The following is a 138969-nucleotide window of genomic DNA, read 5'->3' on the forward strand; positions in this document are numbered from 1 at the left end:
ACCAAGTATGTGTGGTCTTACCTGAATCTCTACAGTTTGATACTGGGGGAAAGAGAAAGTGTAAAGCAAAGTTGAATGAATGAATGAAGCTACTGGAGGAAGGTAAGGATTAAAAACTTGGAGCAGTCTCAGGATATAGCTCACCTTCTGGTTGTACATCCCAAAACTGGAAGTCAGAGAGACGACGCGGAACTGAACTGGAAAATTGTCAGAAAATGTCAATACAGGAACAATCCCATCCAGCCAGTAGGCTTGGATTGTTTGTAGACTTGCAAGCGTGGCACAGACTAGCCATGCGCAAGTCAACTCCCATTTTGTATTCTACACCAAGCAGAGCAAAGGGGAAAAGAAACACATTAGAAGGGTCTCCAACAGGAATACCACCTACCCTTCTGGCCAGGTTTGTAGATGGGCTTATCTGTCTGGATGATGGTGATGACGTTAGAGGTGCTAATGAGGATCTTTGTCTCCTTGCTCATCGAGTCTTTGTATCCAGTCAGAGAGACACCGAGGGTGGCCACAGTCTCAAGCACCACAGATGGTACCTAAAAAACATCTGGACATGGGCATCGTGGCAGGCAAAACACATGGAATACAGATCTCAGCATGGAGTTCACACCTCCAAAGCCAGAAACAGCCATGTATGCATTAAGATCTAGTTAAGCATGGAGGACACTTGGCTTGGGTCGTGACAAAGGTTTTACCTTAGCCAATCTACAGTACTTTAGTATTAGGGTTAGTATAGTCGATTATTTATTGCTATCTGTATATTTAGGAAGTTTCACTTATTTAAGCTCAGCATAGATGTCAATTATGTTCTGTTTACTATATGTTATGTTATGCCAGGTGCTTGCGTTGTCTTGTCTTAAGAATTTCAGTGCCCAGTCTGATCTTGTGTTGTTCTGTGTACCTGACAATAAAAGACTTGAACTTGTACTTGTTGGAGCCAGTGGTTCTACAGTTTAGATCAACAAGCTAAGTTTTTACAATTGAACCACATAGTGGGAGGGAGGGGGACAGACAGAGGGGGGGGGGGGGGGGAAATACCTCGAATGGGAGACAGTAATTAAAGCCCCAGTTGACTCTGGTCTCCAGCAGCCTGGCTAACTGTCCCTGCTCCAGTTGAAGTGTCACCACGAGGGAAAGTGGCTCCGTGGGCTTGTGAACATGGACACACAGGGTCTCCATGCTCCCACCCACCACCTGGGAGCTCATCGTCACCAAGTAGATGCTAGAGGACAAGACATGGATCAGTTGGCTGCCAAAATACACAACTCATCTAGGCTTGTCTCGACTCCGGCAGGAGTCACCAAGTTAATGGTTTTCATGACTGCATTGAGAGATAACATAAGCCACCAAGTGGATGAAGCAGGTGCATTCATTCTAGCCTCATGCACGGAGCAGAGTTGTCAAGTAGCTAGGCAATGTGTGCACAACAAATTAAAGTGTAGTTTGCTCATCTTATAATCTAGGACACATAATTACACATTTCAAATGGTTGGTATGGCAGTAGGCAAAGCGTACTTACGATTCATTGAACATGCGCGACGTCGCAGTTGGCAAAAGCGCACAAGCCATTACTAAAGCGATGAACAGCATTTTTGGTTCGAAGACGGTACGGTCCGTGTTGGACAGCTACAAAGAAAAAGATCGGTCAGAAAATGTTCTCCGACCGGTAATTCCTAACAACTGACTGGATACGTCTATTTGTAGCAGAGAACACCCCTTCCAATTGGTTATTTTTTTTCCCACCTACATCCTCACGTTTCTTTGATTAAATCCACCAGTTTAACCTCTTTAACTCCGTCAGTGCATGCAAACCCTTTGGCTCTTTACACCTGAATGACTGCCTGCTTGCAGATAAAGCTCCTCCACATAGCCTATTACACTATAAATGGACTGCTATCGAGCATATGTGGTCCTGCAATATATTACTATGGGATCAAAAACCTAGGCTTAATGTAGAACCGTCATCAAATGGATATTGTCAATATTTTATTGAAAAAGTCTTTCAACATGTATAACCAGCTAGCACAAGGTTTAATCTCTTACACTTTGTGCCTATTGTATAAGTCAAACCCCACAACTAAATGAATCTTGCCACACCCTTGCACCTAGCATTGTTGTTTATAAACAAATTATTATTATATTAGCCCACTTTACCAGACAAGCTTTCCCACATTACCTGAAAATGCTGCCTGAGTGAGAGAGGGGGTCATGTTATGTTTGAAAGTGTGTAGCTTCTATAATATTGTGTATTCCCATTTCATTCCAACATGAAAATGTTCCTAAGCCCTAAAACGATGTACAAAAACACCACTGGCGCGAGTTAACAGTTATTTTGTACGTCTACTGGAGCCTCTACCAAAAAGTGTCCCACATTACCTGAAATCACCCTATATGAAAAATAATAATACCGATAGTTTCACGAGACGTATCAGACGTATCAGAACGCCAGGCAAACTGTCTGTCACCGTCACTAAAGAACTTGTTCTTCTACACTCTTTGCCGTCACTCAACTTAATTGTTACCCTGCACGTAGACTAAGGAGCGTGGCTTTTAAAAATGCCGGACAATAACTCTACCTTCGGTTCAAGTCCGCCTGTAAAGCGAAAGAGGCTGTCAAAATACAGAAATGAGTGGCAGACGGAGAACAAGTGGGTCAGTCCCGTCATGGGAAATGAATTCAAGGCAAACCACAGGGTATTTTCTGTGTCCCTGGTGGCCTGCCGAGATGCCTCTCGAAGGTCACAGTAAAAAGATTTAGCTGCCTCTCGAGGGTCAATGATGATTGTAATGACTTGGCATCCTAATAATACAGTTGCCTCCTCGATCTCTTAAAGAAGCCCTTCCCTTTCAACAATATATGTTCTGATCAGCTTGACAGCAAACAGTATATGATTCAGAACTAAATGCATTGTTAATTTATGTTCACAACTAATTTTATTGTTAATTTAATTTCACCAATAAATGTAGGCCTATTGTTTAAATATGCTTCATAGTGGTCTTTGTTGGTCTTTGTAGGTCATTTGCTATTTCTGCGTTTATCAATGGTTTCTTGCTTTTTCCAAATAGCTACACCAAATAGTTCATTTTGACAGCCCAACATTTTGTCCAGGATCTGATCCTTAAAGCCCGTACGATGATTGGTTTTAAATAAAAAAAAATACTTTGCTGTGATTCTTATTTCGTTTAACAGTAGACTTCCAATTTCAATATATGACTGAAAAAACTTGGCACAGATGCCAGTTTAGTTATGTTTAGTCAAGGTCAAACATTTGATGGCACATAAATATAAGAAAAACAAATGTTTTGCTTTAGGGGCATCTTTAATATAATTTATACAGCTCTGTTTTACTCTTATGTTGAGATTGGCATTTACATTTAAATTGATGCATAAAAAGCACAAAAAGAAGAAAAAGAAGTATTTAACACTCAAAATCTTGAAGGGGACGACCCCCAGACCCCCGTTTGATTATTTTCCGCTTACACGGGGGCCACTGCTAAGGTGTCCCTTATTTAACCACATTGGAGGTGGCAACCCTAATTAGGCTGTTCAATGTGTCCATTGAAGCCCAGAAGGCAGACATGGGCTTCATGTTCAAGTGTTGAATTTAGCCAAACATGGCTTCAGTTCCCTGTGATATATTGATATTCTTTGGGTAAGATTCATACAAAGTTGGTCACACAGTTGTGACTGCACGCTTAGGCCTAGTACAATTCTAATATTTTTCTAACCAACATCTAACAAATATAGTATTTTCCTTTGTCTTTTAGGTAAAAGGTAGGCTACACATATTTTCAGCGACATATTCGCATTGCCATGTATCCTCTAATGTTTTTGATTGTGTGAAATTTGACCTCGGCTTGCTACCTGTTCAACATGCAGTCTGGACCTCATAATCTGATTTCTCCTACAGCATGACTCTGCCATTATCTTGAATAAATTAGATCTCTTAGGTATTGAAACTTATCTACAGTGTTGGTGAAATGAAACACAGACAATTGAAGATAACTAATATGTATTTGATTTCTTTATTTAAGGCTTAGTTGAACAACCAACTTTTCTATGTTTACAGAGGCAGTAGCTACCCATCTGACCCCCCCCCCCCCCCCCCCATTCCTTAACCCTTTCTCTCTCTCTGCTTCCCTAACCTCAAATATGACTTTGTTCATGTTGATTTATTCAAGCTCCAAATCTCCCATAAATGGTAGTGGGAAAGCATTGGTAAATTGTACAACTAAAACATGATGGTGTGTGGTCTAGTAGGGGATTGGTCCATAGTAGGCAGTATAGGCAGCGACGATTCCGGAGGTGTCCATCAAGTCGTCGCAGGCCTCGTTGAGCTCACACACCTCTCTCAAGCTGGGGGGCGGGGTGGGAGAGGAGGTGACGAGAGGGGGAAAGGAAGAGGAGGCAGGGTAACACAGTGCAAGGAGCAAGAGAAAGAGAGACACGAGGAGGAGACCAGGGAGAAAAGTAGAAAAGGAAGGAGTAAATTAGGCATAGAGAAGGAGGAGATATGAGCAATGGTGTAAAAGGAGAAAACAGGTGGAGGAGGAAGACCAGGTGTTAAACTTAAGGGCTGTCTCAACAGGTACAGCGAGAAAACATGTCAAAAATGTCTATACACAAAATATATCTTTAATCTAAAATGTATCTGTAAAACTCCAATGAGCATGCTGGAGTGTGCCACAGCTACCTTTCCAGCTGAGTCAGAGTCAAGTCTCCAGGGGCAGTACCAGCTCTCTTCTGCCTCACCACAGTGGACGCCTGGTCCTTCTCAACAAACAGACCTACACGCACACGCGCACACATACAAGTAACACCACCAATGCAACCATGTGATCCTAAAACACGATAAGTCATCATTTGAACATGAACATAATGTCAATCGCTGTCATTCGTTTGAAATCCTCACAGCATTTAAACACAGGCATTAGGTATTATGAATACATGAAGCCTTGTACTTATGTTGACTCGCTGGTTAGACAGCTATCTGGAAGGTAAACACTGGTGACACGGCAACAATGTCTAAGAGTTTAAGACACAGAGAGTCTGCACTTATCCTCACCTGCAGGAGAATCAGAATTTGAGGCAGTGGAGGTTGAAGCTTCTGAAGAGACAGGAAAACATACATTCACTGTGGTTAATTTCAGCTTTTAGCTGCATTAAAATATGTTTGAAATTCCAGTTCCATTGGTGTTAGATATTTATTACCTATGTTGTACAATTGTATATTTAATGCATATTTTTTAGTTCACAGTCAGCCTCCTGCATTTCATTTTACATTCTGGGTCCTCCTGATGTTACATTTTAGATGCAATATTTTCAATGTTTTGGTTAGAAACTTCTGAGCACATTTTGTTAAATGTCTCTAGACGCATTCCAGCTGTAGAGAAAAACCTTCATGAGTGTGCTCCTACCTGCGTACAGACACACAGAGGCCAAGGCACACAGGACGAGGATGGACAAAGTCTTCATCTTTCTCCCTGCTTCTGCTTCAAGACGTGGACGATGATCAAGTATGGCCTGAGACTTCTGATTCTCTCTCACACATGTACATAAACACTCTGGGTTTATATTGCAGTTCTGGCCCTCCTTTTGGTTAGAGTATTTGATTGGTCAGGGAATCATGTGTCACACACCCATCACAGCAACATTAAATGCACACACATATAAACAGAACACACAAACATGCAGAATGCACACACACACACACACACACACACACACACACACACACACACACACACACACACACACACACACGAACTCACTCACACAGAATCATAAAAAGTGGGAAGGAGAGATGGACGGAGAGAGAATGAGACATACACATGTGAATTCTCTCACATAACAAACAGGTGTTACACAAGTGCTTTACTCTGCACATATGTTTGTCATGTCTGTTCAGTGCATCTATCATTGAGAAAGTCCCCCCACCCAAAATGCTAAAATAACCTATCACCTCTTGCCAGTCAGCTTTTGGTGCACACCTCACATAGTGTGGAGCAAATTATCTGTTGATTATTTAGAAACCAAATCAGATTTCTTTTTTTTCATGAATGCGACACTAAGAAAAAGTCTAGCATTTGTTAGAAATGAGATATAGAGGTTTTCTGTGAGTGCAGTACCGCCACACAACCTCTAGAGGTCAGACGTCCACAGAACTCCCACGCATCACCCCTGCTGAAGCCACAAATTACGAGTTGAGAGAGAACCAGAGCGTACTAATTTACTTAGAGGAGAAACCGCTGTACCTCGCAGTGCGACACACTTTTAATCACAGGTTTATTCTCTTTAATGATAGAGCGCATTGATTTCCTATAGGAGCAGAAACAGAAAATCAGCTAAACCAAGTCTTAAAGCCACTGTGGTTCGTATTTTTAGTTTAACATACATGTTTTGTCTGGTATACCCAGATGGTTCAGACCCGTCTTAACTACGGGATAAATATAATAAGGGAATGTGTGGCCCAATTGTCTACCTAACCCATATCAACTAATGAAGTAATAATTCCCACTATAGGCCTATTGTTCGGCCATTAAGGAGTATGGCAAGGTAAGAGTTCAACTAGTCTTGTCAAGGGGTCATCGATACTGTTAGTTAAGGTATCTCAAGAGGTTATCATTCTCTCTCTCTCTCTCTCTCTCTCTCTCTCTCTCTCTCTCTCTCTCTCTCTCTCTCTCTCTCTCTCTCTCTCTCTCTCTCTCTCTCTCTCTCTCTGTCTCTCTCTCTCTCTCTCTCTCCTCTCTCTCTATTCTCTCTTTCTCCTCTCCATCTCTCCATCTCTCCCTCCATGAGTTTCTAAGACTGGACAGGGTTCGTCAGACACCACCATGCCCTTGGCCTTCTGGGATGTAATTTCCCTGTCTGGGTCGGCCCCCGTGTCATGTCCTGTCCAGGCACAAGCCTCAGTGTTACAGCCCAGTACAGACAGCCTTCATTACAGACATTCTTTGTGTTGTGGCAACGTTCGAAAAACAACCATCCATACGATCTCTTGGACGGGTTGTTGCCATGTGTACACAAACCAGACTGTACTGCACTGTCCTGTTTGTCAGTCTGTCATTTTATGCATGGACCCACATAGACACATATTTAGATAGGGCAGATTCACTTTCTAAACACATTTGCCAAGCTCCTTGTCCTCAGAAAATCCTACCTCATGGATCTCTCCATCGCCAACATACTGTACTTTGGGGTAATTGACTTCAATGTGTTTGTGACAGCCAGACGATGATGGGATGTATTTCACGTAAGCCCCGTATTCTCCTTGAGGGGACCACACTGGTTACCTGAGCAACCGAAGGAGCTGGACTCCTTGCACCTCAGACGCAACGTGTGGAACAGAGAGGTCAAGCAAAACAACGGTTCCAAAAACAAACCAGTTTAATTCTTCTAAAAGAATGTGTTGATTCTACCAAAGTTACATTTGAATTCTACCAAAAGTACATTTGAATGAGTCAAACAAAAAGAAACCAAAGACACAGAGATGAGAAAGAGACTATTGTCCAAGTGGATAGAGACATAAATCATGTGCAATCCTAGGGTTTCATTCATACGAATCCCTCATAGCTTCTTAATGGTGCAAGGGTGTGATAATGACCGTGGAAAACGGCTGCAGCTTAACGTTGTAGAAAGAGATGTTTCCCATGTGTGCATCATAATATCTATTACTAACTATCATATTATCTATCTTTATCGATCTACGGTTTTTAGACGTGGAATTGTGACGTGAATTGTAACGCAACCATTTTAATGTAACAGATTTGAATGTACATGAATCATTATATACAGTATACATGGTGTGTGTGACATGATCTATGCTATCATGCTGTGTTATGATGGGCTGTGTTGTGTCATGCTTGTATATGAATATGTGAATATGTAGTGCTATTCTCTTTCAGTGGGTGTTAAATGAGCCTCAAGTCAAAGCAGTTCTAACACAGACGGTAAAAAGACTTGGGGGCTTAGAACCGACGACTGACTGGGTCCCGGCCTCCAAAGTATCTCTGGTAGGCCAGCTGGTAACCATAGCTATGGGCGAAGAATCTGCAAGGTACGTAGTCCTCACAGATCTCAGAGCGCCTCTCTGCCGGTGACTTGACCGTCCTGGAGTGAGAGAAAGGGAGGGAGAGAGAGAAGAGAAAGGAGAGAGAGAGAGGGAGATAGGGAGAGAGAGAAGAGAAAGGAGAGAGAGGGAGAGAGAGACGGAGAGAGAGACATAGAGAGAAGAGAAAGGACAGAGAGAGAGTCAAGTCTTTTTGCTGGAAGTAGGTCCAAGTCAATTGTCGTGTGCTCAGTACAACACAAGGTCATTCTGGACAAAGACATTCTTTTTTCATAAACCTGTAACATGGCAAGCAACAACAATGTTGGCTCAGAAGCCTGGCGGTTTTGGCGGGAAAAACTGTAAAGAGTTTGGAGGTCCGTGACAGGATCCCTCGGTAATGTCTGCCAGACGGCAGCAGTTAGAAGGGGACAGAAAGAGAAAGGCACATTGGGTTCTAAACTTGCATTTCATTACTATTTTCTTCCTCTGTGGTGTTTACCAGAAACAGGTGTGCATCTAGCTAGAGGCAGTCTTTTTATTGCCCTTAATGACAAAGGTGGTAGCTATATAATGGTCAAGCTGGTATGTGGCAATGTAGTGTGAGTGTTTGTGCCCATCCTTATCCTTGTGTGTGTGTGTTTGCACATGATCCTATGTGTGTGCACTTTGTATGTGTATGGCATGCTTGTGTGTGTGGTACACTAATGTGTGTGTGGTACACTAATGTGTGTGTGTGTTACCTCATGTAGTTGTAGTTGTTGTAGGAGGTGCCTCGGGCAGGGCTGTTGTACGTGTTCACCCTCTGGGGTCTCTGTTGATTGATGAAGGTATTGGCTCGCGATGGACTCACAAACACGTCTGGAACCGGCGTGCAAGATACAAGCAGCCATTATTAGACCACTGTCCGCTAGATGAACATACTCCAGCACAACGGGTTCAACGCCTTCTCATGGCAGGCAGCATATTGATTATGTATTATTATGTATGAGAGTATTTCATTGCTATAGTAAAGTGAGGCTAAAGTGGGGTTAGATTCGCTATAGGGAGTCGTGCATGTTTTTCCGATTAAAACAAAAAAGTGGGTTGGAATCACCTTCAAAGGATTCTGTGCTTTCCTGTGAATCTATTGGAAAAACATGAGGGGAAAGTTAATCAGAATGTCTGCCTCTGTCACTTTAAGGTACATAAATGGAAGAAACATGAACTCCCATCCAACTCCATGTTAAAATTGATGAATTCATGAATGAAACAGATTAGAGAGAGAGCCAGAACAGAGTGAGTGAGACACAGAGCGAGGGTGAGACAGAGTGTGAGAGAGAGAGACAGAGTGTAGAGACTAACCATGGCAGACACAGAGGGATAGGAGGGCGCAGAGAGCCACATACTCCAGAAGGTTCCTCATCTCGTCTCTCTCTGTCAGGAAACAAAACAAGACAGGTCTCATCATGTGCCCTCTCCACACCTTCCCGAGACAGAAAGAACGCGACAGATAACAAAGAAAATAGCAAATGCAGAGAGGTGAAAATACAGCGAGACAAGAAGAGAGGGGAGGGAGATCGAGAGGGGAGGGAGATCGAGAGGAAATTGGGAAGGAAGGTGAAATGGCTTGTGACTTTCAGCTAGAATGAGGGAACTGTTAGCCCAGTTTCTAAATGAGTCTGTGGGCCGGCGTAACCCAAACATGTGAACCCAGATACATACAGTGTCTACTGTCCACATATGACTTCTCTGAGTCAACAGCCAGATACGTATCTACACCGCTGTGGCTGTGGAGACGAGGGGCAAACAAACTAAATGACAAAGCCAGAGGTATTTTGGAAGAACTGGGCTGAAGGGGTCGGGTTGTGATAAACATGTCCTCGGGCTGACATATCTGGACTGTGTGTAACGGGCCGTGTGTGTGAGGTTCCTGGGAAGAGGTGAGAGGGAGGAGAGACACAAAAAGAGAGGGAGGGAAAGAGAGACGCATGCACAGATTCGCAGACTGGCACATGGACGCATGCAAAAAAAACGTGCGCACACACACACACACACATCGTTGAGTCCTCTCAACAGGTGTTTTACACCTAGACAAACAGCCAGCCAGCCACCCAGATGTACTCAAGACCCCTAACGTTTGCGAACAAACGTCATCCAAAGCACACACACACACGAGCCGTCATGGCAAAAGCCTTTGCCCCTCATCTGGTGTTTGTAGGATTTGGAAGGCTCTGGTATCGTGCTTGGACTCACACAGCAGTCAACAACACACGTCAGCTAGCACACACAGTTGGAGAGGGGACAGCACCAGTCTTAAGAACAGACAGCTACAGGGATAATGGTGAAGGGGGTGGGTGGGTGGGTGGAGGCTGTGTATGTTTGTGTGTACATGGATTGGGGATGTGTATGTGTGTCTGTCTGTCTGCGTCTGTCTGTCTGTCTGTCTGTCTGTCTGTCTGTCTGTCTGTCTGTCTGCGTCTGTCTGTCTGTCTGTCTGTCTGCGTCTGTCTGTCTGTCTGTCTGTCTGTCTGTCTGCGTCTGTCTGTCTGTCTGTCTGTGTCTGTCAGTCTGCGTCTGTCTGTCTGTCTGGGTCTGTCTGTCTCTGCATGTGTGTCTTTCTGTGTGTGTGTTGCAGAGGTGCTGTCTGCTACAGATTTGACCTCCCCCCCTCACTGGAAAACCCCTTAGTCAAGATGTCTGCAACACACACACAACCAATGCACACACACACTAACACACAGCCCCATAGCACACAAACAACCCAGAATAACCACACTGAATGTGAAGTTGGAAACTTGCAGAGTCGATTTCGCCCATTGCTCATGCATTTTTACCACCAACTTCATGAATCTACTGTCGATTATGTGTTGGTTATAGATTGTTTTATAGACTGAATATTCTGTCCTACAAGTAGATGTTATTACAATGTATACAGTATTAGTCTAGTGTGGGTATTGTCAACAGTACCACATAGATTATCATTATCCATAATCCACACATATGCATCAGTAACACAGACAGGTAGTACTTACCTGAGGAGAATAGGTGATATGCGTCCTGGTAAATATCTCAGTCTCTCTGAAACTCTTTTACTCTCAGTGACTCATGTCTTAATTCTGTTTAGGCTTTTATACCTACGTCCCCCCCACTCTACCCACCCACTCATTCGTCGTTGTGTACCCCCCCCCCCCCTCCCCCTCTCTCTCTCTCTCTCTCTCCTCCCTTCCTCTATCAGCCCGTTCCACCCTTCCAATCAGACCAAACTATTAGCTCACTCTCTACCTCTCTCTTCTATAAACACCACTCACTGAGAAACAGATGAAGGCAATGTGTGGAGGAATGCAGAAAAACAGACTTAGTAAACAGAGAAGAAGAAGGAGAGCGAAAGAGAGAGGGATGAGGTGGATGGAAGGATGGAGGTGTAGAGGGAGAGACAGGAGGTCTACCTAATGGATGACAGGTAGATGAAAATATTCACTGCTTTTTGCCAACATGGCAGCCTGTTATGGAAGGAGGGAGAGAGAGTAACATATAAACTCCACACGACCAGCTGACTCCACAGGTGGCGCGCGGGCAGAAACCTTCCGATGGGATCCAGTACCTGTAGACTGCTAGCCTTGCATTTTGAAGACAAGTGAAGCGTAGGCTACGAGTTACGCATTACATTAGGCCTACGTTGTCCCGAAAATTATAGTAATTTGTTTCTAGTTATTTGTTTGAACAAATAAAATATAGTAAATATTCAGCACTCTTACTAGTGTAGGCCTAAGTCTTAGGGGACTGGCGGGCCATTCGGCGCATTCAACTGTTATGAAGGCCTTTTTTCAACAGTAGGAGTCTTACATTTGGTCAGACCAATTACGAACAATAACCTGTTTGATTAAACCTATTCCACCTGCTCTCATTCATCGCTATATTACGAGGTTCGTTTTTGGAACGTTCGATGCGTCAGACTTCGTTCAAATTGTATTTTGTCGTGGAATAGGCTCAACTGTGTAAAACCAGAGCCGGCCAAAGGTAAACAGACCGGGAATAAGTCAAGCGCTGCAAAGCGCCAGACAGACAAACACCTTGAAGGGTCGGTACGTAGATAGCCCCATGCTCGACCAAACAACCCGTCTGAAAAGAAAAAGGGGTTCATTGACGGAGAGAAGGAATATATCTTTAAAAGAGAAAATAGCGAAGTGGGAAAAGAAATGGCACACATGTTGTCAAACTGTCTCCAGTCTGGCGGTTGGCACCGGGAGGCTGGGTTAGTGATGTGGTCAGCTAGTGTTCCAGCGCTCCCACTCACGCGCTCAGGCTCTCCAAACGAGGAGGGGTCTATAAAGTAGATATTAACTATTCTGTTTTCTAGACTAAACATCAACAGGAAGAAGTGGTTGAAAGAAAGACAGGGAAAATTATAATGCAACAAGGGGGATGTTAGCATATGCCTGTATTTAAGTAGGCTAGTTTTTGGTGACTAAATCTTAGTCTTGTTTAATTAAGGATTTCCCCCTCAGCAAAACTGGGACGTACAGAGATAGAGAAGCAGAGAAAGGAGAAGGGAGAACGACACCAGGCTGCCACTAAACATGGAGAAAGTGAGAGCATGGAAATGTTGACCAAAGTGTCCATCTTCTCAGCCTCTCTCTCTCCCTCTCTCTTTATTGTGTATTTTTTCTCTATCCTCGATGTTCCGTTCATCTTTCAGGTCATGTACAACTCCTTCTTGCACTCACCCCCCCCCCCCCTCTCTCTCTCTCTCTCTCTCTCTCCCTCTCTCTCTCTCTCTCTCCCCCCCTCTCTCTCTTTCCTCTCTCTCTCTCTCTCTCTCTCTCTCTCTCTCTCTCTCTCTCTCTCTCTCTTTCTCGTGAAAGTTGTTTGCTCCATTCTCATCCATCTGTACCCATTATAAATATTTTCTTGAGAGAAATGTTCTGAATATAGCTTGGGGTTTTGGGTTCATATTTTTGAGATACAAATGTTCAATGAAAAATTAAAACAGAATTTCAAAACAGGAAGACAGGAAAGAAACCAAGTGAAAGAATGGGTTGTGACTAATACACTGCACCTGCATGTCTAGACAGGAGGAGGGAGAGTCAATATGGGATGCTGAAGAGAGGAGAGAGACATAGAGAGAGAGACATAGAGAGACATAGAGAGAGAGACATAGAGAGAGAGACATAGCGAGAGAGACATAGAGAGAGAGAGAAGTGATGAATGGAGAGGAACATTTAGGGGGTAGAATGGTAAAACGGACTAATAAAGTGCAATCAAGGATCGCAATAAGCTAGAGGGAGAAGCAGTCGGTGGAGAAAGGGATTGTAAAAATCGGCATCCAACTTTTATAGCTGACCACACATTTGTCGCTGGTGCAAACAACGTTCACAACAACATCCGAATGGTTGGGCCCTCTCTCAGATCCAGTTTATAAAGGTATCAGGTTGACTTCAGGGCGCACTGTGGGCCTCCTAGGGGGCTGGAGAGAAAAGCCACAGACATACCTTTGGTAACAGCAGCTCCAGGACCAGCAGTGCTTGGTCCCATGTTGGCCAGGACTGGTGTTTTTCCCAGCTATTTTTACGGGATATTTTCATAATAGTAGTTGCCATGATTCACTTATGTTGAGGCTATTAAGACAGTGGCCACATTTAGCCGTTGACTCTATTTTGAGGTGACACTGAAGTGATGGGTATGATGTCATTCTGTCACTCCCATCAATATGTTTGCCACCGGGGTGACCTAACGTGGCTGACGAGACTGTATGGCAACAGACATTACTCAATACCTGGTTCGTCACTATATTACTCTGTGTCCCTGTCTGTCACTGTCACTGTCTCTGTCTGTTTATGTCCCTGTTACTGACTCTGACCCTGTCCTTGTCTCTTACTCTGTCCCTGCCTCTGCCTATGTCCCTGCCTCTGTCCCTGCGTCTGTCCCTGTCCCTGCCTCTGTCCCTGCCTCTGTCCCTGCCTCTGTCCCTGCCTCTGTCCCTGCCCCAGTCCCTGCCTCTGTCCCTGCCTCTGTCCCTGCCTCTGTCCCTGTCCCTGACCCTGCATCTGTCCCTGTCCCTGCATCTGTCCCTGCCTCTGTCCCTGCCTCTGTCCCTGCCTCTGCCTCTTGTGAAGCTCCTCTTCCTGAGGGATCTGTTGGAACAGCACCAAAACACACCAGTTGCCCAAATATGACCATGGCTGACCAAAACCCCGACAGGACTATATGTTGACTCGCCCTCTTCCGTTCTTGGGTTCCAGAACCCCAGCTCAACCACATTCGATCCAACTAAAGGGCTGCATGCTCTGGGCCTTAACTCCTCGACTCTCTAGTTCAACATGACCATGGAGCAGGAGAGATCAGGCCCTTCCTCCAGTCTCAGTCATTAAAAGCTTTCAAATCAACAGCATGCAGAGCACCAGTGAAAATGTCAAAAAGAAAGAGGAGATATTTGCATTCCAGGCACTGTGACATACACTATTTTGTGGAATGTTCTTTAATGCTTCAAACACAATACAATACAGCTGTACATATCTAACGATAGCATACATGTGGATGCAGCAGCATGAATACAATCTAATATTTTCTCTTCTATTCATATGTACTTGTGCTAAACCACATTGTAGTGTTTCTCACCAAATTCACATTCTTTCACAGTATTAGCCCTCTTCAACTCACCTCTGGCTCTGCCAGAACAGTGGGTCTGTTCTCACACCACAACTTAGCAACAACACCTCACCCACAACTGTCAACGAGAGGGGAGATCGCAAAAGACTGCCAAATACAAACATCTCTCTTCCTCTGTTCCTTGCTCGCACTGTCTCTCTCTCTCTTTCCCTCTCTTCCTCTCTCTGCCTCTCTACCTCTCTCTCTTTCTCTCTCTGCCTCTCTACCTCTCTCTCTCTCTCTCTCTGCCTCTCTACCTCTCTCTCTCTCTCTCTCTCTCTCTCTCTCTGCCTCTCTACCTCTCTCTCTCTCTTTCTCTCTCTGCCTCTCTACCTCTCTCTCTCTCTCTCTCTCTGCCTCTCTACCTCTCTCTCTCTCTCTCTGCCTCTCTACCTCTCTCTCCCATTCCTTTTATGTTTTTCCTACTCCCTGCTTGCCTTTTCTTTGAAGCCGACCCAAGTCCTCTCTCGAAGGACCTTTGCTGAATTATGTCGGATTTGGAAACAGATCTTGAGTTGGCTATTCTCCCTGTGATGCATGACACACTGATTTGAATCGTATGCATTTTGCATATAATATTCCCCATTTACTTCTGGGTTTGGTTTCCACTGTAGTCTGGTAGTCTGTTGCTTTCTGGTTCTGCAAAGCCTAAAAACCTATAAAAATGTAAATCAACTCATCATTAATTTTCCAGGAAATCATTAAGATGTGAATCACTTCTTTATTTAACATGGTCATTACACAGTAATTTGGTTCTGACTACCAAATTTCCTCCAGAAAAATAGGGTTTTAAATCTGTGAAAGCTTGGTTGATTGCCTGCCTTTGTGTACATTTGTGTGTCAATGTTTATGTCTCATCTGGAATTTGGTGTTCCTGGCCAAACATCTGGTCTTTGATGAGATTGCCAGTGTGTATACTTCATGTTTGTGTCCATGTTAGGCATTTATAAGCCATTAGCAGAAGGGTTCATTCAAGGTTGGAGTTAATTGAACAGTCTATTCACTGCATTACAGTGTGGCCAATCAATCTGTGTGTTTGTCTGTGTGTGTGCTTGTGTGTGTTTGTGTGTGTGTGTCTTGGTCCGTTCTACGTTCCTACTTCAGACTCCGTCTGCGTTTCCCCTTCTCCAACGTTTTTTTCTCTTCAGTCGTCTTGGCTCCTCTTGCCCCTGTGCCCCCCTGCCCCTCCCTGTTGCCAAGGCCAACACAGTCTACTCCGCGCTGCCAACACTCACTGCAGTCTACCTTGTCAGCAGACTGAGAAATACACACACGCACGCACACACAGCACAAAGAGTCCCACTTATCAAAAACACATGGCTTCAAGAGCAGGTCTATGTGCTCCCGGCCTCACAGACAGACAGACAGACAGACCGACAGACAGACCGACCGACCGACAGACAGGCCGACAGACAGACAGACAGACAGACAGACACATGGGAGAGGGTAAACACTTGATATAAAGTAGGGTCTTAATGTACACACACACGAGCACCCAGACACTCCCTCACACGTTTCTTTCCTGAAAGGGGCACTGAGTGCATTGATATAAGCAGAGCAGTGCATCCCCTGTCTCGTCTGTTGTGGAGGCATTTATCCAAGCCAAAATCCCCACACGGGTTGTTGTGGCCACTAACACACACACACACACACACACAAACACACACTAACTGCAGCAGTCTACTCATCTAAAAATAATGCCCTCTCAATCTTTCTCTCCCTCTCCCTCTCTCCCTTCATTCCGTGTCACGCCCCAGTAAGACATTTCGTGTTTTGTTCGCTTTTGGACTCTCGTTCTCACTCATTATCCCTGCTTCCTTCTTTTTTAGGATCCTAAACATGAAATTTACAGCTGAATTCCTCTCAATATAGGACAGAGGGAGTTATAATCTGGTAACACTTACAATTAAAGATGAAAATCCTTTATTAGCCATTTATGAACTAATTAAAAATGGTTAGGGAACTGTTAAAAGGATCAGTAAATCATTGGTATATATTATAGGGCACAATTCTACAAAATATTTCTAACCAACAAATATCTTTCCATCACATGCATGGTCCATTGATGGAAATCGTTTTGCCAAAAATATTTTTGGTGAAATTGCCCTTCGTTTGACCAGTTAGCTGGATTAAACTTTCCATGCAGCTGCTTTTACATGCACTTCTATATTTCATTTCTTCTTCATGTGCTGTCTTTTTGACCCTGTCATTGCTCTCTTTCCCTCTCTCTCTTTCTTTCTCTCTGTCAGCAAGCACCCTCTTTCTCTCTCTTTCCTTCTCTTTCTCTGGATGGTCGTCCATCGTGGTCTATGTAATGACATATCAAGGGCTGCTAAGACAACACACAAACACAGCCGGCAACCAATAATTGACAGTAAGTCGTCTGGACAGTTGGTCAAACAGTTGGTCAGTGCCACAGACTGAATTAGAAACATAAGCACATTAAGGTCAGCCAGAATACCAACCACAAACATGAAAAAAAAAAAAAAAAAGATCAGTAACAGATAAGTTTAAATGTGCATTTGAAGCATGATAGAAATAAAATAAAACCAGAATCAGAATTTGGTTTATTTGCCATGTAGGTTTACGCAAACATGGAATTTATAGGGTAAGGATAGTACAGTTAAGGATAGTACAATAAACATATACGGCTCTTAACTTAAGTAAAAAAGTACAATAGATAACTAAATCTAAGATTTAAAAAAATCTATAATTTAGAATATAAAATGTATATCAAAACAATAATAATAGTATAAGAATTTGAGTATGAATATGAATAAATCCATTTTTCCACAGGGTGTCCGGGCTCTCCCTTAGAGATGAGAAGCTTTGTGAGAAGCTCGGTCATCCGGGAGGGACTCAGAGTAGAACCGCTGGGAACGCCTCGAGGTCCCCCAGGAAGAGCTGGTGGAAGTGGCCGGGGAGAGGGAAGTCTGGGTCTCCCTGCTTACGTTGCTGCCCCCCGACCCGACCCCCGGACAAGCGGCAGATGATGGATGGATGGATATGAACCAAGATGTATGTGCGATCCATGCGTGTGTATGTACTGAATGTGTGTAAGTGTATGTATGCATGCACTACAAGCAGTATTCTCCAGTATCTGTTCAGTAAATGTACAGTAGATGATTAATGTTGCAGATCTACACTTTCCCAACCAGACAGTGTGTGTGCTGTGCCCCCTGCAGGAAGTCATTAGGTACTGCTTCTTTGTTAGGCCCACGTTTTTTCCCTGGTTTCCAGATTGGGTCTTATGTAACGATCATTGTAACACTTCAGTGACACTTCATGTGTGCATGTTCACATGCATAACCTCCTCCTATCCATGGTCCCTTCTCTCTGTCTCTCTCTCTGTCTCTGTTTCTCTCTCTCCCCCTCTCTCTCTCTCTCTCTCTCTCTCTCTCTCTCTCTCTCTCTCTCTCGCTCTTTTTCACTCTCTATTTCTCACTTTTCCTCTGGTTATTTTTACTGTATTTGGGGTTCAGGCATTTGCCAATCCCATAATTCCTCACTTTTGGCGTACTTTCCTGTTTTGCCCACATGCCCTCTGCCCCCCCGACCTCCCTGGGCCCCAGAAATATTCATGAGCCACGATAACAAGAATACAACAGGATTGATCCAAGTCTTCAATGACATTGTTGTAACTTTGGCCATTCTTTATTCACTTACTTCCTGCTCAATTTACATGACTGCAACTTTATGGTCTCCATGTCTCTATATGTCCCCCTCTCTCCCATGTCCTGGAGCTGTCACAGCAAACACAATCCCCCCATTGAATTTAGGACGTGTATACTGCAGTATGTGTTCACTTACGTAAGAGAGTTTGTTTAATGTCAATACGCAACACATGACAGTTAAACATAGAGCCATGCGGTTGGCAGTTTTAATCAAATATTCAATAAACAGAATAATTTCCTTTATTGGTTTCTGGGTTTCTCTTTTTTATTAGTGAGCTGGTTAAAACACAATCTGGGACGGCAATAAAGATTCTATGTCCAAAAGAAACCCCTTTCTTCTCTTTTTGTTTCATTCCAGTCCAGAAATGAATTACTTTTCATCCGGTTAAAAAGAAACTAAAACCAACAGTGTTTAAGTGCTCTCTCTCTCTCTCTCTCTCTCTCTCTCTCTCTCTCTCTCTCTCTCTCTCTCTCTCTCTCTCTCTCTCTCTCTCTCTGTCCTTATAGCTTTTAACAATTTATGTTTAATGTATTCAAAATGCTGGGCGACCTGGAGTTTGCTGGTTGAATACAAATGTGTCCTTGCTCTCATCCCAGAGTCCCAGAGGCGTGGACGTGTGCAGTTCTGTCAGAGAGAAACTGCAGGGGAGTGCCGCTGGACCACCGGTAATGGCTGGAGACCATGTCTGACGCAGAAAAAGGGGCAATCTAATCAATACAAAAGGCTTTGGGCAGCCCACTCGTGTTGCTCTTTCTTTCATTCTCGTTGCTTTTTTTTCCTCTTTCTCTTTCTCTCCCTTCTCTTTCTCTTTCTCTTTCATCTCTTTCTCTTTCTCTCACTTCTCTTTCTCTTTCTCTTTCATCTCTTTCTCTTTCTCTCCCTTCTCTTTCTCTTTCTCTTTCATCTCTTTCTCTTTCTCTCCCTTCTCTTTCTCTTTCTCTTTCTCTCCCATCTCTTTCTCTCCCTTCTCTTTCTCGTTCTGTCTTCCTGTGGGTTTCTCCGTGCCCCTTCTCTCCTTCATCCTCTTTGCTCTCTTTTCTTTCTGTCACCTTTCCTTTGTTCTATTGACTGGTATCATTAGGTACAGCCAATAAATGACATGCCGGTATTAGTGCTATTTTCGAAGGAGGAAATTCACTTCAACTACTTTATCCACCCACCCACCTACCCACACACACACACACCTGTCCGCACGCACCTTCACACACACACCTTCACACAAGAGGCCCCTTGGACCTAGGCTCTTTGGTGTCAGTCTAAAGTGTGTGTGTGTATGTGATATTATGGGTGTGTTGTCGTCATCAGCCTGTCGTGAGCGTCATAACCACCGCCTGCGTTCCAGCCAGGAGTGTCGTCAGGCCCTGGTTTGGTCACATCCAATTAGCTTCCTGGCTGAAAGGGAAACAACGGCTCCAATCTAATAAGGGTCTTTCTTTAATACCCTGGCAGGCAAAGCCTTAAATCCACGATTACGATTCCTGCTTCCCATTGCTCTTATCCCCACTTCTCCGACCCATCCAGCTTTTTCCTATTCTCTCTCTCTCTCTCTCTCTCTCTCTCTCTCTCTCTCTCACACACACACGTTTTCTCAGTTTCCTTCTCACTCTACCTTTCCAGTCTTTCGCCCACCTCAGCCGAACACTCTTTCTCCTTTTGATCTTCAGCTCATAGAACTCTCTGGATGACAGTAACCTACATCAACATACCTTGATGTTTTACATCCTTTCAACCTCAGCAAAGAAGGCTACTTGTCACACCTCACCCTGATCCACCCCAGTTTCACCTGTCTCGTGTTTGTGTCCAACCACCCTCCCCCCCTCCCCAGGTGTCTCCCATCTTCCTCATCACCCCCAGTGGATTTTACTACCCAGTCTGTCTTGTGTTTTTCGACGTTCCCCACCTCTCTCTTTCTCACTTCTTCTCTCCTTCCACCCACCCAGAATTCACATGTTGCATCAAAGCCAAGGTCGGATTGAAGATTAATTACAGCCAAACCTGAATCTTAATGTGTAGAGTCCTCAGTTTGAAATGCATGATGGTTTGTGTTAGCCTAACTATTAGACAAGTCAACACCAAGTTACAGCATTTCAAAGCTACTTTAATAACTACAAAAAAACATGCATTGCCTGTCTGTTTGTCGAGGCATTTAATAATAAACAACAAATAATCTAAATAGGCCCAGTTAATCCACACAGCAGGCACTTCCAGGTCGTAAACTCCAAACAAGTAGCTGGCTTTCTCTTTCACTCACTCATACACACTCACTCACACTCACACTCACACTCACTCACTCACTCACTCACTCACTCACTCACTCACTCACACAAACACACACACGCAGGGACATAGCTAGCCTTTATACAAGCTCACGTTGTTTGGATGCTGGACGAGAGCTAACGAAATTGAGCAGACTCTCTCCAGTGCTGGTTCTGGGAACCCTGGTGTATTTATAAAACAAGCAAAAGCTCTTTGTCAGGCCTTCACATGGATGTAGGGAACACATGAGAATGGACAGACACAATAAGATATCAGATTACTGCTCTGCTATTACACAAGAGCAGAGCCACAGCCAGACAGCTTTTCGGAGCACTGCTGTTAGCTGCTGAGGACTGAACCTTTAATGTTGCGGCCTGTTTTCCTGAAGTTACTAATGTACCGTTGAGAGAAGAGGCTTTTAAGGCAACCCCACCCAGCCAATGAAAACTGAACAACACAGACACATCCCATTATCATCCAGTAAAGTTTTACAAAGTGCTGAGCAAACTGGAAGACCATAAAAGTCATTGGTGCATACTGTGCTGGATTCTACTGTCTCATATCCAGTCTCATGAATCTAGTAGTCTGTTGTGTGGGATTCTCTTATGTCCTGAACTACAATTTATAGATTAAGTTATGTCGAGAATTTAAAAGTCATTCAAAGTAAAAAGATATATGAAACTTCAAGGACTAGTGCAAACCAAAGTGTGTACAACTTTCTCCTCTTGATACCCCGTTGGGTTTGCAACAGCATTCACTCATGAACATGAATGACAGTCTGAACGTTACCTTTTTTTATTTATCATATAGACATATAGAAATCAATATTTAGGTTGTTGATAAAGGGATTTTGTTTTCCTACACTTGTTTGTGCCCTTCAGAGTGAGAACACACTTACACTTGACTGAAAGTTGTCCTTTGCAAATAAAAGTGCTCATAGATGAGTCCCTCCTGCCTTCTCTCTCTGTCCTATTCCTGCTAATGTGTCAGTGTTCATCTGCTATTTCAGGGGTGTCAAACCAGCTGATTGTCTGTGTCAACAAGAACCAGGCTGATCCGCATGTGTGTGTGTGTGTGTATTGTGCTTGGGCTCTCTATGCAGCCCACACACGTACCACAACAGCAGTTATAAGCCGCCCAGCCCAGAATGTCCACGTGTGTGTTTAGGGGTCGGGATGCCCAGAGATGACACCTGCCATACCAGACAGTTTGGCCCAGCATAGCAACTAGCCCACAGGTCATGTGGGTGGACACGAGTCATCAGAAGAGCCTGTCAGGAACATGTCACACATTTCCATTATCACAGATTTGACAAATGGCAACTTCAACCAAGTTTATATGCTGCTGTGGCTTTATGTGCCGTAGACTATTGTAGTGCTACTATTCATGGGTTGCTAATTTAATCACTGTTAATCACGTATATACACGGAGACGAGGATGCAGTACAAGTCAGTTTTTTACTGGTGGCAAATCACACAACTAGACCAAAACAGTCAATCCCCGAACCCAGTAGTATTGACAGTCCAACACAGTCGAGCACAGAGTGCTCGATCCAATATACCACAGCTGCCTTGAATGAAAATGTTTGTTGAAATCATTTAGCACCGATTGACCATGTACTGCTGGAGTATTGAAATATTAGAAACAGTTAAGAACAATCCATGTCACAAACTGAAGAGACCTCACCTCCACCCAAGTACCACTGAGGAACTTGAAGAAGACTGAAAGGATTTCTGGTGGAGGAAGACAACCGCCGTGTGAAATAAGTGAGGTCGAAGGAAAACAGATTTTGTATTTCTTCTTTCAGAGTCTCACTCAATTCAGGGCACGTGTGTAACTGCATTCCTAATCTAGCCTGTTGGGTTTTCAATCTCGAATAGAAGGTGTGTGTTCTGTCTGTGAGACTCACCCCCCTCTCATCTCTCAGATGTTTATAGAGGAAGACATACATTGGTTCTCTATGTGGGTCCTACAGGTCAAGTGTATGGATGCACTGTACTTAACATGTCAGAGAACGAGAAAGCCAGCCACAACTCTCACCCCCACCCATTGAACACACACCAGGTCCCAAAATGGAAGACGATTCATGTTGCTTTCATTGGCTGTCTGCGGTCACACATGGCAAATTCCTTACATGTGAATATACCTTAAAAAATATGGCATTCTGGATTCCTCCAGCGTGTTTTTTTACAGGATGGGTTCAAAATGTTTTCCCCATGCAGGCCATGACCTGTAGGCCACGACATAAACACATTCTCCCGCATGCACTCACGTAAAACAGTGAGTTTTTAGTGCATACTAATGGGTGATGTAGTGTAGGTATGCCATGTAGGTAAGCCTGGGGTAAGCTGATTAAGAAGCATTAACCCTAAGTATGCAGACAGAATAGGATGGGGCTGTGGGCTTTAAAACGTTGTAACATTGACCTATGACTTAACCCTGTGTCCAAGCGTATAGCCTGCTCAGATCCCCCTGTCAGCTATTTTATCAAGCAAGGCAAAAAATCATTCGACCGCCCCTGTGTGTCTCCCACCTGTGCACTGATGCCTCCATGGAGATGGAAACTCCTGAATAACAACTTTAATTTAATCAGCCCTACTTACTGGAACATCACTGTAATCTCTCACAAGGCTACAGTACATCTCCACGGACACCAACACAGCCAGCTCGTCACAGGGCACCTGTTGATGGAAGTCACATGGGAACGTAGAGAGGCACACTGAAAATCCCCCTGATAATACGATGGTTGAGAAGTTGAGAAAATTGGCGACTGTTTCAAAATTTAAATGGAGAAATTGAAACTGTGATGCATTGCAATGTAATAACAGTGAATGTTCTAAGTTGCATGTTTGCGTGTCCATTTCCCAAACCTAAAAAGGGTCCGTGCATAATCTGGTTTCTATTTAAATTGTGAGGTGAGAAGCTTGTCATCACTGTCCTCCATTTCAGGTCAGACTTCCAGAAACTTCCTTGAGACCCAAGATGACCGCATTCTATAATCCTTGACTTCTGTGCCAGCCACATCTTAACCTCTCAGAGGAACACATATCCATGGTTACCAGATTACTCCCAGACATCCAGGGTTACTGTAAGTATCTGGAAGGTTCTGTTCTGCTGTCCCAAAACACAAGCTCTGCCCACACCCAGACTGTGTGTGGTATCAGCTCATGTTGATGGGTCACTCACAGTTGGTCACCTGTACCAATGGCTTTTTCCAACCGTAACCCCTGGATATCTGGGTGTGACTTACAGACGGGATGATATGATGTTTATGAAGTTCCTGTGAACCTCTCGGTTGGTTTTTTAGCACGTCTGAATGATGTCGAAGTATGAGTACAAGGAGCAGGGTGGACAACCCATCCTGTGAGAAATACTTGACTATATTGAGACGCTGCACCGAAAGGGCTTCTAGAAGCTTTGATCAGCAGAGTCATGATCCATGAGTGACACCTTATTTGAAAAGATGCACGTACCTTTACATTTTTAGCAGACGCTCTTATCCAGAGCGACTTACAGTATGATGTTGATATTCTTTTTTGTTAAAATATACAGAAGCATGTATTTATATAATATTTATGTATATTTATAAACACATTCAAGCTGTCATGAATGTTGAACTTATACAGCTCTGGAAAGAAAGAGAAAGAGACTGCTGCACCTTTTTCTTTCCTTTTTAAAAAAGTTGAAAAGGACAATTTTGAGAGAAGAACAGAAGGATCGAATTTGCAGTGGCCTTTTTACCCTTCTGTTCCTCACTCAAAATTGTCCTTTTCAACTTTTGTACTTTTTTTAAAAGAAAAGAAAAAGGTCCAGTGGTCTTGTAAAAGCTATCCTGTCTGAGTCCTGCTTAGACTAGAACATATCATAAGCAGAGATCAGAAGATGGTAGAAATACATTGAACAGAGTGTACTACATTAAAACAAAACAGACTAGAATAGACTCGATTTATGAAGATCTTTTCTTTTCTCAGCCAGACCACTGATCCAGCAGGTGAAAATATTTCATGATTTAGGTCTTCCCTTCATGCCAACCTTTACACGTCAGCATTTCATTGGTTGCAAGGCCTGGCTGTAGTTGTGATGTGCTTCACCACACATCTTCTTACACGTCATTTCCACCCTAAAGTTCTCCTCTCATCGTGTGTATTACTGTAACTAAGTGTGTGCTTGTTTTGGCTACCCGCAATGCTTTGGGGCTGTCTTGTTGTTATTATCAGTGACCTATGCACTTTGTAAAGCTCTCTCTTGGAAGTCGCTTTGGATAAAAGCGTCTGCTAAATGAATAAATGTAAATGTAAGTGCAAAAGACAGGATGGAAGTATTTGTCAATGGTGGTCATATTAATAGGGATCTTAAGTGCTTAAGGAATTCAAGAAACAACAACAGCATCTTGTTTTTAGTTTGAGCCGTCAGTGTTCATCAGAACACGGTTCTCTACCAGGGATAACAGCAGGCCTGCGGTGCATCAGAACTCCATGCTGGTCTGCTGTTGCCCAACTCCTCCTTGCCTTGCGTGATGACGATGCACAATCTGAATCCCTCATTGTTACATCTGTAAATACGGCGTCTGAATGTCAAATTCAAATCTTTTTCTCTTACGGGAAATAAAAACATTTTGGTGTCTGTTTTGAATAGGCAAAATCCAAACGTTGTCATCGTCACCAAGGACAAACACACCTCTAGAAATTCTTTGGAGCCTACATATTTTACTTCCACACTATTACCGCGCTCATGTTGGCTTGTTTATAGTAATAGTTGTCTGTTGTCGATGAGAATAACCATAAAACAAACTAAATTACTAATGTCCTCTACAGCAGCTTTGACAAGCTATACCGGCAGTGCACCTGTCGCGTGACAATGATACATTGTGTGCGAGCATGTCACTTTAGAAGCCCCAAAGAGAATCCAGGATGGAACTGTGTTGGCGCATGCTAACGTTAGCTTACATCAAATCAAATCAAAATGTATTTGTATAGCCCTTTTTACACGCAAGCATGTCACAGAGGGCTTCACATACGCCCATAGAACTGCCCCTCAACCAACCTAAACCCTCAAGGAAGACAAGGAAAAAGTCCCAGAGAAACTCAGTGGAGGTTAGATTAGCTTACATGGGGGGGAAGGATCGCCATCGGACAGAACAAACGTCAGTCCGCCCGCCATGCCTACTGTGCTAAACAGGGCTAAATGCAGGTGTGCCAAAGCTTAATAGGATGAGACCATTAAAAAGCACTCTCTGCTACTGGGTCAAACTCACCCCTTTCCCCATGGGAGGGAGGGAGAAGGGAGTGGTACAGTAAGGACAATGTGCAAGGGAGGGAAGGAGGGAGGGAGGGAGGAAGAGGACAATCAGAAGAATAGGAGTAAGAGAATGAGGGTGGAGGGAGGGGGGAGAGATGGAGGGGTGAGAAGGATGAGGGGGAGGGGCCTAAGGGCCTGGCGGACCTTTCTGGAACGAGCATGTGATTAGGAAAGAGAAAACGGGGGGATTAGGAGAGAGGTATATAAATCAAGTCTGGGCCGTTCATCCCTATTCTGCTCACTTACTAAACTCAACGGACTGGCTTTTAGGAGAGACAGAAGCTATCCAGATCCTCTGTGACCCTCTCAGGTGAGACCACATCTTCACCCACCTCACAAACACAGACGCCTGTACAACAAGCCACTGAAACATAGACAGTGTACCTGCCTTGTCAGTGCTTACCTCTTATACAGTTACTGGCGAATGATACTACTGCAGAAATGTGTGTTGTGTTTCTACGGCCACCGCACACAAGAGTGTGTGTTGTGGTAGCCCTGTATGGCAGTGAAGGGAAGTGGTGGGTTAGAGGAAGTAAAGATGTGAATGACAGATATCTAAATCTTATGTGAAAGATTGGAAATGCAAATGAAGAACAAACCTTATCTTAGTACTGGTGGCCTATTTCTGTTTTTTCTTTTTTTTGTTGTAGCCACCTCGCCGAGCTAGAGGTTGGTTCTAATGGAGCTTGGGGTTGACCTATTTTGATGAGAGTCAAGATAGCGATACAATGGATCGATTGTGTGGAGGACTCTAGCGTTTTTCGGAATATGTAGTCCACGTAGAAGCGGCTGTGTCTTGGTGTCATAATTCAGTGCATTACAAACTGTCATCTTGTGATCTGAGTATGAATGGAGATTGTAGGGTTTTGGTTTCCAGCGTTTGTCATCTCCTCATTGGCCTTTCGCTCTAGAAGCTTCTAGAGAACTTGTCTGCCATCATAAAAGGTTATCCTCAAGGACGGGGGGTTAACTACCTACGAAATAACAAACACGATGGCAAATTTGAGTGAATGCAGAAATCCCATAGCGCTAACGTACATCTATCATGCCAACAACAGATGAGGTCAAGATGTTCAAAACATCAAAACACACAGGCTCTCAGCCAATAAGGATTGGCTCAGGATCAGACCACCCAGATGGTTAAGACCTTGGCAGGCACGTCCTCTTCAGCGACGCTCTAAGCAGCCTCACTGATTCACTGACCTCCGAGCACTCTGACGTCTGTCAGATCCCATCAGGCAGCCATTTTCAACCCATCCCCTTGACTTGCAGATCTAGGGATCGAACACAAGAATAGCCTACGTGACTTCAGAGGGCACAGGCCCACGAAACTGTCCGTCATCCAGCTTATTCCTCCAACAGGCTTAGCAGTGTCAGAGGGTTGGGTGAAGGGGGGGTGGGGGGGTGTGTGGGGGAGGAGGATTAGCTAGGATACTGCCTAAGGTGATTAGGGGGAACAGGGACAGAGGCTAACTGTTGCTTAGCCCCACAACCAGTCTGAAGCGCTGATACCATCGGCCACTCATGCCGTCCCCAATACCCTGACTGACATCCTCTCTGATCAATCTTCTTTAGCGAGCAAACCGCTCAGGGTGTGAACTCTTACTGGCCACGCCAAGAACCAATTACCTCCGACCTTCTGGAAACAAATGCATGATCAGCGTGTGGCTGTTCATATCACTGGAATCTTAAGAAGTTATTGCTGGAATCCTGAATCGTGTGGCGATTTGTAAATCATTATCTTTTCAAATGAAAGGCCAAATGAATAATGAATCATGAATTTAAAAAAACAACAGCAATAACACAAATGCAATTTCCACATTATGAACAGAAAGCAGTTTATAAATATATATTTTTAGAAAAATGTGGCTTCTTCAAATTGAGGTTCCCTTTTATAGTTCATCACAGAAAAGCAGTAGAACACAAAAGGACACCTCTACTCCTTAAGAAGGGCAATTAATTAAACTGGGTGTTAAAGGGGATTAGTGATAATCCGAAGGTTTCGCCTAATCTACCTAATCTTTTTTATTACAGATTACCCTCCTTGTGTCCAGAGGAAGCCAGGGTACAAAGATTAACAGCCAGAGGGCAGCAGAGAGAGAGGGAGGGAATGGAGGGAGAGAGAGAGGCAGAGGAGGAAAACAAAACTACCCTAAGATGACAAAGCTGAAAGAGTTCAGATCAAAGACAAAGAGTGGAACAGACCAGGGTCTGGATAGACCCCACTGGAACGCAACCACAGTCCAGTTGCTCCTCTAACGACTGCCTCTCTCTCTCGTTCTCGCCTTCTCTCGCTCTCTCCCCGCAGCTTAATCCAGCAGAGATGAGCGCCGCCCCCCCAGCAGGAAGTGCCCTGGCAGCAGGCAGTGCCACCACTGGCCCCACCACGCCCAAGAAGGGGCCCCCCAAGTTCAAGCAGAGGCAGACCCGTACCTTCAAGAGCAAGGCCCCCAAGCCTGGACAGAAAGGGTGAGACTTTGTCTTCATCCCAGCACACACACACACTTACACACACACCTACACACACACACTTGTCTCTCTCAAAGCACACACACACACACACACACCTACACCCACACGTACACACCTGTCTCTCTCAAAGCACACACACACACACCCAAAAACATTCAGTTGTCACATTGCACCACAGAAACACACACCCGTTCATCACGAGAGTATTGGTCTTATACATAACTATCACCACTCCAACCATCGACTTTGCGTCGTTGTTGTATAAATGGAAAACAAGTCGTGTGAATGAAGGAGATCGAGCTGCCGTCAGACACTGATGCTCCAGCTGTCCCCCAGGTTCGGTGACGACATCCCCGGCATGGAGGGTCTCGGCACGGACATCACCGTGGTCTGCCCCTGGGAGGCCTTCGGAGACATGGAGCTCGGCGACCTGGCCAAATACGGCATCATCTAAGCCTCCTGCCTTCCCTCCATCCCTCCTTCCTGCCTCCCTTCAACCCTTTCCTCTTTCTCTCCCTGACTTGACGTCTCCGCTCTCATCCCCCTCCTCGTACTCCGGCTTTGACTGAGCGCCATCTGGGAGGATCACCGCCCCCCCCCCCCCCCCCCCCCCCCCCCCCCCCCACGCTCCTGTCGTCTCATCACCGCGTGGCCGTCCGTCGTGGGCGGGGTCATGCTGGGCTGCGCCGGGCCGCCCGAGGGGACTAGACCCCATGGTGGGCGGACGCCACACTTAAAGACTGCTATTGTTTTATTATTATATAATAATACTACTGTTTACAGTGTATATGACTATACTTGGAATCGTGGAGACCAAGCCCCTCCTTTTGTTCACTTCTTCTGACCCTCTCTACAATAGCCTACCTCAGGGCCCCCTCTCTTATCTTCCCTCCCTTCCTCCTTCTCTTGCCCTCCCTTCCTCGCCCCGTGACCGACTTGGGCAAAAACGCTAGCTTGTCCTCGCTTGCTGTGGTCCATGGTATTGTAAATATGACCGGTTTGATTGCGTTGTTCTTGCTTTTCTCCTCCATTTTCTGTCTTCCTCCTCCTTCACACTCCTTTTTTACACCTTTCCCCCCCGTCGGTTCCCTTTTACTGTTTTTCTTTTCTTATTTTTTTGTGTTATTTACCTCACCATTGACCAATGGTGCGCCCCCGTCGGCCACCCAGGACTCTGAATGGACATCACCAGCAAAGAGGGTGTGTGATATGTTGAGATGACCGAAGCTACAAACTGCTTTAGCTCATTCTGGTGGAGGTGTGCCCTCTCCTATCCCACAATCCCCCCCCTCTCTCTCCTCGCCCTGGTCTCACCTAGCTCGCTCGCCCCACCCACACCTAGACCACACTGTTGACCGGAGAGGCATACACGATGTGTCGCACACACAGGCACACTCACATCACTGAGGACGTACGTGGAGCGTGTATGTCTCTGATAGACGCAATAAAAGTTTCTATTTTCAGTAAACTGAGGTGTCCTTGCTTTTATTTTCATAAAAAAATTCCTCAAAATGTTGTGTCATTTAAATTCAGGTATGATCACCAGGGTTGATGACGCGGGCACGTGGACATTTGCATTCTGCATTCAGACAAAGGGGCAGATGAACATTTTTCTTTCACAATTCAAAAACATTTTGAAATGGGTTTCTATGGTTTTTGTCTCAAACAACCGTGACTCAACACCATTTCAGACTGTTCTCCGCCTAACAACAGCCACCGTTACACAACACAAACTCCCGCACAATGACAAACCAGACCTGCATGATTTGGTAAGAAGACTATGACATCATGGGAATAGTTCAGCCACACAACAGCACACCACACTCACACACACCTGCCCTTTGATCTAAGGTAAATCTCTGTGTGAACTTCAGAGCATGTTCTATGTTTGATCCTGTACACCGACTTTCCTTTGGGTCCCACGGCCCCTCGCCTGTCCCGGGGGTGCACATCACCCTGGACGAGCACGTCATCCAAACCTGTCCTCGTTTGATCGCAGGTTACAACGCCGACTCTCTCCTTTCTGCCCGCCCCCCCCTTCCCAGCCCAAACACACCCTGTCAAGCCTGGCCTGTACGGACTTGAGTATGGGCCCTCAGCTGGGACTGGGGCAAAGACATTCTCTGTGACTGACGCAATTCTCCACACGCCTCAACCACGCTCTTCAGAGTCGTGTGCGTGCGTGTAGCGTGTGAGTGCGTGTAGCGTGAGTACGGTGCGCGTGCTGAGGCTTGTGGGACAGTTGGGAAGCCCTCCGGCCTGCAAGATTGGACGAGTTTGCCAGCAAATCCTCACTCCAGGTACGTCTTCTATTGTGTTGAAGATTTTTTGTCGTCTTTCGAAACGGAATCAATAACGGAACCGATCATGAAATCAAAGTGTGTGTTAATCAGCTATCTACGTTTGCTTCCTGTGGAACACCCTAGGTTCCTGCCCCAACAGGGAGCAAAGCTGAGTCATCAACGCTTTTACCTCCCCCCTCTCCCTTCCTCCTCACCCTTTCGCTCTGTAGCCTAGCAACATCTTGTTTTGATGACCTGATAAACATTGATAAAGACCTGGGCACGTGACAGGCACTCCAATGAGGTTTCCTAAACTTCAAAATACACACTTACAACTTAACTCACTGGTTGTTGCTTGTTTAACATTGTCAATTCAACATGAATAGAAACACCCAATAATAGAAACCTTTGGTGCATCACAGGAACAGTCATTTTCATGACTCTCCCATGTGGGGAGAGTGTGTGTGTGTGTGTGTGTGTGTGTGTGTGTGTGTTTTGAGAACTGTGTGTGTGTGTGTGTGTGTTTTGAGAACTGTGTGTGTGTGTGTGTGTGTGTGTGTGTGTGTGTCAGTACCTGTTCTGTTGCCTGTAGATGTTTGAACCGCCCCTCTAAGCTGCTGTTTGGAAGGTAGGGATGGAAAGAGAGAAAGAGAAAGGTAGAGAAAAAGGAGAGAGAAAGAGAGAAAGAGAGAGAGAGAGAGAGAGAGAGAGAGAGAGAGAGAGAGAGAGAGAGAGAGAGAGAGAGAGAAAGGAGAGAGAGAGCAGGAAGGAAGGGGAGGACTTACCTGTTAATGTAAATCTGAAGTGAAAACAATATTTCCTTTTCAAACTCATTTGTTCTTTCTCTCGCACTCCCTCTCTCTTTTTCTCTCCTTCCTCATCTCCCTCCTTTCCACTGAACCAGGCTGACGAGATCGGGTCACATCCTTGAACTTGGAGTCATGCACAGATATGACTGGGTGTTGATGCATCGTCTTAAAGCGTATGTCTAAAGTTTTCCAAAGTCAAACATCCCAAGTTAGGAGAGAGGAGAGAGGACCTGGCATCATAGAGTTGGATCCACTTATAGCTTCAGAAAGCAGGTGAGTCCAAGGTTGGTCCTGAACGAGAATTGTTTTGAGGAATTTGTTGGACATTATTTACAATAATGTTTAGTACATTTGCATTATCGCCAGACAAGCATGAAATTGAAATATTTAAACTGGTATTTCAACTTTTACTAAGTTCTCATGATATCCGTGATATCAGTAAGCCTGAAAAACTTGATGTCCAAATGTTTGAGTACGTGTTGTTCAACATCCATCGTGTTTCGTAATGTACTTTAAAATCTGGTCACCTTCACACAAGCATCATCAACAAGATAGTACTGTGGATGCGTGTGAGACGAAGGAGTGTTTTGGTGACTTTTTGTGTGTCTAATCTCCAGGCTAAAGTTCAAACATTGAGGGGTTAAAGAAATGGGACGTGATGGGGTGTATTTACCCAGTGATAAGCATATTAAATGTCATCTCTGAATCTCTGCCTCTAAAACAAGGCCACTGTTATATTCTGGAGGAAGTGACAATTTGCTATCGTTAAAGTTGATCTCACAGGGCTCTCTCTCTCCTCCTCCTCCCTTCCTCTCCCTCTCCCTGCTTTCATTTGTTTCTTTCTGTCAGAGTCAATTCCTGTTTCTTTCCTACTCTGGCACACAGAGCCGTGATCATGCACCCCTTCTTCTTTCTCTCTCTCTCTCTCTCTCTCTCTCTCTCTCTCTCTCTCTCTCTCTCTCTCTCTCTCTCTCTCTCTCTCTCTCTCTCTCTCTCTCTCTCTCTCTCTCTCTCTCTCTCTCTCTCTCTCTAGCAGACAGAGACAGTGTTTCAAACTGTCTTGATTCTGTCCCTCCTGATAATTGTGTTTATTGCCTAACACACAAATCTTTCCCTTTGTCCTGGCATGTCTGCTCTCTCTCTCTCTCTCTCTCTCTCTCTTGGCTCTCTCCTCAGAGTCGTTTTTTCTCTGTTTGCCTCACTCTGTCCTCTGCCTCTCAATCACATGTGCACACTTGTTTGCATGCACGCGCCACACGCTCCTGCAGTTTGTTGTTCCATTGTATCGAGGCTGTCTCTTTGCCGTCCTCAGGTGAACACCACATAGCCGAGACTGACAAGACCTTCCGAGACAGAGAGGAATCAACTGCCCAATCAGGACGGGCGAGAGAAAGGACCGACCAGGAAGTACCAGAGGACATGTGGATTATCGCCAGGATGGGCTCGCAGTTCCAGACACACCCCAACCTCGGCCTGCTCTTCCTCCTCTTCCTCTGCCTCCCCCCTTCTAGTCAGACCGTACTGGCATCCAACACCACCCTTAATAACACTGACACAACAAACTCAACCAGTACGGCTCCTCCTACTACTAGCACCTCCTATCCCCAGACCAACACGTCCTCAAACTCCACTTCCCAGGAGCCACTGGGGTGTGGAGCAGGGCTGGAGCCGATGTACTGGTACCTGTGTGACAGGCGGGCGGCATGGGGCATCGTTGTGGAGAGTCTGGCCACGCTAGGCTTCGTGGTGAGCTCCTGCCTCCTGATTGGCCTGCTGTTTTGGACCCTGTGGGTGTGCGTGTCGTCCCGGCGACGCCTCCGGGGCATCGGGGGCGCCGTGGCGTCCATGGCGCTGTTCCTCCTGTCCACCGCCGCCCTCTTCGCCCTCACCTTCGCCTTCGTCATCCGCCTCACCCCGCAGACCTGCCCCACGCGCCTCTTCCTGTTCGGGGTGGCGTTCGCCCTGGCGTTCTCCTGCCTACTGGCGAGGGGCCTGGCGTCGCTGGGCTTCGGCCTGGCGAGGGGGAGGGGCGAGCCCTGCCTGGCCCTGTGCCTGTTCCTGGTCCAGGTGATCGTGGCGACCGAGTGGCTGATCATCGTGCTGGTGAGGGACGGGCGGCCGTGCGAGTACAGCCAGGGGGAGTTTGTGATGCTGCTCGTCTACGTGTTCTGTCTCCTCGCCGCCGCCCTGGTGGCGTCGCTGAGGAACCTGTGTCGCTCCTGCCTGACGTACAGCTACAGCTACACGGGCGGAGGCCAGAAGAGGGGCCAGATCCAGGCCACCATGCTCTGCCTCACCCTGGTGCTCTCCGTCGCCATCTGGGTGGTGTGGGTGGCGCTGCTCACCCGCGGCAACCCCGAGATGGGCCGCAGGTAGGGATGCTTGCGTCGTTGCTGTTGATTGGTCCAGTTCGTTAGCTAGTGTTTAAAACTAACCAGTCACTTTTTTAAGTGGCATTTCGACATATAATATTCACATTAAATGAATAATATCGTTGTTGTTTGAATATTGGAGGGGGTTACCTCCCCCACCCCCCCACCCACAAACTAGGACACAAACTTTGGACAGAGGAATGAATCCACACTGTACTGTAGCACATTGTCTGATCCCTGGCTCTCACGGCCCTCAGGCCAAGGTGGGATGACCCGGTCTTGAGTGTCGCCCTGGTGGCCAACGGCTGGGTCCTGCTGCTGGGTCACGGGCTGGCCCAGATAGCCTGCCTGTGCAGGGGGGCTGGGCACTCCAGGGAGGCCACCCCGGACTTCAGCGGGTGGGCCAGCCCGACGGTGGAGTTTCCCGGCCCGACGGTCCGGAAGGAGGGGAGGGACAACGGCAGCTTTGAGAATGATGGTGCCGACCGGAAAGGTGAGAGACGCGGGGAATGGGGTTTGCGTGAGAGAAAGAACAGAGAGAGAGAGACACAAACACACAGAGAGAGAGAGAGTGAGACAAGAGTGTGTGTGAGAAATAAAGAGAGCAAGAGAGCGAGCGAGCGAGAGAGGAGAGAGAGACATAGAAAGAGAGATGTGAGAGAGAGAGATAAACTGTGTGAACACGAGAGGAAGAGAGAAGACAGGGAACGGCTATGAGATTCAAGGTCACATGAACAAAAAACACGGAGATCAGATTGACAGGGTCTCATTCCTTTGATCTGGCATGAACCCCCGAAGGAGAAAAACCCCCTGATGTAGCGCGTCAAGATCAGCACTCCGTCCGAACCTCGGCTCCTATTGCCACATATTGTCACAGCAAAGATGTCGACGCCACATATGAGATGAGAATGATGACCCTGTCAGGTTTTCACAGGCCTGCTGTGTGTTAAGGAGGAGCAGGACGGTAAAGCCTTGTGCTTCCTTCCAGCAGGGAGGAGACAGGAGCCGGTGCTGAAGTCTCCGTACGAGTCCGGCTTCTCCATGACAGTGAGTATGACGGACATCCTTGGGATTAGATGCTGGGTTTATCATTTACATTTAGTCGTCTTATCCAGAGTGATTTACAGTAAGTACAGGGACATTCCCCCGAAGCAAATACGGTAAAGTGCCTTACCCAGGGTCACAACGTCATTTGCACGGCTGGGAATCGAACCGGCAACATCCTATTTGGTAGCCCGATTCCCTAACCGCTCAGCCGTTTGACCCTGATATCTCAGGTCTCTGGTCCAAACTTGGAATGTGTCTGTTGTTACTGAAAATGAGGTGGGTGACAAGATTACAGTATGTGATCTGCACAGACTATGATTTGGATAGATCATAGCAGTCTGCAACTGTACAAAAAGTGTATTTAACTGGACACCTTATTATGAAAGGCAATGATTAGGTTCAAAAATGAAATGACATCATATATAATATACTCAAAATAATATATGAACAAAAACGTTTATCAAATAATCCCATTTGTGATGTGGGAAATAGTATGTGCTTCACATATGTGCGTGTGTATGTATTGTGTGTGTGTGCGTGTGTTTCTGGTATGCCTCATGTGCTTAATGTGTGTAATGTGCTTAATATTGTGTGTGTGTGTTTCAGGAGATTGACCCGGACAAAGATTACACCATCCCTCGCCCACAGACCACGATCACCAGCGAGCCCTACGACGAGTACTATGGACACGCCCTTTCTGATTAACATCACACTGATTCCCATGTCAGCTCAGACACTTCAGATACACGCACACAAACAAACACACACCCACTCACAGTTCAAGCCAACCTCACGCATCACGTAGCTACCAACAAAAAAAGGACATTTTGAAGCCCAGCTGCAGATAAATCGTTTTGTAAAAATGTAAATATAAGAAGCTGTTTTGCAACTTGTTTTTTCCTGTATGGGATTTTAGCAGTGAGACGACAACACTGACAGGGCTAGATTGATTAAGAGGGGGCGTCGTTGCTCAGACAAGGTCTGGACAGGGAAGCACTTAGTGGATGTGAGTGATTGTGACAGGGGGGTTTGCGTGCAGCATACTGCTGTGAGAGAAAAGAAGGGGGGGGGGGGGTAGTGTCAAAGAGAGTGAAAGTAAGAGAGAGTCAGAGAGAGAGAGACAGCGAGAGGCAGAGAGAGACAGAGAGACAGAAAGAGAGACAGAGAAACACAGACAGAGACAGACAGAGAGACACCGACAGAGAGAGGGAGACAGCGAGACACAGACAGACAGAGAGACAGAGAGAGAGACAGAGAGAAACAGTTAGAGAGACACAGACAGAGAGGCAGATATACACAGACAGACAGAAAGAGAGACAGAGAGACAGAGAGAGGCAGAGAAAGACAGAGAGACAGACAGAGAGCGAGCGAGGGAACACAAACCTCCGAGGGCTGTTAAGGGTGAGAAGCTGCCACTCTGAAGGTGCCAAACTGTTGGGATAGGAAGTGGCATGTGTGAAGGGTGGATGAAGGAGAGAAGGGAGGGGGGAACAGAGGGGGGAGGGAGAGAAGGAGGAAGAGGTAGAGGAGAGGGGGAGAGGTAGAGGAGAGGGGGGGAGGGAGAGAGGGGGTAGAGGGAGATTTGGCAGCGTCATTGCATTTTACTGTCATTAGTCACAAACGTCCTGAGGAGAGGTACAATGAGGAATTAATATATTTTTGCATCCATTTTATAAATACAATTTTGAAGAGAGAATATTATGTGCATTTTGGAGGTTGGAAGTCAAATAAATGGTTGAAATGTATCTTTGTAAAGGTCTGTCACAGTTTTACTCAACGAGCTTGATGGGGAGTCAGACAGTGTTGTAATGTTGTATGTTCCTCACTAGGTGGCGACGCTGAGTAATGTCCAAAGTAAACGTTGAGAGAGCCGAGAGAGGATGAAAGACAACATGTTTCACCGTAGTCTACACTTATAAACCAACAGTAGACAGTTGAGCTGTACACTGTTGAGAGCCCTTGGGTCGGATGAAGTAAATACAAACTGTTTTGACATGCCATAAGGCATCAGTACCTTATGAATTTCCCTCAAGCTGTCTCTAGTCACAGCTTTCCTGATGGGAACAGCCAAACGGAGCACACTGTGTTGACTACATCCTTTCACTGTGTATGCCTGCTGCCCGTCTTCGGCACATCGACGACGTTCTATAAATATTCTTCTGTGGTCGTCACATAACGCATCTCTCCCGTCCCACATAGAGCCGGTCAGGTCAAATCCAATCTTCTCTGTTCACTCACCAAACCGCCGTCAATCTATTTTCTCAATTAGTCCCACACCAATTACTTTGGAAGTGCACGTCATTAAAGTGCCGATTGGCCTCTTGTGCATTTGTGCAATTAGTAGGGATATGAGATTCTGCCACATTCAACCCATTAACTCTAGAGGCAATTACTGATAGTCACTGGAGAGAAAAATAGGAACAATGTAGACCGCCGAAGAATTTAGGGACGCATGAAGACGGAGCTGTTTAACGGAGCATTCTTGGCGAACAAAATTCGAGTCTAAAATACTTAACAGAAATCCCCCCCCCAGAAAGGGCTTATGAATCCTGACCAATGCCGAGGCTGTCGCCGCTACTTCAGAACGCCTGTAGCCTAGGCAACGCAATCAAGTCAACCTCAGGCTTAAGAAGCCTTTATCTCACATGCAAGCCATTCCTTCTCTAAAGTAAGAAGTAGGTTGGCTCTGAACGGAAAATGATATCTCTACAAGTGGTCAATAATTATCCTAATGATAATGACTCATTATCTGACAGATACCTGGCTATCTGAGCTGTTCAGTAATAACTACCGTCATAAAAGCACGTTGCCCAAGGCTCCTTCTATTACGAGAACTATTTCAAAAAAAGGATATAGACATAAAAGCTTGCTGATAGTTGGGTTCAATGCTGTTTCAACTCTATGAGTTCAAAGACAGGTCCTGAAGAGGTTATAATTCCCTACGCCTCCTCAAAATCAAACCTTTTTTGAAAGTGAAATTCCGGAGTATTCTTAAATGCAGTTGACCTCGGGCCTCATGACTTTTCCGTAAAATTAAGGGGCATACCGGATCACCACACTAACGGTTTTTCTTTTGAAGCCTTTAAAATACTTTTGGGCTTCATCTATTTGATAAACAGTGAGAGTGACAAGAAAAAAAGGGAGAGGAAATTGGGATGACATGCAGGAAATTAACCGCACTGGAATTGAACCTGGGCCCCTGCAGTATAAGGCCTCAGTCTAGTGGTACCGTAAACAGCTCTAAAGGCATCCATTAAGTCCCATCCATGCAGCATGAATGAGCTGGGAACAGAGCAGAGACAAGAAAAGACCAAAGTATAAAAACCAAACAGTTTATTATGTACATTCAATAATAACAAAGACAGGCAAACGCAAGGCAGACAGAAGGATGGCCATAACACAAAACAAAAAAAAAGTTTTAAAAAAAGAAAACAATGTCGAGCAATACACAAATCACTTTATATCGAGGAAAAACCAAACAAAAAAACATGGAAATAAAGATTATCACTTGAGTATACATGAGTTTGGTGTGATGAGATTCGTGAGGTCATCACATCCACATGCAGAACCACCCCCCCCCTCCCCCCACACATAAAAAGGTCCTTGTACAAAAACACAACTCTCCTTCTAGGTTGACTGGGGCTGGGGGGGGGGGGGGGGTGGGGGGCTGGAGGTCCCAGGGTCAGGTCCCCTGGGGCTGGGGGGGGGGGGGGGGGGGGGGCTGGAGGTCCCAGGGTCTGGTCCCCTGGGTCTGGGGGGGGGGGTGGGGGGCTGGAGGTCCCAGGGTCAGGTCCCCTGGGGCTGGGGGTCTGGTCCCCTGGGTCTGGGGGTCTGGTCCCCTGGGTCTGGGGGTCTGGTCCCCTGGGTCTGGAGGTCCCAGGGTCAGGTCCTCGATGCCACCTCTCAGACTGCCCCTGGGTAAAGGTCTTAGGGGGGATTCAAACCTTCCATTCTGTAGGCAGGGACACAAGGCCAAGAACGGTGGCCCTCTGCGTTGCCATGGGGATGCCCTCTGCGCTGCCATGGGGATGTCATTTTGTGCTACAGCGCAGCCTGTGGGGGAACAACGGTGGATTTTCCCGGTCTGGCCCAATCCGACGGTCCGACCGATCATATGGTGGAGCTTAGGCTGCTCTAACAGTGCGTGTCCACTGCAGCGACGCGATGCGAGCGACAACATGTTTTCCATTCATTTTCACGTGGCCAAGCGAATCGCTTGCGTGGTGCATTGTGGGTAGCTACGCGACGTGACAGAGTTGCGATTTTCTCAACTTTATGCAAATAGGGAGCGATTTTCTCTTCCGATGGCCAATCGAAGTGTTTTCTTGTTTCTCGTAACGTAGCAACCATGCTAAACATTTCTAGTTTTCAAGGTGGAGGAGAAACTAATCGTTTGTGTGGCTGCTTACCCAGTCCTGTACGATACATAGCTGTACTCGTACAGAGATGTTAATACAAAAAAAAACGATGCATGGCGCAAGGTTTGCCGAAGTTGTGGGTACTTGTACTTTCAAATTCAGTTTAGTCACATTAGCTACGTAACTTCGTTCTGTGGTAAATAGCTAGCTAGCCCGACTGGAACGCCCTATCCTATCGACAGATTAGCAGAGCGTGAGGAATATAGTAAAACGTTTTTTTACACATGTCAACGTGTATGTCTATTAAACAGTTTTGTATTTTGTATACAAGTTGTATTTTGATTGATGTTGCAACTACGTAAACCCAAGTCTGCACACTTGGCCATGACAAATACAACAGTGACTTTAGAGAACTACATTCTACATGTATCTGTTTGAAACGCCCCCGCGCGTGGTGAACTGTGGGAAGGCATGTGCAAGCGATTCGCGTTGCTGCAGTGGACACGCACAGTGATTGGGCAATCATCTTTTGATTCCCTGGCCTCCAACTAGAGCAAGGGTGTCGAACTCCGGTCCTCGAGGGCCGCTGTCCTGCATGTTTTAGATGTTTCCCTGCTCCAACACACCTGATTCAATTAAAAGGGTTGTTATAACGACCATTCATTCGAATCAGGTGAGCTGGATCAGGGAAACATCTAAAACATGCAGGACAGCGGCCCTCGAGGACCGGAGCTCGACACCCCTGAACTAGAGGGTTACTGCTGGGGTTCAACATCCTGAACTAAAGTGTAACTTAGAGCTAGATATGATCGCCAGCGGTTGCCTTGACAATAGAGGACCGGACAGGCTCTGCAGTTAGGAAGTCAAGACTTTGTTGCAACCTACCAAATAGACCCTTATTATTATCATTATTATTTATTATCGTGATTATTATCCCCTTTGTACCCCGCAGCAATGTTCAGTCACATAACCTCTTCCTTCTCCAGCAAAATGATTTTGTTTCATGCACTTTTAACATAAAAAAGCCTTCTCCAAGACCTGTCCTCTACACAAACAAACATGCATACTGATTACTTCGGCTCATAATACTCTTAGGGACAAATGAAAGTGTATCAGCGTCCATATTCATCGTGATTTTCCTCCCCGTAAATACTGGATGCTAACGGCAGCCCTCGAACCACCCAGCCTTCAGTCTTCTGAAGTAAAACACCCAACACGGTCCTACTAAACATGTCGGGTGAAGTCAGGCAAATCTCTGCTCTCCACCTGCTTGTCCTCCGTCTCCAGGTGGGCAATATCACTCCATAAAACACTTCGCTCCTATTCGACAAAAAATAACGGGGCCAGAATGTGGCTCCTCCCTGCCCTCCGTCTCGCTCCCTTGTTCACTCATTTTCATGAGACACTTGTCGTACATTTTTCAGTTTTCGTTTTTTTTTTTTAATGCACGTACTTTAGTGTCAGATTCAGCCTGTTGTTCTTTTCCCACCTAAATGTTCCCTTTGACTGTCGTTCTCAGTTCTCTTCCAGGACCCCAACCCCCCCACCCCCCCCCACCACCTCTTAAAGGGCAAGTGTGCTTGCTTCCTGTTCATGTTAAACCGACAATCAGCTTTTCAGATCACGCAATTAAAGAAATTAGAGAGTTCAAATGACAGCAAGAACAACAAATCTGAAAAAGTATGATAATGTGTAATACAACTGTGCTCCCCCCCCCCCCCCCCAAAAAAAAACAACCAAAAGAAAACGAAATGTGCTTTAAGAGAATCTTTGGAACCAAAAGACAAACAATAGCAATAATTAACATAATTCAGAGTATATGGAGATATAGAACATGGTAGGACTGCTTTTTTATACGTTGTCTTTCACTTCCAGGCCCTCGACAAAGCGCAGAGGAAAGGACTCAAATACCGGCGACTGGTGGCGTTTGAGTGGAGAGATGGAAAGGAAACAGTCTCGTCAGCGAGAGTTCAAGCTGTGTGTATTGTGGAGGCTATGCAGAGCTATCGGGAGCCATGTTGGACAGATCTTCAAAGTAAATATCAATCGTAAGACAAAAAAAAGATACAGAGGTGTGTTTGTCTCTTCTATTCTAAAGATCCGGGTTGATGTTACAAACCCTGAGAAGTGCTCCTATCTAGATACATGTTGTTATGGGAGGTTGTAAATATTAGTTTTTTTTTTTTTTGGGGGGGGTGGGGGGGGGGGGGGGGGGGGGGGGGGTGTGGTGAATAGTTGTCATGACTACCCGGCCCAGTCCGGTCGTTGTCATGGGGCAGCATGAGTTTTGTAGCGGCTCATCAGTTTGTGTAGAGTTGTGGAAGAGTGTGTAGGTGCATGTGTGTTTTCATCACTTCAATGGCTGTTATAAGAACAGGTATAAACGTTAAAGACCAGCAATAAGAGTCGCGCATCGTTTCCTGGGAAACCAGGTTGATAGTAATAATAATAGTATCAATATTAGTGGACGTAATCTCTCTGCATCCACCTTTTGTATCGCAATAACCATTCTAAGCATTTGTTTTCTCTTTTTTTCAATGAAAGTAAAAAAAAAAAAAAACTGAGGTAATGCAGAAAAACAAGTGTTGTGTTTCAATTTCCTGCTGTCATTGTCCTACTGTTTTCTTGTGTACAGTCGGGCTTGGTTGCAAAGTATTAACCGTGTGGCTTGTTTCAGACCTGTTTGAAAGGCTGTTTTGACCTTAGTGTTGTAAGACGTAATGACAGACCGTAAACACAACCAGTCTTCTCTTTGCTCGCCTCGTACGGATGACATCAATCGCCCATCTCCTCATTCTCCATCCTTCCGTCTCTCCAGCCATCAATCCATCCAACCTTCCGGTAACTTCCGTCCGTTTCCCCCTCCGTCCATCATATCACCGACAGCTCAAAATGGCAGCTGTCTCGTTTGTGAAGTAGTGTATCAAATATGAAGTACCAGAAGAGAGAGACAGCCCGACATGGCTACTGTGCACACTTGACACAGCTGTATAGAAGGAGCTGTCAGTGGAACTGGGCAGTCGTCGTCTTGTGTGTGTGTGTTAGCCTCTGAGGTAAGCTGGGCAGTGAGCCGTGTTCCAGGTTGCTTAGAAGACCGAGCGTAGCTGAGTATAATACACAGAGAGAGGGAGACACAGAGCAGCTGTTTCCCAGACCCATCGTAGCCCGGTAGTGTAACTGGTTAGTGTGCATCCATTGGGCTGGCCTTCGGATCGGGTTGCCAGGTTCTCTGAGGCTTGGGCAGTGTAATCACCCTTTTGGGGAGGTGAGCTGTGCTGTTGTTTTCAGATTCCTAATTGGATGACCTTTTTTGTTTTCCCTCCTTCAAAAAGAATGTTGGGTTTGTAGTTCCTACCTACCATGAGTGGCAGATGTAGGGGAAGGGAGGGAAGGGTTTGAAAAGTTCTGGATGTAGGGGAGGGTGGGAGGGTCCAAGAAGGGAGGGTGTCCGCTAGTATGGAGCAAACCTGCTATATCCAGCCCGGTATAAACTAGCCTGAAAAGATGAAGGGGCGAGAGAGAGAGACAGAGAGAGAGACAGAGAGAGAGAGAGAGAGAGAGAGAGAGAGAGAGAGAGAGAGAGAGAGAGAAAAAGAAAGAGAGGGGGGGAGAGGTGGAGATAGGGAGGGAGAAGGGTCGGGAGAGAGGGGGAGAGGTGCAGAGGGGTTGGGAGAAGGAGAGGGGTTGGGAGAGAGAAAGAGAGAGAGAGAGGGGGTAAGGAAGAGGAGAGAGGGGGCAAACAGGGAAGGAGAGAAATTACTAAGAACAGCCGAGCCATCAAAGATCCCTCAAAATCACGTACACGGCAGCGAGCCGTGAGAAAACCACACCGACAAATCAGTAGCATTCAGACGTGAATGGAACCAAACAAAAAAACAACAACACAGAAGTAGCGCTCATTAACACGACTCGTAAGGTTGCCATAGTGACCGGCTCACTTCCTGGACTCGTCGGTGTGTATCTACTCACCATGGCTCCCACTCCGTAGGCGGCGGCGGCAGGCGACAGGGCGTGGTAAGGGTCTGTGGTGTACACGCGTCCGTAACTGACGACAACGCCGACACAAAACACACACGGTTAGAACGGGCTAAACTGACGCGCGCGCCTCGCTAGGTCGTTGGCTAGGTCGCCAGCCGAGCAGCACTTAGCATTCTGGTTGAGTGACTGTGGTGGTGGTTTGGCGTGGAGAGCCAATGAGGGAGGGTCTCTGATCTCACCTGTCGCTATAGGCGGCGGCGGCGGCTGCCGCGGCGGCGGCCGTTGCCCCGGTTACGGTGGTGGGCTGTGCGTAGCGATAAGCCGCGGCGGCGGCGGCGGCGGCTGGGTAGGCTCCCTGGGGAGACAAGAGACAAGGAGACGTCACTTACCCTGGAGACAGACCTGGGGCATCACTCACAGAGAGAGAGAGAGAGAGAGAGAGAGAGTGTGACAGAGGGTGAGAGAGAGAGAGAGAGAGAGAGAGAGAGAGAGAGAGAGAGAGAGGAGAGAGAGAGAGAGAGAGAGAGAGAGAGAGAGAGAGAAAGAGAGAGAGTCCAGAGAGAGACAAAGAGAGAGAGGCAGGGAGCAGTGTGTGTGTGTGGAGGGGGGTAAGAGAGAGCAAGAGAGAGAGGGGGAAAGGGAGGGATGTGGTAAGAGAGAGTGAGAAAGAAAGAGTGAGAGAAAGAGAATGTTTTTTAGCACAGCTAAAGTTTAATATGTAACATTTCTTGTGTAAAAATGGAAAAGATGGGGGGGGGGGAAAAGGAAGATTACACAGTAAAAAATAAAAAAAGACCCACACACACATGCCCTCCCCCCCATTAGAACAGCATGCGTGCCCACATGGCACAACTGAATGAAATCCATCAGGAACGAACCCCTACTGCAACACAGCAGGATCCTTCCAAACACGCACACGCACTCACTCCCCTTCACGCCTCACGGACAGAGTTGAAAGGACGGATGGACGAGGGGAGGGGCTGAGGGGGGGGGGGGAGGGCTGAGGGGGGGAGGGAGGGCTGAGGGGGGGAGGGAGGGCTGAGGGGGGGGGAGGGCTGAGGGGGGGGGGGAGGGCTGAGGGGGGGGGGGGGGGGGGGGGGAGGGCTGAGGGGGGGGAGGGCGGGGGGGGGGGGGGGGGGGTGACAGGAGAGGAGGAAGGGTGGACAGGTAGAGGGAGCGAGAGATGACAGCATGCATAGGTGGAGCAGAGCTGACATGCTTCAGTATGAGGGCACTGAGGGGGGCACCAGTCAGCCCCCCCCCCCCTTCCACAGGACAGTAACTGTTGTAGCTCAGTGAAGCTGTGAGGTATGACAGAGCCCTCTCATACCGCTCCAGGCTCGAGGTCTAGGAGAACACGCCTAAACAGCCAGCACACACACACACGCACCTTAAGTGTCCCAACTCCCCCCCCAGACGATCGATGGGTGAGTTAGAAGCAAACTGAAGAAGCTACGTCAGCTAAGTTAGGGTACAAGTTCCAAAGCCTGAGACACCACTCTAATCATTCAGAACATTACGGTTGCCGTGGCAGCAGTCACCAGTGAAAAGAGGGACGGGAGGGGAGGGGGGGGGGGGGCACACTGTTGAGGAGGGGGGGGGGGGTGGACCCTACCTACCTGTGGCAACCTGGAACTAAGGACTGAGTCCTGAAACATTAGTCTATAGAGGGAACAAAAACACACGGTTGTCAACCTGGCCACACACACACATACACACACCACACACACACAGTGACACTGGGGTGTGTTCTGGACCACCCTGACCATGCCTACATTACCCATAAGGCACCCCCCTCTCCTCAGAGACGAGGCCCCACCCTGAGGGCGAGGCGAAGGTGAGTTCGTCAGGGCTGCGCTTGTTTGCGAGCTTACGTTTGCGCCGGTCCGCATGCTGCGCTGTGGGTCCAAGTCACACCCGGGCAACTGTGCGCAGCGTGAACCCCCTTTGCACATGCAGAATCACGCAGAGAGGAAGGAGGGAGCGAGGGAGGGGAGGTCTACTTACGTATAAGTCGGCAGCATTGTAGAAGCCGCCGTCCTGGTACACCACGCTGAGAGAGGGAGGGAGGAGGAGGGACAGAGAGAAAGGAGAAAGATCAAAGAGCGGACAGCGGGTGAGAGAGAGAGAGAGAGAGAGAGAGAGAGAGAGAGAGAGAGAGAGAGAGAGAGAGAGAGGAAGAGAGGAGAGGTAAAGAGGAAGAGAGGAGAGAGGGGATGGATGGACAGATGAAGACAAATGATGGAATGAGACAGTGATGACGAGAACAGGGTGAGAGAAAGAGAGAGGAAAAGGAGGAGAAACAGAGAGGGGAAGAGAGAGAGAGAGGAGAGAAAGGAAGAGAGTAGAAAAGAGGAGAGGAAGACAGAAAGAGAGGAGAGAGAGAGGGGAAGAGAGATTATAGCACACCCATGCAACATGCTTTCGAGGCAACAAAGATTCCGTCTCCCCAAGTTCTACTACTGCATTGTCACCCCTCAGGGATCAATAAAGTTGATTGAAATGCTTTACTAGCGAGTCACATTGTGAGCATTAATTGACAGCGTTCCCTTTTAGGGAGAGATTTTGAATAAATGACTAGCAATAGGGTATTTTCTAGTTGATTCATAATTCAATTAATTCATTCTTTTTGTTAATGGACAGAGACTTTCTCGTCGTATGGCAACAGCAGGGAAGGTGGGGACATGGAAGAGACACTTCCTGCCTCTTATCCAATCATATTTGAACATCACAGCACTCGCCGCCCCCACATACCAATCAGCACAGCCCCCCAGCAACAACAGCATGCATGCACACACACACACACACAGTGGAGACGACTGCATGTTCATAGAAACTGTGTGGTACACATCTCGGTTCTGGTGTGTTTCATTTGATGATGCTGGTAACCATGCCACAACATGGGGTTTCATTTCATTTCAAATGATGCAAGAAGCTGAAATGTGTAACTGGATATTCAAACTGTGTGCCTGTATGTGTGCACACTTATGCATGTGTGTGTGTGTGTGTGCACGTGTGTGTATGTGTGTGCCTAAGTGCATGTGTGCCTGTGTAAGTGTGTGCCTGTGTGTGTTTGTGCGCCTGTCAGTGAGTGTTTGTGCGCCTGTCAGTGTGTATGTGGCTGTGTGTGTTCGTGCGCCTGTCAGTGTGTATGTGGCTGTGTGTGTCTCTCTCGTACCCGGGGTACGCGGGCAGAGCGGCCTGGGGGACGGCTGCCCTGACGGCGCTGTAGACGGGCCGGCCTCGCCCCCGGAGATGGGCCCCCCTGAACGCTGCTGCCGCCGCTGCTGTGGAGGCCGCCGCCGCCGAGGGGTAGGGGAACCCTGGGACTGGAGAGAGGGAGGGGGAGAGGGAGGGGAGAGAGAGAGAGGGAGGGGGGAGGGAGGGAGAGGAGGGAGGGGGGGGGGGAGGGGGTGGAGGGTTGGAGGGAGGGGAGGGGGAGGGGAGAGGGGGGAGGGACAAACCAGTAAACAGGAAGACGATAAGTCTCTTTGTGGCAAGCTAGATCAATCAGAAGTTGTTGTATGTATCAAGCTAGATCAATCACAACCAGGGAGGAACAGGAGAGAGAGATAGAGGTGTAGAGAGAGGTGTAGAGAGAGAGGTGTAGAGAGAGAAAGAAAGATGTAGAGAGAGAGGTGTAGAGAGAGAGAGGTGTAGAGAGAGAGAGGTGTAGAGAGAGAGAGGTGTAGAGAGAGAGAGGTGTAGAGAGAGAGAGGGGTGTAGAGAGTGGTGTAGACAGAGAGAGGTATGGAGAGAGAGAGGGGTGTAGAGAGAGAGGTGTAGAGAGAGAGAGTGGTGTAGACAGAGAGAGGTGTAGACAGAGAGAGGTGTAGACAGAGAGAGGTGTAGACAGAGAGTGGTGTAGAGAGAGAGGTGTAGACAGAGAGAGGTGTAGACAGAGAGAGGTGTAGACAGAGAGAGGTGTAGACAGAGAGAGGTGTAGACAGAGAGAGGTGTAGACAGAGAGAGGTGTAGACAGAGAGAGGTGTAGAGAGAGAGGTGTAGACAGAGAGAGGTGTAGACAGAGAGAGGTGTAGACAGAGAGAGGTGTAGACAGAGAGAGGTGTAGACAGAGAGAGGTGTAGACAGAGAGAGGTGTAGACAGAGAGAGGTGTAGAGAGAGAGGTGTAGACAGAGAGAGGTGTAGACAGAGAGAGGTGTAGACAGAGAGAGGTGTAGACAGAGAGAGGTGTAGACAGAGAGAGGTGTAGACAGAGAGAGGTGTAGACAGAGAGTGGTGTAGACAGAGAGAGGTGTAGACAGAGAGAGGTGTAGACAGAGAGAGGTGTAGACAGAGAGAGGTGTAGACAGAGAGTGGTGTAGAGAGAGAGAGGTGTAGAGAGAAGTCTGGGGTCTTTTACCTGCATAGATCTCTGGTCCATACATGGCCCCCATCATGGGACTCAACTTCCACCCGGCTAGGACACACACACACACACACACGCACACACACACGCACACACACAGACACAGAGACATAGTGTTATTTTACAGCAGGCGTATCACACACACACAAGAGACAGAAGTTCTGTTCAGCCTTTAAACCAGGCTTCATCTCTCTCCAAATATATGGTAGACCCAATACTGAGGTGGCGCAGTGTGTGAGTATGTGTGTGTGTGTGTGTGTGTGTGTGTATGTGGTGTGTGTGTTACCGTATGGCAGGGTGCTGAGGGCCTCTCCGTTGGGATAAGGACTGACCATCTTCTTATTGGTCATCACCCTGGCCGTAGCATTGTTCACCTGTGGGTGTGTAGGGGGGGGGGGGGGGCACTAGTGAGCTTAACACTGTGGGATTCTCTCCTTTTTCATGGAGGAAACACACGCACGCACTCAAAGGCATGCACGCACGCACACACACACACACACACACACACACACACACACACAACCACACACACACAATCTCACAAACACTTCCATAGGAGTCAACTAATAAACCACAGGAATGACATTGGCATTTCTCATATTCAGTCGCATGAATCGCGACTCGACAAAGACGTCCCTCAACACCCGATCGGGCCCGCGAAGCTGTTATCCACGCAGACGATGTAACCGCTGACAACATCGGTTATGCTGACGGAGCACTCGGTGTGTGTGTGTGTGTTCATGAGAGGGTGGAAAGTTGTTAGGGGTACAGGAGTGGGGAGGGGGGGAGGGGGGGAGGGTGCATGCAATTTAAAAACTAAAAATGTGTGCTGTCGAGCAGGAGAGAGAGAGAGTGTGATGACTCACTCTGGGAAGACGGCTGTGCCCTGCTGTGTCTGAAGAGAGTGGGAGAGAGAGGAGGACACGGAGCAGGAGAGAGAGGTAGAGAGAGGAGGACACGGAGCAGGAGAGAGAGTGGGAGAGAGAGGAGGACACGGAGCAGGAGAGAGAGAGGGAGAGAGAGGAGGACACGAAGCAGGAGAGAGGAGGACACGGAGCAGGAGAGAGAGAGGGAGAGAGAGGAGGACACGAAGCAGGAGAGAGACAGGGAGAGAGGAGGACACGGAGCAGGAGAGAGAGAGAGAGGACGCGGAGCAGGAGAGAGAGGAGGACAAGGAGCAGGAGAGAGAGAGGGAGAGAGAGGACACGGAGCAGGAGAGAGAGAGGAGGAGGACACGAAGGAGAGAGAGAGAGGGAGAGAGAGAGGAGGACACGGAGCAGGAGAGAGAGAGGGAGAGAGGAGGACACGGAGCAGGAGAGAGAGAGGGAGAGAGGAGGACACGGAGCAGGAGAGAGAGAGGGAGAGAGGAGGACACGGAGCAGGAGAGAGAGAGGGAGAGAGAGGAGGACACAGAGCAGGAGAGAGAGAGGGAGAGAGAGGAGGACACGGAGCAGGAGAGAGAGGGAGAGAGAGGAGGACACAGAGCAGGAGAGAGAGGAGGACACGGAGCAGGAGAGAGAGGAGGACACGGAGCAGGAGAGAGAGAGGTAGAGAGAGGAGGACACGGAGCAGGAGAGAGAGTGGGAGAGAGAGGAGGACACGGAGCAGGAGAGAGAGTGGGAGAGAGAGGAGGACACGGAGCAGGAGAGAGAGAGGGAGAGAGAGGAGGACACGAAGCAGGAGAGAGGAGGACACGGAGCAGGAGAGAGAGAGGGAGAGAGAGGAGGACACGAAGCAGGAGAGAGACAGGGAGAGAGGAGGACACGGAGCAGGAGAGAGAGAGAGAGGACGCGGAGCAGGAGAGAGAGGAGGACAAGGAGCAGGAGAGAGAGAGGGAGAGAGAGGACACGGAGCAGGAGAGAGAGAGGAGGAGGACACGAAGGAGAGAGAGAGAGGGAGAGAGAGAGGAGGACACGGAGCAGGAGAGAGAGAGGGAGAGAGGAGGACACGGAGCAGGAGAGAGAGAGGGAGAGAGAGGAGGACACAGAGCAGGAGAGAGAGAGGGAGAGAGAGGAGGACACGGAGCAGGAGAGAGAGGGAGAGAGAGGAGGACACAGAGCAGGAGAGAGAGGAGGACACGGAGCAGGAGAGAGAGGAGGACACGGAGCAGGAGAGAGAGGAAAAAGAGAAGAGACTCAGAGGGTAGGTAAATGGCCGAGATAAGAGAGAGAAAGGAAGCCAGAGAAAGGAGAGAGGAAGGAAAAATATGGGGGGGGGGGGGACGACAAGAGAGAGAGAGGGGATGTTAAAGAAATGAGCTGGGACACAGCAGGGTGTGTGTGTCTGTGTGTGTGTTTTCATGCTGTCACGTTCCATCTGACGCTCCAAGGCCAAAACGGCTTATCATCTTCTTCCCACTCCTACCTTCCAATCTCCTAATCTCTCTCTCATCATCCTAATCTCCTGTGATGGGGGTTCGTGTAGGACTGTCTAATTGCCTGGTTGGTGTGTGTGTGTGTACGCCGTCAGGCCGGGGATAGATTAGCCGCCACAGATTAATGATGTGAGAGCTAATTGTGGCCCGGGAGACCTTTATGAGACAAGTTCACATTAAGGCGGCCATTTTGGTCTGAGTTTGGGGTTTGACTAATCCTGCTCTCCCTCCCTCTCTCTTTCTCCCTCTCCTCACACCGCTCGCTCTCTCTCTCCTTTCATTTGGCGGGGGTCTGTGTTGTTGATGGGGGGGGGGGGGGGGGGGGGGGAAGGAACTGGTGGGTGAGTCAAAACAGGGATGCCGCATCGACAGCGAAAATGTTTCTAGAACGCCGCAGACTAATGGGGCGGCTCTGCTGACAACGATAGTGATCCAATTAAATATATATATTTATACTGTAAATACGTGTATATATACACACACATACATATATATATAAATATATATGTCAGTCTTTGTATTTTGGTTTACGTAATTGCAGAATGATGTCATTGTGCAAGATTTCTTTTCTTTGTTTAGGGCTATTTTGGCTAAAGGGTGTGTGTGTGTGTGTTTGTAACTGTGGTGGCATGTTCAAGTGAATTGCACTTTGACTCACTGACAGATTGACATGCAAATCATACAGAGGCTGATGTTGGAGAGAGTCCTGGATGGGTTACTATACATTCCAACCCTCATCCCGTCTGTCCAGTTTCTCTGACAGAACTGGACTAAATGATGACCAACGCTGTTCCCTCCACCCCACCCTCCTTAAACAAAAACGTGTTGGCACACCTACAAAATAATATCATAATAATTAATACATTCAAAAGGGGAGGGGAGAGAAAGAGGGGTGCAAAAACCATTGTCGGACAAAATGAATAATTTCTCGGGACACAGAAATTACACACAGCCAAATATGGGCGCATCACATGACCGAGAGTGAGGGTAGAGAACCAAAAAACAAAACTTCAGCCAATCAGCAAGCGTCGGATGCAGCATAGAGACCAATCGAAACAATCGCAGCACTCCCATATCAAACAGAGAGAGAGGGATGGGGTGGGTGAAGGAGAGAGGGATGCAAGTGGAGGAGAGAGGGACAGAGCCAGTCCACATACAAAAACAGGGAAACACAAACATGATGGAGGGGAAAAGAGAGAGAGACATTGTCTTCATAAGCAACACCAAAACAAGAAACGAAATCATTTTTCTGAAAAATCAAAAACAAAAACAACGACAGATACCAAGGTGCGTCATTCATTTCAAAACAGCAATTAGATTCAGTGATCATTCTTCTACAAATCTCGTTTTATGTGAGAAGAGAAAGAGAGACCCAAGGATGGAGAGAGAAAGAGAGAGAGGGAGAGAGAGATTAAGAAAGAGGGAGAGAGACAAAGAGAGAGGAAGGGAGAGGGAAATAGATGGTGGGTGAGAGAGGGAGGGTGAGAGTGAGTGGAGAGCAAACCTTACACCCAATAAAAGTAGAGAAATGAAACGGGGCACGAGAGACAACGTTGCCAGGCATAGTCAACGCGGTGTGTCACAGACTAAGACTAGTACACAGACCACTACTACTACTACTGTACACACACTGCTCCATACAGGGAAACCAAACCAAAAGGAGAAAGAAAAAACAAGGGGGGAGGAAAGAGAGAGACCCTGTAGATCAGCCAGTTTATATTTAGTATATATACAAATATACACATATATAAATATATATATATATATATTTTTGGGTAAAACACAAATTCCAAGCTACATTATACTGCTAATCTGAAACACCCGTGGTCAAGTAAACAGGAGAGTGCCAGAATGGGAACTGAAGTCTCCACAATGTGAGGGAGGATTGAAAAGTCTTGCTGCCATTAAGCAGAGTTTCCTAGAAATGAGTATGTGTGAGACTGTCTAAAGCGGCTGATGGTTACCATATCAGTCTGATTCCTCAAAAGAGACGACGGCCTTTTGTTGAAATAAAACCACTCGGCCTACGCTGGCTGAAGAGGAGGGAGTGTGTCGGAAAAAATAAGTGAAATCAAGAAATCCTTTTCCTACCATCGTCTCAAAGGCTCCCCCCCACCTCCCCCCACCCCCACCCAAGCCAGCACTGGAGACACAAGCCATGGTCTTTGGATCGAGGGGTTAATAATATCAATGCTGCTGATAACGGTCAATTAATCCGGGCATGATTAGTGCTGTTCCAGTACCAACACAGTAGGCCAGAGGTCAAATCAGAGGAGTGTGGAGGGGGGGTGGGGGGCAGGGTACGTTAGCTCATTCCCTGGAGGGGTTAGAGAAGAGAGGAGCGGGGGCGAACCAGACATTAAAGCTACTGTGCTTGTCAATGCTGCGCTCTGTGAGTGTGGGTGGGTGTGGTGTGGTGGCGGGTTCTGGTCTGGTGGACGTGGCCCGCAATGCTAAACATCATCTTCTTACCAAAGGACCTGAATGACTATTCGGTACCAAGATAAACCTCAGTACTATGGAAGGATAGCCTATCGTATCACCGTACTTTGTAATGCAACGTGGTAGTAGTACAAGCTATGTTGATTACAAAATTACACTAATGTATGCTATATTATATTCATATAATAAATTCTCTATATTTAAAACAGTTGAATTTTGATGAAAAGCCAAAATAATCTACTATCTGTAGTGTGTAGGGTGAGGGTAAGGGGGTCAGATCAGCGATTATGTCATTTGTACACAACTTACCGTTGCCGGGGAAACAGCGTGAGGACACGCGAGTGGTTACCGTGGAGACTGACAACAACACACATAGAAGTCATCAGGGAAACAGAAAAAATATAATAACCAATAAATGAACCGACAGATAACCTGGTAAAGCAAAATAAAAGCCCCCCCCCTATGCACATAACTAAAAACAAGAGGGGAAGAAGTTGTTACAGAGAAGGGGGGAGGGGGGGGAGGGGGGGGGAGGAAGGGTGAGCTGGGAAGATGAGAGAAAGGGTGAGAAAAGAGAGAGACGGATAGAGAGAAAGAGAAGGAGAGGGGAGTGAATCCTATCTTGTATCAGAGATCTTAATCTCTACTGAAGCCTAGTTTCATCTGGTCCGTTCTCCTGAAGGAGGTGGAAGAGGAGGAGGAGGAGGAAGAGGGAGAGGAGGGAAACAGACAGGAAGAGACTAGATGAGGAGGGGTAGTAAACAGGCGAGAGAAAATCAATCCAGATTGGGTAGGTCGCCTGAAACAGGTCTCCCACAGTCATGGGAGCTCATTCCAATGTAATTGGCTTCAATCGAACATTTCAATTATAGTTGTGGATTGAAATACAGCTTTGATGACATTGTAAAGAGCAGGGCCTTATCTGTGTGTGGGGGTGTTTGGAGGGGGGGGGGGGGGGGGTACAGGTGTGTATATACTTCCATACCCAGTAGTTTAATTACAAATGATACCCCCCCCCCCCCCTTTATTACAGGGTTCCCAAATAAATCAACAATAGTTAAATAGAGACGGAGAGAGAAAGAAAGAGGAGAGAGAGAAAGAGGAGAGAGAGAGTTATTGTTTGGGAGGGGACAGTAGAGGTACATTTTACAGGGAAAATAAAGTAGCCTTCAATGAGAGACAGACAGACAATACAGTGACAGACAGACAGACAGGCAGACAGACAGGAGGATGAGGTGTCCTTCAAAGCAGGGCTGTTAAGTGACAAAGGGGATCAGACAGGGTGCGAAGAAAACGAGACAGGCGACAAACTCGACTGGCGTGAGAGTGGAAGAGGGCATGGAGAGAGAGAGAGGGAGGGAGAGAGAGAGGGAGAGAGAGAGGGAGAGGGAGAGAGAAAGAGAGTGAGAGAGAGAAGAGTCAAGTTGGGGGGGAAAGTGTGAGGGCTGGAAGTGGGTTAAGTGACAAATCTCCCTCTCCCCCCGACAATTCTCACCCTTCCTCAAAGACACATGCACACATACTGAACACACACACACACACACACGCACACACAAACAGCTTCACCCGCGGCACTCTCTCAGTCTTTCATGCAGGGGTGCCAGACACCAAACACAGGCAGGCAGACCCAAAGCCAGTCCAGAGGACATGAACAAACACACACTCAAACACACACACACACACACACACACACACACACACACACAGTAGGGCAGGACCTGCAGGAAGCCGTGCAGGACATCCCCAGAGCCACGTTGCTGGCACCAGCCATCACTTGGTTCAGCCAACAAACCTGCAGACGTTCGCCAATTTCGGATACAGATCTCTAGAGATTAAGCACCGTTTCGCGGGAGCCATCTCATCATTTATGGAGACATGCTGAGAGATGAATACAACTTTGGTTGGTGGCAGGGGGTAGGGAGCCAGTTGATCTCCTGTTTAGAACAGAATGGACTGATTGTCTGGCCTCTCTTTAGCCGACCCAAACTCTGGAGTGGTCTGGTCAGGGACTGGGCTGATGGGCGGCCATTAAAAAAACAAAAAGGAGCTGTGGCGGATCACACTGTCTGCGGTACACACACACACACACACAGACGCATGCACACACACAAGCATGAGCACACCCACACGCACGCGCATGCATACACACATACCTCGAACAGACCTGCACTGAGGATGACCACATGGGTGACAAGACAAGACAAGAGCTCGACAAACACTGACAACACAGACTGGGGAGGGGGAGAGGAGGGGTAGAAGGATGGGAAGAAGGGATGAGAGGAGATGGAGAGAAAAGGGAAGGAGACGAGATGGGAGGAAGGGGTCCTACATACAGCCTCGTGCACAGAAGACAGACAGACAGGGTTACAGGTAGACAGGCTGAATTCACTTGCGTGGACTAAGACAGGTCTACACCCACGTACACATAAGCTTTCCCCACCTGCATCCACTCAACTGGCTGATTGACTGAGGGTAAAGTGAGCAGGAGGGAGGAAGGGAGGGGAGAAGAGAGAGAGGGGGAGAGGGTATGGAGGGGGATGAGGTGGGTCCGTGATGGACTTAGGCTGCAGGACAGGTGTCATCCCAATCATGGCTGAGAGGCAGTGACCGAGGACTGGGGACGGGACCATGGCAAACCACCACACCATGCCGCCCCCCCCCGCCTCTCCAGCCCCCCCCCCCCCCTCCCCCCCCCTTGGTGAGAAGGTTAGGTTGCACCACACGCCAGCCGACACGCAACGCGAGGTGGAACGGCAAAAGAAAAACAACCGCATGCCGCCGTCCCAAACGCCTCGGGACAACACAGAAACGAGGGCGTACACAGACAAGACAGGAAGTGGGGCTTCGCATCCAGATGGACACAGACGGGGGGGGGGGGGGGGGTGGGCGTGTGGCGAAGGTGCATAAGAGAAGCCACGCTCGAAAGAGAGCCCACGCTCATGCACGGCTGAGGTAAAGGGTGTCCAGCATGCTCGTCTGCGCCACTCGGAGCCCGAAAGCGCCACGTCACCAAAACTTGGCGCCCCCGTGCGGGATAAGAAAGACAGCGCTCTGTGTAGGCGGACGGGCGACAGAGAAAGGTGTCCGACGGGCGGTTGCGCTCATGCAGCGTGGTTTCGTCGCCGCCACCTCTGTCTTCTCCCCTTGACCGAGCCAATCGCGGACAAGTGCGGTGTTGATTGGCTCGTGTTAAAGGGACAGTTCGTTCAAATTTCAGAATGACCTATTTCTTCCCTTCTCACCCTTGATCGCAATCAAAATGCAATGAAACTAGGCAACGGAAAGAAAATAGGTGATTTTGAATTTTTGGGTGACATATCCCTAAAACTGGAGAAGCTAGGCTGGGACATCAGTGCATCAAACACAAAACCTTGAATTAAAAAAAAAAAACAATTGCAGAGGAGACTACCCAGCATGCCTTGTGTTGTGTCCTTGCACCCCAAACTCTCACATCCCCAAAAAATAAATCAAGGAAACAAATTAAAACTAAAACAAGACAAAAACTTTCAAAATAATTCTAATACAAAAAAACTAAAACAACAACCATTGATCATGGGAACCAGCATAGACCAGACCAGAGCATGTCAGTGTGGAAGGATGGGTGCTAGCTAGCAGAGTCAGTGATGACAGGCAGAGCAAAAGAGAGAGAGAGAGAAGAGAGAAAGTTACCTCGATCTTGCGTCCCTCCACCAGAGTACCATGCAGCCTCTCCCTGGCCTTTTCTGCGTCCGCACTAGTCTCAAACGTCACAAAGCCAAAGCCCTGGAAGGGGGGGGAAGGGGGGGAAGGGGGGTTAGAGGGGCGCGACAGGGGTCGACTCATTAGGAATATGTGCATTTTCCCTCCTCATAAACGTCCAGATTTAAAGACAGGAGAACCCTCCAGAAAAGTGTCTGGAAGTATTTCCATTCATTCCACATTGGACTTGGCATTGGTCTTTAAAATCTTGGCACATTTTTTTGGGGGGGGTGGGTAGGGGTTCATTTCGGGGGGACAAACCAGCAGGCAATATCAAATTGAGCACATACATGCTTCAGAAAGACATTCAAAATAGTATTCCAGCCACTACCAGATCCACTCATTAAACATTGACTTAGAACGTCCCCGCTATAGGCAGAGCTCTCGTGGTGTTTATGCAGCTACTGATAAGAGCCGGCCGGGGGTCGTAATTATGTATTTCCATTGAGCCAGCAGTGATAAGAGCAGGCAGGCCAAAGGAACACAGGGGAACGTGGGAAATGGAGTTCAGTGCTCCTCACCTTGACCTTGTGATATTGTAACATTCATGACAATGGTGTGATGTATTGTGTGTGGTTGTCAGTCTACACGTATTGAAATTAGGGGTGGAACGGTACAGTGAAGTCACGGTTTGGTTCATACCGCGGTGGAGACATCACGGTTCGGTACGAGTTCGGTACAACGGAGGGAAAAGCAAAACAAACCAGTTTCCTCTACAAGTGAATACGAGCACATTGAATATGACATATAAATTCCGATTGCGTCAGTAATTTTTTGGGCCCTATTTGTATGTGTATCTAATGGCTGGTTAAGCACTGTAGGAAGGAGAAGTTGGACAGTTTTTTATGACTCGTTCCAGTGATTGGCACACCTGGGTGATGGCGTCGGATATTTTTTGTCAATTAGCACACGCCAGATGCGTTATATGCGTTAGCATGTGAGATGTATTTCCACTCACATACCCCACAACTGCTGAAAAACGCTGACACACAGTATTTGTCTTATCCACCAATCTCTCGCTTGTACTACTGTCACTGAATGAGAAACCAACGTTTTCCCAAACTTGCAATCTTAAAAAGGCCGGGGGTTCTTCTATCTCTCGTGGGTCACCACCACTCACCATACTCGTTCTTAGTGCTGCTTGCTATCTCTGACTCACGGCGGAGTCAATCAGAGCTTCAGAGCTACAGATTAGATGTCCCTAAAGAACACGAGTATCTAACAGTAGTTCCGCATTACATTAATTAATTTGCACGCAAGTTGTATTTATTTTTATACCGTGTATTCACCGTGTAATTTCATGCACCAAACCGTGACGCCCGTACCGTACGGTTCGGTACGAATACATGTACCGTTCCACCCCTAATCTAAATTGATTTATGATACATAACTAGTATTGTTATTTGAGTTCTCCATGTGTAGTGAAGGCTGTGTCACTCACCTTAGAACCCCTCTCATTGAAAATGATCTCGACATCGAGAATCTTGCCAAATTGCTGAAAACAGAGGGAGAAGAAAGATTACACACCCTCAGAGCCCAAAAAAATATTAACATTTTATATGTATATATTTGGAAATATATAATAAACTGAAAAAATAAAATCCCTAATTACAGAGCACTGGAATGACACACTTCCTGTTTGGGTATCTGACCTGACTCCTGTGCATAGCAAATATGTAGCTGTGGAGTGGCTCACCTGGTGGAATGTGTACCACGTAGGCCTTACCGCAGTGGCCCAGGTTCGATTCCAGCCCGGGCCATTTACTGCATCTCATCCCCTATCTCTCTCCCTTGCCTTTCCTGTCTCTCTACACACTATCACTATCAAAATAAAACACAATTGCCAACAACAACAAAACTTCTTAAAAACCAGACATATGTAGATGTGCACAAACATAGCCTTGTTGTTGGGGATGAACTCCAACTCTACACAAGAGGGCAGTATTCAACAACATGAAATCTTCCAGAACAATCTCCTACGATCTCATCTTCCCCCCTTTTCTCTCTTTCTCTTTAACACACAGCACATAACACATGTTCCTTCCCTCGTTCATTTAGCCCCTCCCCCCCATCCCTCTCTCCTGACACGGCAGAGGTAGAGAGAAATAAGAAGACATGATTAAAGGCCAGGGGTGTCGCTCCGTTTGTGACACTCCTGGCCTTTGTTCTCCTGAACATCCCCTTTGTCACACACACACACACACACACCCACACATACCCCCCCCCACACACACACACACACACCCACACACACACACCCATAGTAAAGATCATTGTCCAGAGGGAGAAGACAGATTTATGAAGCATCATAAAAGGAGTGCTCAGGAAGGTTCTAGAGAAGAAAACAAACCAACTCCCCCCTCACATTGTCTCTGCTAGTTTCACCCTCAACTCATTCATAGCTCCCTGCTTTTCCTTGACACTTCTACACACTGAACCACTCACCCCACACAACAACGAATCGATATCTGTTCAGGACCCTCTCCCTAAGAACAACCCAACGTTTTGCGCTCGGGCCGACCCGTCAAAAGCGGGGGTCTTACCCCGAACATCTGCCGCAGGTCGGGGTCGCGGAAGCGGAAGGGGATGTTGGAGACGTGCAGGCGCTTGGGGGAGCCCTTGGCCTCGGGGGACTCGCCACCAGACCCCCCGGCGCTGGACGCCACCACCCCACACTGGGCCAGCGCCTCACCCTGGGGGGAGCCCTCTGCCTGCTGGGGGGGGGAGGGGGGTGCAGAGGAAGAAATGGAGGGGCAGAAAAAACATGTATAGGGATGGGATGATGAAACAGAGGGAGAGATGGAGACAGACAGGGACAGACAGACAGAGAGACCAATGGTGAGAACAGTGTGAATTGGACACGGTCAGCAGCACGCCCGAGTGGCGGGGGTCTTCCAGTGTCGCCCGTGACGACGGGGAGGGGCGGACTCACTGGCGCGATGATGACGTGAACGGGCGTGGGCGTGGCTCCGTTGGCCCCTGAGCCCTCCTCCACCGGCCCCTGGCCCCCCGCGGAGAAGATGGCTCCGCCAAACTCGGACGCCGCCAGGCCGTTCTGGGGCGGGGGCGGAGGAGGGAAGGCGGTGAACGGAGGGGCCCCCAGGCTGTCCGGACCCCCCGCTGAGTCCTGTGGAGCCTGAGGGGGAGGGAGAGACAGAGGTTTAAAACAGCTATCAAATTTCAGCTAACCCTAACCCTAACCCTCCCTCAAGACTCCCTCCAACCGTACCATCTCGCTCTCGCCTCCTCCCTCTCTCCATATCTGGCTGCAGTATTTCTGTCAGCAAACACATGAAATATTCACAACAAACACATCCATTATTGAATCTGATCTCGTTTCTGACACGGAGATGCTCCCTATAAAACTGTGGCTACACATCAAACCAGGCGTTAAAACCTTGAAAACCTGCAATGTCACCCGACAATCCACCGGAAATCATCCTCAATGTACTACAATAACTCTGTTACGGTAACAGAAGTACTTCTACCACCAATTCCTAAAACAATAGGCCATTATTAAGTTACTCAAAGTACTGCTATGAAGGTTACTGGCTATATGCTCCCATTACTAATCCCTACGTACGTGAATCCTGAATGAAGCTTATGCAATGCAAGTCAGCATCCAGTATGACGCTTACTTCTGGAGGTAGACTATGTGGTGTGTGTAAGTGGTAAGAGAGAGACAGAGAGACTGTGTGTGTGTGTGTGTGGTTAGGAGAGAGACAGAGAGACTGTGTGTGTCTGTGGTTAGAGAGAGAAAGAGAGGGGGGGGGGGTGTATGTGGGGGGCAAGCAGGCATGACACTGTTATCACACACTTCACACACACCCAGCCTCCTGTCAAGGACAGCAGTAACAAGTTTCCCAAACACCCAGACAACCTTCCTCTGGGAGGGAGGAGCGGGGGGGGGGGGGGGGGGGGGGGGGGGGCCTAGTCACTGTGCCAGCCAGTCACTCAGCCAGCCACTCAGCCAGCCAGCCGGCCAATCAGAGCCAGCCAGTCAGCAAATCACTCAGCCAGCCAGTCACTCAGCCAGTCAGCCAGCCAGTCAGCCAATCAGAGCCAGCCAGTCACTCAGCCAGCCAGTCACTCAGCCAGCCAGTCAACCAGCAAGTCAGGCAGCAAGTCAGTCAGCCAGCCACTCAGTCTTGTGTAGAGAGGAGAAGGAAGGCGGAGAAGGTTCGGGGGAAGATGAGGAGAGAGGCGTGACAGGAGTGACGAGCATCCGAAGAAGGAGACGACACGGTGGTTCTGTTAAGCAAGCCGCCGCTCTCTCTAGAGCCAACACACACACACACACCATTTTGAATGCCAACTATGCTCCGCTGAAGTCCTCATAATACACCAGAGAGCAGGCTGACACGGGCAGATTCGACTTGATTGAAATCAACCGAATTTCTCTCAAATGTTCCTCTGAAAGCTCAAAGGGACTGTCAAAAAACAAACCCCCTAGGATCCCTTTAAGACAGATGATCAGGGAGATGGAACGAGACAGAGAAAGAAGGAGCAAAAACAGAGAGATGAAGCAAATTACAGAGGGGGGGGGGGGGGGGGGGGGGGGGGCTGTATGTCTGGGGACTTGGGCCAGCGTCACTGGCGTGGGCGTTGAAACAGGGATGGAAGGTTCCAGGGTGTGAATAAGAGTGAACCAGTATGCTGGATGTTTCATCCACAGCCTAGGGCCTGATCAGTCCTAACTCTGTGTTCAGAGTTATTTGTAATATGTGATTATAATATTGGGTTACAGCCAGGTCTAGCCAGCAGCAACAGAAGGTATTAGAAACTGATATGCTCACTTTACACGGCTACTGCTAGAACAAGTTCACTGCTAACATGCACCGGCCTGTAGCCAGCCAGCAAGCCAATGAGTCAGCCAGCTAGCCAGTTAGCTAACCAGTCAGTCAACCAGCCAGTCAGCCAGCCAGCCTCTAGAGAGTGGGACCCCCACCTACCTACCACACAGTGACTCACACTGGACTAGTGTGTGTGTGTGTGTGTGTGTGTGCGTCAGAGTTTATGTGAGAAAGGGAAAGAAAGACCCATACAGACAAACAGAAAACCAATGAGAGGGGGGGCCGAGGCTGGGGGAGGGGGGGGGGGGGGGGGCGCTGAGGGGGGGGGGGGGGGGGGGGGCTGAGGTTCTGTCTGTGGGGTGTTTGCCCCATTTTTGCAGGCAGTGGTAAGGTAAGGTGGTAAGTATGTATATGTAGCAGGAGGTTAACGGATCGTATGGCTTTGGGTGTACTGTAACAGTAGTATATGCGCCTGTGGTGTGCGCGTAGATGTGAGTGCGTATGTGTGTGTGTGCGTGTGTGTGTGCGTGTGTGTCTGGCTGCAGACAGGCCCATTAGTCAGCCCTGGGCAATTCCTGCTCCTCTGTGTGCAGGCTGGCTGAAGGCCCTACATGGTAGCATCTCACAGACAGAGCCCAGACAGAGGGGGGGTGGGGGGGGGGTTAGGGGAACAAGGAGAGGGGGGAAGGCGGTGGGGGAGGGAGGGGTGGATGAAGAGAGAAAGAAAGACAAAGAAAGTCAAAGGAAGGATGAGGACGCATATTCTCAACTCTCTACACGGGCGGCGTTCCAAAATAGAACACTTCACTTTGGTCTGCCTGTCGTACACACACACTCTCTCTCTCTCTCTCTCTCTCTCTCTAACTACACACGCACCATAGCAGTCCATTCCTGTTTCCTTCTTCTGCAGCTGGAGGTAGCCTCTGGCTTTCTCCCCCTCCCCCCTCCCCCTCCCATCCCTCCCTCCCTCCCTCCCTCCCTCCCTCCCTCTCTCCCTCTCTCCCTCTCTCCTCTCTCTCTCTACTCTCTCCTCTCTCTCTCTCTCTCTCTCTCTCTCTCACCTGGCTTGATGGAATCCAGACACCGTTTTCTACCTCCAACCACGGAGCCCAAGCCACACACCACACACACACACACACACACCACGTCGCAGGGACCGCCCTCTAAATCCTTATATGGTCCTCAGTGTGTGCCTGCCACGATAACTTCCTGCAGACCAATCAAATCATTCTAAAGCCCGCCTCTCCCTGGAACACTGTGATCATTGGCTCACACCCTGCAGGCACCACCAGCAAAACTAAAAAGACACAATGGAAAAATACCTAATGAAAAACAAATGGTCAGGGAGTCTTAAACATTTTTACCTAGGGTTCAGTTTATTTGACAGATAAGTGTAAATACTGCATCTATATAAAGACTGTAAGTTCTAGACCCATTACAGGCTGTCACTAGAAGCTGTCATTAGAGAGTCAATACCTTCACTGGCATGTTCCGTTGTCAGGGCCAGAGCCGGTTTCTAAGGTCCATTTTGGCCCCTACCAAAATTAAGATTTGGTGTATTTTCCCCCCCACTGTATTTAGTCTATTGCAACTCAGTCAATCGTAAAAATATGATAAAAATCTTCTTTAAAAGTAATACTTTTGACAGAATACCGATTGGTTAGTTTAGTGGTATAAAATTCAAGGACAGCAGTGAGAGGTGCGCTGTGAAGTTTCTGGACAGTAGACAGCCTCCTGTCACACCTGTGGGAGAAAGCTAGCTGAACTGTGTTTCGAGTCTTCGAGCAAAGCAAGGCAAAAAGCATTTGACATTTTAGGTTTGAAAAATCATTTGCATTTCTACCGTTGTTTCGAGTTTCGTTTAGCTTTCTGGGAGAGGGGGCGGTTAGGGTTGTTGGATTATAGGCTGTTGCACACGAGGAGCAATTAGATTCCCTATCACATCTCGCTAACGCACACAGCTGCAGCAACACTCACGTCAGGTTCGCTAGCTTGCACTGTTCACCTCGCTGCTTTTAGCGAATCCAAAGGCTCTCTCGGATTGCACAAAATTGAAGCTTTAAAGTGTCTCAAACGTAAAACCTCTCATTTCCCCCGCTACTAAAGTGGGCTCAAAACCGGGCCTGGTTATGGCGATGTGTGTGTGTGAGTGCCCTGTCAACAACAAGACCCAGGAAGGTGAAAGAGTGTGTGTGTGTACGTGTGGATGTGTCTGTCTGTCTGCGTTCGTGTTTATGTGGGTGCGTGTTAAGAACCAAACACGCCTCACCTGTCTGTCGTGGCGTGTGTGTGTGCCTACCTGTGTGTGTGTGTGTGCCTACCTGTGTGTGTGTGTGTGCCTACCTGTGTGTGTGTGTGTGCTGCGTCAAGCTTCCCCTCTGACAGGAGGGACGAGGAGTGCGTGGTGTGTTTACCCCAACACCAGCCACACATGGGACCTCATGCACACACACACACAAAGGTAGGCACACACACAAACACACGTAACACAATGACACTCAGGCATACGCCAGCATGCTAAGCGGACACAATCGGGAACATAACTCGAGTTATCTTCACCTCTCCTCTCTCTATTCAGTGTCTTTCATGGGACAGTCAGTGGCGCGGCGTCGCCTTCCAAACCCCTCCCGCCCTTCACGGCCCCCTTCCACCCCCATGTCCCCCAGCTGCCCGTGCCCTTTAAGGAGCAACGCGTGTTTAGGTAACAGCTGCTACCGCCTGGAGGGGGGAGACATGCGGGACGGAGGGAGGGAGCGAGCGAGGGAGTAGGTAGGGGTGAGTCGAGTGAGAGCGAGATCATTGAGAAGAGCCGATAAAGCTGGAGAAATCCTCCGACTGACAATCGACACAATTCACACGTTAACTTCTCTGCGCGAGTGTGTGTGTGTGTGTGTGTGTGTGTGGGGGGGGGGGGTTGCACAGAAGGGACAGTAAAGGCAACAACCGTTAGTTGGCACCTGTCTGTATCACTCCAAGACAGATGAGGGTACGCCTACTGGGACAGCTGGAACCACAACAAAGGATCCCTTCACCCAATCCCTACACGCGCGCGCGCACGAGCGTGCAAGCCCGCGCACCGTTTAAGTGTGACATGATGTTCTCTGCAGCATGGCAACGTGCCAAGCTCAGCCAACATGTGAAAAGGCCAGAGAATACACACACACACAAACACACACCTCTGCAAGTGCACATGAACACCAGGGTACTTTGACATATGGTCTCGATACACGAGCACACACACACACACACACACACAAACACACACACACACACCCTGAAGGCTCCAGTGTTACCTCGGCAGCACGGAGGAACATGTTCGAACGAAGCACAACTCGGGTACAGACACACACACCTAATGTAAACATTTCAACATTTAACCCTCTCCTGACCCTCCCGTCAAACGGCAACACCATATTCACGGCAGATAAGGACACATTATACCACACATACAGAGCAGCACCGGGGTGTGTGCGCGTTTGCAGTCAGAATGAAGGTAGGCGAGTGCAGCACGAGACACAGCTAACTTGACGAAGGCCTATGGGCCTACAGCCCAGTCATGTATTTGGCCTAAGGCACAGACACGTAGTCCCAACGAATCAATCACCGATCCCTACAGAAGGAGCGAGGGAGAAGTGCTGAGCGTTTCGATGACCCCCCCGTTACAATCCCAGAGCGACGAAGCGAGAAATGACGGGACGTCTGTGCAGCTACTCACCTGTAGGACTGCAGCACAGTACAAACCCATCATGGTCTGTCTGTGCTGAGGGGAAGAAAAGGCTGCTTGCGCTCTTCTCCTCTCTCTCTCTATCCCCCCTCCCCTTCTCTCTCTCTCTCTCTCTCTCTCTCCCTCCCTCTCTATTTCCCTCCCTCCACCTCTTTCTGTCCCTCTGCCGCTCTCTGTCCGCGACTCGCCTCTCGTACGCGTGGCCGCGTTGCAGCTCGCCTCTGTCTGCCTCTACGGCTCCTCACACTCTCTCTCTCCCTCTCTGTCTCTCTCTCTCTTTCTGTCTTACACACACTCGTTCAAATTCTACCTCCCTTCCTCCTGTTTTGCCCTCCTTCTCGGACGGAGGCGTCGGGCTGAATTAGGGGGGGGGGTGCCTGACTCACTGGCACTCGGCTTCCCGGACTTTTGCATCTTCACCCAAATGCTGATAGGGGTGGGGGAAGCAGGGTGGGGGAGGGAGGGGGGGGGGGGTCCCTTCTAACCTGACGGAACAACTGAGCTGTGTGGCCCTCTTCACACCGTCTGGGCCACACCCTCGGATGGTAGGGGGAAGGGGGGAGGTTCACCTCGTCCGTGTCTGTCACGCCCTCGGGGAAGGCTACGCCGGAGCTGGACGGGTTGATATTGTTTACCCGTTCGTAAACATCCGCCGTTCAACTGGGACGAAAGTGACGCTTGCTTGACTGGGTGTCTTCTCTCGGCCCCTCCTCCTCTACCCTGCCGGTTCTTCCTTCTCTCCGTCCATCTGTTGTTTTCTTCTCGTGAAGAAGCCGCGGTGACTGGGGCTCTCGGACCAGAGAGAAGAAAAGAAACTAGCTTCGTCTCTACTTCGCCTGCCCTCCCTCCCTCCTTCCCTCCTCCCCCCCCTCCACACCGCACTGCAGCGCTTTTTTTTAATTATCATTTATTTATTGGACGGCAGCTTGTCAACCCCACCAGTAGGAAGCCCCCACAAACTCCCCTCCCCCAACGTCTCCTCCCCCCTCCTCACCTCAGCCATGTGTGCGTATTCATTTCGCTGCTCCTCTGCAACGAGCTGTGCTGTTTGCACTGCTGCAGTAAAGGCTCTCTCTCTCTCTCTCTCTCTCTCTCTCTCTCTCTCTCTCTCTCTCTCTCTCTCTCTCTCTCTCTCTCTCTCTGTGTCTCTGTGTCTCTCTCTCTCCCTCTCTCTCTCTCTTTTCTCCCTCATTCCCATCTTCCATTCTGCCTGCATGGCGTCAGCGCAACAATGCTGCTGGAGACCTGCGCATGCCGGAGGGGGGAGGAGGGAAGGACGGACAGAAGGAGGCGAGGGGGGTGGGGGGGGTGGAGGAGATGCATAGAAGGAGGCGGAGGGGGACGGGGGGAGAGAGGCGCAAGGGAGGAGTCATAATAACGGGAGGGGGGGGGGGGGGGGGGGTGGAGGAAAAGGGGGGGACGTGGACGCGAGTGAGAGATAAGCGGGAGAGAGATAAATGGATAGAGGGACAGAGGGAGGGAGGGGGGGTGAAAAGAGCGAGGGATGAGGGGATTACAATGTAAGTTAGGAGGATGAGAGGATGAATAGGGGGATGATCAGGGGATTAAAGCACGCCGCCTGAACACGCTGATAAACACACTGATGCTCTACGGCCACTGGCATCCTAAATCACACACACACACACACAAATACTTTGTAGATAGCCCGACTCTATCACAAGCTCAAATTCCTCCTAAACAGTGCGAAAGCACACACACACACACACACAAAACAATCGTGCAGTCCCACGCGTCACATATGAGTCGAGCGATTCGACGATAGTCACGAATGCTTTCCTGGAGCGGAATAGACATTGGCGGGCGCCGGCAAACATCACAGCCTTTTAGACAACAATGCCCTCTGATTGGGTGCTTTCAAATGACAGATGGCATCGCCTTCCTTCACTGACTGTACGCATCACACCGGCTTCACACAAAGTGAGCTGACGTGCAGTACACACACACACGCACACACACACAGACGCACACGTGTGATCACCGCACTGTGGCCGTCCTGCCTACGCCCACAGCGAAGGGAAAACAGATTCAGGCAGGACTGCAGAAGTTGGGCTTGTTAAACACACACACACACACACACAAGTAGACACCTGCGGAAGACACGCATCTCCACACACACACACATCTCCACACACACACACATGTCCACACACACACACACAAAAGGACACACATCTCCATAAACACACCCACCCACACACACACACACCTGCAGAGGACACGTCTCCACACACACACCCTGGGAGCAGGATAGCCTCTGGATGTACCTTACATAAACACAGACAGAGATGGGCCTGGAGGCTGTAGACACACACACACACACACAGGACTGCTACCCAAACTGAGTGTCTGGGCTCCTAGACATTAGCATGGCTAACGCACACGTTAGCATAGCAGCCTGCAGGACACCTTTGTGCTCGGGGGCAGAATATTTTACCTGTTACACTTACACACACACACCCGTACTCACCGAGTCAGACACTTGTTCAATTATTCACACTACTACACACTCATCCAAGTCACGTGTGCGTGTTTGACTCCAGGTGCGTTCTACCGCCCTCTAGGCTTCCATGCACGAGGGCTGCTCCTGAGTGCGGCGCACGCCGTTCCCCTTCAAACACACCAGGCAGGCAGGGCGAGTGAAGGGGACTGGGGTTGGACTGGTTCTGAACGACTCCTCTTCTTCCCTCCCTCCGTCCCTGGCTCCTGTCCACCTCTCGGGCTCCGAGAACGGAGGCGAGGGGAGGGGAGATGGACGTGGCGGCCAGGAGATACAGACTGTTCCCGCCGCTGACGACTGACACACTGCAGAGCCGCACTCCCGACCCTTGACCTTCCCGCCGCACTCTCTCGAAGCACTACTTGCGCGCCGCCTCGGATGAGAGCGCCCCGCTAAGTGAATCAGATGTGAAGCGCGAGGGGGAAGAGAGGGCAGGAGGTGGAGGGGGGGGGGGGGAGGATGGAGAGCAACAGCACCCTCCTGTGGTCCGGCCAGAGGAGTGCAGGTTGGAGCAGGACTCTCAACCTCATCTGGAAGACAGACGTAGAGCCAGCCTGTCTCTCTCTCTCTCTCCCTGTCTCTCTCTCCCTGTCTTTCTCTCTCTCTCTCCCTGTCTCTCTCTCTCCCCTTCCCTGTCTCTCTCGGTCTCCCTGTCTCCCCCCTCTCCCCTGCTGCGCGCCGGGCTGAGCGGCTCTCTGCTCTGGGACAGATAAGAGGGATGGAGGGAGAGGAACAAAAGGGCGGGGGGGGGGGGGGGGGCAGAGACGGCCGCCGCTGCTCATCATACGGTGCTCATTACCGAGGAGAAGAGGGAGCCAGAAAGGAAGAGAGACAGGAGGGGGGGGGGGGGTTATAGAGATAAAGAGAGAACGAGCAAGAGGGTGAAAAGTACAGCCAGGGAGCAGGCAAAGAAGAGAGGGAGAGGGAGGAGAGAGAGAGAAGAGAGAGAGAAGGAGACAGAGAGAGAAAGAGAGAAAGGGAGGGAGGGAGGGAGAGAGGAGAGGAGAGAGAGAGGAGAGAGAGGAGAGGAGAGGGAGAGAGAGACAGAGAGAGAGAAAGGGAGGGAGGGAGAGAGAGGGACAGAAAATCTGGAGGACTTTGATTGCGCAGAAGAGCGAAGCCGTTTGGCTCGGTTCTGGAGCGGTGGAATGTTCTCTCGAGGCTGAACACATCGTAAGGGTTGCGACTGAGAGGGGGGGGAGCCAATCAGTTTGCTTCATCGGCACCCCGCGGGTCAGGTGTGAGGCGGAGCGCTTTGTGGGCTCGCTGGGTCCTGTGGGCGGAGCACAGATTCTGCACTGATCTCAGACTAGTTCCACTCAGGTTTGTAGTTGCATGTCATCTTACCTGACTGTGGGGCTGGTAGCCATGGAAACCGGGGGTTAAAGGCTCGTTGTTCTGAAAAGGCAATGAGACAGAAAAAGAGAGACACACACAGAGAGAAAGAGACAGAGAGGAAAAGAGACAGAGAGACAGGGAGAGAGAGAGAAAGAGAGACAGAGAGACAGGGAGAGAGAGAGAGACAGAGAGAGAGAGAGGAGAGAGAGAGAGAGAGAGAGAGAGAGAGAGAGAGAGAGAGAGAGAGAGGAGAGAGAGAGAGAGAGAGAGAGAGAATTTAGAAATTTGACAGGATATCATTCGACAGTAGAAAGAAAAAAAAACGACCTGAAGTGCACCGTCTCTCAGCAGACCAGCATTTAACGGAAACCTTCACTGTCCTTCTGTCCTTTAGATACTAACAACAACGTGGTGCAAAAGGGAGCATGGCGGAACATGCCACGAGGGTAGGAGAGGGAGGCGAAGTGGGGATACATGGCCTGAAACTGAACGCCGAAAAACAATCAACATGACCCAGCTCTGTGTAGCCTGCAAACACACACGCGCGCGCCAAAAACGTGCAAGTCACAAGTATTTAGGCCCACACACACACACACACCCATGCCCCCTTCAATCCCTTCCCCCAACTGCAAACTAAAACAGTTGCACTCCGTTGACAAGAGAGAGAACCCCCCCCCCCCCCCCCCCTTGTATCCACCCTGGTCCTCCCAAAACCCAGTGTGTTGTGGTTAATTGCTCCGTAATTACTTTTAATTCAATTATTTCTGTCGTTCTCCCTCTCTCTTTTCTTTGCTCCCCCTATCATTTCCCCCTGGCAGTCTCCATTGTTCTCAGTGGCGGCGGAGGAGAGAGAAGAGAGGGAGGAGAGGGTGAGAGCGGAGAGGGGGAGCGGGGGGGAGGGATGGAACCATGTGAAAGTTAACCAAACTATGATATTTTGACAGCAGAGAAGCTGCCTGTTTGCCATCCTGCCAGCCTCCTGTCTGTATCGAACTTCTCTGTCTGTCTGTCTCTCTGTCCCCCCCCGTGCCTGTCTGTCTGACTCCCTGTCTGTCTCTCTGCCTCACTGTGTCTCTCTACCTCCCTGTCTGCCTGTCTCTCTACCTCACTGTCTGCCTGTCTCTCTACCTCCCTGTCTGTCTGTGTCTCTACCTCCCTGTCTGTCTGTCTCTCTACCTCCCTGTCTCTCTACCTCCCTGTCTGTCTGTGTCTCTACCTCCCTGTCTGTCTGTCTCTCTACCTCCCTGTCTCTCTACCTCCCTGTCTGTCTGTCTCCCTGTCTGTCTGTCTCTCTACCTCCCTGTCTGTCTCTCTACCTCCCTGTCTGTCTTTCTCTCTACCTCCCTGTCTGCCTGTCTCTCTACCTCCCTGTCTGTCTGTGTCTCTACCTCCCTGTCTGTCTGTCTGTCTGTCTGTCTCTCTACCTCCCTGTCTCTCTACCTCCCTGTCTCTCTACCTCCCTGTCTGTCTGTCTCTCTACCTCCCTGTCTGTCTGTCTCTCTACCTCCCTGTCTGTCTTTCTCTCTACCTCCCTGTCTGTCTGTCTCTCTTCCTCCCTGTCTGTCTGTCTGGGAGGCTGCTGTTGCAAGAATGCTGGCATGCCTGGCGAGACTCGGGCCCTCTCAGTCACAAACAGACGACATGGGAGAAGGGGATAGGGGGAGGGGAGGAGAGGGGGAGGAGAGGGAGAGCAGGGAGCCCTGCTACCCACTCTGCACATGTGTTAGAGGGGGGGGGGGGGTCTGGCCTAAATATGTCTCTGTGCTCGTCAACCACAGATCTATATTACACAACGAGCCTCTCTGAGGCTACTCATACAGCCCCTCTCTCCTCTGGCCTGACTCAGTCACTATTTTCACAGATAGCCTAGTCTCCACTTCCTTCTACTTGGTCTCTACTTGGAGAGATCAGTGTTTACTTGGTCCATACTGGAGTCTAGTGCCAGAAGAGGGTCAACTACAAAGGTGAACGTCCTGACCCGCTGACCTGACCTCTGCTTGGCCTGGGCTTGGAAGGGCCACTTCCTGACTCAGGGTGTCATGGCGACGGTCTTGGGTGCATTCCCTCCCTCGTGGCTAGCTAGCGTGTTCTTCTCATCTCGTCATCTACAACCACGCTGTGCGGCTACGCTAGCTTAGCTTGGTTCCGGACCCGACCAGACCCGACCACAGCATTCTCTCTCGCCAGTCAATGTTCTAATACCAAAAACAGACGTGGTAACGAAGGAGGGAAGGAGTGGCTGGGAGACCGGGGGAGGAAAAGGAGGAAGGAAAGGGGGGGGGGGGGGGGGGGGGGGGTGAGGTCACTAAGAGACAGAGAGACGATATTAGAAAGGCACACCAAGGGAAGAGAAGAGGGGCGAGCTGGAACTGAGAATGTTTAATGTCTAGGCTAACGTACATATACGGTCGACCAAAACTGGACTTGAGTGAGTGTGTTCATGTGTGTGTGCTCCCTCAATCCTGTGCTGCTGCATATAACAACCCTCTCTTTGTCTCCCCCCTCTCTCCCCCATCCTGTTTCATCTGGAACCAATTTCCCCTCGTGCCTCGTCCCCCGAGGGAAGGCTCTCCTCAGCGCGCCGCGGCCTGGGGCCCGCTCTAAGAAAACGCATAAGAGTCGTATTCAGCAACGCAACCGGGGTGGTTAAAACAGGGATCGCGCCCTCCAGCCGACTTGTGGGGGCGTGTGTGTGTGTGTTGTACAACCAAAAGATGCAGGTTCAAAGGGGAAACAAATATGGACCGTGTGGAAGCGTCTAACGTCGTCAGAACGTCGTTCTTGAACACGTTGCGCTGTGGAACGTTCTACAGAAAACCCGAGACGGAACCCGAGCAGGTTTCCCTCCGTGAGAGCCTGGAGTCGGAACCGTATCTGTTCTGCTTTGGACCAGGCTGGAGAGACGAGGAGGGGAGGAGTTTACAGCTGAAAAAAGCGGGGGGGAGGAAAGGAGGGGCAGGGGGGAAGAGGGAGGGAAAAGGGGAAGAATTTGGTAACATCTGGAATCAATCTGTCTAGAAGGGAAAAGGGGGAGAGGGACGGATGGGGGGGATGGAAGGGAGGAGAAAGAGAGAAAGAACAACAGAGATGAAAACAAGAGCGCGGACAGACGGGGAAGAATGCAGGGATTAGAACGAGAGCGGCGGCCCGGGGTAGACGGAGGTATACGGCGGAAAAAAAAAGCGCGAGAGAGAGAGAAAGACCAATACGTGGAGACAATGACTCATAACCTAAGAATGTCATGTGACTTCTATATTTCCTTACGGGGTGGAGGGGGGATGGGCGAATGGGCTCGAAAACTTGATACCCAGTCTTTAAACACGCTTCTTCACACACACACACACAGTCCTTCCTAGCCATAGGGTGCGGTGTTTCTTACACGTGCCTGCATTCGCAACTGTAGCTGTCCGCGATGCTACAGTGAACTACACCAAGCAGTGGTCGTGGCGAGAAAGCTCTTCTATTTTGATTCCGAGAGTGCTCTTTAACCAGCCTCCATCCACTTGGTAATTACAGCTCGCTTGTTTATTGGTGGGGCACATTCGCTGAGGTGTGGCTAACGTGCGTTCTCTATCGAAAATGTCTGAGGGCCCTAAAGAAAGAATTGCTGGCTGAGTAGATGGCTCACTTACTGACTGGAAAAGAAAACGGATCTGCCTGGTTGACTGGCTAACTGGTTTGTCAGGCAGGCTGATTCACTGGCTGGCTAGCTGACTAGCTAATTGGTTGACTGAATAGCTGACTGAATGCAAACAAACTAGCTAGCTGGCTGGCTGAACGTACTAGCTGTCTGGCTGAACGTACTAGCTGGCTGGCTGAACGTACTAGCTGGCTGGCTGAACGTACTAGCTGTCTGGCTGAACGTACTAGCTGGCTGGCTGAACTAGCTAGCTGTCTGGCTGGAGGGTCCAGTAATGTACAGACAGCCCCGGCCAGGCCCTGTAAACTTAAGGGCGTCTTTCTGTTTGTTTTCTCTCCCTCCCTCGTGCTATTTTAGGAAGAGTAAAGAAGTAGGGAGAGGAGTTGGTGGAGGGAAAGGTTTGGAGAAGTCAAGAGGGGAAAGAGGGAGGACGGGGAGGGGAGACAGGGGAGGCAGCAGGACATGAGGTCAGCAGATGGTTCGAGCTGGGGGGGGGGGGGGGGAACAGGGGGATGGAGGGATGGGGGGGGGAGAGAGAGTGGGGGGAGGGGAGAGAGAGAGTGAGGGGGGCTATGCGGGGTCGATGGAAGGAGGGGTGGGACAAAAGGAGAGGTGGAAGACAGGATGAATCAACATTAGAGGGATACAGAGAGAGGGGGCCGAGAGGGAGGTCAAGAGGGGGGTGGAAAGACGGGAGCACATATGACAGTTTGGGGACAGCTGGGGGGCGGGCCTGTGGGGGGGAGGAGGGGGGGGGAGGGGGGTCTGACAAGATGACAGAGGCGATTGGCCTTCGGTGGCTCGAGTTAACGTTTCACTGTCCGTGTCAGACCCTGCCTCTGATGACACCAAGCCCCGACTGTACACTGTATGTGCACGCATGTATACGTATGTGTGTGTTCGTGTGTGTTCGTGTGCGCAAGCACGCAAGGATGGGAGGGCGAGCGGCAGGGAGAAGACACGCGACCAGGGATCGAGCCCGAGGCCGCGAGCGGACGGGAAGACACCAGACAGGTTGGGAGGGAGAGGGTCAAAAGGACTGGTCGAGTGACAAAGACGGAGAAGAGAGAGAGAGAGAGCGGGGGAGCGGCGCGGTTGAGCAACATCTTGAGAGGAACGCCGAGCTTATCGCCCGCAGGTTCACGAGTCAAGGGCACCTCGGTGGCGTTCCGCTCAAAGTTCACCTACAATCATTAAACGAAAGCTCACGCGACGGGATGAGTCGGTCTGACTGGAGGGTTGAGGTGGGGGGGGGGGGGCTCCAGTTTCTCAACATAATTGGGTCGGGGGGAGGGGGGGGTAGCTTATCTTGGGCTTAACTATCGTTTGTACAATTCTGACAGTTTTGCCACTATCATCATAAAGGGTACTGCCCCCCCCCCCCCACCCCCTCTTTAACTATCCTAATCCTAAAGACCCCCTGCCCCACCCTCTTTCCCCACACTCTTTCCCCAAATTGTAACCATCCTAATCCGGCCCACGATCCATCGCTTCCCTGGCCCTTCCGCCCCTCCCTACCTCCCTCCCTGTTGTAGCGATCAGCCTCCCTAATGCCCTCTCTCCAAATGAGCTTTGATCTCGTTAGCGCGACACAAAGCCTCTTTACTGCCAACGATAGGACAAATCGCCTCTGGTCCAGGCTAGCCGCACCATACCGCGTCCAGACCGGAGCTGGACGAGGCAGGCAGCCTGCTGCCTACTGGACACTACTCTCTCCCTTTCAAACTCCCACTAACACACACACACACACACAGGGTCTCTGCCTCTCATCAATGTGCACCGTCAATACTCGCCTGTAAAGCAGAGTGTGTGTAACTGGAGAGGCGATTAGAAATTGGTCGAGAGAGGGAGGGTGGGAGAGAGAGAGAGAGAGAGAGAGAGAGAGAGAGAGAGAGAGAGAGAGAAGCGATGGGGAGCAAAGATAAGAGGTCGAGCGGGAGACAGACCAAGAAAGACGGATGAAAAACAAGATGGGGAGCAGAGAGACAGAGAGATGCGGAGCGGGAAGTGTAGAGAGGAGGAACGAGGGAGGGGGTGGGTGGGAGAGATCTGTTTCACTGGCACTCTCTGAACCTAGGAACCTCCAGTCAATTAGTAATCTGGAAATATGCCTCAGGGGTGGGGGGGGTGGGGGGGAGTATCCGAGGGGAACGGGAGGGGGGGGGGGGAGGGAGAGGGTTATGGGGGGAGACGGAGAGGGTAATGGAACAAAAGAGGGACCGAGGAATGGATTAACAGAGGGACGGAGGAATATGGGGACAGAGATGGAGGCCAACCGAGCCTCTCTCAAAACACATCTTACTCAGGACTACTCACTCACAAGCAACCATGGCCACATCCTCTCTCCCTCTCTCCCAGCATCCCTCTCTCTCTCTCTCTCGCATCCCTCTCTCTCTCTCCCAGCATCCCTCGCTCTCTCTCTCCCAGCATCCCTCTTTTTCTCTCTCCCAGCATCCCTCACTCTCTCTCCCTCCCTCCATCCCTCCCTCCATCCCTCTCTCTCTCTCCCAGCATCCCTCCCTCAATCTCTCTCCCTCCATCCCTCTCTCTCTCTCCCAGCATCCCTCTCTCTCTCTCCCATCATCCCTCACTTTCTCTCTCTCTCTCTCTCTCTCCCAGCATCCCTCTCTCTCTCTCCCATCATCCCTCACTCTCTCCCTCTCGCTCTCTCCCAGCATCCCTCTCTCTCTCTCCCAGCATCCCTCCCTCTCTCTCTCCCTCTCTCGCTCTCTCTCTCTCCCAGCATCCCTCTCCCTCCTCCTCCTCCTGTGGGTGTATTTCCAGCCTGACCCAGAGACACTGGCGATCGATACGTGTGATGAGTCGTGTGCTCTTAATGCCCCCCCCGCCCCCATCATCTGTGTCCTGGGCCAGTCATAACCTCGTTTTCCCAGCAGCATCCTCTCTCGCTGGCGTGACGCATTAAGCGCCCCTGTTTGTCATTGGAGTAGGTCAGTTGCAGGAGCATTGGAAGGGTTTTTCTTTTTTTTTGGACAATCCTGGCGCCCCGGGATTCGATTAACCACTGATGACCTGGAATCATGTCGGACCACTGCCTCAGTCCAAAAGACCTGATGTCAGCAAAATTCAACTGGCCTGATGTACAGAGCGCGCGGGCGCGCGTGTGCCTTGATATGACTCCACACGAGAGACTGTGTGCTTTAGTATGTTCATCTCTATGCATGTGCACGTGCTGTGTGTGTGTACACACGTGTTTATGCGTGTGTGCGTGTGTTCATGTGTGTGTGTGTGTTAGACCAGTGAACCGGAGAGAGGCTCTTTCTGAGTGGTGTTGCTATGCTGCATCAGCAGTCAGCTCCTGGAGGAGGGAGACCCATATCTGGAGAGCTGTCAGGATCTATCCCAGTCCTGGGGCTCTTTCCTCCCGGGGAAGGGGTTCTGCTCTTTGTCTCGCCCCTTCATGACCCCTCCCCCCATCCGTCTCTGTCTTTTCTAACACCTAGCTACAAATAAGGGGAGAGGGGGGGGGGGGTTGACACGTCTAAGCTTCCACAAGCGGGTGTCGGGACTCCAGCTTTTATACTGTTGTTAGGTGTTGTGTGCGGTAGAGAGAGAGGGAGACAGGCCAGTGGCATATGCCACATGGTGGCTTCATGCGGGGGGGCAAGCACGCGGTGTCCCCTGCGAGAGAGGAGGGGGGGGGGGGGCGCGTCTGGCTGGCTGCTCCATCGCTGCAATGGGGCTCAGCTGGATCATATTACCTTTGTCTCTCCCAGAATGGCCATGGAAGCTCAACATAGCCACACCAGCCCTGGGACACAACACAGGCATATTTCCTGCACTGTGTTTCTGTACCAGTGCTAATTATAGATGCTGTTTCACGTTTCTGCTGCTTTAAATACAGAGTATCTGCTGCAACGATGCGTGTTAATGAGATCAGAGAGAGGCCTGTCAGTACGGCATCATGAACCATTGCTGCTCTTGAAACAAAAGAAGGAGCGTGCCACTAGAAAGAATCCTCACGCGGAGTTCCCTTGCAAAGCAAGCGAACCTCGGCGGTGTGACTGCAATCCTTGATACAATTTCTCACAGTGTGACAGATCGCTGCATTTGTTTACGTTGTGGTCCTTACCTGTCCAATGTCACCAACAGCCACCAACCCGTCTATCCTTGGCCGCTTGCACTCCGCCCCAGCTAATTCGGTCAACACTGCAGCTGTTTGAGCGTCGGGTTCTGGGTCTCCTCGTTTCATTCCACGTATTGCTGCTGGACCCCCGGTCGTGTCCGCGAGGGGTCCGGTTTCTGTATCAATGTCCCTTTCCAGGTCCATTATTCCCCGATTAACGGGTAGCATTATAGATGCGACGTCGGTCGACATTAACATTGGACGGCAGAAAGTCTCCGTTTTGAGTCTTTCAGATTTTGCTATTTTCTCCTTTTTTTACCTTTCTGCCCCGTGTTATATCCACAATTTGATGAGCTCGTCTTTGAATTAGCAAATACCTGGATAAGGTGAGGTTGATCTCTCGTCTTGGCTAAAAGTCTACAAAGCGAAGCAGTACAGTTCTGTTATTGTTCAGAAAGCTAATCAAGAAAGAACATCATGGCCATGCGTGGCTCCAGCACACAACACGAAAAACGGCTTCTCTCGAAATTAAATGCGTAGCTGCTTGGCCAATGCAAGAAAAACCCAAAATCCAAAATGCAGATGTCGGCTCAGCTAGCTAACGTAAGCTAATTATCTAGCTAGCTACACATTCCGCTATCTCGTAGCTGGCTAGCTAAAATACCTCTCCGTGGGTAATGCAAAATGTTGGAAATTGCATTAATCGTGCCTCTTTCAAGACAAGAAAATCCTTTCTACTGTCAACATGCGACTTCGCTTGAGCTAACTAACTCCTTGTGTGTGTCCAACACCTTTTCCTTGAAGTCCCCTTCTTTCTTCACCGTTATTTTCTCTGTCTGTGTTCTGGTAGATATTGGTAACGTGTGAACTGGCTGGCTAGTCGGGAACACGATTTCCTTTCGCCTGCGTCCCGATTGGTGTAGTATGGATCTGACTCCAGAATACTGATCTGGGTTCAGATTTGTTTTTACAGTTTACGCTCCCAAGCAAGGCTTGTGTAAAGTCGACCGGTCAGGGGGCTGTGCTGATGTAGGCTATATTAGCCTATCCTTCTTTTCCTCCCCGTAGTAGGATGGCTGTTCCCCCTGTCCTGCTCTCCCCCTCCTCTGTCACCTTCCTTCCCTGAGCACAAAGGCTTTGGCATGTTTGTGTTTGTTTTTCACAATTCTGTTGGTGCTTAACATACGCTTATAAGCCTATCCATAGTCTGATACGTTTGAGACTTAACACAATATTCACAAGTCATCATTTATTGCGATTCATGTTATTGGCTATTTTTAAACAGTAAAAAAAATGCAATAGCCTACTGCCTAGGCCTATCAAGCTCCAATTGTGTGTTCAGCAATTCTCAGTCTGTAGGCTATAACAAAACCATAACTGACTGACTATAATCTAACGATTTGTCTAATTAAGTGGAGAGCCTTGACAAAATAAACAAAATCTTTTATTTGCTATATAAATTACTCCACATTAACGCTGTAAAAACGTCAATCAATAGGCAAATTTTTTGGGAAGACGATCCAAATTTTCTCCCAGATATTCATTGTGTAGCGCATATCCAGTTTATTCAAAATCTGATGTCTTTCCACAAAGGATCCGATTGAGGGTTTAAAGGTTTACGGTAATATTGCTACACCCAGTGTAGATCGTGTCTAAGTGCAATCCAGAGTTCCAGTTTAGCTACTTACCAGCTTTAGAGCTGTCTACGATCTCTCATTAAAACCCATCTGCATCAATCATTTAGTGAGGAAGCAATTTTCCTGTTCTGGTATTTTCTATGTAGCCTAACTCAATCCATCAACAAACATCAGTCAATACCTAGTTGTTTTACCGCCAACATGATGAACCTTGATGTTCCTGTAAGTAGGCTAGCTTTGCTTTCACAACTTATTTAGGAAAGTAGCCTATTTAAAATGTGTTTTTTGCCTCAATAACGTCATTGTACCTAATTTACATGTAGGCTAAAAAGCCAATATCGGACGGAGTATCCTGCCGATCTAGCCTTCCAACTCTGCTCAAGTCAGTGAAGGGGCGGTTCTAGGGGGAGGGGGCGGTGCACCTGTGACGACAACAAGCTTGGACCCTCTCCAACCTCTCAACTCTTGTGGCCCCTCTATATGTAGAGTCTGAATAATTATAAACACAGCATTTTGCCTGTTAATGTGTGAAGAGGTAAAGAAAACAATTTGACAACAAAAATGTTTAATGTAACTGGCCCCTCCAACAGTACAACTGGCACCAGCTTGGCCCCCCCATTTGAAATGGTCTAGAACCTCCCCTGAGTCAGAGTTGGGAGTAGGGTGACCAGACGTCGGTATTTCGTCTGGACTATTTGGTTTTACAGACCTTTGCCCTTTCGCCTTTTGGTCCTTTTTGACCCTTCCTGCTCACTGTTGCAATTTACCACTCGCATGGGCTTCATTGCCAATTGTTCAGTAGGCTTTCAGATGCCAAAAAGAGAGACCTTCTTCAAACCTACGTGGAGTTCAGAACTCTGCTTTGCCATTAAGAGCAGCAAAGATCAATATCATGCCTTCTGTAAGCTCTGTCACATTATTATAGACGTGTGTAGTAGAAGGACAGGGGCTTTACAGCGGCATGCCGCTACAGAACGGCACAAGAATAATTAATTCTAGTTCTGCCGGGCACTCTCGCTTAACATCATTTTGTGCTCCGAACACAACAACAGCAGATGACGAAACAACCGCTGCTGAGCTGACCAAATTATTTCATGCTGTGAAAAATCAACAGAAAATCAGTGCACTTGTATTGAAGTATTGAATTTGTATTCAAATGACAAACGTTGACTTACTAAAATGACTAATGTCATTGTCCTAATTTCATACTAATGGCCCCCATCTCCCCCGGTCAACAACTGTTTGGGATTGTCCTTCTTTTTGGACCCTTTGTCCTCCTTTTCAGGGTCATGCTTCTGGTCACCCTGGTTGGGACCCTCACGGACACCTACCTTTTACCAGTGCTTTAAATAGCTGCTCTTCATCAGGATGGCCGTCCAACTGAGCAGCCCACCACTGATCCTGCAGCCAGTTTGCCAGGTTGCGTTGTCTTGTCCTCAGAATTTCAGTGCCCAATCTGACCCTGTGTTGTTCTGTGCATCTGACAATAAAACACTTGAACTTGACTTTACTACATGATCCTTACACTACTGTACATGATCCATTCTGTATGGTAGCCACATTTCTTTGTTTTATAAAGAAATGAAACAAATGCATACATGCAACTAAACACAATACATACAGGTTTTATCAATACAAATGTAACATCCATCCTCCATAAATGAAATAATGTATATAAAACATGGGGAGGGTTTGGAAAGGATACGAGGAAACCACACTACAGACCCAGCAGGAGGGAACGTGGTCTTTACATTCATTTATTTACAAACACACTGTTCTGATAACAAACTCTAACAAACATCAAGCTTTATAAGAAGCTGACTGACCCAGTAAAGACAATGACTCGATTGTCTCCTCACTTGATTCAGACTGGTGACCTTGATCCAGTAATGACTGGAGACCTGGATCAGATTCATATGTTTGAGATTCAGACAGGTTACCTGAATCAGATTCATATGTTTGAGATTCAGACTAGTGACCTTGATCCAGTAATGACTGGAGAGCTGAATCAGATTCAGCTGCCTGAGATTCAGACTGGTGACCATGATGCAGTGGTGACTGATGAGCTGAATCAGATTCAGCTGCCTGAGATTCAGACTTGTGACCTGAATCAGATTCATATGTTTGAGATTCAGACTGGTGAGCTGAATCAGATTCATATGTTTGAGATTCAGACTGGTGACCTTGATCCAGTAATGACTGGGGAGCTGAATCAGATTCAGCTGCTTGAGATTCAGACTGGTGAGCTGAATCCGATTCATATGTTTGAGATTCAGACTGGTGACCTTGATCCAGTAATGACTGGAGAGCTGAATCAGATTCAGCTGCTTGAGATTCAGACTGGTGAGCTGAATCAGATTCATATGTTTGAGATTCAGACTGGTGACCTTGATCCAGTAATGACTGGAGAGCTGAATCAGATTCAGCTGCTTGAGAGTCAGACAGGTTACCTGAATCAGATTCAGCTGCTTGAGAGTCAGACTGGTGAGCTAAATCTGATTCATATGTTTGAGATTCAGACTCCCCCTGAACAGCTGTACTGGACCCAGCCTGGACCCCTTGGGGGGGCTCAGGTCCGGACTGTGACACCAGACTGGGGGACTTGGGTACAACATCCTCTACAGGACAGATGACCAGACTGGGGGACTCAGGTACAACATCCTCTACAGGACAGATGACCAGACTGGGGGACTCAGGTACAACATCCTCTACAGGACAGATGACCAGACTGGGGGACTCAGGTACAACATCCTCTACAGGACAGATGACCAGACTGGGGGACTCAGGTACAACACCCTCTACAGGACAGATGACCAGACTGAGGGACTCAGGTACAACACCCTCTACAGGACAGATGACCAGAAGAGCAATGTTTACCCTGAACTCCACCGGAGAGCCAGGGCTGAAGAATGGATGAAGTCCCTCAGTGAAGGAACAGCCAGTGAAAGAGTAGATACGACACCTGGCCTCCACATTGTAGAAGGACGCTGTGCCTTCTGAGAATCACACAGACACTGAGCACACTGACCTGCATGTTGTCTGACAGCTTCATAATCAAGTTCAAGTCTTTTATTTGTCAGATGCACAGAACAACACAAGGTTAGACTGGGCACTGAAATTCTTAAGACAAGACAACGCAAGCACCTGGCATAACATAACACAAAAGTACACAGAACAGATTTACATCTATGCTGAGCTTAGATAAGTGAACTTCCTAAATATACAGATAGCAATAAATACACGACTATACTAACCCTAACACAAAAACTTCCTAAATTACAGATAACAATAAATAGTATGCTATACTAAGTCAAGTACAGTGCAATAGTGCAAATTTGCAGATCAGTGACTATGTCAATGACCAACAGGAGCCTGGTGGCGAGGTACAGTGAGGTACAGTAGTGCAATGTTACTGAAGAGCAACCAGTAGCTGAAATGGGTACGTTGGTTCTGGGCCTGATCCTGGGTACAGCTGCTCTGCTGGTAAGAATCCCCAGCCCTCCCCCAACCACACACACACAGTACTCCTGGTATAGGCATGTCCCACTTAGACACACACACATAACCTTTTTGTGAGGTGTGTTGTACATACACACTACACTATACCGGACACTACACACTATACACTACTGTACACGGCACATCAGACCCATGGTAGTGCCCTATTCCTCATTTTGCAGAGGAGGACAGTGAGTGTTGTGTAATGGTATTGGATGTGATGTGTGAAATCAGACAGAGAACTTAACCCGTGTGTCTTCTCCTTTCTTCCCTCCCCCACTTCTCCTCTGGTGTTAAATCCCACCTCGGGATCATATCTAATGCACCCAATCCTTTGGCTCTCGTTTACTGTCCTTACCACTCCCACCCCCCACACCACCAATACTCTCCCATCCTTTCTTCCCTCTAACCCCTCCTCCATCTTAGCTTCTGGCTCTGGGGTGCAGCTGCCAACTCTACAGGGAAATCAAGTGCTCCCGAATTTCCTCTCCCTTCTACACAATCCTGTCAACCTCCACCAACCTCCCCTCCACTCCCTACCCTGACCCATACCCATACCAAGACCCTGTGGTTTTCCCCCCTCTGACTCTGGCCATGACGTCTGCTTATGTCTAGGTGTGCTGCTAAGCAGGCACTGACACACTTTGTCTCCAGTATATCTGCTTTATATACCTGTCTTCCTGCTTGTCTCTTTCTCCAGTCTGAATCAAAGGACTGGAGGTGAACTGTGAGAATAATGTGGTGGGGATCCTTCAGTGCTTACTAGACTTTAGACTTTATTGTCCCCAAGGGGAAATACTAACTTGATAGAAATGTATCCTGGGTTTGGTGGTATGGTCTCGGCTGCATTGTGTATCTGCATCTGCTACCCTCACTCCGTCTCTGGTCGTGTTTATAGGGGCTTCCGTGGAGTCCGTGGTTTACGCTGATTTTAGAACAGGTAAGGGGGTTTTCGGCACTCCGCTTCGCGTCGTGCCTAACAACTCCCCTTACCTGTTCTAAAATCAGCGTAAACCACGGCCTCTTGGGGCTTATTGCTTAATTAACTAACCTTCAAGAGCAGCAAGTCACTCAATAAGAGTCATTGTGATCCTGGAGGAAACTAACATCAGGTCCAGCCAAGCGTTCCTAAGTGCCATTGTACTCCCGGAACAAGTGTGTCTTGAGCCTTTTCTTGAAGGTCAGTGTCCCTGATGGAGGTGGGGAGCTGGTTCCACTATCGGGGGGCCAGGCAGGAGAAGAGCTTGTGTTGTTCCACCATTGGGGGGCTTGTGTTGTTCAACCATTGCGGAGCCAGGCAGGAGAAGAGCTTGTGTTGTTCCAAGTGAACTGTTATAGATGACCATGAGTCTGCTTTTACCTTGTTCTGGATGTTCAACAAAAGCACCTGTGTACCCTCCCCTTGAATCGCAGTCAATTCAAGTCAAGCTAATACTAGCTTACTTACATTTGAAACATCATATGTCCTCAATATTGATATGTATACTCTTCCATACGCACGCCTAGTCTCACATTACAGAACCCAAACCCAAGGACTTCTGTTCCAGAGAATCTCTTTCCCTCATTCCCATAATGACCACGACCAAGCGCTGGGCCAGCAGCCTAACTGAACGTTTGACTAAAAAAACACTTCAGGTTAAGGGCCTCTGGAGCGTCAAGTGTGGCCCTCAGAACAGAAGCAGTGTCACACCAGGTAGGGGGCTTTAGTTGTTGACCTCCATTATCATCTCCCCTCTGGCTCGGTTTGTTGGCCTGAGACTGTTCACTGCTGATGAGGCAGAGGTTCTACTCTGAAATGACCAAAGGAAGCTCAAGTGTCTAGTAGAATATCATGTTCTAAAGCTTGTTTTTGCACTGTTGTAGGTATTTCTACTGTATGCATTGTACTACTGAGTCTGATGCATAGTCTGTTAAAAATAAATATTATTTTTTCTTAGCCCCGACTTGCTTCATTTCTTAACTGAATATTTCAGTAAAACACCTTAACACATCATCAATATACTGTTTATTCATCTTAACGATGCAGCTTTGGTCCTAGAAAACAAAATTACACAAGGCAGCATTACCACATTGAGCCTCAAGAGATAGACAGTAAACATGCTCAGTACTGTGAGGTACCATTGTGTAAAGTCTGAGGCCTGAGCAGAGAATCCTCTGGAGTTACTACCACATGTCCTGCTGTATCACACCACATGTCCTGCTGTATCACACCACATGTCCTGCTGTATCACACCACATGTCCTGCTGTATCACACCACATGTCCTGCTGTATCACACCACATGTCCTGCTGTATCACACCACATGTCCTGCTGTATCACACCACATGTCCTGCTGTATCACACCACATGTCCTGCTGTATCACACCACATCAATACTGAACCCACCAAGGCCTGTATTCATCAAACATCACTGAAAGAAATAGACCCCCACCACTTTGTGACTATGTATTGTTACGTCAAGTTCTGCCATTGATCGGTGGTTAAGAGCCTCACCTTTGACAGTGTAAGACTCTACAGGGCCACCGCAGATGGAGCCAAGGCCACAGAATACATGGTATATAAGGTGTTGTCTGGAGAAAATAAGACCATTCTGATCCTGGGATCACGCTCAAGTTTGTTGGAATTCTTGTCACCGTGAAGACTAAATACACACTTGGCATCAAACTTTGCCTATTTCCAGTGTTGTTTTTGAACTTTGAAGATTAGTTAAAGACTTACAAAATGTTAAACGACAATGGCTCCCCTGCCCTTTCAGTAACCTTCTCATCGCCTAGGAACTTTGGGTGAAGATTGTCCTGCTGCTGTTGAGACATGGGAGGGCTGGGCTGAGAATACAACATGCCTTCAAGGCTCGGACCTGAGGGAGGGGTGACCAGTTGGTCAAGATCCAGGGGGGGTTAGAGAGCTCCAGCACTGGCATCGGTGTACTGCCCCGGTCCTGGTCCGGTGTAGGTTCACTGGGCTGGTAGTACTGGTGGTAGTAGTAGTAGTAGTATGGGTACAGAGGATGATCAGGTGGGATGTCAGGAACTAATGGAGATTCCGTGGGCAGATGTTTCTAACATTCGCTTATAGGCCTATCCATAGTCTAACACGTTTCAGACTTTACACAATATTTCCAAGTCATCATTTATTGTGCTTCATGGGCTACATTTAAAGAGTAAAAAAAAGTGCAATAGCCTATTGCCTAGGCCTATCATGCTCCAATTGTGTGTTCAGCAATATTCTCAGTCTGTAGGCTATTACAAAACCATAACTGACTGACTATAATCTAACAATTTGTCTAATTAGGGAGTCAGATGGCTGAGCGGTGAGGGAGTCGGGCTAGTAATCAGAAGGTTGCCGGATCGATTCCCCGTCGTCCCACATGATGTTGTGTCCTTGGGCAAGGCACTTCACCCTACTTGCCTCGGGGGGAATGTCCCTGTACTTAATGTAAGTCGCGTCTGCTAAATGACTAAATGTAATGTAATTACTGTAAGTGCAGAGCCTTGACCAAAGAAAACCAAATCCTTTATTTGTTACATAAATTACTCCACATTAACACTGTAAAAACGTCAATCAATAGGCAAAACATTTAGGAAGACGATCAGAATCTTCTCCCAGGTATTCATTGTGTAGCCCATAGCCAGTTTATTCCAAATCTGATGTCATGCCACAAAGGATTGAGGGTTTAAAAGTTTTACGGTAATATTGCTACACCCAGTGGAGATCGTGTCTAAGTGCAGTCCAGAGTTCCAGTTTAGCTACTTAAGAGCTTTAGAGCTGTCTACGATCTCTCATTAAAACCCATCTGCGTCAATAATTTAGTGAGGAAGCAATTTTCCTGTGCTGGTCTTTTTTATGTAGCCTAACTCAATCCATCAACAAACATCAATCAATACCTAGTTGTTTTCCTGCCCACATGATGTTGCTTGCACTACGTGTGAGATGAACCTTGATGTTCCTGTAAGTAGGCTAGCTTTGCTTTCGTAAACACAACTTATTTGGGAAAGTAGCCTATTTAAAATGTATTTTTTGCCTCAATAACGTCATTGTATCTAATTTACATGTAGGCTAATAAGCCAATATCGGACGGAGTATGCTGCCGATCTAGCCTTCCAACTCTGCTCAAGTCAGTGAAGGGGCGGTTCTAGGGGGAGACGACAACAAGCTTGGACCCTCTCCACCCTCTCGACCCTCTCAACTCTTGTGGCCCCTCTACATGTAGCGTCTGAATAATTATAAACACAGCATTTTGCCTGTTAATGTATGAAGAGATAAAGAAAACAATTTGACAACAATAATGTTTAATGCAACTGTAACATGATTTTTTCTAAGGAAGAAACAGGTAGGCTTGCTACCGTTAGCAAATCGATTGGCCTGCGTTGTTTCGAATGACAAACACAACCTGCGTGACCCACAGAATTTGCGGCCAACGTTGAGTGACTGAGTTGTCATGGTGATTGCTATTACAGCTCCTGATTGGATCTTTAGATTTGACACAGAAGATAGAAACCATAGACATACATGTCTATGATAGAAACCACATCTAGTTAGAAAACAATATAGGCGTGAAATCACGCACCAATGAAAACTCGCTTGGATCATGACTAAATTAGAATGTTGATTTTGGCTTCGGTCCGAATTGTAGGCCTATTGCGTCTGGGTCCAGATCCGGACCGCGGTCTGCCTATTGGGTACCCCTGGTAGACTACAACGTTAGCAGGGCTACATGGTTGGCGTTGCCTTTTCAGCGTGAGATATACAAGGCAGAGGTGTTGTTAGACATAAAGCCCTACTGGGGCACAGGCCCAGATGGCGCACTGCAAACGGTCCCAAAAAACTGTGTACAACGATGGACACTACTCGCCCTAAACGGGCGCCATCTTGGCTACGTAGCGGAAAAGGAGGAGCCCTTTTGGCAGCTTTTTCCACTTGAGTGGAGAAGCGCGTTCATTTTGGCAGGTTTTGCGGGTGTGGCGACGGCGAGCAGATTTGCTTCCATCACTTCCACCAAGTGTTTAACGTAAGTGTTCCTTTTGAGACAGCACTTATCAGCGACGGAGTGCACTGAATATGTAAGTGCACTGTTTTGCAGGGGACTGTATTGCAGTGTACTTAATAAAGTGCGCGGTAGTAGACACAGCCCTGGACTTGTGTGTGCTGCAGTGGCTATTTGGCAAGCTCAGAAGAGCGCGCTGACATGGAATTCTTCCTGCATTGGTTTGTGTTTTCGGTTTAACACTTTTACAAGCGTTGGCTGGGATACTGCATTAATTTTTCCGGGATTATCAATCTAAATGAATGCAGTAAAGTAAAGTAAATTGTAAGTAAATTGTTAAAACTCAAACTTTTGATTATACTGGGGCACAGTAGATTATACTGGGGCACGAGCCCCAGTAAAAAGGGTCTAACAACGCCCCTGATACAAGGTGTGGCGTGAGAGCGTGTGAAATGGTTCAAATGTGTGTGTCTCACGGCCAATGCGTGAGAGTTGGCAGCCCTGTTGTAGGCTATGTTCTTAGATTATAATATTACCACTATAAATGCATCCCAGCTACCAGGGGGAAATGATCCTTTTATTCTAATCTTCATGTTAACAATAGTTAACTCTTAGCTATCAAGTCTAATTACTGGGGTAAATCCGTTTTTTTTTGTCTAGAATAAACGTTTCCAAAACTCAGATTTTGTGTCCAATGTGCTTTCATGGAAATCATTTTGAATAGCTTAAGTTTCGTTTCTGTACATTTTGTGGTTCTCTGGACTTGCGAACTCTGTTATTGCGCAGGTGTGGCCGTCTGCTCCCATTGAAGTTGTTCCCCATCACTCAATACCATGAACCAATCAACTGCTCCGGTCGATTTAAAGGGTTGGGCTTTTTATACAAAATAATTGTCCTGTCGGAGTGTGAAATTCAGCTTTTCAGTCGTAGTTTGGAGTTAAACGTGTTGCATTTTAAGGGGGAGCATAGACGGTAGGCTATAGATAACTACACATTTAGGGCATATGTGTAGGCTATAGGCTATTTGTATAGCGTTAATTGTGCTTCTCATTTGTAATCGACTGTATATAAGTATTAGGATCGACACAGTGAAGTCTATCAAAATTTTTATTTGATTTTCCAAATGTCTATGTTGACTGGTGCTTTACAATATATTTCGTATGATGTCAAAACCGACTGTAATCGAGCTTCAGCATCTACGATCGTCTGTGTAGTTTCATACCAGTCAACGAAGACATTAAATGCCTTCATATGAACCGTAATGTAACAGCCTTGACATTGTTTTATTTGATGTTCCGTATCACAGGCTGAAACCTTGTGCGAAGAGTCCGTCTACCCGTCTGTTTTTCTGAGTAAATCTTGGATTAAATTGAAAACATGGCTCTGGATCTGTGCGGACAGCTTTGCAAGGTTATTCTCATCATCTTCAACATCGGGTTCGCCGTAAGTAGGCAACACTAATTTTGTTTCTTACTGTCAAAATGCGCACACGCTTGGGAAAGGGGAAAGTGGAGGTAGTAATTTGTCCACGACCAACAATTTTCATGTGCGAAACGTAGAAGCCTATACCAATTTTTGCTTCACTATCATGAAACCGTTTTTTTAATGTTAAAGTGTCAACTATAATATGCGATGGAAGACTGCAACGTATCTTATTGGTTTACAGAATCTTTTTGGGTTACAGTTGGGCCAATGTGGGAACAGTTTCGTTTCTTAGGTTTCATTCCTGATGCTTCGGGCTCCGCATGGCCCAGAGGTTGCCAGAATACAAACACACACACACAGAGAGTGTCACACAATCTCTCTGTGGGAATACAAACACACACACGCATACACACACCCACACCCACACCCCACACACACACACACACACACACACACACACACACACACACACACACACACACACACAGAGAGAGTGTCACACAATCTCTCTGTGGGAATACAAACACACACACGCATACACACACGCATACACACACACACACACACACACACACAGAGAGAGTGTCACACACTCTCTCTGTGGGATTTTTGATTCTTCTCTGCTGCCATTTTGTATTCTGAAAAGGAAGTCCTATTCAACATTGTCAGGTTTCGTCACCAATACCTAGCCGGGTGTATTCTCCCATATTCTCAGTTGCTTTGAAGAACCACCCACTGCACCTGTCTATTCACTTAAGAACTCATGAAATGGCTGTTTTGAGCCCTACAGCCTGAACAAACGTTGCAGTCTCTAAATACGTTTAGTTAGTTATTCAATAGTTTTTTACATCTTGACTCAACACCTAACACTGCATCTTCCCGGTTGTTGCCAAAGACTTTAAAGGAAGTTTTGCTCACTAGGAAGTCAGTATGTCTCATTATAAACGCTGTTGTCTTTCTCAAGCCTCTATGTAAAATGGCATTCCTAACGCTTCACACCACATCTGAAGCCGGGGTCAACTGTGCATGTATAAAGCCAGTGGCCAGCATTGAGCAACAGATTGTAAATCTTGACACACGCATTATCAAACACATTGTAAACGGACATATAATAATAGATTCATGAGCTTAGATTCCCTATCCCACTTGCATTGTCAATTCTCTTTGACCTGTGGACTGTGAAAGGGTTAACCTGGGAAAATAAGGCGAGGTTTACACACCCATGTCTCACGCACAGACTTGAATCTGAGTGGTTTTATTTCCCTTTGGTGCAGCTGCTTGGCGCTGCCATGCTGGGCCTGGGTCTGTGGCTGCGGTTTGGTGCCAACACGCAAGGTCTCTTCGACGTCAACTTAAACACACAGCAGTTTGTCATTGGTGAGTTACTGTGACTCCAGTCTTATCAGAAGGGTACATTACATGCAGCAAAGAGGAAGTTGAACTCGAAGTTTCAATATATTTTGACTGTGAAACTACCTGGTTTGTTTTTCCTATCTCTCTCTCTCTCGCTCTCTCGCTCTCTCCCTCTCTCCCTCTCTCCCTCCCAGGTGTGATGGTGCTGATCGTCCTGGGTGCAGTGATACTGGTGGTGGCCGTGTTTGGAGACTACGGCGCCTGCAACGAGAGCAGCGGCGCCCTGACAGTGGTGAGACCAGAGCAGACAAGCAGTTGCAGCCACGCTGCGGCATCACACAATCGTTTGCATAAATAGTTTTCTTTCTTTTCACCTACTAGCTACTAGAGCCTGACCAATAAAGGATTTTTAAGGCCAATAACGATACGAATATTTTTGTTTTAAAAATCCGATATTCCGATATATCAGCCAATATATATATATATATATACATATATATTTTTTTTTTCTCTTAATTTTTTATCCAGAAATACATGACAAAAAAACAATACAGATGACTAGCAGTTTGAAAAGTGCCTAATATCGGCCGATAATATTGGCCCACCGATATATCGGTCAGGCTCTACTAGATACTTGTCATTACTGTAAACATGGAGGTCTTAGAGAGGAGAAATTCATGGATGTTGGTGTGTGTGTCTAGTGATGAAGTCTCTTTTGTACCCTGTGGTTGTGAAAGTCGATGAAGTCAGTTGCCAAGTACAAGTTCAAGACAGAATCAGAAGTATTTATTACAAATCTGTTAGGTGCAGGTGTCTGATACACTCAAGTTGAGCATCTCAGAGAACTGGACAAAGAATACAGGAATGAAGGGCAGTTAAATAGTATCACATAATGGAACGTTTGACTCTCACTAGAAATGTCAGGGGGGTTAACATAGTCTTCGCAAGCACGGACAGAAAATGCCGCATTCATGGTGCTACATGGCTTTTGTTTAATCTTTAAATAGGGCTACTAGAAATGGCCTTGACTATCCTCCTATTTTCCTTGTTCAAAGTTGCATGGCATTATACACTTTGGTAACATTGTGACCTCTGACCTACAATCTAGTGTCACACACATTTCCTTGTCGCATCTCACAAGCAACATAATTCATAGATAGGCATATTTCCCTTTTGGACATGACCAAGGGTCATGTGAAACATTGGAGTGGTCTGGCACCCCGTGAGAGTGTGTCCATGGCTCTCTGTCACAGTACTGAAGTTCTCTCTATCCCCCTTTCCCAGTTTGCCGTCTTTCTGTCCATCGTATGTGGGTTAGTGATTGCAGCAGGAGTGATCGCCTTCATAAGGAGTGATGACGTGAGTGGGAGAAAGGGAAGAGGAGAGGGAGGGAGTGGTGGGAGGAGACAGTGAGGTCATGTTGAGCAAACTGCCCAACACGGATGCAGAACACATTCCTTTGTTGACTATTGCAGCAATGGAGCTTAATATTGACGCAACTCGCAGCCAAAGCTTTCGTTTGTTCAGGTCTTTCATGGGATGCAATCAAGCCATACTTTTGTATTTGTATTTGTGTGTAACAATACTTCTCTGTACCAGGTGGGGGAGCAGATGGCCATGTTCTACACGACGGTGTACGCAAAGTATTTGAATACGGATGACCCTAGCATGACGGTCACTCTGACCTTAATGCATAACTGGGTAAACAAACATCCCATCACACACATGCGAAAATACTGTCACTTCCAAACCTACTCTTCACAGCAAAATTCGACTAATGTTACAATAATATTCTTTCTGTATACATTTTCATCTGTACAGTCTGTGATTGGCATCTAGAATACAATAGAAATATATCCAGTTTTGGCATATAGAGTTGGAAAACTCAGTAACACATGCTGTCTGTCTGTCACGATCCATCACGTTGTAGTTCCAGTGCTGTGGATTGGTGGGAGCCCTGGACATTATGGTCAAAAAGACGTGCCCCGATCTCAGCTTCACTGGATTCTTGACAATGCCTGTGAGTATGAATGTAATGCACTGTAGAAAACGTTATTGAATGTTGGGTCTCAAATTCGAATGACTCATTCGTAGTGACAGTTGTTGCACTTAAGTCGAGTTCGCTCTGGAAGGAGACACTTGGGACAGCGAAACGTTCTCCTGTCAAGGATTTTTAAGGCCGATACAAATATTTGGTGATTTAAAATCCGATATTCCGATATATCGGCCTATATATATATACATATAATAATCCAGAAACGCGTAACAAAACATAAACAGAATTCCCACACTCTGCCCAACTCTGGCTGGTTGTAGGGTTTGTGGCGTTCTAAACACAAGTGCTGCCAACAGGGACGTTGTAGAGTGCCCTCTGGTGGAAAAACTATGCAATGCCAACACTCATAACATGGTTGAAGGCTGTTTCGTCCGTTATTATTTATCTTTTTTCTTTTTATACGTTCATTTATCGGCCATTATAAATGCCGATACCGATTGTTTCGAAAATGTCTAATATCGGCCGATAATATCGGGTCGGGCTCTAGTGTGGACTGTGCCATAATGTGAACGGGCGTTCTGGTCATGCTGTTGTATCTGCTAGGGGTTTCTCGGTTCAGCTTCTGAACCGAGAAACCTAACATATTCCCTCCACCGTCCCCCAGGCCTGTCCCCCAGCCATCGTCAACCTGTTTAAGGACAAGGCTCCGTTGGTTCTGGGCCTGTTCCTGGGTACAGCTGCTCTGCTGGTAAGAATCCCCAGCCCTCCCCCAACCACACACACACAGTACTCCTGGTATAGGCATGTCCCACTTAGACACACACACATAACCTTTTTGTGAGGTGTGTTGTACATACACACTACACTATACCGGACACTACAAACTATTCACTACTGTACACGGCACATCAGACCCATGCTAGTTCCCTATTCCTCATTTTGCAGAGGAGGACAGTGAGTGTTGTGTAATGGTATTGGATGTGATGTGTGAAATCAGACAGAGAACTTAACCCGTGTGTCTCCTCCTTTCTTCCCTCCCCCACTTCTCCTCTGGTGTTAAATCCCACCTGGGGTTCATATCTAACGCACCCAATCCTTTGGCTCTCCTTTGCTGTCCTTACCGCCTTCCAATACTCTCCCATCCTTTCTTCCCTTTAACACCTCCTCCGTCTCAGCTCCTGGCCCTGGGGTGCAGCTCCCAACTCCGCAAGGAAATCAAGCGCTCCCGAACACCCTCTCCCTCCCCTGCCTCGTACATGATCCTGTCTACCTCCACCAACCTCCCCTCCACTCCCTACCCTGACCCACACCCATACCAAGACCCTGTGGTTTTTCCCCCTCTGACTCTGGCCATGACGTCTGCTGATGTCTAGGTGTGCTGCTAAGCAGGCACAGAGGTGAGGTGTGCTAGACACTTTGTCTCTCCAGTATGTCTGCTTTATATACCTGTCTTCCTGCTTGTCTTTTTCTCCAGTCTGAATTAAAGGACTGGAGGTGAATTGTGGGAATAACATGGTGGTGATCTTTCAGTGCTTACTAGACTTAAGACTTTATAGTCCCCAAGGGGAAATACTAACTTGATAGAAATGTATCCTTGGTTTGGTGGTATTGTCTGGCCTGCGTTGTGTTTCTGCATCTGCTACCCTCACTCCGTCTCTGGTCGTGTTTATAGTGGCTTCCATTTTTGTGACCTCTGTTTCCACCCTGCATGAAGACCCTGACATGAAATGGGGCATTAACCACTTCCTGGTCTCCTCCCACTCCTAAACCCTCTTCCTAACAGCCTTCCTTCCTTCCTTCGCACCCCCCCCCCCCTGTCTCCTTTCATAGGTCATAGTGATGGCGTGCAGTTCTATCCTTTTGAAGGAGATTAAAATGAGATAGAATATGTCTCCAATACTATAATTAATTGTTGGTACCAATAATGGTATAAAGTCATTTTGACAATGTAGTATTTTTGGACTACTGTTCATTGGACCCAGTTATTAATGTAATGCAGATTTTGATGCTGCTATTCAGGAAGCATGCATAGAAAAAGGGATCCAAACAGGTACTGCAGTTTATAATATGTTTTTGTATATTTTTTTGTTGCAACTGAACTGTTAGTGATGGCCATGAGTCTGCTTTTACCTTGTTGTGGATGTTCAAGACAAGCCCCCGTGTACCCTCCACTTGAATAGCAGTCTATTCAAGTCAAGCTAATGCTAACTTACTTAAATTTTAAACTTAACTCATTAATATTGATATGTACATATACATTTAGCAGACAATCTTATCCAGAGCGACTTATAGTAAGTACAGGGACATTCCCCCGGGGCAAGTAGGGTGAAGTGCCTTGCCCAAGGACACAATGTAATTGGGCACAGCCAGAATCGAACCGGCAACCTTCAGATTACTAGCCCGATTCCCTAACCGCTCAGCCACCTGACTAATACTAGCTTACTTACATTTTAAACATCATAAATCGTCAATATTGATACGTATACTCTTCCAGACGCACTCCTAGTCTCACATTACAGAACCCAAACCCAAGGACCTCTGTTCCAGAGAATCTCTTTCCCTCATTCCCATAATGACCACGGCCAAGCGCTGGGCCAGCAGCCTAACTGAGCGTTTGACTAAATAAACACTTCAGGTTAAGGGCCTCTGGAGCATCAAGTGTGGCCCTCAGAACAGAAGCAGTGTCACACTAGGTAGGGGGCTTTAGTTGTTGACCTCCATTATCATTTCCCCTCTGGCTCGGTTTGTTGGCCTGAGACTGTTCACTGCTGATGAGACAGAGGTCCTACTCTGAAATGACCAAAGGAATTCCAAGTGTCTCGTAGAATATCATTTTCTAACGTTAGTTTTTACACTGTTGTAGGTATATCTACTGTATGCATTGTACTACTGAGTCTGATGCATAGTCTGTTAAAAATAAATATTCACTTTTTTCTTTTTCCTTATCCCCCGACTTGCTTCATTTCTTGACTGAATATTTCAGTAAAAACACATGAACACATCGTCAATATACTGTTTATTCAGCTCAACGATGCAGCTTTGGTCCTAGAAAACTAAATTACACAAAGCAGCCTTACCACATTAAGCCTCAAGAGATGGACAGTAAACATGCTCAGTAGTGTGGTGTACCCGTGGAAGATTTTTGAATATTCCACATTTGACTGCATTTAACTGAGGGGGTTCTAAGCTTACTGTACCCTGACAGTTTGTGTAACAGGCCTTCTACGTCCTTCACCTCTCTAAGTAAAATAATCTCAATCACATTTAAAGTTACAATGGCATCTACTGGATAGGTCAGGGGTCAACTATTCTTCACTACATCCACCAGGGGGTGCCATTTCAGAACCGGAGGGAGATTACTGGGCCCTTCACAAGTTCATACTTGTTTTTCAAACTTTGAGATCCTTTATCATGTTACATATAGAAACTTCTTGAAATCCAGGTTACAGAGAGGCCTCAGAATGAAACAGTCGGAGCAATAACCATACAAGTCAGGTGGTCACATGGTTTCCTCCAGTCAGTATAAGCTTACCAATAAATGGCGATCAATTCCAGTATCGGTTGCAACTAGTATCAAAAGCTTTTTATGGCAAACTCTACAGGGCATGAGGTGCCACCAAAATAATTTTGGGGTGTGTCAGATCTTATCCCAACATATGAGGGGGGGGGGGATTTAACAATCCTAAAAAGCCTAGCTTTTGATACGAGTTGCAAAAATGTAAAAGTATAAGCATTGTCCCTTACTCTGTCTGCATTGTCCCTTACTCTGTCTGCATTGTCCATTACTCTGTCTGCATTGTCCCTTACTCTGTGTGCATTGTCCATTACTCTGTCTGCATTGTCCATTACTGTCTGCATTGTCCATTACTCTGCCTGCATTGTCCCTTACTCTGTGTGCATTGTCCATTACTCTGTGTGCATTGTCCATTACTCTGTGTGCATTGTCCCTTACTCTGTGTGCATTGTCCATTACTCTGTCTGCATTGTCCATTACTCTGTCTGCATTGTCCATTACTCTGCCTGCATTGTCCATTACTCTTTCTGCAGTTTCCATTACTCTTTCTGCATTGTCGTGAATGTGCATATCTGCCTTTTGATTTACCTGTTGATTATAGCATTGTGTCCAACCACACACAACACACACATAAGTACATCAGAATCTTAGAACCTTTCCTTTTCTAAGTCACCGCGCACCTCCCTGTGCGATAGCTTTGTTAGGAAAACAAACAGGACTGTTACACTTCAACTGTAATATAACTAGTTTATTGACAAGGATCAGATACAGTAGAGTGTTCCAGACGGTAGGCAGTCTCTGTGATGGTCTTCTCCTGATATCCACTCAGCCCAGCGAGTTCCAGCCAGGTGAGAAAGACCTAGTCCTCGTCCGTACTGCTGAAAGTACATTTCTGGCTCCTTGGCAACGGTCCTTCTGTTGTGCGAGAGAAAGTGGACCAGGAGACCTGCAGGATAGAAGAACCGAGAGGCAGGAAACCAGAACAAACATCCCACATCAGCCTCCTGGAGAGCATCCAGGCCCTGTGTCCAAGTGTCCTGGAGCAAGACACTGGACCCCAAGCTGCTCCCCATGAACAGGCTAGACTTGCATAGCAGCTCCCTCGCTGCGGGTGTGTATGAATGGGTAAATGAGAGGCATAATAAGTAAACATAAACATAATAAGTGCTGTGGGTGCTGGGATGGGTGACTGAGAGAGACAGAGAGAGAGAGAAAGAGAGAGAGAGAGAGAGCAAGAGAGAGGAAGGTGTGTGTATGTGAGAGGGACAGAGCCAGCCAGCCCTTTACGTGCTGGATACTTAAACGTATCAGTAGGCCGTCCTACTGGCTCCAAGACATCTTGAATGGCTTGACGATGGACTTTTGAAGCGCACGGAACATTCGTACGTGTAGAGGATGTCTAGGGGGCTCCTGATTGGTCTCGTGGTCCTTCGACTGCTCCAGATTGGCAGGCGAACCACACTTGGCCCCTGTGACAAGACATTGGTTGACAATTGGTGAATTCAAAGTTAGGCTTTGTCAGAGTAATTAGCCAAATCTAGGATCACTTTGTGATTCATTAAGGATGACAAGCAGTGGTGGTCGCTCACCAGGTGTGATGTGAGAGCTGGGGGGAAGCTCCTCCTGGGCTGAGGGCTTCTTGGGCTCCGTCTTTCTCTTCAGAAACTGCAGAAAACACAGAACATGCTGGAATCTATGGAAACTATATGACAACACCTCTCAGTCCACCAAAGCATCAGAATTTAGAACAACAACAGCCACTCAGTCCCAACAGTGCCTCTTCATTCTCTACTTGCTCCATTACATGAATAACCAACCCATGGTCATTTATTCTGTACTCTATAAGCTCTGCTCTATAAGCTCTATTACATAACTAACCCACCTTGTTCTTGAAGAGCTTGGCTTTCTTGCTCCACCACTTCTCCAAGCCCTTCTTAGGCTTTCTGGTCTCGCCTGCAGAGGTCGACGCTGTCCCAGCATTGATGATGACCGCTGCAGGGCTGATCTCACCGAGATCTTCCCCAGGACACAGAGCTGCAGCAGCAGACTCACACAGAGTGTCGTCCATCACTCTCTCCGTCAGGATCCTGACTGTGCGGTCCAGGGTCTCCTGGCAGGACAGGCTGGAGGTCGAGGGAAGGTTCACTTCCAGGCTCTTTTGCAGCTGACCCTGAACTGAGCTCTCAGCACAGCTGTGGATGAGCTCCTGTCTGGAGGGCATCGGGGGGATGATCTCAAATGTCCGCTCTTCGAGAGCCGACAGCTTGTCTGCAGCTTTCTGCAGGGTCCTCAGCGTGCTGTCATAAAGCAGCTGGCTGGAGGAGTGGACCTGCTCCCAGAACTTCCTGCCACCAGATCTCATCTTAGCTGAGGCCTTGTGCTGCTCAACCACCTCATGGAGATCATCCAGGATCACACCAATGAGGTTCTCACAGTTGTCAGAGGAGATCAGCAGAGATGGACGCTCTGAGCTCTCCGGATTGGCCGCATGAGGTGAATCACGAGGGGTCGCCGGCTGGCAAGAGAGCTTCTGAGTTGCTCTACTCAAGACCTGCTGGAACACATCTCTTCCTTTGATCAGGTACTCTTTAATGATGGTTCCCACTCGTGTGTCATCATGGGCCAGGCTCTCTTCAGCTGTGGGTGGGCCCTGAGGACATAAAAAAATCAAGGTCTCCAGGACCTCGGTGGTTCTGTGTCCACTCCCTGGCAGAAGGGTGTCAACAAACAAGGAGCGGTAGATGTGGGAGAAAGACAACTCCGGGCGCCTTAGGATCAGCGAATGATCCGAGATGGCTGAGATGCCTTCGATGAGCTCATCAATCTCCACTTCCTCTATGCCCTTGTTCAGACAGGCCAACATCTGTTCGTTGGCCAGCTCCTGGAGTTTTGTCAGGCCTTCGTTCTTCACGCTCTCCCGATAGCAGAACTCACTGCTTATGGCTCTGCAGGCTGCTGTCACCGTGTCGACAGACCGGATCAACAGAAGCCTGATGAGAGACGGGGGCAAACTTTCCAGAGTCGTCTCGTTCATCAAAGAGACGCTCTCGTCTGCCGTCACATCTCCCATCCTGGAAGAAATCACCAGGGGGGTCAGTTTGGCCGCTGCCTTGCAGACCATCTTCTTGGCTGCAGAGGAAACATCCAATGCGTTCCATCCTGTGAGGGAGGAGCTGTTCCCTGCTCTGGATGTTGAAGACTGGCTTTCCAGCAACTCAACAGCACTATTCACAGACTGAATGATCCCATCGACCAGGTCACTGGCCAGGGAATGTCCATAGCGACCGCTCCCCAGATAAGGGAGCATGACCAAATCCTCAGTCAGTGATAGGCTGGATGGAGATGTGGACGAGCCCTCCTTCCTACATGGCCCAAACTGCTCCTCCAGCTTCAGCTCCACAGCCTGGACAACGTTGGTCCTCGACATGGTGGTCAGGAGCTCTCTGAGGGACCTTCCAGAAGACCGACTGCTGCTCCCTGACCTCCTCAGCAGCGGTAGAGTCTGCACGTCGGCACAGACAGCAGAGAGGAAGTAGCTCACAGAGGAACAGGTAAAAGGCCCTTGAGCTTCTTCTTGGAGGGCGGCCCTGGCTGCCAGGACGTTTCTGATGACTGCCTCGATCACCTCAGCTGCCACAGAGCCCAGACTGGCCTTGGCCTCCACCTGCAGATCCGGACAGGGGGTTCCACTGGGTCTGCTGGCTATGCCAGAGGGCATTTTCTCCACTCCACTGACGCCCTGGGAAGTGGACGCAACCTCCAGGGCTTCCAGCTGGTCTTTTGACCCAGTGTCGGGTACTGAAGAAGGGGGCAGATCCGAGGGCTCGACCAGGTCCATGTCCTCCGAACTTAGAGGCCTAACGTTCAACACCCTGATGAAGGTCCGCTTGTCTCCAGACAGACTCCCCTCTCTTCCCTCACTCACCTCGGGCTGGAATGAGTCTGTCGTATCTTTCTCCATGTCTCTTCCTCAAAGACTGCCTCAGGTCACACTTGCTGTTGCAGTCTGGTTTGAGAGAGACGCTTTCACACCTGACCCATGAAAAGACAGACTTTTCCAAAGAACAAAGAGAATATAATTACTTTTTTTTTAAATAATCTAACATCTACTTACATATCTGCATGAAATCATGTCTTGGAAATGTAAACCTTACAACTTAAGGTGCAAAACAATCGGACAATATTACATTATTATATTTCTGTGTTCCAATACGAATTAGTCAAGGTTAGGCGTTGCAGTGATCCAAATCCTTCTCCAATAAAATGTTAATATAAAACTGAGCACAGTGATCAGAACGGCCTTTATTTGATGAATTACGTCATAATACAGCAAACGTCATCAAACAGCTGACGGCGAAATTTGAAGATGCCTCTACTGACTTTTCCAAAGAACACAGAGAAGAATAGGCTACAATAACGTTTTCAGATTAATGTATTATCTACCTTCACATCTACCCAAGAACATCGTCTTGAAAATGTAAACCTTACAACTTGGAAAAAGCCTCCATACCTTCCTTACAACTTGAAAAAGTCTCAGTATCTTCCTTACAATTTGAAAAAGGTGCATATGTAAATGCCCTGAAAAGGGGAGTAATTGAATAAACGATGCACAGACAAAACTTTCCCTCACATTATGTATTTCACAACTCCATCTCAAATCACAGGCCAATGCAGTCATGCTGCTAACATATAGCACACACAATTACAACAGTACTCCGTACATTACAGAAATATCTATAGAAAATACACAAGCACGATAAGTACCGCTCTTTCATCCACCGCGTGGGGGTTATCGTTGCTAACGGCTAATGTAGCTAGCTCGCTCTTCGTCGTGAAGCTAACTAACTTATTTCACAAACATAACATGTGAAAAGGTACTGTGGTAACAACACTGTGATAACAACATAAACACATTCACATAACACTTAAACACTGCATTTTATAGGACTTATACTTGAAAAGGGGAGTAGGCTAATTGAATAAACGATGCACGGACAAAACTTTCCCTCACATCATTTATTTCACAACTGAAGGGAGGGAGCGACGTGCACCGAAACCTAGCTCAATCGTTTTCGTTCCCCCTGCTGGAGCCCTATGGTAACTACAATGCTCCCATATTTAGCACAACACTTTTCATATAAAAAAACAAGAACAACCGACAACAACACCCGAACCATAAACTGTGATATACCACCAACGCACATTATTCCATCTGTCACACAAAACAATCGGAATATTTACTAACATTATAATATTTCTGTGTTCCAATACGAATTCGTTGAGGTGAAAGCGTCTAGAAATCCAAATCCTTGTCCAAGAAAATGTTCAATAAGAAATAATAGCAGTGATCAGAACGGAATTTTATAGTTTATTTGATAAATTACGTCATAATACAGCAAACGTCATCAAACAGCAGATCGCGCTCTTTACACCCAGTCTGTTTAGAGTCCAGGCCGTGGTCTGTTATCAGTGTTAAACAGGGGCGTACATTTAATTGTACATGAACTGCTTTAATCACGTTTTGAAAAGTGAAAATGTGTACCCCCCACCACACATTTTGTATCAAGAAAAATATATCTAACAGCGGTATCCACTGTTATATCGATTTCAAAAATCTGTCCCACCCACATTGGAAAATAAACCGACGACGTTGATGTTCCAAAATGCCTTATTTAATTATGACAATTATAACACACCCTGTTTTGTCCACTGGGTGGAGACAAAAATCTAGAAAGTAAACCGGACTCACAATTTGTTACGCATGCTTTAAAAAGTTGTGTTGTATACAGTATACACACATACTATTTCTTTGCGCAGCTTTTGTAATTTCCTGGCATCATCCACAACAAACGTAAGCTACCATGGAACAAGGCAAAGGCAACTAGAAACGTGTTTGTGTTGTGTTATGTGTGAAAAGAAAGTTAACAAAAAAAGTTGAAAAGGTTGGGAAAATTTTTAGACAGTTTTTGAAAAAAGTTTGCAAGTTTGAAACAATATTAAAACCACATTCACGATAGTCGTCTCTTGCTCATCAGTGAACATGTGACCTTGCCCACCAAACCTTTGTCTTTCAACTCTGTAGAAGATTCAGGAACAGTGTACCATGAACTGTAACATACAGAAATATATATACGTCCGAATATCTATATGTACAATAATATACTATTTTCAACAATATTGTCAGAATGTCTTCCTCAGAATCAGAATCCCTTACAGTCAGCTGTGCTGTTACACAGTATGATACAGTAATCCACCAGACTGTGACTAATCATGCAGTGCACTGCTGTCAATGGATGCATGGGTGCTAAAATATATGTATAGTATACCGTATGTCATGCTGAAATAGCTATTATGCGTACATTAGACCATGTGAACAATACAGTAGATTGTTATATACCTGTTCTCATTTCTAAACGTTCGAATTATACCCGCCACTGTAAATTGACTCAAATTAGGCTAGACTCTGTCCAGCCTCTCTCATTGTTAAACCATGGTTGATCACATGATTAATGATAGTAGCCCTAATCTCTTCAGAAACCACTCTTCTAGTTGCTGGTCTTTGTTCTCCTCCTCTTCCCATTCCAACTCAGTGTTGCCAACTATTCTGTAAGGAAAGTAGCTGTTAGCCCGCCCAAAAGTCGCCAGAAGTCGCTAGATGACGCCATCGCTCATTTGCATAATGAGCGCATGCGCAAATGTTTCTAATATTTTGCCCGCGAATACAAAGTTCTATTTTTTTGCCCGCGAATACAAAGTTCTAGCGGGAAAGTAATGAAATAATGTGGCGAGTGATCGCCTGTGCTGCATCACCTCCAGGCTCCAGCAAAGGAGCTCAGACAAAGGCATTTGTCGATCGAAAATATGTTTTTTCCGTCCTTCCTATGGGATCCAATAAAAGTTAAAAAAAAATTATCAGCTGGTCCCGATAGTCTACGTTATGGTCATACTACGGTGCTCTGATTAGTTCCAGCTATATCCAATTGAGCGAAGAGGCATTTTTTCCTGGTTCGGTTGAAACACAACCCAAAATCACAGCCCAATAGAGCAGTATCAGACTCATATTCTGACTAGAATTATGAGTATGACATTTTCAGGCTAGTATATAACTATAAGGCTAGCCTTTTTTTCTTTTCTTTTTTAGTTGCCTAATGAATGTAGACCTACAAACTATTTACATATTTACAAACATATTTTTTTGTTGCCATATAACTATAATATATGCCTTTTGTAAAAAAAGTTGTATGCAGTGGCCTAATGAACGTAGACCTACAAACTGTTTACGTATTTACAAACATATTTTTTTGTTGCCATATAGCTTGGTAACGAAGGTAGCAGAACCGATAGTGTCAACGCAATCGTCGACGCGCGGCAACGGAAAGGAGCTCATCACACTGTATTTAGCTGTCAGTATGTGTTTGCGCTAGGTGGGGGAGAGGTTGGTAGGAACATTGTTGGTAACATTGAGCATTTGATTATTGACTATTGAGCATTTAGCGTTGTATATTGTTTTCGGTTAGTGGTTGTTGAGAACCGTAGGAGTTTTGTGTTGTTACCTGTATTCTGGCCCTTGTCCTGGACGTCTGTGGAGTAGGGCTAGGTAAGACACCCTGGGGTTTACATACACCCGTAGGTAACCCTCTGTTATACACACTAGGTTAGAAGCTAGCGGCTGTCACCCTGTGTCTTGTAGCAGTGAGATTAGTTGTAGTTTAGTTGTGTTAGGAAGGAGTAGAGGGGTAGGGAAGTTTAGGGACCTTTTGTATTAATTCTTTGATTTTTCTTTGAATTTTTTCTTTACTTTTTTAAGCAGTAGCCTAATGCATGTAGACCTACAAACTATTTAACTTATTTACAAACATATTTTTTTGGTTGCCATAACTATAACATTTGCTTTTTTCCTTTTCTTTTTTTCCCCTTTGCAGTGGCCTAATGAATGTACACCCACAACTGGACTGGCTCACAGACAGAGTGAGTCATCATCACTTCCATCCAGATCCATGGCAGGTTCAGATACTGAAGGAGCTGCCTTAAAGGAGTAAGCAGCTGATGTGCCAAAATGCTGCAAAACGCTATCTGGTAGCTTGTGCTCATAGCAAGCCTCTCCAGACAGCCTCAGACCATAGCGGACATACAGGATGGAGTTTAGGGTCTGCAAGGACATCCGATTTCGAAGTTTGTTTTTGACCACACTCATCTGACTGAAAACCCTCTCAATTTCAGCATTTGAGTGGGGCAAGGACAAAACAGACACAGCAACCTGGGAAAGCTCCTGAAACGGGTTGAGGCCAGCCCAGGCCGCATCCCTAAACTGCCAAACTTCACTCCAAAAGCCCACTGTGGTGTTATATATTTCATTCAACTAAGACAGATGGATGACACTCCATTGCTGGATAATTTTATCAATGTCTTGAGTGGGTCTGCTTGTTCTCCCTTAAAAGCCTTCATGACCAACTGTACCTCACCCAGCACTGACTTCAGAAATGTCAAGTAGAACACATTTTGAGGGTCATTGTACATGGAGTACAAAACCTCAGCCATGTAACAGTGCTCGCTAGATTTGGTGATGCTGAAATGCGGTTTCAGCTCCTCCCACTGGTCCAAAATGCGTGAAACCGCTGGTTCAATGGACAGCCAGCGGGTAGCGCACACTTCAGTAATTTGCAAGGGTTTCTCACCACAGTTTATTGTCTCAAATATGGCCCTGTAGGATACTCTGCGCTTTGGAGACACTGAAAACCAATTGTAAGTCTCCCTTACTAAGTACTCCACACTGCGGGGGACACAAAGGACACACTGTGTCCTTTGAAGCATGGCTGACAGCAAGCTGCAGAGAGTGACAAGATACAGTGGAGGAGGACAAGCTCTTTCAGGCCACACTCCTCCCTCAGAACCTTATGCACCCCATTGTTAACGCCAGTCATAACTGAGGCGTTGTCTGTCCCTATGCCCAGGAGTTTCTCTTTCTTAAGGCCGCATGTCTCTAGCAATGCCAAAACAGAATGGGCTATAGTTCTGGCCTCTCCAGCCTCCAACTCGACAAGCCTCAGAAATGTTGAGGGAAACGTTTTCTTGGTCTCACTGAAGTACCTGATAACCACACCAAAGTACTTTGATACGCTAACATCAGTGGACTCGTCGAGGAGGAGGCTGAATCGCTGCTCGCCCACATCTGCAACTAATCTCTTCAAAAAATATGGTGCCAGAACGCTATTGATCATCTCTGTGGACTTGGTCCGGTGCATAAATGAGTGGCAGCGGTTGAATCTGCAAAAGCAGTTTTGCATGCTTCCCCAATGTGGTCGCATGCTAACATCGAACAGTGCTCAGCAATAGCCATAGCAATGGTTGCCTCAGCCCTTTTGGCAGAAGAATTTTTTTTATTTATAACAGGCAACTTGCTTTGTGTGGCACCATAGGGTTTTGCCTTTTGGGCATGCTTTTTAGTTGCCATGTGCTTTCTTACATCACCTATCTTTGCATAAAAGTCAGATTTGCAATACAGGCAGTATGCCCGCGTATCATCCCTGACATGTGGCTTCAACCAGCCCTTGAATTCAGGGTATGACTCCCACTCCCTCCTATATTTCTGGCTGTAAACTTTTGAATGAGCCATTCTACTATGCAAATAAATGTCAGCTTGTGTGTGATTGAGACTGACTGTCTGGGACAGAGTGTGAGGGATATTTGAGTGTGAGATGAAAATACGTGAATATTTAAACAAATACATATCTACAAATATCGAGTCACCACCAAGCAACTGCCAACTGCTCAAAATCATCGTCTGTGATTGGAGGTAAGCTGCGCACGCGCGTTTTATCTGCAGGCAGTTCTTGCTCAGAGCGGTCACGGTGCAGTCTGGCTGGGACTGTGGGTCTGCTATCTAGTCAGACTGGCCGCACAGGCGCTGTGTGAGTGGAGAGGAGACAGCGACAGCTCTCGCTGTACTCTCGTGAGATCGATTGAAACGTGAACTGCAGGACGGGATATGTGAGATGCTTTTTCAGTGCTTTGTCAACACAATAACCCGCCAAATGACAAAAAAGTCGCTAGATTTGTCGCTAGTCGCCTTTTGCTAATAAATTCGCCAAGAGGGTCTGGAAAGTCACCAGATATAGCGACAAAGTCGCTAAATTGGCAACACTGTTCCAACTCCTCCTCTTCCTCTGCTTGCTTCCCTTCCTCTTGCTCCTCCTCCTCTAATCCGAACTCTGCCTCATCCTCTGCCTCATCCTCTGACTCTCCCTCAAACTCCCCTTACTTTGTCTGCATTGTCCCTTACTCTGTCTGCATTGTCCATTACTCTGTCTGCATTGTCCCTTACTCTGTCTGCATTGTCCATTACTCTGTCTGCATTGTCCATTACTCTGTCTGCATTGTCCCTTACTCTGTCTGCATTGTCCATTACTCTGTCTGCATTGTCCATTACTCTGTCTGCATTGTCCATTACTCTGTCTGCATTGTCCATTACTCTGTCTACATTGTCGTGAATGTGCATTTCTGCCTTTTGATTTACCTGTTGGCTATAGCATTGTGTCCAACCACAACACACATAAGTACATCAGAATCTTGGAACCTTTTCTAAGTCACTGCGCACCACCCTGTGCGATAGCTTTGTTAGGAAAACAAACAGGACTGTTACACTCCAACTGTAATATAACTAGTTTATTGACAATGATCAGATACAGTAGAGTGTTCCAGACGGTAGTGAGTCTCTGTGATGGTCTTCTCCTGATATCCACTCAGCCCAGCGAGTTCCAGCCAGGTGAGAAAGACCTAGTCCTCGTCCGTACTGCTGAAAGTACATTTCTGGCTCCTTGGCAACGGTCCTTCTGTTGTTCGGGAGAAAGTGGACCAGGAGACCTGCAGGGTAGAAGAACCGAGAGGCAGGAAACCAGAACAAACATCCCACATCAGCCCCCTGGAGAGCATCCAGGCCCTGTGTCCAAGTGTCCTGGAGCCAGACACTGGACCCCAAGCTGCTCCCCATGAACAGGCTAGCCTTGCATGGCAGCTCCCTCGCTGTGGGGGTGTATGAATGAGTGAATGAGAGGCATAATGTAAAGTGCTGCGGGTGCCGGGATGGGTGAGAGAGAGAGAGAGAGAGAGAGAGAGAGAGAGAGAGAGAGAGAGAGAGAGAGAGAGAGAGAGAGAGAGAAAGGTGTGTGTATGTGAGAGAGGGACAGAGCCAGCCAGCCCTTTACTACGTGCTGGATACTTAAACGTATCAGTAGGCCGTCCTACTGGCTCCAAGACATCTTGAATGGCTTGACGATGGACTTTTGAAGCGCACGGAACATTCGTACGTGTAGAGGACATCTAGGGGGCTCCTGATTGGTCTCGTGGTCCTTCGACTGCTCCAGATTGGCATGCGAACCACACTTGGCCCCTGTGACAAGACATTTTAAATTGGTGAATTCAAAGTTAGGCTTTGTCAGAGTAATTAGCCAAATCTGCAGGATCACTTTGTGATTCATTAAGGATGACAAGCAGTGGTGGACGCTCACCAGGTGTGACGTGAGAGCTGGGGGGAAGTTCCTCCTGGGCTGAGGGCTTCTTGGGCTCCGTCTTTCTCTTCAGAAACTGCAGAAAACACAGAACATGCTGGAATCTATGGAAACTATATGACAACACCTCTCAGTCCACCAAAGCATCAGGATTAAGAACAACAACAGCCACTCAGTCCCAACAGTGCCTCTTCATTCTATACATGCTCCATTACATGAATAACCAACCCATGATCATTCATTCTGTACTCATACGATATACTATAAGCTCTGCTCTATAAGCTCTATTACATAACTAACCCACCTTGTTCTTGAAGAGCTTGACTTTCTTGCTCAACCACTTCAAGCCCTTTTTAGGCTTTCTGGTCTCGCCTGCAGAGGTAGACGCTGTCCCAGCATCGATGATGACCGCTGCAGGGCTGAGCTCACCGAGATCTGCCCCAGGACACGGAGCTGCAGCAGCAGACTCACACAGAGTGTCGTCCATCACTCTCTCCGTCAGGATCCTGACCCTGCGGTCCTGGGTCTCCTGGCAGGACAGGCTAGAGGTCGAGGGAAGGTTCACTTCCTGGCTCTTCTGCAGCTGACCCTGAACCGAGCTCTCAGCACAGCTGTGGATGGGCTCCTGTCTGGAGGGCATCGGGGGGATGATCTCAAACGCACGATCTTCGAGAGCCGACAGCTTGTCTGCAGCTTTCTGCAGGGTCCTCAGCGTGCTGTCATAAAGCAGCTGGCTGGAGGAGTGGACCTGCTCCCAGAACTTCCTGCCACCAGATCTCGTCTTAGCTGAGGCCTTGTGCTGCTCAACCACCTCATGGAGATCATCCAGGATCACACCAAGCAGGTTCTCACAGTTCTCAGAGGAGACCAGCAGAGATGGATGCTCTGAGCTCTCTGGATTGGCCGCATGAGGTGAGTCACGGGTGGTCGCCGGATGGCGAGAGAGCTTCTGAGTTGCTCTCCTCAAGACCTGCTGGAACACATCTCTTCCTTTGATCACGTACTCTTTAATGATGGTTCCCACTCGTGTGTCATCATGGGCCAGGCTCTCTCCAGCTGTGGGTGGGCCCTGAGGACATAAAAAAATCAAGGTCTCCAGGACCTCGGTTGTTCTGTGTCCACTCCCTGGCAGGAGGGTGTCAACGAACAAGGAGCGGTAGATGTGGGAGAAAGACAACTCCGGGCGCCTTAGGATCAGCGAATGATCCGAGATGGCTGAGATGCCTTCGATGAGCTCATCAATCTCCACTTCCTCTATGCCCTTGTTCAGACAGGCCAACATCTGTTCGTTGGCCAGCTCCTGGAGTTTTGTCAGGCCTTCGTTCTTCACGCTCTCCCGATAGCAGAACTCACTGCTTATGGCTCTGCAGGCTGCTGTCACCGTGTCGACAGACCGGATCAACAGAAGCCTGATGAGAGACGGGGGCAAACTTTCCAGAGACGTCTCGTTCATCAAAGAGACGCTCTCGTCCGCCGTCACATCTCCCATCCTGGAAGAGCTCACCAGGGGGGTCAGTCTGGCTGCTGCCTTGCAGACCATCTTCTTGGCTGCAGAGGAAACATCCAATGCGTCCCATCCTGTGAGGGAGGAGCTGTTCCCTGCTCTGGATGTTGAAGACTGGCTTTCCAGCAGCTCAACAGCACTTTTTACGGATTCGATGATTTCCTCGACCAGGTCATTGGCCAGGAAATGTCCATAGCGACCGCTCCCCAGATAAGGGATCATGACCCAATCCTCAGTCAGTGATAGGCTGGATGGAGATGTGGACGAGCCCTCCTTCCTACACGGCCCAAACTGCTCCTCCAGCTTCAGCTCCACAGCCTGGACAACGTTGGTCCTCGACATGGTGGTCAGGAGCTCTCCAAGGGACCTTCCAGAAGACCGACTGCTGCTCCCTGACCTCCTCAGCAGCGGTAGAGTCTGCACGTCGGCACAGACAGCAGAGAGGAAGTAGCTCACAGAGGAACAGGTCACAGGCCCTTGAGCTTCTTGTTGGAGGGCGGCCCTGGCTGCCAGGACGTTGCTGATGACCGCCTCGATCACCTCAGCTGCCACAGAGCCCAGACTGGCCTTGGCCTCCACCTGCAGATCCGGAGAGGGGGTTCCACTGGGTCTGCTGGCTATGCCAGAGGGCATTCTCTCCACTCCACTGACGCCCTGGGAAGTGGACGCAACCTCCAGGGCTTCCAGCTGGTCTTTTGACCCAGTAGCGGGTACTGAAGGAGGGGGCAGATCCGAGGGCTCGACCAGGTCCATGTCCTCCGAACTTAGAGGCCTCACGTTCAACACCCTGATGAAGGTCCGCTTGTCTCCAGACAGACTCCCCTCTCTTCCCTCACTCACCTCGGGCTGGGATGAGTCTGTCGTATCTTTCTCCATGTCTCTTCCTCAAAGACTGCCTCAGGTCACACTTGCTGTTGCAGTCTGGTTTGAGAGAGACGCTTTCACACCTGACCCATGAAAAGACAGACTTTTCCAAAGAACAAAGAGAATATAATTACTTTTTTTTTTTATAATCTAACATCTACTTACATATCTACATGAAATCATGTCTTGGAAATGTAAACCTTACAACTTAAGGTGCAAAATAATCTGACAATATTACATTATTATATTTCTGTGTTCCAATACGAATTAGTCAAGGTTAAGGCGTTGCAGTGATCCAAATCCTTCTCCAATAAAATGTTTATGTAAAACTGAGCACAGTGATCAGAACGCCTTTATTTGATGAATTACTCATAATACAGCAAACGTCATCAAACAGCTGACGGCGAAATTTGAAAATGAATCTATTGACTTTTCCAAAGAACACAGAGAAGAATAGGTTACAATAACTTTTTCAGATTAATGTATTATCTACCTTCACATCTACCCGAGAACATCTCTTGAAAATTTTAACCTTACAACTTGAAAAAGTCTCCATACCTTCCTTACAACTTGAAAAAGTCACGTATCTTCCTTACAACTTGAAAAAGGTGCATATGTAAATGCCCTGAAACGGGGTGTAATTGGATAAACGATGCGCGGACAAAACTTTCCCTCACATCATGTACAACAGTACTCCGTACATTACAGAAATATCTATAGAAAACATGACAAGCACGATAAGTACCACTCTTTCATCCACCACGTGGGGGTTATCGTTGCTAACGGCTAATGTAGCTAGCTCGCTCTTCGTCATGAAGTCAACTAACTTATTTCACAAACAAACTGTGATAACAACATAAACACAGTCACATAACACTTAAACACTGCATTTTATATTTTTATACGATGCACGGACAAAACTTTCCCTCACATCATCATGTATTTCACAACTGAAGGGAGGGAGCGACGTGCACCTAAACCTAGCTCAATCGTTTTACATTCCCCCTGCTGGAGCCCTATGGTAACTACAATGCTCCCATATTTAGCACAACACTTTTCATATAAAAAACAAGAACAACCGACAACAACACCCGAACCATAAACTGTGATATATCACCAACGCACATTATTCCATCTGTCACACAAAACAATCTGAAAATGTACTTACATTATGATATTTCTGTGTTCCAATACGAATTCGTCGAGGTGAAAGCGTCGTAGAGATAGATCCAAATCCTTGTCCAAGAAAATGTTCAATAAGAAATGAGAGCGGTGATCAGAACGGCATTTTATAGTTTATTTGATTAATTACGTCATAATACAGCAAACGTCATCAAACAGCAGATGGCGCTCTTTACACCCAGTCTGTTTAGAGTCCAGGCCGTGGTCTGTTATCAGTGTTAAACAGGGGCGTAGGCTACATTTAATTGTACATTAACTGTTTTAATCACGTTTTGAAAAGTGAAAAGTGTTTACCCCCCGGCACACATTTTGTATCAAGAAAAATATATTTAACAGCGGTATCCACTGTTATATAAATATGCCTTATTTAATTATGATTTGCCCATTTATACGAATCAAGTTTATTTCGACTGTATATCATCCTTGCGCACCGACGCTTCGCTTCACCTTTACACATTAGGAGGCTATATCCTACTAGTTCTCTTGAACGCTGCTTGTCTTGCATCCTCTGCACAGTAGCCTACCATCGACCCAAACATGAAGCTAAAACTTTTTCATTGGTGTGATTATGATATTCATACAAAGATAACTATGGAGGATTATAGGGGCCAAAACTAAATAAATAAATACTTGGATAAATAAATAATTATATAACACAAAGCTTAAATAAATGACACGAAATATATAAATGTTACATGTATTTGTGTGTATATATATATATGTTTACGTTTTCATGTGTTTACATTTATTCATTTATACTTACATTTATTCATTTATACTTACATTTATGTATTTATACTTACATTTATCCACGGTGAAACTTCCTGCAGCAAAATAAATCTGTCGTCCCCCCGTCACCAAGTCAGGGGGCGGGTCGATCCGGCAACCTTCTGATTACTGGCCGGACTCCCTCACCGCTCAGCCATATGACTCCCATGATGATAACAGACATCAAGGAAAGGCCTGACAGAATCAACCTGACTTTCAAGCACGTCAGAGAGTCTCTTAACAGGTGGAATGCGCTGGGAGAGTACATGAAGAGTGGCCTGACGCAGGTGACAGCAGGCAGGGAGGAGCAGGGGGGGGGGGGCTACACCCTGACTACCCTCCATAGCTACCTACACCCTGACTACCTACACCCTGACTACACTCCACACCTACCTACACCCTGACTACACTCCACACCTACCTACACCCTGACTACTCTCCACACCTACCTACACCCTTACTACCCTCCATATCTACCTAGAACCTGTCTACCTACACTCTGACTACTTTCCATAGCTACCTACACCCTGACTACCTACACCCTGACTACCTACACCCTGACTACTCTCCATAGCCACTTACACACTGACTACCTACAATCTGACTACCCAACACACCTACCTACACCCTGAATAATCTCCACACCTATCTACACACTGATTACCTACACCCTGACTACCATCCACATCTACCTAGAACCTGACTACCTACCCTCTAACTACCCTCCATAACTACCTACCCTCTAACTACCCTCCACATCTATCTACAGAACCAACACTGAGGGAGACCATTAACAAAACCCATACAGTATTTGCAGGTGTACAGCACCTACTATCCAGCCTACTCATGCAGCTAAAATGATCTTTAAGCAATACAAACAAATGGAAATTGAAGACACTAATGATCTGCTCATTTAATTGATATTTCCATAACCAGCAGTTCATTAAGCTTACTCTCTGGTCTAACATTACCTCTCTGGTCTCTCAGACGCCTCAATCGTCCTGCAAATAGGTTGACCAGATGTCCGGATGTCGGCGGGACAGTCCGATTTTCCAGCCGTTTGTCTGGGCCGATGTTGCGTCCTCCTTTTCGCCCTTTTGTCCTCATTTTTGACCCTTCCTGCACAGTGCCCACCGTCGCAATTTACCACTTGATTGGGCTTCAGTGCCAATTGTAGTAAGCTTTCAAATGCCAAACTCCAGACTCTAGTTCAGAACTCCACTAAACCACTAAGAGCAGCAAAGATCAATATCATTCCTTCTGTAAGCTCTGTCGCATAGACATGCATGTCTAAAATTACTACAATTACTAATGTCATTGTCTTCATTTCATACCAATGGCCCCCATCCCCCCGATCAACAACTTCTTGGGATTGTCCTCCTTTTTGGACCCAAGTGTCCTCCTTTTCAGGGTCATGCTTTCTGGTCACCCTACTTGCAAAGGAAAGATAGAGGGGAGGGTTACTGTGACAAACACTCCTGAATCATTTGGGCCCTGCACGTCAAAAAAAATTAGACTCTTTTTCACAAACTCAAATCTGGTCACTCTAAATAACGTTCTGTGAGTAGTATTTAGTTTTTTTTTTTTTTTTTACAGACGCGCTTATCCAGAGCGACTTACAGTAAGTACAGGGACATCTCCCCGAGGTAAGTAGGGTGAAGTGCCTTGCCCAAGGACACAACGTCATGGCACCGGCCGGGAATCGATCAGGCAACCTTCAGATTACTAGCCCGATTCCCTCACCGTTCAGCCACCTGACTCAGGTGACTCTCTCACCTGAGTAACTGTATGAAGCCTGTTTGTGAACCTTCTATTCCTCCATTCCCTAAAATGTCACCAGATGTCAACTCAGATTTTGTGTGTCCTATGTGCTTTCATGAAAATCATTTTGAATATCCTAAATTTCGTTTCTGAAAAATCGGGTCCCTGCACTTCAAACTCCGGTATTTGCGCAGGTGTGACAGTCTGCTCCCACTGAAGTTGGTCCACATCATTCAACACTATGAGCCAATCAACTCCTCCGGTTGATGTAAAGGGTTGGGCTTTTTATATAAAATAATTGTCCTGTCGGAGTGTGAAATTCTGGAAATTGTTATCCCAGTCGTAATTTGGAGTTCAACGTGTTGCATTTCAACGCGGACCATTGCCGGTAAACTAGGCCTATTTCATAGATAACTACACAGATAGGATGTTTGTATAGCATTAATTTGCTTCTCAGTAATCGACTGGGTAAATAAGTACTAGGATTCGACACAGTGAAGTCTATCAAAATGTTAATTAGATGTTTTAATGTCTATGTTGACTGGTGCTTTACAATATAGGCTACTTCATGTGATAACAAAACCGACTGTAATCGCGCTTCAGCATCTATGACCGTCTTTGTAGTTTCATACTAGTCAACAAAGCATTAAATGAAATGCCTTTATGTGAACCGTTAAGTAACAGCCTTAACATTGTGTTATTTGTTGTTCCGTATTGCAGGCTGAAACCTTGTGCCAAAAGTCCGTCTACCCGTCTGTTTTTCTGAGTAAATAGGGTTAAATTGACATCATGGCTCTGGATCTGTGCGGACAGCTGTGCAAGGTTATTCTCATCATCTTCAACATCGTGTTCGCCGTAAGTAGGCTACGGTAATTTTGTTTCTCATTGTCAAACTGCGGACACGCTTAAGGGGGAAAGTGGGGGGTTGTAGTCATTTGTCCACGAACAACCATTTTCACCAGTTTTTTTTAATACTAAAGTGTATCGTAAATAGCAATGTCAACTTAAAAATATGGAATACCATGTCAGTCAAAATTTAATAAATAAATAGATAGGTAAATAAATAGATAAATACATAAATGAATATGGCCATGAAATAAACCCTGAAATTAAAAAAGATGGTAATAAATAGATAAATATAGCATCATATAATTATATAGCTGAATCATTTACCTACATCAATAAATAAATAAATTTACTGATTTCAAAATGACATTTTTGGAAAGACAGCATTTATTTATTTCATGGGACTTTTATTTTATTTCCTCATGCCACATTTATTGATTTTTTGGGACTTTTATTTCCTGCCACCACATATATTTCCAAACACCACATTTATGTTTGTGCTGTATTTATTTCCAATCTAACATGCAATCTAACATGCAAGCATACTGGAAAATTATTCCCTGAACCCTCGCAAAAAGGCGGTCGAGCAAGCTCCTGGAAAATGTGTAGCTAATTGAAGGCACCTTTATCTGAAAAAGAGACAAAAATAAATGCTTGTCATCTACAAACATATTGATAAAACCTTCCTTTTACTAAACAACCTCACTGCAAACTGGATGTGCTGCTGCTGTTTCATTTTCTCTTCATACCTGAAATTAGAACAGAACGGTCGTCATTGCTATGCAAATACCCTTGAGTATGTCCTGTAAACTGAACTGTATGTACTATGTGTATCAATAGTCTTACTAACGGTGCCCTGCTCTATATTGTTGGCTTTTTAAACCCGATTAACAGCCTCACTAGAGTCAAACTGCCAATAGTTTGCTATATAAGCATCCTAAAAGAGATTTACATCAGAAATCTTACCTGAAAGAAAACAATTATATTAGATACACAATAGTAACAAATCATTTTACAGCTGGCTTTACTGACTTTTTAAACATGATCAACAGCTTTGCTTTACAACCTATGTAAATCTGACCTCATGATTTAAATAATCGTCTAAAAGAGGAGATTCGTAAACCCCCTCCTCTTCATCCCCACCCTCGTATTCGACAACAAGTAAACTACCTGTGCTACAGCCCACTACAAATGCAAAACAAAAAAAAAACTAAGTCACACTCACAACTGACTTGAATGGTATGGCTTCACTTCAGGTCTCACTAAATGGTAATACGGGCATGGCATAATGGTGAGTCTAGATAGTTATAGCTAGTTGCCTTCTTGCCAACCTTTCTTTCTTTAAAGAAGTGCGCATTGCACCTGGCTATTCACTTCAAAACTCATGGAATGGCTGTTTGTCAGCCCTACAGCCTGAACAAACGTTAAAGTTTCTAAATACATTGAGAATAGTATTAACATCTTGTCTCAACACCTAACACTGCATCTCCCTGGTTGTTGCCTAAGACTCTAAAGGAAGTTTTGCTCACTAAGAAGTCAGTATGTCTCATTATAAACGCTGTTGTCTTTCTCAAGCCTCTATGTCAAATGGCATTCCCAACGCTCCAGACATCATCTGAAGCCGGGGTCAACTGTGCATGCATAAAGCCAGTGGCCAGCATTGAGCACCAGATTATAGATCTTGACACACGCATTATCAAACACATTGTAAACTGACATATAATAATACCGTATTTTCCGGACTATAAGGCGCACTTAAAATCCTTTAATTTTCTCAAAATATGCGGAAAATACGGTAATAATAATAGATTCATAAGCTTACGCTTAGGTTCCCTATCCCACTTGCATTGTTAATTGTCGTTGACTTGTGGACTGTAAAAGGGTTAACCTGGGAAAACAAGGCGAGGTTTACACACCCATGTCTCACGCACAGACTTGAATCTGAGTGGTTTTATTTCCCTGTGGTCCAGCTGCTTGGTGCTGCCATTCTGGGCCTGGGTCTGTGGCTGCGGTTTGGCGCCGACACACAAGGCCTCTTTGATGTTGACTTCAACACACGGCAGTTTGTCATCGGTGAGTTACTGTGACTCCAGTCTTATCAGAAGGGTACATCACATGCAGCAAAGAGGAAGTTGAACTTGAAATGAATGTAGCGTAGCGACTTTCTTTGCGACCTTTAAATATATTTTGACTGTTAAACTACCTGCTTTGTTTTTCCAATCTCTCTCTCTCTCCCGCCCTCCTTCCCCCCCCCTCTCTTTACCCCTCCTTCCCTCATTCTCTCCCTCCCCCTTCTCCATCTCTCTCCCTCCCCCTCTCCATTTACCCCCTCCCCCCCCCCTCTCTCTTCCCCTCTCTCCATCTCCCTCTCTCTCTCCCCCTCTCTCCATCTCCCTCCTTCCCAGGTGTGATAGTGCTGATCGTCCTGGGTGCAGTGATACTGGTGGTGGCCGTGTTTGGAGTCGTTGGTGCCTGCAGCGCGAGCAGTGGCGCCCTGACAGTGGTGAGACCAGAGCGGACAAGAAGCTGCAGCTTCACGCGGCCCCAGAAGGCAAAGCGTCGGCGGGTTTTCTGCGGGTTTTCTTTCTTTTCACCTATTAGCTACTTGTCATTACTGTAAACATGGAGGTCTGAGAGAGGAGAGATTAGTGGATGTTTGTGTGTGTCTCAAGTGATGAAGTCTCTTTTGTACCCTATGGCTGTGAAGTCAATTTCAGTTGCCAAGTACAAGTTCAAGACAAAATCAAAGTATTACAGATCTGTAGGGTGCAAGTGGCTGATACACTCAAGTTGAGCATCTCAGAGGACTGGACAAAGAATACAGGAATGAAGGGCAGTTAAATTGTATCACATAATGGAACGTTTCACTCTCACTAGAAACGTCAGGGGGGTTAACATAGTCTTCGCAAGCACGGACAGAAGATGCCGCATTCATGGTGCTACATAGCTTTTGTTTAATCTTTAAATAGGGCTCCTAGAAATGGCCTTGACTTTCCTCCTATTTTCCTTGTTCAAAGTCGCATGGCATTATACACTTTGGTAACATTGTGACCTCTGACCTACAATCTAGCGTCACACACATTTCCAAGTCTCACAAGCACCATAATTCATAGATAAGCATATTTATATTTTGGATATGACCACGGGTCATGTTCTCATGAGCTAATATAGCTGGGTATAGATCAAACATTGTTATTATATTCAGAACATTCACGTTTACATTTAGTTATTTAGCAGAGGCTCTTATCCAGAGCGACTTACAGTAAGTACAGGGATATTCTCCCCGAGGCAAGTAGGGCGAAAAGCCTTGCCCAAGGACACAACGTCATTGGCACGGCGGGACTCAAACCAGCAACCTTCTTATTAAAAGCCTGATTCCCTAACCACTCAGCCATCTGCCCCCCCAGTATAAAAGTAATAAAGGCTCTCTGTCACAATACTGAAGTTCTCTCTATCCCCCTTTCCCAGTTTGCCGTCTTTCTGTCCATGCTATGTGTGTCAGTGATTGCAGCAGGAGTGATCGCCTTCACAAGGAGTGAAAAGGTGAGTGGGAGAAAGGGAAGAGGAGAGGGAGGGTAGGAGGGTAGGAGACAGTGAGGTCATGTAGAGCAAACTGCCCAACACGGATGCAGAATACATTCCTTTGTTGACTATTGCAGCAATGGAGCTTAATATTGACGCAACTCGCAACCAAAGCTTTCGTTTGTTCAGGTCTTTCAAGGGATGGAATCAAGCCACACTTTTGTATTGATGACCAGTTCCACATCATTGGCTTGGTCTACCTTCTGAAGAGTGTTGTTATGTGTGTAAAGAGGGTTGCTATGTGTGTAAATACTTCTCTGTACCAGGTGGGGGAGCAGATGGCCATGTTCTACAAGACGGTGTACGCAAAGTATTTGAATACGAAGGACCCTAGCATGACGGTCACTCTGACCTTAATGCATAACTGGGTAAACAAACATACCGTCACACACATACGAAAATACTGTCACTTCAAAACCTACACTTCACAGCAAAACTCAAATAATGTTCCAATAATATTCTTCCTGTATACATTTTCACCTGTACAGTCTGTGATTAGCATTTAGAATGCATAGAAATATCTGCAGTTTTGGTATATTCAAGAGTTGGAAAACTCTTGTTGTCCGTCTGTCCCGCTCCATCACGTCGTAGTTCCAGTGCTGTGGATTAGTGGGAGCCCTGGACATTCTGGTCAAAAAGACGTGCCCCGAACAAAGCTTCATTGAATTGTTCACTATGCCTGTGAGTATGCACTGTAGAAAACGTCATTGAATGTTGGGTCTCCAATTCGAATGTCTCATTCGTAGTGGCAGTTGTTGCACCTGAGTCAAGTTCGCTCTGGAAGGAGACACTTGGGACAGCAAGAAGTTCTCAGTTCGTCCCCGACCCTGTACTTCCACAATTTAGAGGCTTTCCGGATAAGCTGTTGTATCTGTTAGAGTGTGAAATAAATAGTTTTACGATTCTGAACCGAAAAAACTTAACAGATTCCCTCCCCCAGGCCTGTCCCCCAGCCATCGTCGACCTGTTTAAGGACAAAGCTCCGTTGGTTCTGGGCCTGTTCCTGGGTACAGCTGCTCTGCTGGTAAGAATCCTCAGCCCTCCCCCAACCACACACACACACACAGTACTCCTGGTATAGGCATGTCCCATTTAGACAGCTCCCAACTCCGCAAGGAGATCAAGCGCCACTATACTTTGTTGTCCCCAAGGGGAAATACTAACTTGATAGAAATGTATTTTTGGTGGTATTGTCTCGCCTGCATTGTGTATCTGTATCTGCATCTGCTACCCTCACTCCGCCACTGGTCGTGTTTATAGTCAATGGACAAAGTCTAGACAGATGTTACTGGGGGGGGCCAAGGTGGGGCCAGTGTTTAATCACAGGGTCACACATAAAAAAACATAAAATACTAAAATTTTGCTTTACACTAAAATCATACAAACGGCTGGCTCTCCCTCTTCCAGCTCCTCAGCTTTCTCAATCAGCTTGGGGGGGGGGGGGATTTCAACAGGGTCCCTGCCCCCCGTAGGCCCCCGTGTAGAACCGCCACTGTTTATAGTACATATATACATCCATTTTTGTGACCTCTGTTTCCACCCTGCATGAAGACCCTGACATGAAATGGGGCATTAACCACTTCCTGGTCTCCTCCCACTCCTAAACCCTGTTTCTAACATCCTTCCTTCCTTCCTTCGCACCCCCCCCCCCCCCCCCCGTCTCTTTTCTTAGGTCATAGTGCTGGTATGCAGTTCTATCCTTGTGAAGGAGATTAAAAGGTCAAAGCAGATTATAGTCCCCAATATTATGATGCAGAATAGGGTCCCCAATGTTATAATGATTGGTACCCATTAATGAGCATGGTATAATGTAATTTTGACTTTTGTTGTCTTTTTTCTATTTCTGGACTACTGTTCATTGGACCCAGTTACTAATGTAATGCAGATTTTGATGCTGCTATTCAGGAAGCATGCATATAACAAGGGTTTCAAACAGGTACTGCAGTTTATAATATATTTTGGTATATTTATTAGTTACAAGTGAACAGTTATAGATGGCCATGAGTCTGCTTTTACCTTGTTTTGGATGTTCAACAAAAGCACCTGTGTATCTTCCACTTGAATAGCAGTCTATTCAAGTCAAGCTAATACTAGCTTACTTACATTTAAAACATCATAATTCCTCAAAATTGATATGTATACTCTTCCATACGCACTCCTAGTCTCACATTACTGAACACAAACCAAACCCAAGGGCTTCTGTTCCAGAGAATCTCTTTCCCTCATTCCCATAATGACCACGGCCAAGCGCTGGGCCAGCAGCCTAACTGAGCGTTTGACTAAATAAACACTTCAGGTTAAGGGCCTCTGGAGCGTCAAGTGTGGCCCTCAGAACAGAAGCAGTGTCACACCAGGTAGGGGGCTTTAGTTATTATCCAGAGCGACTTACAGTAAGTACAGGGACATTCCCCCGAAGTAAGTAGGGTGAAGTGCCTTGCCCAAGGACACAACGTCCAGGAATCGAACTGGCAACCTTCAGATTATTAGCCCGATTCCCTAACGGCTCAGCCACCTGACTTCCAGATGTTGACCTCCATTATCATTTCCCCTCTGGCTCAGTTTGTTGGCCTGAGACTGTTCACTGCTGATGAGACAGGTTCTACTCTGAAATGACCAAAGGAAATTCAAGTGTCTAGTAGAATATCATGTTCCAAAGCTGGTTTTTACACTGTTGTAGGTATTCCTACTGTATGCATTGTACTACTGAGTCTGATGTGAGTTTGTTAAAAATAAATATTCACTTTTTTTCTTTTTCCTTGGCCCCGACTTGCTTCATTTCTTGACTGAATATTTCATATATATGCTGTTTATTCAGCTCAACGGTGCAGCTTTGGTCCTAGAAAACGAAATTACACAAGGCAGCATTACCACATTAAGCCTCAAGAGATGGACAGTAAACATGCTCAGTAGTGTGAGGTACCCGTGGAAGGTTTTTGAATATATTCCACATTTTACTGTAATTGTTGCATTTATCTGAGATGTTACTAAGCTGACTGTATCCTGACAGTTTGTGTTACGAGCCTTCTACGTCCTTTACCTCTCTAAGTAAAATGATCTTAATCACTTTTGAAGTTACATTGGCGTCTACTGTATAAATCAGGGGTCAACTATTCTTCACTACATCTACAAGATGAAGCCATTTCAGAAACAGAGGGAGATTACTGGGCCCTTGTCAAGTTGCATCCTTGTTATTCAAACTTTGAGATCCTTTACCATCTGTTACATATAGAAGCATCTTGAAATCCAGGTTACAGAGAGGCCTCAGAATGAAACAGTCAGAGCAATAACCATACAAGTCAGGTGGTCACATAGTTTCCTCAACTCGGTATATGCTTATCAATAAATGGCGTTCAATTCCAGTATCGGTTGCAACCAGGCCTGGACTGGTAATCTGGCATACCATGCTGGGGGTTGTTCCTTGTAGCTGATTTGGACAATTGGGTGAATTGAGGTAGTTGGGAGGAGGAGGGGGGTGATATAGAGGAACAAGGGGTTGGGGTGAAGAGGGAAGAGGAGAGGTTCCAGTTAGGATTTGAGGAGGATCAGAGGAGGGGGGAAAGGAGGGGGTCTGACCGGCAAAGGTGTCAAACTCAAGGCCCGCGGGCCACATGTGGCCAGCCACGTCATTTTATGTGGCCCGCGGAAGCTTAATGCGCTATTGAAATAAGTCTACGCTGCTTTACAGCGTGCATTGACCATAAACGACATCTCTCACAGCGGCGTAACAAGGACTTGGCGGGCCCGAGTGCAGATCTCACCAACGGGCCCCTTACCGACCTATCGTCAGGTGAAATTATTGAGTGTTGAGCTTAGCGATGCGCAAGGAAATTTATGCTACTTATGATGTACAATTAAGGGTAACGACTGCTCCTTCTATGTGAAGATAGATTACGGTTTAAAAAGTGAACGGCTCTGACTCGCGAGTCTCTGGCTCTAGATTTTGCTTGCTACAACACGGAATGAGCATAATGGAACAGTCAGTCATGAGCCGACGTATCTGCGACGTTTAAATACAGCACAGAGATGAGAAGAAAATCTGATCATTTACCGAGGCTTATCCGACGTTATGAAAGACGTTTCGATCTGTCATGTGTGCTATCTGGGTACTAGTAATAAAAAAACAGTCACTTCGATGGTGAATATTTGATTTTATGTTCGTTAGATATGCTAGTTTACATTTAGTCTATCTAGCTTTAGCTATTTTCCGACTACATCCTGCACATAGTTTACTCTATCTAACCTGGCTGCTGCCTGGTATAGCCTAGGCCTATATGTGCATTTTTATGACGTTTAATAGCCATGTCAACTGCATACACCAGACAGTAAACGTTATGTAATTATTAGCCTACCCAGGTGGCTGAGTTTCACACTCATTGCTGTTGCCGGGCTGGGGGTCAGACTTAGCGTCCTCTTCAACACGCTTCGCCCAAATGAGGATAGTTTTGACAGCTTTGCCACCCATACATCTTGCTCTTTTCGTTCCTGCCGCTTTCTGGAGCCACTTTTATGTTAAAGGAAATGGCATGGGGTAGCCTAATTCGCTTCAAAACGCTAATGCAACACAACTGTAGTATCCCAACAACAACTGTCTGTGGTATTCCAACAACTGGATGGGAACAATTGTGTGTGGGTGGGCGGGAATCTTTGACAACAATATTACCCAGACATCCTTGCTATTTTTCGAGGGCAATATTACTTAATAAAAACGAGATTTGTTTCATTCAGCAAAAGGCAAATGAGAAAAAATGAATTATTTGCTGTTGTTAACACTGACTGTTTTTAAAATGTTTATTGGGCAGGTGATAGCTCATAATTCTGAAAAACTGACACCATAATTGAGAAATGTTTGCGAATTGATAAGACTGGATCATATATGATTACATATATGTGATCCTCAAATACGGCGTTACAGCGGTGCAAGGGGCCCGGTCAGGTTGTCTCACTTTTACATCGATTTACATTACCCCTTTCGCCACGGGTCCTAAAGCAGTGTATGCACATTAGTGTTAAACGCAAAGTTCAACTGGGTGAAGGCGAGCATGGTTTGAATGACAATGCAGCCGGTTCTGCGAACGTACCCCATGTGTATTTTCAGCCAAGGTCCTCGGGCATTCAACCCAAGTTGGTATCGCTCTCGAACTTGGTTAGAGTACTCAGCCAAGCTAGCATGTTTCTGCTTCCCTTGTCGACAATTTGGAGCCAGAAATGATGAAGACATCACCTTCATTAGACAATTAAGGTTTTACCAATTGGAAAACGGCAATGTTTATTTTACATAAAGCTCAAAAAGCTATTCTGCGTTCAAATGAAGGGCAAAAAAAGTTTTGCTCTTGCGCTATGCGCACTTGCATTTTGTCACCAAACACTGAGAAAAAATTGCAAATTTATCCTCCAAGAAAAACAGCAGATTGTCCAAGAATTAAAAGGCGGACTTCAATTGCAGCATAATAGGCCCTATGTTCACAAAAGCTACTGTAATGAATGTGGGTTCGTTCGTGGAGCAGGAAATTACTGCCCAATATGTCAGGCTGAAAGAACACCGGTACAAGCTGGTAACAGTATAACAAGGTCTTTATTGAGTAGGACAAGGGTTCTCTAACAACTCATAACTGAGGTGGAATACTCCAGGGCACAACACAGGCTACACCGGCATTCAAGGGAGTTGGCTCTCCCCAAACCACACTCCACCCTCCCCAATCCTGTGAAAGCACGGCACTCTAACCGCTGGGTCAAACCCCCAGTAGACACTCCAACGTCACTCGTGTATAGGGGAGTCCAACTACCCCCCTTTGGACAGTGCCCTGCTCCTCGTACCCTGTTCTGTCCCACCGCCAGGTAATTTAATAACGCTAATTAAAATAGACAAGACAACAGACAATGATAGCGTACTTAGCCGCCACTTGGCGAGACCCTCCCCCGGGGTCTGAGCTTGGGGCCGCCGTACGCTTCCCGGACTGGATGTTGGCTGGACGATTTCGTTGGCTTAAGTCGATAATCAATTACGGAGCACTCCTACTTTCCCCGCCCTATCGCTGCTAAAGGAGGCAGATATTCCTCCCCTCCTGCCTACAGGAACACTAACCCCTCTCGCTCTCTGACTTCGTCGCCGGCAGTCCTTATAACTGCGAACGCTCGCCACCCGTCTCCCAGAGTGCTCACGCTCTGACTAGCCTTCCTCTGTCTCGGCCCAGTCCCCCTTTTAACCACTTCTCTATACCCCCTATAATCAGCCACACCTGCAACCACTAATTACATGAGCCCGCAGCTCATTTCCATTACACTTTTCCCCCTCTTGAGAGACCGAGACTCGTCCTCGAGTCACTCCAAGGCCATGCGGTAGTCCCCGGACCACGCTGGTGGTCGCCGTTGGCGCACTGGACGTCCCCCTTCCACAGGCGCAACACCTGGACCTTGATTTTCCCCTGGCCCTGGCCTCGATGCTGTTGTATCTGTAGATGACATTACTTCAGAGGCTGGTGGAACCCCTGAGGGGACTGGCCTCTGTGCTCCTCCACCGCCCTCTGAAGCAGGATCCACATCAGTCCGATGCAGTGGTGGTGCCACTTCAACAGGGCCATGTCTCCCGGGATGGCGGTGATGGACCCAACTGGCGCCCAGCTGGACTTCCGCTCGCCGCCGGTCAGGAGGCAACCAGTTGTCTTTCATTCCGACTCCCCTGGAGGGCAGCGGGGCAGCTGCTGACTCTGTCCAAGAAGCACTGAAGGGTTTAAGACGATTGAAGTGCACCACACTCTCCTTCCCTCCCTCTTCTAGCACCAGCCTATACAGCACATCCGTCACCCTGTCCAAAACTCTATAAGGACCCTTAAACCGCCTCTGCAGTTTTGGACACACTCCACGCTTCCTGGCTGTATTCCTTACCCAGACCAATTCTCCCTCAGAATAGTATTGGAAATAAGCCCTAAAATCATACGACTTCTTCTGTTGTACTGAGGCCTTCAACTGGTGATTTTTAACTGCTTCGATTACAGTGGACAGCGTATCGCTAAGCCTAGACACATAATTATCCACAGAGGCAAATACCTCCTGACCGTCTACTTTTAGCATGATGTCAATGGGCAAAACCATTTCTCGGCCAAACAATACTTTATAGGGAGTGAAGGAAGTACTTGCATGAACACTGCTGCGGTAGGCCAGCATGACATAAGGCAGTAGTGTGTCCCAGTTCAACTGGTTGTCCCCCACAAAAAGAGACAACATGGACAACAGAGTCCGATTAAACCGCTCGATCATCCCATCAGACTGGGGGTGGTAAGGGGATGTCCGAGATTTATGGATATGCAGGAGCTTACATAATTCCCTAAACAGGTTTGAGTCGAAGTTACGCCCTTGGTCCGAGTGGATTCTGCGTGGCGCCCCAAATCGACACACCCACTCCTCAGTCAGAATGTCAGCCCGAGAATGTCAAGAGCCACCCATTCAAAGGGCCTTGACACCACCGATGGCTGCAAGGGAGCACATGGTTGTTTCTCCTGAGTCTTGCGAGAAGCACAATCTACACATTTCGCAACCCATTGCTTCACATCCCGAAACCACCCAGGCCAATAGAACCGGTATTTCACCTTCCCCTGCAGTTTTTGTACTCCCAGATGCCCACCAGTAGAGACACTATGCAGTTGTTCCAAAACATTAGGCACCATCGACTGGGGCAGTACCACCTGTACCTGTACCACCTGGGCAGCCGCATCGGTGTAAGCAGGGGGAATTCTAACCAGAGCCCTGCACCTGGAGCTGATCCCACACAGGGGCATATGATTGCAGGTCAGGATAGGACCAGCATCGGCCCATTGACAACCTGGCGTTTATATTCAAATATTCGCCGTAACCCCATGTCAGCCATCTGCGCCTGGGAGAGCTCATCCATCTCCTCCTCTCTGCTAGGTTTCCTAGAAGGCGGCACCTCCTGAACCGCATTCACCTTGGTAGTAGGTCTGCCTCTCATCTTCTGAGGGGGATTTGGATCAGACTGCTTCTCGTTTTCGAGAAATGCTGGAAGTCTGGAGAGGGCATCTGCATTACTATCTAATTTGCCTGGGCGATGAAGAATCCTATACTGAAAGCTTGCCAGCTGTTCCACCCAGCGAGCCAACTGTCCTTCCAAACCCTGAAAATTATGGAGCCACCGCAGGGAATTATGGTCAGTTCGCAGCACAAACTCTTGCCGACAACAAATAATGCCGGAAGTATTTGGTGAAGGTCACCATACTCAAGAGCTCTTTTTTTGTAGTAGCATATTTGCGTTCCTGCTTCGTAAGGGCCCTGCTAGCGTATGCTATGACTCTCTCCAGTCCCCCATCCTCCTGAGACAACACTGCCCCAATCCCTGCATCACTTGCATCTGTGTCCAGGTAAAACGGCTTACTGGGGTCTGGGTACGCCAATACAGGGGCGGTAATCAAACTCATTTTTAAACTATCAAAAGCTCTCTGGCAGTCCTCACTCCATTTAAAACGGCTCCCCTGTTCCGCTAGCTGGTGCAACGGGCGAGCAACATCTGCAAAACCTTTCACAAACCGTCTATAATAAGAAGCTAAGCCAATAAAGCTCTTAACCTCTGTTTGAGTGGTGGGGACTGGCCACTCTCTAACCGCCTCTACCTTGGTTGGGTCGGGCATCACACCCCCCGTAGAGATTACATGCCCGAGGTATTGAACTTGGCTGGAGAACAGATCACATTTTGATGGTTTCACTTTAAGGTTGGCCTGCCGAAGCTGCGCAAGCACCCCATCTAGACGCGTCAAATGTTCCTGGAACGTATGGCCAAACACAATTATGTCGTCCAAGTAGACCAAACATGTAGTCCACTGCAGATCAGCGAGAACTAGGTCCATTAACCTCTGAAATGTACTGGGTGCATTGCAAAGACCACTACAACAAAAAGACCATGTTTTTACATCGTTACTGACGTTACATCGTAGTTACAACTGGCCCTTTGACGGCAACCATAATGCTGATGTGGCCCTCGGTGAAAATTAGTTTGACACCCCTGGGCTAGAGGATCAGGTTGTTGCCACCTGGGGGGCCGGGGAGGAGTGCTAGAAGTGTGGGTGTAGAAAGGTTGGACCTTGGCTACCAATGTCTCTGAGGACGGGCTGGACAGCACCATGGTTGGGTGTTGGAGAACTGGGATGGCAGGTGCCTCGTCTGAGAGACCAGCAGGACAGACCAGGGTCACCACCTCCTCTTTGATCCGAAGGGCCAGGGTGTACTGGCCATCCTTGGTTAGGACACCACAGGCGGTGTAGCTAGCAGACACTAACATCTCTCCTCCATGCTGTCTGTTGAGACTGTAGCCGCACTGCCAGGCCAGAGGCAGCAGAGGGCGCCATTCCCCTCTCACTGCAGGGGAACATGACAACATGTTCACTGAAGGAGAGCACACAAAGCTGACACACCTGACAGTTGAAACTGCCCGGTCTGACCCGTCTACGGATCAGGTACGCTACACTGTGAATAAACGGTCCTACCCTTGACTTGTAGATCGGCTGTAGCCCCTTGTTCAGGGAGGGTAAAGGCAGGGTCGGCCCAAGGCATAAGCAAACTAAGCGGCTGCTTAGGGCCCCTGTGGCTACCAGAGGGCCCCCAAGAGCAAATGGAATTACAGTTTAATGTATTATGTAAAAATATATATATTATTTATTTTTTATCTGCAACAATAAGTGACGCAGAGGGGCCCCCAAATCAATTTTGCTTAAGGCCCCATAAAGGCTTGGGCCGGCCATGGGTAAAGGTCAACCCATGAGAGGCACAGCAAACCGAGGACTTGAAGGAACTGGACCACATGAGGTTATTTGGGAAAGTAGACAATTTAAAATGTATTTTTCGCCTCCAGAAGGATGTGGTAGCTAATTTACATGTAGGCTAAAAGGCCGATATCGGATAGAGTATCCTGCAGATCTAGCCTTCCAACTCTGCTTAAGTCAGTGTTGGGACCTTCACGGCCACCTACCTTTTACCAATGCTTTAAAAAGCTGCGTCTTCATCAGGATGGCCGTCCAACTGAGCAGCCCACCACTGACCCTGCAGCCAGTGTGTTGTGCTGGGGCACAAAGTATTCTCATTCGACAGAACAGTTAAACACACAGGTGAATAGGCCTACATTATTCCAAGCAGAGTGTCATGTCTAGTCGAGGAGAAATGTAACTCATGGCACAGCTTCTTATGAACATCTCAGTGTGCTTAATAGAGCCAGGGTAGGCTACCACGTGTAACCCAATAAAGAAACAACATTAGATCTTGTAGTCAGATGATGAGGTTATTGCATTTGGTTGCATGTGTTCTTAGATTATAATAGTATCCCTATAAATGCATCCCTGCTACCAGGATACATTTCTCCTTTTATTCTATAGCCTACTAATCTTCTTGAGAACAACCAGTTAACTATAGGCTATCTGGCCTAATTGCAGGGGTAATTCCGTGTTCTTGTCATGAATAAACGACAACATTCAGATTTTGTGTCCAATGTGCTTTCACGGAAATGATTTTGAACAGCCTAAGTTTCGTTTCTGCAAGATCGGTTCTCTGCACTTCAAACTCCGTTATTTGCACAGTTGTGACTGTGAAATGGTTCAAATGCGTGTGTCTCACGTGTCTCAAATGCATGTGTCACTCTAAGAGTTGGCAGCCTTGTTGTAGGCTATGTTCTTAGATTATAATATTATCACAACAAATGCATCCCAGGGGGAAATGATTCTTTTATTCTATATTAATCTAATCTTCATGTTAATAATAGTTAACTCTTAGCTATCAGGTCTAATTACTGGGGTAATTCCGTGTTTTTGTCTTGAATAAACGTTTCCAAAACTCAGATTTTGTGTCCAATGCGCTTTCATGGTAAAATCAGTGGTTCTCTGCACTTGCGAACTCTGTTATTGCGCAAGTGTGACCGTCTGCTCCAATTGAAGTTGTTCCCCATCACCCAATACCATGAACCAATCAACTGCTCCGGTCGATCTAAAGGGTTGGGCTTTTCATACAAAATAATCCCAGTCGTAGTTTGGAGTTCAACGTGTTGCATTTCAACGGGGAACATAGCCTACACGGTAACAGCCTTAACTATTTGTTTCATTTCATCCATTTCACAGGCTGAAACCTTGTTTGAAGAGTCCGTGCCCGTCTGTTTTTCTGAATACATCTTGGGTTAAATTGACATCATGGCTCTGGATCTGTGCGGACAGCTGTGCAAGTTTATTCTCATCATCTTCAACATCGTGTTCGCCGTAAGTAGGCAATCTCACTGTCAAAATGCGCACTCGCTTGGGAAAGGGGAAAGTAAGAGTTTGTAGTAATTTGTCCACGAACAACAATTTTTTTTAAAGACTTTTGCAAGACTGCAAAGTAGCCTATCTTATTGGTTTACAGAGTCTTTTTGGGTTACAGTTGGGCCAATGTGGGAACAGTTTCGTTTCTCCTTAGGTTTCATTCCTGAGGCTTCGGTCTCCATGGCCCAGAGGTTGCCAGAATACAAACACACACACACAGAGTGTCACACAATCTCTCTGTGGGAATACAAACACACACACACGCACACACGCACGCACGCACACACACACACACACACACACACACACACACACACACACACACACACACACACACACACACACACACACACACACACACACACACACAGAGGGTTCACAATCTCTCTGATTCTCTTTTCGATTCTTCTCTGCTGCCATTTTGTATTCTGAAAAGGAAGTCCTATTCAACATGGTCAGGTTTCGTCACCAATACCTAGCCTGGTGTATTCTCCCATATTCAGTTGCTTTGAAGATCCACACACACCTGGCTGTTCACTTCAGAACTCGTGGAATGGCTGTTTGTCAGCCCTACAGCCTGAACAAACGTTGCAGTTTCTAAATACTTTGAGAATAGTATTTAACATCTTGACTCTCCCCAGTTGTTGCTAAAGACGTTAAAGGAAGTTTTGCTCACTAGGAAGTCAGTATGTCTCATTATAAATGCTGTTGTCTTTCTCAAGCCTCTATGTAAAATGGCATTCCTAACGTTTCACACAACATCTTAATCCATGGTCAACTGTGCATGTATCAAGCCAGTGGCCAGCATTGAGAAACAGATTATAAATCTTGACACACGCATGATCAAACACATTATAAACTATATATATAATAATAATAATAGATTAATAAGCTTACACTTAGGTTCCCTATCCCACTTGCATTGTTAATTGTTGTTGACTTGTGGTGTGTGAAAGGGTTAACCTGGGAAAACAAGGCGAGGTTTACACACACATCTCATGCACAGACTTGAATCTGAGTGGTTTTATTTCCCCTCGGTGCAGCTGCTTGGCGCTGCCATGCTGGGCCTAGGTCTGTGGCTGCGGTTTGGCGCCGACACGCGAGGCCTCTTCGACGTCAACTTAAACACACTGCAGTTTGTCATCGGTGAGTTACTGTGACTACAGTCTTATCAGAAGGTGACATCAAATGCAACAAAGAGGAATTTGAACTTTGGAGTTGAAATATATTTTTACTGAAACCACCTGGTTTGTTTTTCCAATCTCTCTCTCTCCCCCTCTCCCTCCTTCCCCCCCTTTCTCTCTACCTTTCCCTCTCTCCCTACCCCCTCTCTTTCTCCATCTCTCTGCCTCTCCATCTCTTTCTCCCTCCCTCCCTCCCTCCACCCCCCCTCCCCCCCTCCCTCCCTCCCTCCACCCCCCCCTCCCTCCCTCCCTCCCTCCCTCCCTCCCTCCCTCCCTCCCTCCCTCCCTCCCTCCCTCCCTCCCTCCCCCGTCTCTCCATCTCACTCTCTCCCTCCTTCCCCCCTCTCTCCATCTCCCTCCCTCTCTCCCTCTCTACCTCCCAGGTGTGATGGTGCTGATCGTCCTGGGTGCAGTGATACTGGTGGGCGCCGTGTTTGGAGACTACGGCGCCTGCAGCGAGAGCAGCGGCGCCCTGACAGTGGTGAGACCAGAGCAGACAAGCAGTTGCAGACAAGCAGTTGCGGCCACGCTGCGGCTTCACGTGATCATTTACATACGTAGGCCCACGCCGACGCTTTGCCCCAGAAAAACACGAGTTCTGTGGGCGTAGTTTTCTTCTCACTCACTTAAACTGATCAGATACTTGTCATTGCTGTCAACATGGAGGTCTTAGAGAGGAGAGATTCGTGGATGTTTGTGTGTCTATTAATGACGTCTCCAGGGGCGCCGCCAGGAATTTTGGGCCCCATAAAAAAAAAAAAAGGTTTATAATTTCTATTAGTTTTTTCAATTTTTTGGGGGGCCCCTGTCAGTCAGGGTGTCGTCCTGACTTTTTCCCCCTATACGGCGCCCCTGGATGTCTCCTTTGTACCCTGTGAAAGTCAATGAAGTCAGTTGCCAAATACAAGTTCAAGACAAAATACAAGTATTTATTACAGATCTGTAAGGTCAGGTGTCTGAAGTTGAGCATCTCAGAGGACTGGACAAAAAATACAGGAATGAAGGGCAGTTAAATAGTATCACAATATGGGAGGTTTTACTCTCACTAGAAACGTCAGTGGGATTAACATAGTCTTTGAAAGCACAGACAGAAGAGGCCGCATTCATGGTGCTAGATGGTGTTGCATTGGCATTATACACTTTGGTAACATTGTGACCTCTGACCTACAATCTAGTGTCACAGACATTTCCTAGTCGCGTCTCACAAGCAACATAATTCATAGATACTATAATTCTCTTTTGGACATGAACAAGGGTTATGTTCTCATGAGCTAATATAGCAGGGTCCAGATCCAACATTGTTTATTATATTCAGAACAATCAAAACAGTATAAAAGTAATCATTAGTTGTAATCTTTCATTCTTTTTTATTGATCAGTGGTTAATGAGTTAACAGAAAAAGCATGTATGTCCGTGTGAAACATTGGAGTGGTCTGGCACCCTGTGAGAGTGTGTCCATGGCTCTCTGTCACAATACTGAAGTTCTCTCTATCCCCCTTTCCTAGTTTGCCGTCTTTCTGTCCATCGTATTTTGGTTAGTGGTTGGAGCAGGAGTATTCGCCATCATAAGGAGTGATGAGGTGAGTGGGAGAAAGGGAAGAGGAAAGGGAAGTTAGGAGGAAGTGAGGTCATGTTGAGCAAACAGCCCAACACGGATTCAGAACACATTCCTTTGTTGACTATTGCAGCAATGGAGCTTAAAATTGACGCAACTCGCAACCACCAAAGCTTTCGTTTGTTCAGGTCTTTCATGGGATGGAATCAAGACATATTTTTGTATTGATGACCAGTTCCATATCATTGGTTTGGTCTACCTTCTGAAGAGGGTTGTTATGTTTGTTGCTACGTGTGTAAATACTTCTCTGTACCAGGTGGCGGAGCAGATGGCCATGTTCTACACGACGGTGTATGCAAAGTATTTGAATACGGATGACCCTAGCATGACGGTCACTCTGACCTTAATGCATAAATGGGTAAACAAACATCCCATCACACACAAACAAAAATACTGTCACTTCCAAACCTACTCTTCACAGCAAAATTTGACTAATGTTACAATAATATTCTTTCTGTATACATTTTCACCTGTACAGTCTGTGATTGGCATCTAGAATACAATAAAAACATATGCAGTTTTGGTATATTCAAGAGTTGGAAAACTCAGTAACACATGATGTCTGTCTGTTCCGCTCCATCACGTTGTAGTTCCAGTGCTGTGGATTGGTGGGAGCCCTGGACATTCTGGTCAAAAAGACGTGCCCCGATCACAGCTTCACCGGATTCTTCACTATGCCTGTGAGTATGAATGTAATGCACTGTAGAAAACGTCATTGAATGTTGGGTCTCCAATTCGAATGACTCATTCGTAGTGACAGTTGTTGCACTTAAGTCGAGTTTGCTCGCTTCTGAACCGAGAAACCTAACATATTCCCTCCCCCCTCCCCCAGGCCTGTCCCCCAGCCATCGTCAACCTGTTTAAGGACAAGGCTCCGTTGGTTCTGGGCCTGTTCCTGGGTACAGCTGCTCTGCTGGTAAGACACACACACAGTATAGGCATGTCCCATTTAGACAGAACACCCTCTCCCTCCTCCCTCCCCTCCACCCCCCACCCTGACCCATACCAAGACCCTGTGGTCTTCCCCCCTCTGACTCTGGCCAGGACGTCTGCGGATGTCTAGGTGTGCTGCTAAGCAGGCACTGAAACACTCTCTCCAGTATATCTGCTTCACCCGTTTTCTTGCTTGTCTCTTTCTCCAGTCTGAATTCAAGGACTGGAGGTGAACTGTGAGAATAACGTGGAGATCTTTCAGTGCTACCCTAACGCCATCTCTGGTTGTGTTTATAGTGGCATCCATTTTTGTGATCTCTCCGTTTCCACCCTGCAGCAAGACCCTGACATGAAATGGGGCATTAACCACTTCCTGTTCTCCTAAACCCTGTTCCTATTCCCCCCCCCCCCCCCCCCTTTCCTAGATCATAGTGCTGGCATGCAGTTCTATCCTTGCGAAGGAGATTAAAAGGACAAAGAATACAGTCTCCAATACTAAGATTATTGGTACCAATAATGGTATATATTAATTTTGACAATGTAGTATTTCTGGACCACTGTTCATTGGACCCAGTTACTAATGTAATGCAGATTTTGATGCTGCTATTCAGGAAGCATGCATATAACAAGGGATCCAAACAGGTACTGCAGTTTATAATATATTTGTGGTATATTTTTTGTTACAAGTGAAGTGTTATAGATGGCCATGAGTCTGCTTCTACCTTGTTTTGAATGTTCAACAAAATCACCCGTGTACCCTCCACTTGAATAGCAGTCTATTCAAGTCAAGCTAATACTAGCTTACTTACATTTTAAACTTAACTCATCAATATTGATATGTACAATTACATTTAGTCATTTAGCAAACGCTCTTATCCAGAGCGAATTACAGTAAGTATAGGGACATTCCCCCGAGGCAAGTAGGGTAAAGTGCCTTGCCCAAGGACACGTCATTTTGCACAGCCGGGAATCGAACCGGCAACCTTCTGATTAATAGCCCAATTCCCTAAACGCTCAGCCATCTGGCTCCATCGCCACCAGGCTCCTGTTTGGTCATTGACAAAGTCACTGATCTGTAAATTTGCACTACTGCACTGTACTCCATTTAGGTTAGATTAGTTTATAGGGTTGTAACAGGTTTTTTTTTTTTTTTTTTTTTTTTTTTTGTGTATTAGGGTTAGTATAGCGTACTATTTATTGTTATCTGTAATTTAGGAAGTTTTAGTGTTAGGGTTAGTATAGTCGTTTATTTATTGCTATCTGTATATTTAGGAAGTTCACTTATCTAAGCTCAGCATAGATGTAAATTTGTTCTGTGTACTTATATGTTATGTTATGCCAAGTGCTTGCGTTGTCTTGTCTTAAGAATTTCAGTGCCCAGTCTAACCTTGTGTTGCTCTGTGCACCTGACAAATAAAAGACTTGAACTTGAACCATCTGACTGTATACTCTTCCACACACGCCTAGTCTCACATTACAGAACCCAAAGGGAACCCAAGGGCCTCTGTTCCAGAGAATCTCTTTCCCACATTTCCCAAAGGAAGTTCCAAGTGTCTAGTAGAATTTCATGTTCTAAAGCTTGTTTTTACACTGTTGTAGGTAGTTCTACTGTATGCATTGTACTACTGAGTCTGATGCATAGTCTGTTAAAAATAAATATTTACTTTTTCACAAGCCCCAGCTTCATTTCTTGACTGAATATTTCAGTAAAAACACATTAACACATTGTCAATATACTGTTTATTCAGCTCAACGATTCAGCTTTGGTCCTAGAAAACAAAATTACACATGGCAGCATTACCACATTAAGCCTCAAGAGATGGACAGTAAACATGCTCAGTAGTGTGAGGTACCCGTGGAAGGTTTTTGAATATTCCACGTTTCACTGAATTTATCTGAGGGGGTTCTAAGCTTACTGTACCCTGACAGTCTGTGTAACAGGCCTTCTACATCCTTGACATCTCTGTAAGTAAAATGATCTCAATCACATCTAAAATTACATTGGCATGTACTGTATAGGCCAGGGGTCAACAATTCACTGCATCCACCAGGTGGTGCCATTTCATAACCGGAGGGAGATTACTGGGCCCTTGTCAAGTTACATACTTGTTATTCAAACTTTTGAGATCCTTTACCATCTGTAACGTATAAAAGCTTTTTTGAAATCCAGGTAACAGAGAGGGCTCAGAATGGAACAAAGCAATAACCATACAAGTCAGGTGGTCACATGGTTTCCTCCACTCAGTATATGCTTATCAATAAATGGCGTTAAATTCCAGTATCAGTTGCAACGCCACCTAAAAGAATCCATGTTCCACATACCTGACAGTGATGCAGCCCACAGAGCAGTCCCTGTCTGTGGGGGAACACACCTCGGTGGAGCACAGGAAGTGCACCTGGGGCAGAGAGAGACCGTTATGGTGGCCACCCTATAGGGTCTACACTAAACTGGTCCTCCCATGAGGTCTACACTAGACTGGTCCTCCCATGAGGTCTACACTAGACTGGTCCTCCCATGGGGTCTACACTAGACTGGTCCTCCCATGAGGTCTACACTACACTGGTCCTCCCATGAGGTCTACACTACACTGGTCCTCCCATGGGGTCTACACTAGACTGGTCCTCCCATGGGGTCTACACTAGACTGGTCCTCCCATGAGGTCTACACTACACTGGTCCTCCCATGAGGTCTACACTAGACTGGTCCTCCCATGAGGTCTACACTACACTGGTCCTCCCATGGGGTCTACACTAGACTGGTCCTCCCATGAGGTCTACACTACACTGGTCCTCCCATGAGGTCTACACTACACTGGTCCTCCCATGGGGTCTACACTAGACTGGTCCTCCCATGGGGTCTACACTAGACTGGTCCTCCCATGAGGTCTACACTACACTGGTCCTCCCATGAGGTCTACACTAGACTGGTCCTCCCATGAAGTCTACACTACACTGGTCCTCCCATGAGGTCTACACTACACTGGTCCTCCCATGAGGTCTACACTAGACTGGTCCTCCCATGAGGTCTACACTAGACTGGTCCTCAAATGGGATCTACACTAGACTGGTCCTCCCATGAGGTCTACACTACACTGGTCCTCCCATGAGGTCTACACTAGACTGGTCCTCCCATGAGGTCTACACTACACTGGTCCTCCCATGAGGTCTACACTAGACTGGTCCTCCCATGAGGTCTACACTACACTGGTCCTCCCATGGGGTCTACACTAGACTGGTCCTCCCATGGGGTCTACACTAGACTGGTCCTCCCATGAGGTCTACACTAGACTGGTCCTCCCATGAGGTCTACACTAAACTGGTCCTCCCATGAGGTCTACACTACACTGGTCCTCCCATGGGGTCTACACTAGACTGGTCCTCCCATGAGGTCTACACTACACTGGTCTTCCCATGAGGTCTACACTACACTGGTCCTCCCATGGGGTCTACACTAGACTGGTCCTCCCATGGGGTCTACACTAGACTGGTCCTCCCATGAGGTCTACACTACACTGGTCCTCCCATGAGGTCTACACTAGACTGGTCCTCCCATGACGTCTACACTACACTGGTCCTCCCATGAGGTCTACACTAGACTGGTCCTCCCATGAGGTCTACACTAGACTGGTCCTCCCATGAGGTCTACACTACACTGGTCCTCCCATGAGGTCTACACTAGACTGGTCCTCCCATGGGGTCTACACTAGACTGGTCCTCCCATGAGGTCTACACTAGACTGGTCCTCCCATGGGGTCTACACTACACTAGTCCTCCAATGAGGTCTACACTACACTGGTCCTCCCATGAGGTCTACACTAGACTGGTCCTCCCATGACGTCTACACTACACTGGTCCTCCCATGAGGTCTACACTACACTGGTCCTCCCATGAGGTCTACACTACACTGGTCCTCCCATGAGGTCTACAATAGACTGGTCCTCCCATGAGGTCTACAATAGACTGGTCCTCCCATGAGGTCTACACTAGACTGGTCCTCCCATGGGGTCTACACTAGACTGGTCCTCCCATGAGGTCTACACTAGACTGGTCCTCCCATGGGGTCTACACTACACTAGTCCTCCAATGAGGTCTACACTAGACTGGTCCTCCCATGGGGTCTACACTACACTACAATGAGGTCTACACTAGACTGGTCCTCCTCCCACTGGGGGTCTACACTAGACTGGTCCTCCCATGGGGTCTACACTACACTGGTCCTCCCATGGGGTCTACACTACACTGGTCCTCCCATGAGGTCTACACTAGACTGGTCCTCCCATGAGGTCTACACTAGACTGGTCGTCCCATGAGGTCTACACTAGACTGGTCCTCCCATGGGGTCTACACTAGACTGGTCCTCCCATGAGGTCTACACTACACTGGTCCTCCCATGGGGTCTACACTAGACTGGTCCTCCCATGAGGTCTACACTAGACTGGTCCTCCCATGAGGTCTACACTACACTGGTCCTCCCATGAGGTCTACACTAGACTGGTCCTCCCATGAGGTCTACACTACACTGGTCCTCCCATGGGGTCTACACTAGACTGGTCCTCCCATGGGGTCTACACTAGACTGGTCCTCCCATGGGGTCTACACTAGACTGGTCCTCCCATGAGGTCTACACTAAACTGGTCCTCCCATGAGGTCTACACTAGACTGGTCCTCCCATGGGGTCTACACTAGACTGGTCCTCCCACGAGGTCTACACTAGACTGGTCCTCCCATGAGGTCTACACTAGACTGGTCCTCCCATGGGGTCTACACTAGACTGGTCCTCCCATGAGGTCTACACTAGACTGGTCCTCCCATGGGGTCTACACTACACTAGTCCTCCAATGAGGTCTACACTAGACTGGTCCTCCCATGGGGTCTACACTACACTGGTCCTCCCATGGGGTCTACACTACACTGGTCCTCCCATGGGGTCTACACTAGACTGGTCCTCCCATGGGGTCTACACTACACTGGTCCTCCCATGAGGTCTACACTAGACTGGTCCTCCAATAAGGTCTACACTAGACTGGTCCTCCCATGAGGTCTACACTAGACTGGTCCTCCCATAAGGTCTACACTAGACTGGTCCTCCCATGAGGTCTACACTAGACTGGTCCTCCCATGGGGTCTAACCTACACTGGTCCTCCCATGGGGAGATTCTGCTGGGATTCAACCAGTCTTTTCACCTCTGGGTTCTCTGGGTGGGGGGTAGTACTTCCTGTCTGGAGGGGGAGGGGTCTCTGTGTGGACAGGGCCTGGAAGGCGGTGACTGTGAGCCTCCGGGTGTCACTTGGGGGAGAGGCCGGGAGTGCTCCGTCTCTGGGACAGCTAAACATGGGACACACACGCACACACACACACACACACACACACACACACACACACACACACAACAAACAGCATAGTTCTGTTTAGTACACTACCCTGTACAGCTTACAGTACGCCTGTGGATTCTTGACCTCCTTAGGACTTTCTCAGCTCTGGCTTGTACACATTGTGTCTGCTCACCTCTTGCTGTCTCTGATTTACAATAATCAAGGTAATTTAACCTTCAATTTGTAACACGTTTGTCTTGTAATTGATTTCAATAATATTAAATACATATTTCATTTTAACCTTTGACCATTCTTGCTCTGATTTAACCCATCAAGTCAAATAACTAATTTAAGTGGTATTAGCATAATTTGGTTCACGTTAATACATTGTTCAGTTTCCCATCTTCCTTAACAAACCATAGGGGAATTAGTTTAGGTTGTTTGGCCCACATTTAACCCCCTACAGGTAGGACCATCGGGACCAGACCCCAAGCTAAATCTCGGTTGTGGAAGGATCACCCACCCGTCGTAGACGAGCATCCAGCCGGTGTGAGGAGACTGTGTGTAGGCCAGGCAGTGGTGGACGAGCAGCACTGAGCCAGGCTCGGGGGGGTTCAGCAGGACCAGCTCCAGGTACAGGGGCCGGCCCAGGAGCAGAGCCAGGGGGAGGTGGGGCTCTGGGAGGAAGTGGTTATACTGCTCATCTGGAGGGTAGGGAAGTGTTGGGTAGAGTATAGTGGGGTAGGGTAGAGTATTGTAGAGTAGAGTGTGGTAGGGTAGAGTATTGTAGAGTAGAGTGTGGTAGAGGTAGTGTTGTAGAGTAGGTAAGTACTTTATTCATCACCAGGGGGAATTGTTTTAACCGGTTAAGCTCCAGTGACAATTCTGGAAAACCTCATGAGGCTGGGATCCAGGACCCAGTTTGACCAACCAGCCATCACAAAGAGCTTTGAGATGAAAACAAAAAGCCTTGGAACCTGTGGCGATGCGCAGCTGGACAGCCATGGAGCTAGAGGCAGCCCTGCCCGGCGTCTGGACTGGAGGAGACGGAGACGGGCTCATCCTCCTGATGGTGATCTTCCCTGGCATCCCGGGAGAGCCCATACACTCCACCATCAGCCTGGAACACACACACACAGCTCTGGTGGGTGGAACCCTGTGGACCGGAGGGCGGGAGGAAGGATCGTTGATGTACCTGATAGGAGCGTCCTGGTGTGTGCCGCCAGCCTCAGTGGGCGGAGCCTGGAAACCTCTGACCTCCAACAGGTGGACGACCGTCTGCCCTGCCTCCTAACAGTCAGCAGCAGGTGCAGGAGAGGGCGACATTTGTATTTACCATCAGATTAGCATTCATATATTAGCTTTGTGTGTGGAGAATCCACCATGCAAGTATCGAATTACTCACAATAGTCATGCAATGAATAATTGTAACTGTGGGCTCAATTAAATACAGTGAACAACTAGAAGACATAGATCATAGGATGAGGCAGCCATTTATACATGCAGCTAGTTAATGGGTTTGGTAGTTCAGGCAAGGTAGCAGTCTAGATGAAATGGCTTCATTGAGTTGGTGAGTTAGGCCAATTAGGGGATCAGGCATTAGGTTAGGTAGCTCGCTAACTTGGTAAATGTCTTACATATTTCTGGACTCCACAGCCGTGGAGGGGTACAGTGTAGACGTCAGAGAGGGTGGAGTCAGTGCGCATCAACCTCTGGGGGGTGCACGACACGTTACTGGCCTTCAGGGACAGGGGAGGGGACACAGTGGACTCCACCAGGGTACTAGGCACCACAAAGACAAAGTGACGTCCTGCTGTACACCCTGAGGGTTTGGACACACACACACGGTTGACATTCCGTCCAGATACAAAGCTAAAGGCCTGAGCAGAGAAGCTACATTCCTCTGAACTCTCCCCTCCTCCCTCTGGAGTTACCACCACGTGTCCTGCTGCATCTTCCCACAATACAT

The 138969-nt window shown here is 47.3% G+C and overlaps 11 protein-coding genes and 1 long non-coding RNA gene across 25 annotated transcripts in view; 5 read left to right on the forward strand and 7 right to left on the reverse strand.

Moving 5' to 3' along the window:
* Positions 1-2206, reverse strand: part of LOC124479516 (alpha-2-macroglobulin-like protein 1) — an 11075-nt gene extending 8869 nt beyond the window's left edge. The window contains exons 1-6 of the mRNA XM_047038283.1: positions 2186-2206; positions 1529-1635; positions 1048-1231; positions 389-545; positions 145-197; positions 22-42 (exon numbers count right to left, since the gene is read on the reverse strand). Coding sequence (XP_046894239.1) covers positions 22-42; positions 145-197; positions 389-545; positions 1048-1231; positions 1529-1599 — 486 coding nt within the window. The 5' untranslated portion in view covers positions 1600-1635; positions 2186-2206. The remainder of the gene's footprint in view (positions 1-21; positions 43-144; positions 198-388; positions 546-1047; positions 1232-1528; positions 1636-2185) is intronic.
* Positions 2207-4016: 1810 nt separating this feature from the next.
* Positions 4017-5577, reverse strand: LOC124479365 (bone gamma-carboxyglutamate (gla) protein). The gene is made up of 4 exons (XM_047038100.1): positions 5428-5577; positions 5076-5117; positions 4704-4797; positions 4017-4366 (listed from the first exon to the last, which is right to left on the reverse strand). Exons 1-4 carry the CDS (start codon positions 5483-5485, stop codon positions 4264-4266), a joined length of 297 nt encoding a protein of 98 aa, XP_046894056.1. The 5' UTR covers positions 5486-5577; the 3' UTR covers positions 4017-4263.
* Positions 5578-7378: 1801 nt separating this feature from the next.
* On the reverse strand, positions 7379-11172 carry LOC124479361 (matrix Gla protein). Its single transcript, XM_047038095.1, has 5 exons — positions 11072-11172; positions 9402-9473; positions 9154-9183; positions 8801-8918; positions 7379-8119 (listed from the first exon to the last, which is right to left on the reverse strand). Exons 2-5 carry the CDS (start codon positions 9460-9462, stop codon positions 7978-7980), a joined length of 351 nt encoding a protein of 116 aa, XP_046894051.1. The 5' UTR covers positions 9463-9473; positions 11072-11172; the 3' UTR covers positions 7379-7977.
* A 14854-nt stretch (positions 11173-26026) lies between these two features.
* Positions 26027-28965, forward strand: LOC124479364 (retinal cone rhodopsin-sensitive cGMP 3',5'-cyclic phosphodiesterase subunit gamma-like). 2 transcript variants are annotated; one of them, XM_047038099.1, is made up of 4 exons: positions 26027-26223; positions 28222-28341; positions 28378-28382; positions 28722-28965. In XM_047038099.1, the coding sequence occupies exons 2-4, from the start codon at positions 28237-28239 to the stop codon at positions 28837-28839; spliced, it is 228 nt and encodes a 75-aa protein (XP_046894055.1). In that variant the 5' UTR covers positions 26027-26223; positions 28222-28236; the 3' UTR covers positions 28840-28965. The 2 variants fall into 2 exon arrangements, with proteins under 2 accessions (XP_046894055.1, XP_046894054.1); XM_047038098.1 differs by having other exon boundaries at positions 26032-26223; positions 28222-28382.
* Positions 28966-30581: 1616 nt separating this feature from the next.
* On the forward strand, positions 30582-35991 carry LOC124479293 (G-protein coupled receptor family C group 5 member D). 3 transcript variants are annotated; one of them, XM_047037984.1, is made up of 6 exons: positions 30582-30685; positions 31572-31749; positions 32789-33848; positions 34106-34341; positions 34837-34895; positions 35502-35991. In XM_047037984.1, the coding sequence occupies exons 3-6, from the start codon at positions 32896-32898 to the stop codon at positions 35598-35600; spliced, it is 1347 nt and encodes a 448-aa protein (XP_046893940.1). In that variant the 5' UTR covers positions 30582-30685; positions 31572-31749; positions 32789-32895; the 3' UTR covers positions 35601-35991. The 3 variants fall into 3 exon arrangements, with proteins under 3 accessions (XP_046893940.1, XP_046893941.1, XP_046893939.1); XM_047037985.1 differs by lacking the exon at positions 30582-30685 and having other exon boundaries at positions 31385-31749; positions 34840-34895; XM_047037983.1 differs by lacking the exon at positions 30582-30685 and having other exon boundaries at positions 31386-31749.
* A 4676-nt stretch (positions 35992-40667) lies between these two features.
* On the reverse strand, positions 40668-77358 carry LOC124479288 (RNA binding protein fox-1 homolog 2-like). 5 transcript variants are annotated; one of them, XM_047037975.1, is made up of 13 exons: positions 76262-77358; positions 68538-68588; positions 59088-59291; positions 58699-58869; positions 57597-57650; positions 56087-56179; positions 47888-47975; positions 47596-47652; positions 46410-46560; positions 44851-44893; positions 43471-43586; positions 43223-43298; positions 40668-42749 (listed from the first exon to the last, which is right to left on the reverse strand). In XM_047037975.1, exons 1-13 carry the CDS (start codon positions 76511-76513, stop codon positions 42705-42707), a joined length of 1401 nt encoding a protein of 466 aa, XP_046893931.1. In that variant the 5' UTR covers positions 76514-77358; the 3' UTR covers positions 40668-42704. The 5 variants fall into 5 exon arrangements, with proteins under 5 accessions (XP_046893931.1, XP_046893932.1, XP_046893930.1 ...); XM_047037976.1 differs by lacking the exon at positions 44851-44893 and adding an exon at positions 45239-45284 and having other exon boundaries at positions 58699-58866; positions 76262-77357; XM_047037974.1 differs by lacking the exon at positions 44851-44893 and adding an exon at positions 45239-45284 and having other exon boundaries at positions 76262-77357.
* A 9879-nt stretch (positions 77359-87237) lies between these two features.
* On the forward strand, positions 87238-94093 carry LOC124479325 (CD9 antigen-like). 2 transcript variants are annotated; one of them, XM_047038041.1, is made up of 9 exons: positions 87238-87346; positions 87681-87817; positions 89074-89176; positions 89347-89444; positions 90437-90511; positions 90752-90853; positions 91083-91172; positions 91813-91896; positions 92324-94093. In XM_047038041.1, the coding sequence occupies exons 2-9, from the start codon at positions 87752-87754 to the stop codon at positions 92519-92521; spliced, it is 816 nt and encodes a 271-aa protein (XP_046893997.1). In that variant the 5' UTR covers positions 87238-87346; positions 87681-87751; the 3' UTR covers positions 92522-94093. The 2 variants fall into 2 exon arrangements, with proteins under 2 accessions (XP_046893997.1, XP_046893999.1); XM_047038043.1 differs by lacking the exon at positions 90437-90511.
* A 10762-nt stretch (positions 94094-104855) lies between these two features.
* Positions 104856-110559, reverse strand: LOC124479252. Of its 4 annotated transcripts, XM_047037916.1 has the most exons (5): positions 110520-110559; positions 109703-109770; positions 106471-108637; positions 106167-106242; positions 104856-106048 (listed from the first exon to the last, which is right to left on the reverse strand). In XM_047037916.1, the coding sequence occupies exons 3-5, from the start codon at positions 108544-108546 to the stop codon at positions 105900-105902; spliced, it is 2301 nt and encodes a 766-aa protein (XP_046893872.1). In that variant the 5' UTR covers positions 108547-108637; positions 109703-109770; positions 110520-110559; the 3' UTR covers positions 104856-105899. The 4 variants fall into 4 exon arrangements, with proteins under 4 accessions (XP_046893872.1, XP_046893871.1, XP_046893873.1 ...); XM_047037915.1 differs by lacking the exon at positions 110520-110559 and having other exon boundaries at positions 109703-109940; XM_047037917.1 differs by lacking the exons at positions 109703-109770; positions 110520-110559 and having other exon boundaries at positions 106471-109416.
* A 345-nt stretch (positions 110560-110904) lies between these two features.
* Positions 110905-121039, reverse strand: LOC124479376. Its single transcript, XR_006957437.1, has 3 exons — positions 121023-121039; positions 111819-111914; positions 110905-111603 (listed from the first exon to the last, which is right to left on the reverse strand). It is a non-coding gene; the product is annotated as an uncharacterized LOC124479376 (long non-coding RNA).
* On the forward strand, positions 112203-118542 carry LOC124479336 (CD9 antigen-like). 2 transcript variants are annotated; one of them, XM_047038060.1, is made up of 9 exons: positions 112203-112633; positions 112966-113100; positions 115062-115164; positions 115497-115594; positions 116560-116634; positions 116940-117041; positions 117265-117354; positions 117600-117697; positions 118346-118436. In XM_047038060.1, the coding sequence occupies exons 2-9, from the start codon at positions 113035-113037 to the stop codon at positions 118350-118352; spliced, it is 639 nt and encodes a 212-aa protein (XP_046894016.1). In that variant the 5' UTR covers positions 112203-112633; positions 112966-113034; the 3' UTR covers positions 118353-118436. The 2 variants fall into 2 exon arrangements, with proteins under 2 accessions (XP_046894016.1, XP_046894015.1); XM_047038059.1 differs by having other exon boundaries at positions 112205-112633; positions 117614-117697; positions 118346-118542.
* Positions 121040-127661: 6622 nt separating the features above from the next.
* On the forward strand, positions 127662-132603 carry LOC124479333 (CD9 antigen-like). Of its 2 annotated transcripts, XM_047038054.1 has the most exons (8): positions 127663-127913; positions 128999-129101; positions 129523-129620; positions 130645-130719; positions 131011-131112; positions 131345-131434; positions 131587-131670; positions 132113-132603. In XM_047038054.1, exons 1-8 carry the CDS (start codon positions 127848-127850, stop codon positions 132215-132217), a joined length of 723 nt encoding a protein of 240 aa, XP_046894010.1. In that variant the 5' UTR covers positions 127663-127847; the 3' UTR covers positions 132218-132603. The 2 variants fall into 2 exon arrangements, with proteins under 2 accessions (XP_046894009.1, XP_046894010.1); XM_047038053.1 differs by lacking the exon at positions 132113-132603 and having other exon boundaries at positions 127662-127913; positions 131587-132104.
* Positions 132604-133121: 518 nt separating this feature from the next.
* Positions 133122-138969, reverse strand: part of LOC124479518 (proline-rich protein 36-like) — a 9944-nt gene continuing 4096 nt past the window's right edge. Inside the window, exons 7-12 of the mRNA XM_047038284.1 lie at positions 138638-138822; positions 138196-138290; positions 137978-138120; positions 137524-137704; positions 136872-137013; positions 133122-134083 (exon numbers count right to left, since the gene is read on the reverse strand). Coding sequence (XP_046894240.1) covers positions 133985-134083; positions 136872-137013; positions 137524-137704; positions 137978-138120; positions 138196-138290; positions 138638-138822 — 845 coding nt within the window. The 3' untranslated portion in view covers positions 133122-133984. The remainder of the gene's footprint in view (positions 134084-136871; positions 137014-137523; positions 137705-137977; positions 138121-138195; positions 138291-138637; positions 138823-138969) is intronic.

Source organism: Hypomesus transpacificus, chromosome 17 (genome assembly GCF_021917145.1).
Source record: "Hypomesus transpacificus isolate Combined female chromosome 17, fHypTra1, whole genome shotgun sequence".
In the NCBI taxonomy this organism is placed as follows: domain Eukaryota; kingdom Metazoa; phylum Chordata; class Actinopteri; order Osmeriformes; family Osmeridae; genus Hypomesus; species Hypomesus transpacificus.

Excerpts from the sequence above, each read along its gene's own strand:
- LOC124479361 (XM_047038095.1), bottom strand. The coding sequence starts at position 9,462 with ATGAGGAACCTTCTGGAGTATGTGGCTCTCTGCGCCCTCCTATCCCTC. Across the intron at positions 9,184-9,401 it reads ATCCCTCTGTGTCTGCCATG|ATTCACAGGAAAGCACAGAA; the intron begins GTTAGTCTCTAC and ends TTTTTCCAATAG. Across the intron at positions 8,919-9,153 it reads AAGCACAGAATCCTTTGAAG|ACGTGTTTGTGAGTCCATCG; the intron begins GTGATTCCAACC and ends CGCCGGTTCCAG.
- LOC124479325 (XM_047038041.1), top strand. The coding sequence starts at position 87,752 with ATGGCTCTGGATCTGTGCGGACAGCTTTGCAAGGTTATTCTCATCATC. Across the intron at positions 87,818-89,073 it reads TCTTCAACATCGGGTTCGCC|CTGCTTGGCGCTGCCATGCT; the intron begins GTAAGTAGGCAA and ends CCTTTGGTGCAG. Across the intron at positions 91,897-92,323 it reads TGGGTACAGCTGCTCTGCTG|CTCCTGGCCCTGGGGTGCAG; the intron begins GTAAGAATCCCC and ends CCTCCGTCTCAG.
- LOC124479288 (XM_047037974.1), bottom strand. The coding sequence starts at position 76,513 with ATGTTAATGTCGACCGACGTCGCATCTATAATGCTACCCGTTAATCGG. Across the intron at positions 57,651-58,698 it reads ACCTGCGGCAGATGTTCGGG|CAATTTGGCAAGATTCTCGA; the intron begins GTAAGACCCCCG and ends CTCTGTTTTCAG. Across the intron at positions 42,750-43,222 it reads CCTACGGAGTGGGAGCCATG|GCTAGTTTATACCGGGCTGG; the intron begins GTGAGTAGATAC and ends TCATCTTTTCAG.
- LOC124479365 (XM_047038100.1), bottom strand. The coding sequence starts at position 5,485 with ATGAAGACTTTGTCCATCCTCGTCCTGTGTGCCTTGGCCTCTGTGTGT. Across the intron at positions 5,118-5,427 it reads CTCTGTGTGTCTGTACGCAG|AAGCTTCAACCTCCACTGCC; the intron begins GTAGGAGCACAC and ends CTGTCTCTTCAG. Across the intron at positions 4,798-5,075 it reads AAATTCTGATTCTCCTGCAG|GTCTGTTTGTTGAGAAGGAC; the intron begins GTGAGGATAAGT and ends GTGTGCGTGTAG.
- LOC124479336 (XM_047038059.1), top strand. The coding sequence starts at position 113,035 with ATGGCTCTGGATCTGTGCGGACAGCTGTGCAAGGTTATTCTCATCATC. Across the intron at positions 115,595-116,559 it reads GCAGTGGCGCCCTGACAGTG|TTTGCCGTCTTTCTGTCCAT; the intron begins GTGAGACCAGAG and ends CCCCTTTCCCAG. Across the intron at positions 117,698-118,345 it reads TGGGTACAGCTGCTCTGCTG|GTCATAGTGCTGGTATGCAG; the intron begins GTAAGAATCCTC and ends CTCTTTTCTTAG.
- LOC124479252 (XM_047037916.1), bottom strand. The coding sequence starts at position 108,546 with ATGGAGAAAGATACGACAGACTCATCCCAGCCCGAGGTGAGTGAGGGA. Across the intron at positions 106,243-106,470 it reads TCAAGCTCTTCAAGAACAAG|TTTCTGAAGAGAAAGACGGA; the intron begins GTGGGTTAGTTA and ends TGTTTTCTGCAG. Across the intron at positions 106,049-106,166 it reads CAGCTCTCACGTCACACCTG|GGGCCAAGTGTGGTTCGCAT; the intron begins GTGAGCGTCCAC and ends GTCTTGTCACAG.
- LOC124479333 (XM_047038053.1), top strand. The coding sequence starts at position 127,848 with ATGGCTCTGGATCTGTGCGGACAGCTGTGCAAGTTTATTCTCATCATC. Across the intron at positions 131,113-131,344 it reads TGACCTTAATGCATAAATGG|TTCCAGTGCTGTGGATTGGT; the intron begins GTAAACAAACAT and ends ATCACGTTGTAG. Across the intron at positions 131,435-131,586 it reads CCGGATTCTTCACTATGCCT|GCCTGTCCCCCAGCCATCGT; the intron begins GTGAGTATGAAT and ends CCCCTCCCCCAG.
- LOC124479293 (XM_047037984.1), top strand. The coding sequence starts at position 32,896 with ATGTGGATTATCGCCAGGATGGGCTCGCAGTTCCAGACACACCCCAAC. Across the intron at positions 33,849-34,105 it reads AACCCCGAGATGGGCCGCAG|GCCAAGGTGGGATGACCCGG; the intron begins GTAGGGATGCTT and ends CACGGCCCTCAG. Across the intron at positions 34,896-35,501 it reads AGTCCGGCTTCTCCATGACA|GAGATTGACCCGGACAAAGA; the intron begins GTGAGTATGACG and ends TGTGTGTTTCAG.
- LOC124479364 (XM_047038098.1), top strand. The coding sequence starts at position 28,237 with ATGAGCGCCGCCCCCCCAGCAGGAAGTGCCCTGGCAGCAGGCAGTGCC. Across the intron at positions 28,383-28,721 it reads CCCAAGCCTGGACAGAAAGG|GTTCGGTGACGACATCCCCG; the intron begins GTGAGACTTTGT and ends GCTGTCCCCCAG.